The 144,179-nt window shown below is 43.8% G+C and overlaps 1 protein-coding gene and 2 long non-coding RNA genes across 4 annotated transcripts; 1 reads left to right on the top strand and 2 right to left on the bottom strand.

The window, feature by feature from the left end:
* Positions 1 to 36,719: 36,719 nt before the first annotated feature.
* Positions 36,720 to 66,220, bottom strand: LOC103020683 (uncharacterized). Of its 2 annotated transcripts, none has more exons than XR_450562.2 (6): positions 66,115 to 66,220; positions 65,477 to 65,623; positions 41,472 to 41,689; positions 38,527 to 38,897; positions 38,072 to 38,174; positions 36,720 to 37,161 (listed from the first exon to the last, which is right to left on the bottom strand). It is a non-coding gene; the product is annotated as an uncharacterized LOC103020683 (long non-coding RNA). The 2 variants fall into 2 exon arrangements; XR_450563.2 differs by having other exon boundaries at positions 41,472 to 41,641.
* A 177-nt stretch (positions 66,221 to 66,397) lies between these two features.
* On the top strand, positions 66,398 to 91,059 carry TRIB2 (tribbles pseudokinase 2). The gene is made up of 3 exons (XM_007177385.3): positions 66,398 to 67,983; positions 72,841 to 73,133; positions 90,000 to 91,059. The coding sequence occupies exons 1-3, from the start codon at positions 67,714 to 67,716 to the stop codon at positions 90,466 to 90,468; spliced, it is 1,032 nt and encodes a 343-aa protein (XP_007177447.1). The 5' UTR covers positions 66,398 to 67,713; the 3' UTR covers positions 90,469 to 91,059.
* Positions 75,144 to 83,442, bottom strand: LOC130709425 (uncharacterized). Its single transcript, XR_009009979.1, has 3 exons — positions 83,043 to 83,442; positions 79,683 to 79,817; positions 75,144 to 75,253 (listed from the first exon to the last, which is right to left on the bottom strand). It is a non-coding gene; the product is annotated as an uncharacterized LOC130709425 (long non-coding RNA).
* Positions 91,060 to 144,179: the final 53,120 nt, after the last annotated feature.

The following is a 144,179-nucleotide window of genomic DNA, read 5'->3' as shown; positions in this document are numbered from 1 at the left end:
ACTACAGCAGACTGAATGACAATGATGTTTAACAATTTAGAAGACCAAGCGAATAGCATCGTCTTGACCAAGAGTTGGAAGCTACGTCCATCCATCTCCCCTGGGCCTCAGTTTCCTCAACGGGGAAATGTTGAGATTGGATCCAAAGATCAGTGAGGTACCCCAGGCCAGTTATTTCTCTGGAGTTGTTTCTTCCCCTGGGAAAGGAAGTTAATCTCTAAGGGGATCTTCCAACACTGGCATCAATGAGATTATATCTAAAACTGGGACGCAGCTCTCAGGGGACATCCTACCCCCTGTCCTGGGGGTGGCTGAGTAGAGACAGAGCCACTAAGTTTGCGAAACTTAACGTCATGACAATCCACAAAGTCATGGCAATCCGCAGTCATGACAATCCGCAAAGTCATGACAATCCGCAAAGTCATGACAGTCCACAAAGTCATGACAGTCCACAAAGTCATGACAATCCGCAAAGTCATGACAATCCACAAAGTCATGACAATCCGCAAAGTCATGACAATCCGCAGTCATGACAATCCGCAAAGTCATGACAATCCGCAAAGTCATGACAATCCGCAGTCATGACAATCCGCAAAGTCATGACAATCCGCAAAGTCATGACAATCCGCAAAGTCATGAATGTGCCCGCATCTGAGTGCCACCCAAACAAAACCCAGAGCAATTTGAAATCACCTTTTTCATAAAGCTCTGATAACACTCTTGGACTGACATTGTATTTTCCTTGTTAAAAGAAAAAAAAAAAAATACATATGTAAATCACAAAAGCCAAACAGCTTATGATTGTTAAGAAAATGAAGACGGAACCAAGCACCGGGCCATACACAGGTGTCCTCCTGAATCTCTTGATCTTCTGGAAGCCTGTCCTCAGCTTCCTGCTCCTGTGAATTGGCCTCTTCTGGCCCCTCCTTCCAGAACTCATGCCTGTTTCACTGACTCAGGCCCATGAGGACAAGCTCTCACTATTCTCTGACCTCTTCTCTTCCTTTGATTCACTCTCCAGTTATATGGCAAGTACCCAAAGGTAGATCCCACATCAAATGATTCCCTGTGATGTCCAAGTGCCCTGAAGTGTGTCTTCACATAGTAGACTATGAAAAATACATGTCAAACAGGGGAACATGCTATATAGTTTAATATTTAATGTCTATATGTTCTCCAGGTATTTAAGAAAGGAAAACATTTCCAGAAATGAAGGAGAATGGGGAGATGGAAAGAACAGGGGTGGGTCAGGCTGACTTGGGTATGAATTCTGCCTTCACCCACTGGCTGTGGTGAATTACCTAATCTCTCTGAAAGTCGTTTTCCTCATCAAGGAACAAGGGCGATGGCAGTGCCCGTCTCAGGGGTGGCTTGTGTCATGTGTTTAATACAGTATAGGGCCCAGCAGGGAGGGCTGGCATCTCGGGGACTCAAGGCCACCTCCTGTCCTTTCTCACTTTCACACACTGTGCTCAAGGAGGACGTTTTGCTGGAGAGGATGCATTTTAGGAGCTCAGCCTGGTGCTGGGCATTTGTAACATTCCCCGCTACACGAGGGCCTCCTGCGTTCACTCACCCCTCCGTCACCAGAAGGCTGATAACAAACCCACTGGAATGTGCAGATTACGGAAATGCCCTCCTGGAATTTGATCAATGCCTGTGAACGAAGCACCGATTCTTTGGCCCAGGGATGGACCAGTGCAGCGGGCTCTCAGCCTCTCTGACGACTCTGAAATGCCCTGGTCGGCCCTCTGTTCCCACACACCCACCATGGCTGCCTTTTGCTGTAGTAATCCTGGGGTATGGGCTTCCCTGGTGGCGCAGTGGTTGAGAATCTGCCTGCTAATGCAGGGGACACGGGTTCGAGCCCTGGTCTGGGAAGATCCCACATGCCACGGAGCAGCTGGGCCCGTGAGCCACAATTGCTGAGCCTGCGCGTCTGGAGCCTGTGCCCCGCAACGGGAGGGGCCGCGATGGAGAAAGGCCCGCGCACCGCGATGAAGAGCGGTCCCCGCACCGCGATGAAGAGTGGCCCCCGCTTGCCGCAACTGGAGAAAGCCCTCGCACGAACCGAAGACCCAACACAGCCAAAAATAAATAAATTAATTAATTAAAAAAAAAAAAAAAAAAAAAAAAAGTAATCCTGGGGTATTTTCTTCTGCCTCAGTCATCTGAATCCACATGGGCGAAGGGGGCGGACACGTGGCTCTGCCGCTCTCCCTCCGCCCTCCCTTTCAGCTTCAAGCATGTACCTCCTGTGCCTACTGTGTGCAGACCCTGTGCTTGGCGACAGTAGCAACAAAGATGAACTGTGGGGCTTCCCTGGTGGCGCAGTGGTTGAGAATCTGCCTGCCAATGCAGGGGACACGGGTTCGAGCCCTGGTCTGGGAAGATCCCACATGCCATGGAGCAACTGGGCCCGTGAGCCACAATTACTGAGCCTGCGCATCTGGAGCCTGTGCTCCGCAACAAGAGAGGCCGCGATGGTGAGAGGCCCGCGCACCGCAATGAAGAGTGGTCCCCACTTGCCACAACTAGAGAAAGCCCTCGCACAGAAACGAAGAAAGATGAACTGTGCCCCGTCCTGCTCCCCCGCCCCCCAAGCAGACTGGCTGCTGAGGTGGAACTGAGTTTTGACATAGATTGTAAGGAAGACTCACAGAGTTCAGGGTGACGGGAGGTGCAGGCACTTTGGGAGCAGAGGTTAGAGTAATTACCTCTACCTGGAAATTTTCAGAAAGGATACAAGGGATTTACCAGAAGACAGGGTTAGAAGGAGAAGGTCATGTCAGGCAGACCGTATGATATGTATAAATGCACAGCAAACTTCCCCATAAAGAGGCAATTACGGTTAAAGCATGTCAAAAAGGATTTGCATTCTCAGAAAAGGGTTCAGTTGTCTTTGTAATGACCAAATATCAGTGCAATCATGGTACCGATTAAATGATCACCATCCTTATATGCATTTGAATTGAATCTTACACTTTATTCAAAACACTTCAGGATATGTGGCATCATGGAAAAAAAGAACACGGGCTAGGAATTCTTTCCACCCCTTACCACCCATGTGATCAAGATCAAGTTTAACCTCTCTGACTGCATTTATTTACTGCTCAGTAGGAATGATCTGAGGCCTCCCTTTCAGGACTGCTGTCAAGGTCACAGGTGGTTTATAGTTAGAGCACATTATGTGGCCCATGACGGAGGCAGCCCCGCCCCTTCATATACTGTGCAGACACAGCATGAACAGGACAAATCACCAATGCCGATTGCAGAGACATATCAGGTATGGTTGAAAGTTCTCCGTCCAAATGCTGCCTGAGCTCTGCTCCTTATTATAGAACAGTCAATTCCACCACCTCCTACTGCAGCACTGTTTTTCTTCAGGAGATTATTCTTCAATTGATTTCACAGTCCTCCCTGGTATATTATCCCCCTGGCTATGACAACGTGCAAGCTCTTATAAAGACATTCAATACTGCCATCAAATGAAACTGTATCATTTGTATCCAAAGGTGAAATAAGCACTGTTTTTGGAGGTGAAAACAATGGAGTCCCCAGAATAAAGCTATCATCAACATGAACTGTAGCCTTTAATTGTCTGGGAAGGCGAGAAGTACTCTTTAAAATGAAACACTAGACAATCTCAATCATCCATAGGAGAACATCCCTCCAGGCAAGAAGACAAAGGCGTGCATGTTTATTACTTATGACTGCAAACACCGGAGCTCAGGGTTAATACTTCTTTTCTTCTTTCTTAGGTTACTTTTGCTGATTGATATCTTAAAAATTGTCACCGAGCTTCCTGGGTATAGGGGACACTGGGGTATACAGAGCATTAGACGTGCCCCAGAGGGGAGGAAGATTTTCCAGCAGAGATGGGCTCACTCTCCTTATGGGTTTATGATTTGAACAATAGATTATAACAACAGAAGGTCTGTATGTTAGGAGGGACAAGCACTCTGGACTTTGATGATGTTGATTATTATTTATCATGTATTTCATATTTGTTTTTTCTAAATTGAGTTGCTTGCATCTCCTCCTCATTGCTTGTACTGTGAGCTCCCGAAGGGCAGGGACTCTGTCTTGTTTTATTTCTTAACATCTTTTTATTTCATTTAATCTTCTCAGTAAACCAATGAATAGGTGCTGATACTGACCCATTTTACAGATGAAGAAATTCAGGCTCTGAGAGGAACAGTGAGCTAGTAAGTGGAATACACCACACCAGGTCTGCTGGGCTTCAAACTTCTGCATTTATTGTTCCTTCGGCTGAGAACGCTTTTTCCCTATATGTCCACCTGGTTGCTGCTTTTTCAGCCTCCAGGTCACAATTCCAAACATACTTCCTCAGAAGTGGAGGGCCTGGACCACCTGGACCACCCAGCTAAGGCAGCCCCAAGTCTCTCCTTCAAATTATCTTGTTTTATCTTCCTAGTCTCATTGGTATAGGATATCATCTTATTCATTTATGAGTTTGTCTCCCATCACTAGAATCAAATCTCTATCTGGATGGAGACTCTGTCTCATTTGTTGCTCTAACCCCAGCATCTAGATAATGCAAGATATACCTTGAGGGTTTGATAAATACTTGCAGACTGACCCCCTCTGTCTACTACACCAGGCAACTTCTTTTCTTCTTGTAGCAAGTTTTTTGTCTTCTAGGCTTCAAGGACTTGTCTGGTATAAAGGGAAATGAAGAGGCTGCAAAGTTAAAGCCTCTGCTCCTTGACACAGAGGAAACTTGCTCTGATTTACTTATCCTCCAAAGATGAAAATTACAACTTTGCTCAGGAACTTGTCCCATTGTAACCGCCCTGCCAGGAAATTCTTCTCCAGATCTGACCTAAATTTGTCCAGCTGTGGCTGAAACTGACTTTGTCCTGGGTGGTCCTCAGTGGAGGCAGCTGGTGAAAGAGCTCTTTGTGTCCAGGGACACAACACCGCACTCAGACCATGAAAGGGAAGATGGGGCTTAACACATGGTTACAGCCTAGTTGAGCTATCCAGCTCCAGGGAGACAGCCAGGGTACAGTAGACAAGGCCTCAAAGAAAATCTGGGAGATCTGGACTTAGCTCCAGATCTTTGCCTACCTGCTGGGTGACCTGGGCTAAGTCATTAACCTCCAGGAGCTTCAACTGATCCTCAGTAGCGTGCATCCTAACACCTGCCTTACAGGTGTGTGAGATGATGGTGGTGAGCTGCTGTTTGTTCATTTCTTCATTTATTTAAAAAATGCTACTAACTCATAAGGGTTATGCATCCAGGATAGAACAATGACCCGTCCAAGCTCACTGAGTAAATTAATGGTCCTATTCAGAAGATATCTGTCTTCAGAGTCATGACACTACTTTTGTAATTCTCCCTCATCCTTCATACAGGTTTCAAGCTCCCTCTGACATTTTCAAAACAGTAAAAGGAAAGTTTTTTGTTAAATAGAAGGAGGGCTTCAAAGCGAGATCATTGATAAACCACTGGGAGTTGCTCCCAGGAGGAGACTTTAGGCCTCAGGGCTCCCTGGTTGACATCTGTTCGGCTCCTTACATCTCCCAACAGCCCCACGGCTCCTGTAGCTGAACTCGCTTCAGGCCCCCTAGTCCCCAGCACTCCATGGAAACTGACAGTGTGGGAGCTCACAATGCAAAGGAACAGAATGGGCAAGGCTTCAGACGTGGGCTGTCTTGGCCTCTGTCGTGGGTACATGCAGTCTTTTCAAATACCTTCCAGCAAAGCAAACCGAGCTGTGACTGGTATTGTCACTGTTTCCACCTCAAATAAGCATGGTTTTCAAAATTTTACCTGCAGGCAACAGACACAGAATAAATCCTTAGTGCCAGAAGGTATCTTAGCATGTCATACAGATGGGGAAGCTGAAAGGCACAAGTAGGGAGTGATTGGCTCACTGATTTTATGACAGGGTAGGACTAGAACCCAGGTCCCTGATGCCCAGCTCTGGATCCTTCCCACAGCACCATGCTCGGGCCACTAGATGAATCTGACACAGCAAATCTCATAGGCATATAAATAGTTCCCTGTTCCCATTTAGATTGGATTCACGGAATTCTTTAACCATTGGATTCTAGTCATTGGTGTGGCATTTTCCTAAAGGTTAATTTATTACATCTTGCTAATACCACTGTGTTTAAGAGTGGGGGCTCTAGGGACCCTTAACAGGGTTTATAACCTGGTCATAACATCTACTTGCTGTGTGTCCTTAGGTGAACTATTGATACTTCATCTTTTCTGTCCCAATTTCCCCATCTACAAAATAGTGATAATAAACATAAGTTTATTGCCTCATAAAGTTGATGTATTAGATAAGTTACTAGGCATTCACTGTTTAGAGTGCCTGGCATTCAGTAAGCACTGAGTAAATGCTAACTGTTGTTTCTATCCAATAGATAAGGGAACTGAGATGCCCAGAGGCAATGTCAGCAGGTGAATTAATGAAAATGTAGAAATTAGCATCAGGCTTTCCAGATTCTGGGTGCCATGACCTTTCCTCCATATAAATTAAATTAAAAGAATCACAGAGCGTCAGGAGAGAAATGGCTCTAGACTCTCGTCTGCCTGGTTTCTCTGTTGCACAGCAGGAGAACCAAGGCCCAGAAAGGAGCACTCCTGGCTTTGCACTGGGACCACCTGAGGACAAGGCAGGGAATGAAGCTTGCTGGGCCCCACTCTGAACCTATGGAATTTCTAGAAGTGGCACCTGAAATTTTGTTCTTTTAACAGTTATTCTCATGAAGCCAAATCAGAGCAGATTTATGGAATGGTGTTTGGGAGTCACTGAATTAGAGCATTCCAGCCTGGCTTAGAATACTTGGTTGATGGAATTTGTATCTCTAGACCAGTAATATACAAATGATCTTATTTTTACCTCTTTTAGACATATATTTATTTGTTTATATATTATATACTCCAGCTACTGCACCCAAAATGTCATGTTCATTATTGAACTGACACAAAAAAACACAAAAATGTCAAAAAGGAGAGGATACAAGATCAACGTAAGTGGAAGATCCAATATCGTCTTTCCATTACAATGGATCATCTTTGGGCATTGCCTGGGTGAGCATGGCCCATTTTCCAGACCACAGCTCTACAAACCAAGAAATTATTTGTTGCAAGGCACCAAGGGGCGTGTAATCAGACTGCTGCTTCCCAGTCTCCTGTCCTGTTCTGTCATCTCTGAACGCACAGCTGTGAAGGAGAGCCTGCTCTACTACCCGTGACGGTCCGGGCTTCTCCAAATGAAGGAGCCACCAAACTGGTCATCGGGACCCAATGTGAGTTGGGGAAACTCCCCAGAAGTCTCCCTATGCCCCCTTTCTTGCCCCTCCTCCAAGGACCGGTACTAATCTAATCGGTCAGGCACTGAGTCAGATCTACCAGTGGGTGGGTCACCATGCCTGCAAAGGTCAGACACATGGGCGTTGCTCTTCCTGCTTTGTCCACATCTGGCTAGAGGGGAAACTGACCTCAGGGCCGACTAGCCCTATGCCCTTCTACCTTTCTTCTTTAACTCCAGATATTCAGACTTGTGTTTAAGGATTTAAAGATAGCCACCTTCAGCCACAGAGTCACTTGAGCTCGGACTAGAATTGTACCCAGCACAGCCAACACTGCACTTTGTCAGCAGCACTTTGCTTTTCCCCTTGGGTAACTGGGTCAGGGAGACTTTGGCTCCCCAGTCCCACCATCAGTCCCTCCCTTTGCATCATCCAGATGGATCTCTGCTACTGCGTATTCTCTACCCACCACAGATCAGCCTGATTCCAGTAACACATTCCTAGTATACTTTTTAACAGGCATCTTAAGTTCCAAACTTGGATAGTGCAAATTCTGCTGGCCTTGAGTCAGATAATGTGGGTTTCACCACTGAATGCTTGGGTGACCCTGGATAAGTCAATTGATCTAACTGGATCTATGTTCTCATCGGTGAAATGAAGATACTAATAACCGCCCTGCCTACTTCATTTGACTGGTATGTGAGATGAATATGTAAAGAGGTTTTGTAAACAATCCCATCCAAATGAAAGGGATATGAGGCCATCAATGAAAAAAAAAAGAAAATAACAAAATGTCTTTTGTTTTTAATGCAATGCAATCTGAAACTCCGGGCTTTTTCTCTTTAAACAAAATTCTCATTGGAATGAGCATACTCAGAAAATTTGGTAAAGACCTTGAGAGAGAGAGGGAAACTTGATATAAGGAGGAATCATTCATTCTTCATTTTATGGTAAACATATTCTGAATCCCTATTACATGTCACACACCCTCTGCCAAGTACTAGAGAAAGAAATGGGAGTGAGACACGGTTCTGGCCCTCAATGAGCTCACAACCTAAGGGGGAGAGAGGGAGAAATAACCATGCCATCATAGTCCGATGTGCTAACTTCTGTGATGCAGATGTGAACCCAGAGCTGGTAAGAGTAAACAGCAGGACCACCAAACCTTGCCTGGTATCACGGAGGATTTACCTGAAATACACAGAAGAGTAAATAAAACTAAAGGCGGGGAGGGAAGGTTCTGAATAGAGGGGAGGTCAGATGTCATGAATTTGAGATAAGAGAAGATGCTGCACCTTCAGAATTGCGAAGGGTCCTGCATGGCTAGAGCGCCCTCTGTATATGGACCCTCAGGAGGGAGGTTAAGAAGGATGTGGAACAGTGGAGGATTGAACGTGAGAAGCGATATGCTATTGACCTGTGTTTTAGAAAGATCATTTTGGAGACTTCTTAAATTAACGATGGATTGGTCTAAGCTCCAGGCAGGGTTTTCCAAATCTGGCTGAGCTGTGAGATTCATTCAGGAAACTCGTACTAAGTTCAGGTTCCTGACCCCATGTCTTCTAAACCTGAGTCTAGAGATGTGTCTTTTGAATGTGTTCCCAGGCAATTCAGGTGACACTGTATGAACTGAAGTTGACTTAACGGTCGCCCCCGAAATTACATGTCTGTGTCCTAAACCCCTGGCTTATGAATGTTACCTTATTTGGAGAAAGAGTCATTGCACCTTATCCGGGATTGTATGTGTGAGCCCTAAATGCAACTACATATATCTTGAAAGATAGGAGATCAGGAGGGGGTAATGTGACCTTGAAGGCAAAGATGGAAGCGATATGGCCACAAGACAAGGAATGCCTGGGCCACCTGCAACAGGAACAAACTGTGCCCTTGAGCATACAGATTGCCTCAGGTCCTGCCGACTTCTTGATTTTACACTTCTGGCCTCTGGAGCTCTAAGTGAATACACTTGGGGTGTTATGAACCACCTAGCTTGTGGTCTTTTATTACAGCAGCCCTGGGAAAGGGATACTTCAACCAACAGCAATTTCATTTTTTATTTTCTTAGTTTCATGAAGAAGGGGAAAATGGTGGCACAGACGGAAGCAAAACCTAATAAATTGTTAGATGGAGTTTGCTGAGAAAGCACATAGCAAACTGCATTGCAATAAAAGAACTTTTCAATCTGAGCTGCAGTGTAACCCTGACCTAGGCTGAGCTTTGGACACAGCATTCCTCTCCCTGCCCCTTTGTCCTGCACCTCGTTCCTAGGTACCCTGCTTTTGCTCACTGGTTCCGGAAGTGCCTACGAGGTGGGCAACCCTAAACACAAACAGACCTGTTTCCATCTCGTCGGAAGCCACACTCAGCAGTGCGCAAGGGGAAACTCCCAGTTACTGACTGTATGAAAACACAGGCCTTGGAGACGCAGTGGGCTGACCGGGCAGCTTCAGCAGTGCTGCAACCTGACTCTCTCGCAGGTGCTGGGCAGGTCAGAATCCAGGTCACTGAGTCACTGGGGACCTTCTGGACAATCGTCAGGGACTTTCTCTATTCATTATGTTAGGCTATAAAAAAAAGCTTCCTTAATGGGCTGCGTGTGTGTGTATGTGTGTGTGTGTGTGTGTCTCTCTCTTTATGTCACTGTGTGTGTGTTTCTGTTTCTGTTCTCTGTGTGTGTATCTGTGTGTGTGTCTGTGTCTCTGTGTGTGTGTCTGTGTGTGTGTGATTTGTGTTCAGTTCCTTCCTAGGAGCCATCTATTTCAGAAGCACCTTTCATGATACTAAAGACGTTTCCTGAGCATCTAGTATAGCCCCATTGAAGGCAATGAAGACACAGAAGTAAATTACACTCCATATCTGCCCTGAAAAATGTTCACAGCCTAGTGGAAAGAGATACAGTATCATGTTAAAGTTGAGGAAAACAGCTTTGGATCCAGACAAACCTCCATTCAAGTTCAGTCTCTGCCTTTCATTAACTGAGTGATTATTAGCAAGCTTCCTAAGCCCTGGAAGCTTTAGATCTGTAAAATGCAAATAATAATATCTTCTCTCAAGGTTGTTGAAAGGATTTCATGAGTCGATATATGCAGAACCTGTGATGTAGTGTCTGCTGTATTCTAGGCACTAGTAAAAGAGATTTTACTATTATTTTATTTGTTCTGTAATAGAAGTGAGCACATGATTCAGTAAACACAACAAAAAAGAAGGAAGTAAGCTTGGCAGAGTCAGGAAAACCTTCCCAGAGTCATCAAGAACCAGGAAGCTGCCAAAACCTCTGGGGCATGGGGTCTAAGCAGGAAGAAGGGTTGAGTCTGGGAGGCAGAGTCATCTAGGATCCTGGCTGCCCTGTTAACCTTGACCATGCCGTTGATGGGAGAAAAAAAAATGACATGGTTTTATAGTTAATGTCAGTTGAGAATTAACATTATATTCGTCTAATTTCATACTCAGGAAACAGAAACTCCTCATTCAAATGGAGTAGTGTTTGGGACTTCCCTGGCAGTCCAGTTGTTAAGACTCTGTGCTTCCACCGCAGGGGTTGAGTGTTCGATCCCTGGTCGGGGAACTAAGATCCCGCATGCCACTTGGTGCAGCCAAAGACAAAACAAACAAACAAACAAAAACCCAGAAAGAACAAATGGAGTAGTGCTTGGCCTCATAAAAACACAGTGAACACGAATCACACAATTGAAGAATTAAGGTATTACTCCTCATTTTGGGAAGGAGCCATTACACTTAAGAAAAGTTCCTAAAAACTATTTCTATCTTGTTTAGGGCTAAAGCATGAATAAAAGAATAAATGAAACACATTCAACATTTTTTTAAACCCAGCTTTTAAAGAACACTCCCCTGATGAATTCCACATGTCTTACTTTTTGCTTAAAAAGAATACCATAGTCTCACATTTTCTGAATGGCATAGAGCCATCATCACACACATGGGTTACTCAGTGGTACCACTGGTGGCCCCAGTCTCAGCCATTTTCCCCCGTGAAGTGTCCCTGACTACACAGCTCTTACACTGGCCACATCTGCTCTTGTTTTGATCATAATTTTCCTCTTTCTTTAACTCCACAAATTGTGCTCCTGCTGAGACTAACCAGGGCTCAGAAAGTGTTTGATCTCGTCTAATCTTAAGCTGCATAACAGTGTTGGGAAGTAAGTTCCATTGTCCTCATTTTAAAGAATAGAAATCAACTCAGACATGACTCAACCAAGTACACACAGCTAAGAAATGGCAGATCAAATCTCAGTCTATTTGACTCCGAAATCCAATCTTTCCACACCAAAGCCTCTTCCATTTATGTTCATTCATTTATTCACTGAACAAATATTTATCGGGTCCAACTGGTGGGAACCAGGCTAGATGCTGTTGCTTACCCTTTTGTAGGTCTTCTTGCATCTTTCACGTATCTTGGTTCTCATTTACCCCCTGAGATTTAGCAGATTGTCCACTCTTTCAGATTCCTGAACTTGGATATTGGAGATCCGCCATCATTCTCTTCAACAGCATCTCCTATAACTTGGTTTCCAGTTACCACCCAATCCTGGTATCTTTTCTCTGAATAATCCATTCATGGTGCCCCTACAGAGTACTGTGCTCAGATTCACATGCACTCATCCAAAATTTAATTGACCCACGCAGACCTAAGCAACCTGTTGCTGCCTCACTCTGGGCTGTCTATCCCTAATTCGGGCCAAGAGGACTCCGCAAGATGGACTTTTAGTCTAAAGCAGCCTTACCCTCCTGTCTTCAATTACCTCCCTGACATTCATGAGGCCCCACAGATAGAATGAGAATGAGGCATACCAACACAGAGAAGACTCATCAGACATGAAAATCATCCCCAGCCTCAGAACCCACAGACCTCTGAATGTTTTCTTCCATCAGCTCAATTCACTGAGCTGCAGATTCCACAGTCTACTGTTTTATTAGAACTTTCTCCAAACACTTCAGTAAATCTCAATGTACTGCTCTTCCGAAAAGCCCAAATGCTCATGGCAGAGATATTTAATCATGGCGCACCAGGTTTTCAAATGAGATGAGGCGAGTGAAAGTAAGTATTCCATAATTCATGGTGGGCACCCTTTCAGAAAACGTTTTCATTAAGAATTTGATGAATCGTCTAATCATACTGCACACACAGATGACTCAGAATAGAAGATGCACAGGAGGAAAAAGTTCAGAATACTTTCAGAGGCCTTTCCCCATCTAGAATGAGATGGCCTAGAAATCGGAATGAAAAGGCAGGTTATGGACTCTCATTTGTTGCCTTCAGAAAGGAATACTTTTTGAGGAGCCCGAATTCGCTGAGCACTGGGTCTGTTCAGCCAATTACTTTCCCAGTGGAAGAGACAGACTGGTACACCACAGGCAGTGGGCAGGCCAGCCTGGAATGGACTCCAGGCTCTGCCATGCACAGACTGAGCTCATGCAAAAGATTGAGCCTCGCTGAGCCTAAGTTTCTAGTCTTGCAGTTGTGAGGATTAAGTCAGGCAATGCCTGCAAAATTCCAGCTTCATAGCGGTTGCTCCCTAAATGGCAGCTGCTTGTAGGTTCAACATTAGCCAAATTATCTAGGCAGAAAACCACTTTCCACTTTTAAAGAAAAATAGGCAACTAAATTTTCGCCAAATGCTGGGCTAGGAGACCACCAACATTAGTGGAGCCCTATCTCTGTGTGCCAGACGCTAGGCTTATGCATTTAATCTTCACACTTTCTGTAGTGGGTTAAATGGTGAGTCCCTAAAAATATATGCTCACATGTAAATCCCAGAACCTATGAATGCTACCTTATTTGGGGAAAGAGTCTTTGCAGAAGTAATTTAGTTAAGGATCTTGAGATGAGGAAATCGTCCTGGATTACCTGGTGCATCTTAAAGCCAATGAAAATGTCCTTACAACAGACACACAGAGGAAAAGGTGATGTGAGGATGGAGGTGCGGATTGGAGTGGTGTGGCCACAAGCCCAGGAATGCCAGGAAAGCCATCAGAAGCTGAACGAGACAGGAAATAGCTTCTCCACCTACAGCTCCCAGAGGGAGACTGTCCCCACTGAAGTTCAGACTTTTTAAGTTTTTGTTTGTTTGTTTGTGTTAAGCCACCAAATTGGTGATGATTTACGATAGCAGATTAAGAAAACTAATAAACCTTCCTTGCTCTTTGAGCAAGAAATCTCAGAAAAGTCAAGTAACTCACCTAAGTTCAGACAGGCGTAGTGAAGCTATGATGCAAATTTAGGTCTCTCTCCCATGAAGACACACAAATGCTTGTTTGTTTGCTTTTCCTACTCAGTGATCAAGTCATCCATGATGTCTGTTGGATTTGGAATAAATTCTGATCATTCAGGAACGTTAGAAGGGTTATAATGAACATCTATCTCACCAACTCCCATCCAACGTAATCCAATCTCTCGAATAAATCCAGTAACAAAGATGATATTCTAACTCGGCATTAGAATGAATAGATACAGGGCTTCCCTGGTGGCACAGTGGTTAAGAATCTGCCTGCCAATGCAGGGAACGCGGGTTCGAGCCCTGGTGGGGGAAGATCCCACATGCCGCGGAGCAACTAAGCCCATGTGCCACAACTACTGAGCCTGCGTTCTAGAGCCTGCGAGTCACAACTGCTGAGCCCTCGTGCCACAACTACTGAAGCCCGCATGCCTAGATCCTGTGCTCCGCAACAAGAGAAGCCACCGCAATGAGAAGCCTGCGCACTGCAACGAAGAGTAGCCCCCGCTCGCCGCTACTAGAGAAAGCTCTCGTGCAGCGACGAAGACCCAAAGCAGCCAAAAATAAAAATAAATAAAATTAATTTTTAAAAAAAGAATTAATAGATTCAAACATACATAGGGAGCTATTTGGAAGAGCATTGGGATCGTCCATCTCTATTTCTAGTCCAGAGTAACAAATAAAAGAAAAAGCTATGTAATAAGGGAATGTAGAATAATCAAACAGACACTGAACTGGGAACCAGAAGATTTGGGAGTTGCCAGATGGGTCAAATTCCTATGTGATCCAGAGACAATCATTAGCTTTCTTCTGGACTCCATTTTCTTCACCAGAAAATGTTGCGGCTAGAATCCATTATTTCTAGGTGCTCTTCCAACAAGATTCCCAAGAACTACCTTTAGGAACATTTCTTGCATATACCTGGAGCCCAAATTTCACACCAACTTGTAGCTCGTTTCTGTGGCTACCTTGCCAAAAGTCTCTGGCTCGTACAAAGTCCAAACAAAACTTTAAAAATACCATTCAACAAAAAATTTAACTAGATACAAAATCTTGGTCAATCTTGAACCTGAGCAATCAAGGAGAGATTAGTTTTCTAAATATCAGTTTGTCCTCTACTATAAGCAAGTTCTTCCTGTATAGATCATCCCTGACATTTGTCATCACTTTGTAGCTGATGAAGTGCTGTCATACACACATAGCCACAGGTCACACTGCTGGCGGAGGTCAGAGGCAGGATGGAGCCCAGGCCATCCAGGAGACAAAGCTTCTCTTCTTTCCACAGTATTCAGGGCCTGCTGATGACCCATGGACCTAAAACAACATTATAACCCCATCCATGTTTTGATTGCCTGACTTCAGAGAAGAGACTCACAACTTTGCAGTCAATATCTATCACTTAATAAGGGAAGATCACTATTTGTCTTTGAAGGCAATAGCTTTATTTTATTTTCCCAGCACTTGGGACATGGGTGACACTCATAGAATTTTAATGAACAAATGAAAGATAAAATCAATTCATTAATTTGGGAGTTGAAGTCCAGAGAGAGAAAGCCACTTGACCAGAATCTCCCTGTCAATACTGCCAGGCCAGAATTCATTTCTAGATGAACCAAATCTCTTTTTTTTAAAGTTTTCTTCAGTTATGTTAAATGGCATGAAATAGATCTTGTACAAGTACCTGGACAACGTAAAATTATTAAATTTTATAATATAAATTAAAGATGTGCGGCAGAAACTCAAAATCACCGTACCTGTATTCTCGGAAGAAGGCAATGGGGTACGACAGAACACCGTATTTGCATAAGCTGGAAGGTTTCCTAAAAATATATTTGTGCTGTGCTGTGCTGCTGGGTCCACAGTGGAACGTGTGGAATCTCTCTGTTGTGCTCACTGCTTCCTCTCTGTTACGGGTTGCAGGCCCATCTCCTTATGTTTTTGTTTCCTTCAGCATAACTGCTCCAGTTATGCAATTGTTCCCTCCATGGTGAGACCTCAGAGGTCACTCACTATAGCATGATGCCAAGACAAGGGCATCTTGTGCAAATCGGACAGAGGCAAAGAGCAGACACAAGCCACTCCTTCTGCATGATGTTTGCCATGCCTGCTTCTCATCCCAGCTCAGGAGGCTGGCACTGAGAATTTTAAGAGCATGGGGAATAAAATGTATCCTGGTAGCAGCTAGGGAAGGAATTCTGGCTGCTGTATCTCCCAGAGGAACATCAGAGTGGGAGAAGAGGTGATCTTTTTGTGGCACCTGGAACTCACCCCACAGGGAGCTGAAATATCTGGGGGCTGGGGTGAAAGCAAAAATGGGGTTCATGGAATTCACCAGCTGTGCTCAGCCTGACCATCTTGCCCAGAAACAATGACACCATTCCAGAGGTGAATAGGTCCCCAGGGACCCATTTAATACCTTCATTTCCTCTGCCAAGAGAGGAGAAAGGTAATACCTAAGGTCACCCAGGGAATTTGTGGCAGAGTTCAGTCCAGTCCCAGTTGTCCAGAGTGCTCAGGATTGATTCAAATCTGCCAAAATGAAGCTAATAACAGGGCATTGGGACCAGAGAGTCAAGTATTCAATGCTTTCTATTTCCTTCCATTTTTAACAAACTTGGCAATTGCAGGCACATACTATGTAGATTCATGTCTGCGTGGTCTACCATGTTGATTTTTTTCTTTTTTTGGCTGAGTTGGGTCTTCGGTGCTGTGCACAGGTTTTCTCTAGTTGCAGCGAGCGGGGCCCACTCTTCGTTGTAGTGCACAGGCTTCTCATTGCGGTGGCTTCTCTGGTTGCAGAGCACGGGCTCTAGGTGTGCAGGCTTCAGTAGCTGTGGCATGTGGGCTCAGTAGTTGTGGCGCACGGGCTTAGTTGCTCCGTGGCATGTGGGATCTTCCCGGACCAGGGATTGAACCCACGTCCCCTGCATTGTCAGGTGGATTCTTAACCACTGCGCCACCAGGGAAGTCCCTACCGTGTTGATTTAAAAAAAATAAAGAAAAGAAAAGAGGATGCCAAGGCTTCCTTGGTTGTGCAGTGGTTAAGAATCCGCCTGCCAATGCGGGGGACACAGGTTCGAGCCCTGGTCGGGGAAGATCCCACATGCCGTGGAGCAACTAAGCTCGTTAGCCACAACTACTGAGCCTGCATGCTGCAACTACTGAAGCCCACACACCTAGATCCCGAGATCCACAACAAGAGAAGCCACCGCAATGAGAAGCCCACATGCGCAGCTAGAGAAAGCCTGCACGCAGCAACAAAAACGCAACACAGCCAAAAATAAATAAATAAAATAAATAATTTTTTAAATAAATAAATAAAAAGGAAAAAGGATGCCAGTACACACGAGCCATGTGAAGTCCCCATACCTGTCTGTTTACTCCATTCTGCCGTCTTCTATCTTCCTCACTCCTGACCTCACCTCATTTTCCACCTCACTCCCCAAATGGCTTTTCTGGTTTAGCAATGCTGCCCATTTCTCTTCCTTTGGATCTTGACGTCCACCAGCTCTGATCCCGTTAGTTCAAATTTTTTTTATTATCCAGACCCCGGAAACCCCGGGACTTACTGAAGGCAGTCAGCAACCCTGATCTGGCAGGGCTGTATTCAATTGGAGTCATTTTACTGATTCAAAGACTCATAAAAGGAATCAGAACAGTAACCAAGAAATTCAGTTTCTAGCCTCACTGATTTCTTTGGTAACCCTTCTAGCTTGATCTACATTTTCTTCACCTCTTAAAGGAGGCGGTGAAACTTGAATTCTGGCTTCAGTATTGTATGAGTTTATAAGTTCGAGGAGATCAGACAGGTAAAGAGAGAGGCTTTTCTGAATTAATGATGTCTCCTGTCAAATCCATCATGAAGAAATTCACTCCCTGGAGGAGAATTATTCAGCTAAGCAGATGCTATGTAAACATGAGAAGTGGCACTGATTTTCTTAATGTTACAAACTGTAAAGTAATTTATAAAAAATGAAAAATGAATTATCTTAGTCCATTGGGAGCCATTTCTCTTGTGATTTTTTTTTTTTCTTCCTCTGAATGGAGTATCCCAGACTGGAATATTCTGGAGAACTTTTGAAGAAGCTGATTCTGCCATTAGAAAAATGCATGAAGTAGAACATTGTTCTGGACTCTCAATCCCATTCGATGCCTACTTCTCCAAGCCTCAAACTTCTCTGGATTATCTTTCATTGTTTATCCATCTTCTATATCTCAAAGTAAGAGACGGCACTCTTTCTGTCTGAAAGAAATCTGGCCTCTTAACCCTGGATCCCACACAGTCATTAAGTACCTGTCTTCCAATATCTTCCTTTTAATTGACTCCTCTTGAATCCTCCCTCCCACATTGTAAGAAACCCCAGACAATCTCTTCAGCTTGCAATAGAAGAACTCCCTACTTTGTTCATTTACAAACACCTATAAAAAAATCAGCCTTGTTCTTCTGCAGCAGGGACCTCCTGCCCCTGCATTGCATCTGGCTCCTTTCATCTTTTCCCTGGTTTCAGCACAAACTCTGGCCCATGACCCAGCCTGTAGACCTGCTCCATGCACCTCTTCTCCCTTCTCTGCAGCACAGCCAGTGTGAAATGTAGCTTCCTTGGATCCCTCCCTGCAGAACAGCCCCAGTGTTTCCTCATCATCTCCAAAAGCCCACACTTCTTGGCCGGCATCATATGATTGGACACTACCTAGTTGATTCTCCCATTGAATGCATGTGCACCTCTGTGAATTCACACCTGCCTTTGCTACTTCAGGGAGAAAATGTCTGAGGAAACTTCATTAGCATCTCTCATGTGGCTTAATTAATGGTGAGCACCTTTAGCTCACCTTTCACCAGCCTCTCTCCTCGTGAAAAGGTAATGTCCAGAGCATCCTGAGGAGAGCACAGCGGACTCCATCAGACCTTTCTAGCCAGCCTTTCTCCACCTCCAACCACATACCAACAATGTCATTCCAAGGCTTGGCGATGGGATCATTATTTTTAATTCCTTCTCATTCTTTACTTAATGTTTAATCTCTCCATAACCTCTCTCATTAATGTTAATCATACTAGAAATAGTGATAATAGTAAAAACTACTATTAATATTTGTATTGCACATTTTGTATCACATTCATACACTGGACATTCTAAATTAAACTTTTCATTTGAGGTAATAGTAGATTCACATGCAGTTATAAGAAATGATTCAGCGAGATCTCATGTATCAATACTTTTACCTCCGTACCTCCAGATATTTACAATTTTGCAATGGTATTATAGTACCAGGATATTAACACTGATACAGAGCATTTCCATCACCACGAGGATCCCTCCTATTGCCCCTTTATAGTCACACCCACATCCCACCCATCTCCTCCTTGATCCCTGGCCCACTAATCTGTTCTCTAATTCTAAAATGTCATTTCAAGAATCTTGCATGAATGGAATCATACAGTACATAACCTTTGGAATTGGCTTTTTTTTTTCTTTTTTACTCTACACAATTCTCTATAGATTCATCCAAGTTGTTGTATTTATCAGTAGTTCTTTTTATTGCTGACTAGTATACTTTGGCATGCATGTACCACAGTTTGTATAATCATTCACCTATTGAAGGACATCTGAGTTATTTTCAGTTTTTAGCTATTAAAAATGAAGTTGCTATGAACATTCACAAGTTTTGTGTGCACTTAAATTTTCATTTCTCTGAGAGAAATGCCTAGTGAACAATTGCTGGGTCCTATGATAGTTGCATGTTTAATTTTTCAAGGAACCACCAAACTCTTTTTCAGAGCAGTTACACCATATTACATTCCCCCTCGCAATGTATGCCTTATCCAGTTTCTCTATAGCCTCACCAGCATTTGGTGTTATCAGGTGCTTAAGGGCACATTCAGCTTAAGAGGGTACTGGAAGGTCTAGCCACAGCAATAAGTCAAGAAGAAGAAATAAAAGGCACACAAATTGGAAATGAAAAATTAAATCTCTATATTTACAGATGACATGATTTTTTATGTAGAAAATTCCAAGGAATCTAAAAATCAAAAAAATTCTAGAACTAATAAGTGATTTCAGCAAGGTCACAGGATACAAGATCAACAATAAAAGAAAATTATATATACTAACAATGAAAATGTGGTAACCGGATTGTAAATACTATATCATTTACAATTCTTCCAAAGGAAATAGAATATTTAAGTAGGTACTTAAAACAATACAGGATCTGTATGCTGAAAATCATAAACTGGTGATTAAAGAAATCAAAGAAGACCCAAATAAATGGTTGGAACAGTCAACTTAATAAAAATGCCGATTTTCCAAAAATTGGTCTATAAGTTTAATATAATTCCTATAAAAATTCCAGCAAGGTTTTTGTAGACATAGATAAACTTACTCTAAAATTTACCTGTAAAGGCATAAGCCCTGGAATAGTTAAAGCAATCTTGAACAAGACCAATAAAATGGAGGAATCACTCTTTTCAATTGTCAGGGTTACTATAGAGCTACAATAATCAAGGCAGTACAGTATTAGTGACATAGATCAATGAAACAGAACAGAGAACCCAGAAATAGACTCACACAAATGGAATCGACTGATTTTTGACAAAGGTGTGAAAACAAGTTAATGAAGGAGGGATAGGTTTTCAATAAATAAATGGTGCTGAAACAATTGGACATCCACAGGCAGTAAGCAAATGAATGAACGAATGGATGAAACTTGATCTAATCTAGCTTAAGGCACTGAGCTCCTTAAAGACAGAAATAATTTCTGATTAATCTCTGGGACCTAGCACAGTGCCTGGGACATGCAAACACTCTGTGAATAGTGAATAAATGAATGATTTGTGAATGAGTATGTAAAGTAGCACATAAGCGGCCCAGATATGCATCTGAGGTTCTCTCGAGGAAGAAGCATCTGCACAGAAATTTCAGAGCTGCATGGGATTTGTCTTGAGATGAACTCTAAGAGAGGAAATCTGTTCAGTGGAAAGAACACTGACGTCAGTAACTTTGGAGAAAGCTCAGATCTGAGTTTGAGCCCCAGCTTAGCAAGGTACTTAGCAAGGTTCTTCACTTTGGAACAGTGACTTACTAGACCTCAAAATCTTCATCTATAAAGTGTGAAAGAAAACATTTACCTGAAAGGTTATACAAGGATTCACGTTCATATGAAGCACTAACAGAGCACCCAGATGAAATAGAGAATCAAAAAAAGTATCTCTTATTCGTTCAGTGATCTTAAAAAGTGTTAAACCAGGATCTGTCTTTATAAAACAAATGTGAATTATTGAAAAAATTAGTAGTAAGTTGAAGTAGTTTTATATTTGGTTTTATCTAAGCAGTTTTTCTGGTCTTACTCGAAAATGCCCCCAGTAAAAATTCTCAATTCACAGCCAGAGTCATGTCCATTATCACTTGGATTTCTCTAAATAATTCCTACTTGGGGAATCTCAGCCAATAGCCAGTAACCTGTGGAAGAGTGACACTCTTCACTTCTCCCAGGCCAACTCGATTTCGAACTATTTAAATGAAAGTATCTCCTTTCTAAGTAAGTTTTGCTAGCTGGCTGCTTGAGAGTAAACTATCTTTAAGAAAAGTTTTCAGTTGTCAGCTCCAGGAGAGCTGGAGATAAAGCAAGGTCTCAACACTGCTGCTATTTTGGTTTCATTTGAACTATTTTCTTCTAAGCTTTGATTTAAAGTCTGTGCCCTAGACAGAATACTACTCCAGAGAGGGGATGCAGTGAAAGAGGAAGAAGGGAAAGTTCAGAGAAGATCTCAAAGCAAGATGCTCAATATTACAGCCTCACCATGCCTGAACTTGACTTTTTGGAGTGGACATTGGCCTCCAGAGTTGTAGACCCAAAGCAGCAGATGGTAGAGGAAAGGTCATCCGACTGAGAATTAGGACTCCTGCGTGAGCCTCGCCAACAACCTTTCCTTCTAGGGAGTCTCAGGCTTCTACCCATAAAAGACATGGCTACACAAAGGAAGCTCTAAAATTGCTTCAAAGTCTATATTTCTCTGAATTTTTAACTACCATGAAATCATCTCTGTGTTTCCTTCTAACCATGTGGTCAGGCACCAACTCTCCAGCGCTGAGTGAAGTCACATATAGTTTCAAAGAAAACCTGGTAAATCCTAATGTTCAGAGATGAAAGGAAGAAAATGAGCATTGAATTCCTTTGTCATTAAAATTCCTTCCTAGACGACTGAGTTCCTGTGGATTTGAATGAATTATCTAAGAATCAGTGTTAACGCTTAATTGGAAGACAGAGGAAACCACAGAGTCTGACAAGAGAGGGCAGACGAAATAGAAATGTCTCTAGGCGTTGAAAAGTTTGACAGGCAAGAATAGTTTGCGATTCGAAAGGCAGCTCTTGGAGAACATGAGTCAGCAGGAGATAACTAAAAAAAGTTAAATAATTAAGCTTACATAATAGCTATCTGATTGACTATCTAGATGTGGATTTAATTAACATTTTTAACCTCTCTTTGTCAGTAACTATATATTATTCAACTTAAAAGTGGAGAAGTTTCATTATTACCAAAAATCATTCATCTGCAGAGTGTCTGGGAGTTTATTTCCAAATTTAGCAAAGAAGCTACTGTCCTTCCAACTCCTTTCCTTCCCCTCCCTTACACACAAAAACCTTACAGTTAGTTTTCTGAGAGAAGAAGCAATTGAGGACAGGCTGCTCTTTTCATCATTTTCAGTAGGTAAATTAGAAGGTAAATGATATCAGGAACTGAATTCATGAGCAGATTTACTGGATGGGGGCCCTTTCCTGTACAGTGTGGGAGGTGGAGTTTGCAGAGTTTAAGCAGATCTAGTCTCCTTGAGGCAGGAGATAGATGGGCCCCAGGCTGAACAGTTTCTGCCCTGTGGGCAGAAACTCCATAATAGCAGCAACTCCATAAAAGCGGGATGATGGAGGAGGCTGGGCCCTTCCCAGATAAGAGATAAAAGACCACGTAGTCCTCATTCTGGCAGTCAAGGAGACCTCCCCGACTACACATGCGGAGAAAGGCTCCTTGGAGGTCAAAAAGGGAGGGGGCGCCGCCCCACAGTAAGTGACGTCAACTACCCACAAGCCTCTTCGCTAGAATCCATCTTGGCTAAGAGATGTGCAACGCACACATGGGAGGGCCCTGAGGTATACCAAATACGGACTAAGAACCAGGCAAAGCAAGATGATTGGTCAAAGGAAACCTGGAACAAATGCCCCATAAAAGTGATTCAAACTACCACGAGGGCGTGACTCTCTCTCTGAGCCCACCCGTGTTTCTATCACACGTACTGTAAGCTTTTTCCTCCTAATAAACCCTTTACTTGCTTTACTACTTTCCACCTCCATGTGGAAATTCGTTTCTACACAGCTGATGGGCCAGGGTCTTGTCACTGGCCCCTGGTCCCTGATGGTCTAGTGGCTGGGATTCAGCGCTCTCACTACCGCTGCCCGACCTCAATCTCTGGCCGGGAACCGAAATCCTGCTTCAAGCCGCTGCAGGCCAAGGCCGCCCGAGATCATCCCCACCTTTGAGGATCTCCCAGCAATGGATAAGGCAGATCAATAAACAAATGCCATTGGTGGTAAAGGAAGTAAAAGGTATGCCAAGGAGGACAGAAAAATTTTCCCCAGGTTGGGGCCGAGCAGTCAGGGAGGAAGGTAGGGAGGAGACACGGGGGTTGATGCTGAAAGCTCGGCCTCTTTGCACCGGCGCTGAATTGAATCTCAGAGACAGAGTTTTGGGTGAAGTAGAAAAGGAGAGCTTTATTGCCTTGCCAGGCAAAGGGGGACACAGTGGGCTCATGCCCCTCAAAACTGTGTGTCCCATCCCCGGAGATTTGGTTAGGAATTTTATAGCAATGGTTCAAGGGCAGGGTTGCTGAAAAGCATTAGGTTGTGTACAGGGCCTGCATTCCTTTACTGTGGTCTCAGGTAGTCTCTTGATGAGCTTCTCTGCTTCCTTTATTCTGGCCTCAGGTGGGCTGCTCTGGAATGAGGAATGCTAACATCTTCTATTTGTTGGAGGTTTTAGTTCTGTAAAGAGCTCAAAGATACAGTTCTGTGTATCCTTTGAGGCGGAACCAGGACCCTGCCCCAAGGCTGTAATATTTTTTCTGGGCTACTTCTCCCTCGTCTCTGCATCCCCTCTCTTCCCTGATTAGCAATTGTTTGAAAGGCTTCCATGCCCCGGAGCACCACAGGGTCCTGCTCTGTTTCAGGGTTGGGTTTTGAGGACTCTGCAGAAAGGGGACCGTGCAGCATAACAGAAGTATAAATCTACACTACTCCAAAGCTAACTCCAAATCCTGCCCCAGTATATAATTTTAATTTACAAACTACTTTAGAAAAGGTGACTATGAGCAAAAAAAATGTCAGAGGGCAAATAAAATATAAACCTAAATTATAATAAAGTAAGATGGAAAGTTCTAAAAGCCACCTACATGAAGTGGGACCAGGCGTGCAGGATATTAACCTTGACTTGGACCTTGAGGGATGGATAGAATTTTAAAGTGAGAAAAAGTAGAGTTTGGAGGGAGATGCTAAAAGTTTAGTTTTCCTTGGGCCAGAGTGTGGGAGGAGATAAGCTAAGCCTGAGGGCAGAAGACCTTGAATGCTAAGCTAAAGAATTGAAATTTACTTGCTGAATTTTTACAATGCTACATCAAGCACGTACCAAGTAAATCAGTATACCCAAATACGAAGATGTGTTTTTATTTTCCTTATCTTATTCCAAGGAGCCCATAATATGACCTTCAGATCTAATGCTATCTGTTTAGATAGGCAGACATACTTCCTAGCTTCTGCCTATGCTTTTTCTCAGCATAATTGCTAATACTGACCCCTTTTCCTCTCAGAATTGTCCTGGGTTGAATGATAAATTACTTGGACATCCAACTTACATGCTACAATTACCCTTTCCCCAACTGGAAGATGTAACCATGCTCCCTTAGGTCTTTGGCCAGTAGAAATTTGCAACTCTATGTTCTCCCTTTGCTTTCTTCCAGGTTAGACTGGTTTGTCTTGAGGCCAGCCCCGCTCCCTTCTCTCCTTCCGATTTGATGTCTGACAGGCTTTACTCTGGGCTTTAGCCCCAGTTGCTCTGGAAAAGGCTCCATTGATAGCCAAAGCTTACTCAGTGAGACCTCAGTCCTAGCTGTGCGTTGGTATTAAATGTCTCAACCGGCAGACCAAGCACTAGCCAGACTAATTGCACACAAGGAAATTTTTCTATAAAGAAATTGATTTTTGACGGTTTTTATAAAACATTCAACCTAGTTGAATTCATTTTTATGTTACAGCTTTGTTTTTGGTTTTTCTTTTAATTTCAGATGAGGTCGTGATAGTCTTTACAATGCATAGGCCCTCTAAAAATCTCCGTTCTACTCTGTCCTACCCCATCCTCAGCACTCTTGATCTTGTGGGTCTACGGTGGGACCTGGGTTGGTCCTGATGTTCAATACTAAATGGGTAAAGAAAACAAAGTTATCAGTAAGGCCAAAGGAATACTAGGTGCCCCTGGGAAGAGTTGGCTCTTGGAAGGCATTATTAAACTTGAGCAAGGCCAGGAGAGGTGAGGTTTGATCGACTTGTAAGTAAGGGCTGGTGTTCCAAATGGGGAAGAGAATGAAAGCACCACCTGCTTTGGGAATCAGGATTTCTCTGGAAAAGGATCCCATATCCTACATTGGTCTGCCATCTCTACTCCTGCAGGACCTGGATAGAGTCTTGATCCTTAGCCCATCCTTTCCTGTCTATGAGTCAATACTTGACACTTTTATCTTCTCCTCTGTGGATTTTCCTAGAGAATGTGGCCCTGCCACCATAAATACTCGGTGTTGTCACCACCATTTGTCCCCTTTGACTTTGGTTTTAACTCACTCAGCATCTCTTCTTTACCAAGGAGGATGAAGGAGAGGAGATATTGTCATTAACCACATGACAATAATTTTAGTCTCTATGCTAGACCCTTTACATCCCTAACAATATTTAATTCTCATAACAACCTCTAGAAGGTGAGATAAGAGACAGATAAGAGATAAGATAGATAAGCGATATCTCTTATCGAAATAAGAGATAGCAATGATCTCTTATTTTAGATGAGAAAACCAAGGCTCCGAGTGTTTTTAAGAAATTGCTCAAAGAACAAGTAAGTATTAGTAAGAGTGGGATTCAAATGGCAGCTCTTTCTAATATAACATGCTGACTCATCGTGTTGCCTCTGGAAGGTGCTATTGGAAACAAAGAAGTTAAATCATATTTGATTCCTGCCCTCCCAGGAGATGACAGTTCAGTGGGGCAGGCAAACACACGTAAATCCACCTGAACTGGAGCAGGGTACCAGGAGAACAGATTGCATAACCTTTCAGAATTCAACCCAAACATCCCATTCCCTGAGAACCACTCGACAAAGATTCTAATCAAAAGACTCTTATGTGTCTTATGTTAAAGTGCCCTATACTCTAATCAGACCACACATTTTAGCATTTTAATGTTCTAGAAGAAAATGGTATGAAACATAATATTAACATGCTAAGTTTTCAGTCACTATATATTTATTCCAAGAATAATCCTTGAGTGTTTATTAAGGTCTAGTCTCCTCCCTACGTGTCAAGAGTATAAACACAAATGCAATGTGAGTCTTGACCTCCAGCGTCTTAGAGTTGGTTTAATGACTTTGTAAGAGCACATTGCACAATTCTAACCAGCTGTAATCCTGTTTCTGGGGACTGTACATTTCTTAACTAGCTTACAGCAATTCCCACTTTGCCAGGCACCTGGAGGGTGCACGGAGAATTCTGGCCAATTGGGAATAATGCTCCACTGCTAGGTTAATTCAGTGGCCGTGCGGGAAGGAGGAAGGGGGAAACACTCTGGAACATAACCACCAAAGAACTTTTTTTCTTTTTTTTGGTATGTACTTGGGTATGAAATCGTTAGCCAAAGAATAGAATGATGAATTTCATCTGCTCTAGCCAGGCTCTCCCTGAATGAAGCAACATCCCTCACAACCCTCTCGCTGCTTCCTTAGGGATTTTCCTGGCTTATGTGTTGGAGTGTAACATAATTTTGCAGCTTTCCCAGCTTTTCCATCTCAGTATATATTCATATATATGTATATCGGCATATATATACATACGTATATATCCATGAACACTAGCGAGAAGAAGACAAAAAGGAATCCTACAATTTTTAAAGGAAAAATGACAGCTCGTATTTCCCTTTGTCCTCAGGAACACAAGTCTGGGTGAAGTGAATTTGCTGTCAGTCTGGAAACAGGGAAATCAGTGCCTGGTGGGTTGCCCCACGCGGTGGCCCTCTGCCGAGGGAGACGCAGGGACAAAGCCATCTTCTCAACCCCCTTGGCTGCGGGCGGAGAGGTGCCAGGCCCAGGAGGATCCCTAGACCCAGCTGTAGGTGGTATATCACGGGACTGGATTTGGCCAGAGTTTCACAGTCTTGGTAGTGGCGTCTCCAGGGGAAGCCAGGCTCGTGCTGTGACAATCCAGGAGGGATCATCCCATACCTCACCTTGCACTCTGCTTCTACACTGAACCATGAGCTTCCTGGAATGGGACACCCCTCTTCAGGAGAATATCTACCAGAAAGCAAGGCAACAGGTCTTCTCCAGAAAGTAAAAGAAACTATAAAGCCCAAGGAGATGATATTCTCTGAAACAGTGGAGAAGACAGCTGGTCCACAGCAGCCTTTCTTTTCTGTACTGGCTGCCGGAGCTGGTGTCGTGGACGGTGACACATAAAGATAAGTTTTCCTAGCAAACTTTTCAAAAGTTGTTCACCAGTGTCCCTCCACCACAAAGGGTGCTAGAAGCATTTCAGAAGAAGGCAATCTCAGTAAGATTTTTGAAACAGAAGGGCAGCCAGGTACCCACACAGGGTAAGGAACTTACAGGTGGATACCTGAGTTTGAACCCCAGTTTTGCTACCAAGCAACAAGCTGCTTTATATCTGTGAACCTCACTGTCTTCCTCTATGGAATGGAAGTGACAATAATCCTACAGCCTTGCTCTGAGATAATGCCCTTGCTTGTGACTATTAAAAAGTTAATAAAAGTGCTGGCCACCAATTTGAATATTGTCTTTTCCCCTCCAGTCTCCTTTTCTCCGAACTCTGCCCTCCTGCCAGAGGCTCATGCGATTCTGAGGGTGACCTTCGATCAGAGAAGGGCATTGGGACTTTAGGTTACCGAGCACAGTCAAGACAAGTTGTTTTTGAGGTTTCAGTTTCTAAAATTTGGTAGAAAGAGACTCACCTTGGGGCCCACACAGTAGCCTCACTTTTGGTTTCCTTTTTGGTAAGCTCTTTGAGGGCGTAGGTAGCGTTTATCTTATTTACTGTTCCATTCCCAGCACACCCCCAGTGCAGACCGATACTCAGTAAATGATGGTTGATTAATATATGTATATTTTGGGGAACCTCAAAGAAAGTGAAAGCGTGACTTCTTGTACCAATAAGCTTGTTATTGAATCCACTTTATGTAAGACCCATGTTTCTTCAAGCTTTCTTTCTTTTTTTTTTTTTTAGTTTCAGGTGTATAGCAAAGTGATTCAATTATACATATAAGGCTCTCTTTCTATAGTCAATATTTTCTCAGTAAGAGTTTATTTTTACTTAGTTGAAGTTTCCACCCTACCCCTTCTTTTAAGTGAAGCTATTGAAAAAACAAAACAAAACAAAACACAAATCAGCGACAAAACCCTCAGTGGGAAGGGTGTTAACTAAGAATGCAGGTCCTGTTACTTGTTCTGGATTCAAGTCCTGACTCGACTAGTAAGTAGTTGGGTGACTTTGGGCAGGTCGATTCACTTCTCTGAGCTTTGGTTTCCTCCTCTATAAAATGGAAATAACGAAAAAAGGAAATAATATCAATAATATAAAATGGTACCAACCATCTGGAGGGCAGTTAAGGATCACAGTGTGAAAGTTACTATCAAGCTCTCCAGTGTATGGTGTGTGGCTAATGCTCTCCAAACTGTTACTGTGAGCGCATCTCCTGATCATAGAAGACAAGCCACCTCAGTCCCCATGTGGTGGGAAGACGATGGGCCTTTGTCAGTCATGGAACCCTGGATCAGGACCTGCCAGGCTGCCTGCTTCTGATGGGCACAGGCAGGGCACGTGGTAGATACTCAGTGACATCATGGTCCTGTGGGTCACCCACGTCAGAAGCCTGGGACCCTTCCTGGCCTCCTCCCTCAGGCTCTGAGCCACGCCATCATCAAGTCCTGTCGAATCGCCCTTCTTACAACGTCTAGAATCCAGCACCAGCTCTTAAGTCCCTCTGCCTGGCAGGCTTCATAATCCGTCATGTTTTTGGCTATTCCATCTCTACAACTATGATCGGGTACCGTTAGAAAGCCGATCCTTCCCACACACAGCCGTGGAAAGAGTCATTCTAACAAACCAATACGATAATGCCCCGCTCTTGCTCCAAATCCTTCCTTGACCCCTACCAGGTCCAGGAAAAACAGTCACGTCCCTTATCCCAGCGTGTGAGCCTCCTGTGCTCACAAACCTGCCAGACTTTCTCCTACCACACCCTCTTCCCATCCTTTGCTCCAGCCACCAGAGGACACCACTGTGCTTGTCACTGACGGTGCACAGTCCTCTGCCTGGAACGCCCTTCCTCTTTGGTCTTCCTAATCAAGTCCCCTTCCTTTACGAAGGCTCATTTGACTGTCACCTGCCCTGAGACCCTGACCCCCTCTCTCTCACCTTTGGTGTTGAGGAATATCTCCCTGTGCTCCCATAGTTCCCTGAGCTGCAGCCCTTATCACACGGTATGGTTATTGTGCGTGGACTTTCAGTCTCCCCGGTTACACTGTGAATTACACAGTCATTGCCAGGATGAGGCATTGTTCATCTGGAGTCATAGCACCCAGGACAGGGCTTCGAACAAAGCAAATAATCATAAAATGCTTAATAAATGAATGAAAATGATTACTGAATTAATCAAATGTAAAGGTAAGGTTCTTTCCTCACAAAAAAACCAATATGAAGCAACTAGAGGACACATAGGAAACAGTCTGCCTAGGAGGCTATTAGCCTAGGGACCCACGGGGGCGGCTCCCTTACCCCCTACAAGTCCGGGCACAAATGTCACCTTCTTAGTGAGGTGGCCACTGGTCACTGAATTTAAACCCCCCTCACCCTGCGCTCCCCATTCCCTTTCCTGCTGTACTTTTCTCTAAAGCGCTTATCATCTTGGAACATAGTATGTATTGAGTCTTTGTTTTCTTTCTTTCTTTTTACGAGGCTGTAAGCCTTACAGAGGCAGGGATTTTGCTTACTTTGCTTTAGAACAGTGTCTGACATACCGTAGGTGCTCAGTGCATGTTATATTGAAAATGAAGGAACGAATGTCAGGCATTCACTACTTGTGCTGTGACTGACAGGTTTGTTAGAAAAGGGAGTGATCACTTTAGCCCAAGTCTGATGACTCCTTTGAAGGTCAAGGTCCATTAAACTGATTTTAATAGATTCCATTTATCAAAAAAGAATAAAGAATATCCTTTTTGATGATCTTGTCTACTCATTATTAGTTTCAGAATAAACTGATGGAAGGGTCAAATGCTATTAATATAAAATTAAAATATTAAACTAGTAATAATAACAAAGAGAATCAATAATATAGCTTACACTTGTACAGCTTTTCCTATGCGCTAAGTTCTGTCTCAAGCATATGACCTATATTAACTCACTTAATCATCGCATTAACCCTGTGAGTCAGTATTATTATTTTCCCCCTTTTACAAATCAGAACACTGAGGTGCAGAGAGGTTAAGGAATTCACTCGAGGTTACAGAACTGCAGTGTGGAGAATCCAGGGGTCATGGTAGAGCAGAGGAAATGCAACAGGCAGGGCAAAGGGCTTGGATTCAAGTTCTGCCTCTTAGTAACTGAGTCACAGAAGCAAGTAACTTCATCTTCTAAACTCCAGTAACCTCAACTGTAAGATGAGGAGAATCGGATCGTACACATTCACACCGTTGTTGAGAGGCTGACAATCATTATATATGAAAGTGCCATCAAAACATGAGCTACTGTTATTCACTGGGTAGCATTACAACAGTTATGTTTTTATTCCATTCAAGGTTAGGACACTATTATATTATAATTCTTACATGATTGCCTCCATCTCATTCCAGGAAACAAACGTTGCTTTCATTGACCATTAATTCATACATTCTGGCCATGAGTTGTTTTCACTTGTCTCTCGTGTCCCAAAGCAGCCTCCATGCTAAGCTGAGGTTAAAATCTTCTTCTGGGAGGTAGAGGTGGTCTTCTCAGACCGCAGCCAGGCCAAATGCTACAAGGTCTCTTCATTTTAACAGCAAGGGAAACTGGTTAGTTGGCTTCAAAGGTGTGAATTTAAAGACCTCTGCCACCTGTTGAAGATCTTCTTCCTGTGTTAAAACAAGTTCTGCCTCGGGCCCTTTCCCCCTGTCTGTCCCTCTACTGGGAATGTTCTCCCCTTCTTTCTATGAAACAGTTAAATCTAACTGCTCATGCTGCTTCCTCAGAGACACGTTCCCAGGCCTCCAGGACAGAGCAGGTACCCATGCTCGCTGTCATCCCAAGCATCTCCAGTGGCACTGCCACAGCCCTAAAGCAGTCATCATTTGCATAAATAGTAAATGCCTGTCTTCTCCACTAGAATATAATTTGGATGAGGTTAGCGATCACCTCTGTCTTTTTCAACACTGGAACCCAGTGTCCGTTGTGACTATAACACCTTGCCAGTAAAAGGTGCTCGTTAAAATATTTTGATGAAAGAAAGCACCCCTTGACCACTTTGGGGAAGCCCCAGGCTCTCTGAGCCTTGGTTTCCACGTCCGTCAAAGAATCTCCCTAGCCATCACATGATTGCCGTGCATATTGCAGCGAAAAACTCTTTAGACACAAAAATATGAACATGCACCCAGGGACTGAGGTGCCACAGTTTCTATCCAAAGCATTTTAGGAGGTGAAAAATGCATTCCAAGGTTCAAACAAATAGACCTACACATCAGGCATTGAGTTATTTGGAGCAAAAGCAACCAGGAGGGAAAAAAGGACATATGTTGATTTGGAGGGCAGAAGGAATTCCAAGCTCTGCAGTATCTTTGGAATTCTTGGAGCCCTTTCAGTGCGAATCAGGTTACACTGGAGATATATTTGGATTTTGCCATCCACTAAGTGCTGTTTCACATGGGCCATGGAGATGAATTCTAACTTACCGTAAATAGAATGAGGGGAGCTTTGTTGCTAAATTATTTATTGCGCATTACATCTGGCCCTGAGCAATGATGTTTTTAGGTTCCACAAAGGTAGCTGTGTATAGTCTACTGTCATTACATAAAGGAAACTCTGACGGTTTAGATTATAAGATATAAATTTTCTGTTCATCAACTGGTGAAGAGCACACAGGGTGACTCTATTGTGTTCCTGCAGGAGACTAGAAATAGATTTCTGCATCTTCTCCCAAACACTCTGTCCACATTTGCCATAAAGATCCACTAATCGGTTTTTGTTTTCCATTCTGTAGAATGAAAAGCAGAATCTCCTCTCCTCTGTCTGATGGATCCTGTATGGCTTCCCGGTGCCTGTGGAGAGAAAGCCAGGCTTAGAGGAATCTTCTAAACACAATACAGAATAAACCCCTTACAAAGCTTCACATTACAAAGGACAGATTGAGAAAACCCTTCACATTCCTCCCTCTAATTGCAACAGGTTTGAGGTTGAGGGAGATTTCTTAATAGGGCAACACTTCATATACCTCTTTTTTTATAGATGCAGGTATTTTTCTTTCTGGGGAGGTACCTTTCATGCCCAAATTTTTATTCCTCTTCTTGCTTCTACTTCCTTCAATCTTTTCCTATTATCAGTTAATGATGGGTCATTCATTTAACAAACATGTATTAATCCTTATCATGGGTTAAACTAACTGTGTGTTCAGGTAACCCACTGACCTTCCTCCAGCTCAGCCTGGACACCTTGAACAACCTTCTCCTGAAAGCCCTCCCTCCAGTGCCCTCATCCTTCAGATCTTAGCTAAGATTTTACTGACTTAGGGACTCTTTCCAGATCTTCAAGCTGGATTCCATCTCACTGGTGTCCCCATGCCCAACGTATACACGCCAGGCTCTCATTTTCCTCTGCCCAACTCCTCCCAGAACTTCCTACGCTTTGGATACATCCAGTGATATGCGAGTAAAGTCTGTTCCCCACACGTAGCTACAAGCTCCCTGTGAGCAAGTTCTAGGTATGTTCTGTTCATTATTATATGTAGTTCATCATCATATTGATCACTATCAATATGTATTTGTTGAATGACTGACCTGCTTACAAATAATCACAAAATTGACAGTGGCTTCCACGGTCAAAGTTATTTCTCACTCACCATGGTGTCATGCAACCCTTTTCAGCAGCCCTTCTCGGAGTGGCTGTCCTCCAGGGGCCCTCTCCGGGGGCTGGGCTGTGTCCATCTTGAGACTGCCATCTTCTGGCCTCATCTGGCTGGCAGAGGGAGAGCAGAGCATGTCGAGAAGACACCTCTGTCTGCAAGGGTCGCATGTCATTCTCATCCACTGTCCTCTGGCCAGAATTAGTCACACAACTCACCAAGTACAAGGGCAGCTGGGGAATGGAGGGGGGCCCCCTTGTTATGAGTGGGTGCTGCCAATCTCTGCCAGAGGCACTTAAAAGGGTGATGAGGATTCTGATAGGCAAAGACATGGAGGGCTAAGCAAATAGCATGAGCAAGGGCTCAAGGAGGGAAAAAATCAAATAATAATTTTAAAAACCCTAATGATTTGAGAGGAACTGCAATAAATGTAGAGATACCTTATAAAGGCATCTAGTGCCTCAAGGACAATAGGCTGGAGAAAGGAATAAACAGGTCATCGAGTGGACAGATAAATGGATGGACGGACTTGCACCTAGGGTTGAGGAGCTCAGACATTATTCTGTAGAGAGATGCAAAGTTAACTTGGACCCTGGTGCTCTCGGCATCCTGTACCCCTCCACGCATACTATCATGAAGCAACCACCATAGGAACTGCAGAAAGGCAAGAGCCCTGAGCGAAGGGGCGAGAGGCCAGATGCCCTCTGAGACCCCGTCCCTCCAGAGATGTTCTTTGGAAGCCTCTTCGCTTGGCTTTCACTCATTTGTGAGTTAGTCTCTCATGTAATTAATCTGCTGCCTCCGGCCTGACATGGGGACAGATAAGTGAGGGGAAATATGGGTGCGCTCCACTCGCAGAGAATGGCTTCTGAAAACATGTGCACGGGCTAACAGGATGGAATTTAAATTCTGAGAGCAAGTTAGAGCTCATCTGGACCCCTGTTCATGGAAATAACGAGGTCACTGAAATCCTGGCAGTGGGGCGGCGGGGTGGGGGTGGGGGTTGGCCTTGCCACCCGTGTGGTAAAAGCAGAACCAGAACCCTGGTCTCTCCCAGCTGAAATGTATGTAAGGGAATCAGACCTAACCACGAGAGAATGAGCGAGTACGTGGGAAGATGCTGAGTGCTCCGGGCAAAAGAGAAAGTTGAAAAGATGAAGGAGGACCAGAAATGCCAGGATGCTGACAAGGTATAGAAGGTGAGGTGCAATTGTAAATAGAAGAGTCAGAGGACGCCTCAGTAACAAGGTGACATTGAGCACAGCTTGAAGGGGATGAGAGGTGAGCCATGTAAACAGCAAGGGAAGAAGGTACTGGAGCCAATGGGAGGGCTTGAAAATGAGGTGTGATGTGCAGAATACATTTCAAAAGGATCAACCTGGCTGCTATGTTGAGAATAAACCATGGGAGGTTAGAGTAGATGTGGGGAGACCATTAGGAGGTTATTGCAGTGACCCAGGCAAGAATGATGCATTAAAAATGATTAATAACCAAAGCTACAATGTTCCAGGCAAATGCTTGTAGATTGTAAGTCATCCATATAAAACTATGAAGAGTAGGTATTAAGAACCCCTCATTCTATTTTTCAGGTGAGAAAATAGAATTCAGAGAAATTTAGACCTTCCCCAATGTCACATATTTAGTTCATGGCAGAGCCAAGTTTCAAATCCTAACTCTAATTATTGGGCACCTACTGTATACAGCAGGCTATAAGGCATGGAGGAGTCCTTGCTCTCAGGAGATACAGGTTGGCAGCAGATGAGAAGGGAGGGGCCACGTGTGCAAAAAGACAAATGACAAGAGGGAAGAAGGGCATCCATCCTTCTGTGCCTGAAGCACGTGCTCCTCCCGCAGAAATTTCCCTGGATGCCCCCAACAAATATACTTCTCGGGGAGGAACCCATTAGGTCTTGGGGGTAAGTTTTTAAAGGTATGGAGTAAGATATGAAAAGTCAGAAGAAAATAGAAAATAGAAATGGGAAAACACACCAGGCAGACTCCAGAGGGTAGAGGAAAAGATGGAAAGGAAGATCAGGGTTCTGATTCCAGCTTGTTTCTCTGTTTCTCTACTTGAAACATTTTCCTCTCTCCTCCCCTTTTTCCTTTCACCTGTCTTAATCAAAGAGGGGCTCATACGTCGTTGCCCCTTCTCTCTTGCCAATAAGTAAAGGTGGTGAAAAGCTGACAAGCTGTGCATATCCCTGGCCTTGCCTCTGCTACAGTCTGCATTGTGCTAGGGCCGAAGCTGCAGTTCCAGGCTCCTTTCTCAGCTGGCTTTGGGCTCGTTGGCCAAAGAGTGTCTTGGATGAGAAATGGGAATGCTAGCGGAAGGAAAGAGCTGGGGTGTTTACCCTTTCCTTCTTCACTGCAGTCTTTCCAGCCCTGCTGGACACCTGGCCTCTGGCCTTGGGCAGCATCGCCTCATCCCCCTGCTATCCAGTTTGGGATGGTCCTGGCTTTCCTTCTGGAGCTGATCTCTGGGTTGCTTTGTTCTATTTGTTATTTATTCGGCTTCTCCAATCTTCCTTCTCCAATGTAGCTAATTCCCTGGATTAAATTCCTCCTGTTTTAAGTACTGAAAGTAACTTCTGTTTCTCTTGAATGACACCCAGGCATACGACAGAGAACCGTGCAATCCCAAATGTGCCACCTTAAAGACAGTGCAAGACAGGACTCCGATTTTGAAGTACCTGCCTTAAGGATGAATTCCACTGCAGATTGATAACGTAATAGTAAAAATTCCCTTTGAATAGAAGTCAAAGTGTTTACAGTCAGAAAGGTAATTTTGAAAGAATAATCATCAGTGTCTTTAAAAAGTTTTTATAATGAATTAAGACACATTATCATCTACAACTTTTCTAAAAGATTCATCAATATTTAATATTCTTCTCAAAACCACATTAGGATTAACATTACAAAGAAAACAGTCTTCTGTTCCAAGGAAAAATGTATCTCTGTGATGTGGTTTTATCTGATACCTCCGTTAGCATAATACAGTAGAGGGGAGTATATTTACACTAACAACAGATTCTTTTTCTGCATTTCTGCCCCTTGCTACTTTTACAAACTGAGCGTCATTTTACCAGCAGGAAGACACAGTACATAAAACTTTGCAGCCGCAGGATATGTTCCCTAATATTTGGCTAATCTTTGGGTGATCTCAGGAGAAGGTAGTGGACGAATTTTAATAGCTAGCAGGGGGTATATGAACTTCTCTTTTTATTACCTGGGTCAGCTAACACTTTGCAAGATGTCATGGCACAAGAATCTAAATATTACGTGCAGAATCTCTTCACTGCTCTATTCAGAACCAATCTGTGTCTGGTTCCTAAGTGCTAAGCTTGAATAGATATGCTCTTAATAATTAATCCTTTCCTTAAAGGGCTTTGATTTTTCAGATTCAGATTCCGCTGAGTGTATATTTGGCATCTCTAAGCCAGTTGTGCCAAAACAGAATTGTAACGTTGGGGGTTGTACTCGATTCCAGGCCCCGTGAGATTCTAGTGGAAGAGGCTCAGATGTGCTGTCTTAACCCTTGAAGAGAAGCTTGGCAGCAGGCATCTCCCCAAAAGAGGCACATTTAGCCTGAATTAAAACACCCCTGCCTGCTGGTCCCCATGCGTGCTGTCCTGTGCCTCTGCGCTTTTGCTTGTGCTGTTGCCTTCCTCACTTTACCCCATTACTCCGTACGTGCTCTTTTCTAAGATGCATCCATTGCCTCCTCCAGGAAGCCCTCCTTGATTACACACACACACACACACACACACACACACACACACACACACACAACACACACACACACACCCTGCCCCAGGCTGGCTCAGGCCACCCCCCAGCTTTCTTCTGCACATAATTTCAAGGTGATCTCTTTGTGGGTCTGCAGCTACCTGCAGACTCCAAACTGCTGCAGAGCATGAACTGTCTCTGGATGTGAGCATGCAGCCTCAACAGCTGCTCAGTTCCTGTTCCTCGAACACAGCTGAATTGAGCTGAGCAGACCGGCTGATCGTTTATGAAGCCTAGATCATGCCTCTCGCGAAAATGCAAAAGGCAGCAGTTCCTCCAGCACGGTGCTCCATGACCATTTCAGGACACAGTGGAACATTCATCGCTTTTCTGTAAAATCGCCTGTGTGCCGACGCTGCTTGCATTCTTCTTTTTCGTTTTGGCTTTCTTCCTGAGAGAATTACACAACCGCCTGTCCTCCTCCCTGTACTGTACCTCCAGCTCTGAAACCCTATGAATAAAGAAAGACAGCCAGGACTCCAGTATCCTGTTACAAATTCAATACACGCATACCTTTCCCGTGAGCCCTGCAGACTTGCATTTTCTCGAGAATGGCAAAACCAAACAGGCCTTTCCTTTTCCCAACTGAAAAAGACAGGTCTCAGAAACCTGAAAGGGCTTTATGAGGTCGGTCAGGCTTGCCCCATCCTTAACGGAAACGTAATGGATAACATGCAGGTCTGGGCTAGGAAAGGCTCCACCATTCGCTCCCTGTTGGTGACCCAGGCCATTTGCTTCCTGTGGCCCCAGGCCAGCTATTAAACTTCACTGCAGCTCAGCCTCTTCATTTCTAAAATAAGGTCAGTACCATCTATTGCACAGTGCTTGGGGAGGATTAATAAGATAATGTTACATAGAGTCTGGCACCTAATGTTCAAAAAGGGGTAGAAATAATAATAATAATAAAAATAAAATTTCTATTCCAAGTTGTTATAGGTCAAATTATATCTACCCGCCCCCCCCCCTCCCCGCCCCAGTCATATGTTGAAGGCCTAAACCCAGAATGTGACCTTATTTGGAGGGCCTTCACAGAGGTAATCAAATTAAATGAGGTCACTAAAGTGGGCCCTAATCCAGTATAAGTAGAGTCCTTATAAAGAGGGGAAATTTGGACACAGTCATGGACACAAGGAGCACTCCATGTAAAGATGAAGGCGGAGACTGGGGTGATGCTTCTTAAGACAATGAGGCCGAAGAGGCCAGAGCAAACCACAGCAGCCAGGAGGGAGCGTGGAACAGATTCTCCCTCAGGGTCTCAGAAGGAACCAACCCTGCTGACACCTTGATCTTGGACTTCCCGCCTCTAGAACCATGAGGTGATGAATTTCCATTGCTCAAGCACCCAGTCTGTGGTAGTTTACCTGTGCCGAAACTGAGAACAGAGAGGTTAGACCATTGCCTGGAACGACAGCACAGCATGGGTGGCAGAGCCAGGACGATGTTGCAGTCCTGTGCAGTGTCTTTCTGGAATGAAAGAGTTCGTTTCTGTCCCCGGGGAAGGTGTTGGTTGCCACAGTCTCTATCCACACCCCTCACATCCACCTCCTCCTCCAGCCCACCCTCCCGAGCCCTTTCCTCTGCACGCTCAGGACACTTCGCCTCCTTTTCCTAGTAACCTTTGGCACGTTCTCATCTCCTACCTTGCGCTTCAGTTAGGACTACATCCTTCCCAGGAGAGATTCTCATTTAAATGATCTAGGGTGGGGCTCACAACATTACATTTTTTAAAAAGCTCTCCAGATGATTTTCATATGCGGCAGGGTGAAGATGCTGCATTAGACCACAGGCCCTTGGAGCAGGTCCACGGCGGCCTTACCTGGTGTCCACTGCATGCCATCCAGTGGGTGCTCCAGTGGGTGGGAGACGAGTGAACTGAGTCCTAGGTAACAGATAAATACACAACCGCAATGCTCCAGAGCCCATGCTGCCCATTCATCTGTCGTGTGCACTTGAACCATCAGGGAAGAGGCCTCACTGCTCACCGCCCGTCTCCTGTCCCTCTCACCCACATTCGGTGCTGCTCCAGGGCACTCCTTGTGCAGATCAGAAATCACTTAGCTCCACACACTGGGGTCAGACCCACCACAGCTCCAGTGGTACCCAGCCGAGTGCATTTAGAACGATTCCACAGTTCATTCTCATACCTCTGCAGAATGAGAACCCGCTGGTGTGGACCGAGTATCTTCTCTGAAATAACAAAAACAATACTAACAAAGCAATCAAGAGTCAAACAAACAAACAAAACCTCTCCCTGTTGAAAACAACTGAGTATCTTTCCATCACCTATTTTGAAAAGCTCAAACTCGTTCTGTGACCCATCATGGCCTTTGCCATCCTCACTAGCAAACAAGCTAACCCTTTTCCTTCTTCCTGTTCTGCATGTGCTGACATATGGGGAGAGCTCTTTCTCCTACAGCAGGCTTTCTCCTGCCTCAGGGCTTTTGCTCCTGTTTGTTCCTTCTGTCTGGACCGTGTCCTGCCCCGTGGTCCAACTTGGACCACTTTTTCAACACTTAGTTCAGGAATCTCCTTCCCTGAACCCTCCCTGCCTTAAAACTCTCCATCCCCACCTGACACCCGCGGGGGCCTGGGGCCTCAGGGCTCCCGTTCCCACTCCTGGTTTGCTTTGACAGACCCTGCTTGTGACAATGTCTTTACATTCTCTCACCCTCCACAGCTCTCTGTGGCCCTGAGGACGCTGACTGTCTTATTCATGTCTGCATGGCCAGCACTTAGCCCAGCATCTGGTACACATTAGATGCCCCGCAAATATTTGTTGAATGAATGAGTAAATTGCATTCATTGATACTTACGAGTGCTTTACAGTTTACAAAGTGTTTCAAATGGCAAATGGTATGAATAAAAGCGTGAGAAAGTGCATGCGGATCTAGTGGCCCTTCCAGCGAGGGCTCCTGCCAACCCTGACTCAGTTTTAAGTGAGTTACTCTTCTCCAAAGTCTGCAATGGAAATACGGCTGTTAGTGGAGGGTGTTGGTTTTGAACTTGGGCAATGGAGGGTAAGTTCACACACGCTGGGGCAGAGGAGGGCCAGGCTTCATCCCACTGCAGTGTGATTGACACCATGACCCCCCGCTACTCCCTACTCCCAGCAAAAATCCTGAATTCTGCCATTTACAAAGAAAGAGCCGCATGATTAGCAGATGTGCCTCTGGCCACGCAGAGATGGGTGTTTCCACCTGTGAGCACAGGTTCCTCTCCCAGATCAGTCACATCCTGAACACAAAAGGCTGTTTCTTTCCAGTTTGTTCAACCCCAGAGCACTCAGGGAGTTTCAGTGTCCATCTTGAGTGTCAAGCCCCTCGCCAAGACCTCTAGTGAAGCCATTTGGAAGAGGTGAGGGACAGGGAATTAGGGTCACACAGCAGGAGAACTGGCTTTGAGGCAGCTCCTGGGCAGGGCCTCCTTCCCGGGGCCCCAGAGATGCTCTTGGACTGATAGATGGTGGGCCCAGCCCAGGACCTGTCCTTTGCCCACCGGCTCCAGCTCCTGAAATATACCCCGTATGGCCCCCTCCCTTCAAGCCCATGTGGTGACGGCATTAAAAGACACTACTGTCCCCCACATTCTTCCTCTGGAATTGTTCCAGGACATCTCCAGCCTGTCTGCTTCACTCTTGCTCATATTCTGCTTTCTTTCCAGGTCTCACAACCCCCTTTTGGCTCCAGTTCTTCATCCCCTTGCACGGATCAACAACTCGATTCCAGCTTAGCCTTCTCAGCTCCAGTAACCACCATCCCACCCTCTGCCCCCTCCAGCCTTGCCTCCCTCCTGTTCCTCCAACAGACCCAAGGGCACCCATGTCCACCAGACTCTGCCTTGTGGCTTCATGTGCTGAAACCACGGTAAGGGGCCGCCCAAGCTCCACTGAACCCTGGTCTTGTCTTTTCTAGTTTATCACAGCCCAATGAGGCCTCAGTCCAACAGGGAGATGGGTCTGTCTCTGAAGTTGTCGTCAGCCCAAGAGGGGGCATCAAGTCCAGGCCCACTGCCTAGCTCCAGTCAAAGCTGAGTTGCAACCTTGTCTATGAAGTTGGGTGGCCCCCACGGAGCCCCTCTTCTGTCTCTTAGAAAAACTGATCACTAAGAAGCTCACAGCCAGAGATGGAATCCACCCTTCGCAAAGGAGTTAAGCCTTCGTGTGTCTGGATTACTGACTGACTTTACCCTGGTCTCATTTTACTTGGTTTGCCTTACTCTGTTCTTTTTTGCTCCTCTCTAATTTTGAAATTCTCAAATCCTTACGAAGGAGGGTTAAAAATGAGCAAATCAATTAAACGAAATGATTAAACTCAATAAAATAGAGATTAGCCATAACATGATCATTCTCTATGTTTTCTAGGAGGTCTCTGAGGTGAGAATTAGTTGGGGGACCTTGAAATGAATCAGATAAGCAGACACTTAAGTGTATCCTGGAATCACAGATAGGCAGCAGTGGAAGGGAGTTTAGAGGTTTCCTAATCTAATATTTGCATTTTAAAGATGGGAATATAAAAACTAAAGATGGGAAAAAACTCACCCAAAAGTCAGGAGTGACTGTGTGTCAAAGACAACATCCTTTATTCAATAATCCATTTGTTTATTGAGCACCCACTAATAACCAAAGGACGGTGTAGCAAAGTGGTTGAGAGAATGGCTTTTGGATTTAGACAGCCCTGACCTAAGACATAATTTCCTCTCCCTGAAATGTAGATTGTTGTACTTACATCAGAGGGTTGTCCTGATGACAAAATAAGACCTTACCTGTGAAGCATGGCATCTAGGTAAGATGAAGAAGTGTCAGCTACACTTTTCCAGTTTCCAGGCTCTCAGTGTGATGTTCTTTCCCCACGTGATGGAGCAGTAGAATGTGACGTAACGGCCGTCAAGATGTTGGGATTACAAGATTCAAACTGTTGCCCTCACTCCATCAGCTTCAAATCACAAAGGGCGGCCTTGAGTGAATCACTGATGGGAAAGCTCTTTCCGTTCCATATAATAGTGATTAACAAAGGACAAATTTATTTCAAAAAAACAACAGAAAGCTGGGACACACAACTCAACTCCGTGCTAGGGAATCAATGATTCCATTACGGAGAAAAGCCACACAGCAGATTGGGTCCAGTAGGATTCCACTGGTGCCAGCGGAATGGACCAACATAGATGCCTAAATGTCCTGTTTGCCATAGTGATAGCTACATATATTCCAGACAGAGTGGCCAGACTATTAAAATGTTGTACAGGTAGCCTAGAATTTGATTCTATTTTTTCTCACTATCTTCAGATAATCCCCCATGTTAACTTGAACTACCAAAGAAGTAAATGGTGCAAATGTAAGGAAAAGAGACAGTTTTTTCAATCATTGTCAACAAGAACCTTGGGTTCTGCCAGACTGTCTTCATCACCATGCCATGGGTATTTCACAAGCTCTGAGCCAGAGAAGCTACACCTCTTCCCCGCCACGCCAGTTTGGGCGAGTCTTTAAATGTCCGTGTCCTCATGTTGACATGGGGAAAATAATAGCCACATTGCTGGGATGCTTGAGAGGTAAGTGAGACAAAACCTACAGTTTCCAATACGCAGTCGAAGCTTAATAGTGGCTTATTCATCCCAGCCTCTGTGTCTTTGCCTGTACAGTTAGCTCTTCTAGAATGTGTTCATGTCTATTCTCTGTCTATCTAAATCCCATCTATCTTTCAAGACCAGATTAAGGCAAAAACTCCTCCAGGAAACTTCCCTACCCTTCTCAGTCCACACAGACTTCTAATTCATTGCACGTGTTATTAGAACCCCCCATTTATAAGATTAGAGACAAATGGAAGTATCTGATATCCAAAGGCAGCAGGCTGATATTTAATGTGTTCTCCCCATCTCCCATTATTCTACAGTGGTGCTAAACCAGCCCACAGCCATACTACTTATAAATACAATGATTAGTGTAAAATACATTTTTTTGAGAGGCAGGACCATGTCTTATTCTTTGTAGCCCTAGAGTCTAGCACTGTTCCAGAATCATGGCTGAATTCCAAACTGAAGGGCTTAAAACAACAGAAGTTTATTCTTTCACGGTTCTAGGGGCTAGAAGTTCAAGTAAGGCAGGCCATGCTCTTTCCAAAGCCTCTCAAGGAGGACCTTTCTTTGCTTCTTCCAGCTTCTAGTAGTCCTAGGAATTCCTTGGCACATAGCAGCGTCACTGCCATCTCTGCCTCTGTTACCATATGGCGTTCTCTATGTACGTACCTCTGAGCCCTCACCAGAATCACCTTTAACATCCTTATTTCTACACATAGTTTCTAAGGCAACCCAGGATTTTCCTAGCATGAATCTCAAAAGTCTTCTAGCTTCAACACATTATCTATTCCAAAGCTACTTCCACATTTTTAGGTATTTGTTACAGAGCACCCCACTCTTGATACCAAACTCTGTATCAGTCAGGATTCTTGAGAGGAAGAGAACAAATAGGATGTATGTGTGTTTGTGTCTATAGACAGATAGATAAACAGATATATAGATAGACAAGGATTTATTTTAAGGAATTGGTTCATGCAATTGTGGGGTTAGCAAGTCTGAAGTTTGTAGCACAGGCCAGCAGCCTGCAAACTCAGGCAGGGTTTCTATGCTGTGGTCTTGAGGCAGAATTTCTACTCCTCCAAGAAACCTCAGTGTTTGCTCCTAAGTTCTTCAACTGATTAGACAAGGCCCACCCACATTATCAAGGGGGATCTTCTTCCTTAAAGTCCACTGATTGCAGATGTTAATCACATCTTCAAAATACCTTCACAGCAACATCTAGACTAGCGCTTGATCAAACAACTGGTACCAAGATCTAATCAAGTAGTCACATGAAATTAACCATTACATAGGGCTAGGAGTTGTGGCTAAGTTTTGCCTTTGCTGTTAACTCACTTGGACTCACTGCTAATTCACACTGCCTTTCATTTCCTCAACCATAAAAAAGAAAAGTTTGGAGTGACTCCAAAGTATTCCAGCAAGCTCCAAAATCTGTAGTTTATAATATGCAGATTCTAGGTTGTCCTGATTTGCTCCTCTTCCTCCAGGACCACCTCTGTCCATCAGCCATCGATCTCACTACCACTCCTGTCCAAATTCCCTTCCCTGAGCCCACTTCTTAGCTAACCCCATTGATCTCAGAGGCATGAGGTGGGGAGACTTGACGCGGATTCTAATAAACGAGCTACTCTCAATGGAAAGAACATTTATCTTGGGAAGGTATTTATTCAGTTGGCTGAGAGGAGAAATACTGTCTCCTTGAATGATACAAAATAAAAGAATAAACCACTTTGTTAAGCCTAAGCTGGAAGCAAACAGAGGACCGTGGGCACAACACAGTTCCAACCCCATGAGTCGTCTGAGTTACCTGGTGAACAAATTGAGCAGATAGAGAGTGACAGGCTGTAATGAGCACACACAGATGCCGCTTGAATCCTGTGCATATAGGCACCTTTTTTCCAGACATCTTATTTTCTTTAGCTCCAAAGTCTTCCTAATATTTCAGATTCATGCTGTGATTTTTTAGCAGGATGAAATGACAGCAGCTCAAAATTATATCAATAATAATATTCTGCTCAGATGAGAATGATTCCAAGAGAATGTGTTCCAAGCTGCTAGTGGGACCTCTAGCAACCATCAGGAAAAGAACTTCTTTGTGGCAAATAATTAGGTAGAGCATTTTAGCAAAGAAGTTAAGAAAGAAGGCTGTGAGGTCACTCAGACCTGAGGAATTTTGGCCCTGTCATCCATGAGCTAAAGGTTAAGTCCCTGAAGTTTCAGTTTTCTTATTTTTAAATTAGAAATACTAATATATCCACCTTATATAATTGTGATGATTGAATGAGAAATATATCACGTGTATGGTAAAGTATATCACAAAAAAGATGGTGCATAAGAAATAGCCACAAAATGAAAACACTTAATTGAGGTTCCCTGGAGAGTCTCTAGGTGGAAGATTAGGTTACTATTCAAACATATTAACTTTTTTCTCCCTTCTTTCAAGAGCAGACCACCTCTCCATCCCTTGACCTGACATTGGCCATGTGGCTTGCTTTGGCCAATGAGATATTAATTGATGTGACTAAAGGCTTGAGAAGCAGTTGGTCTTGCCTCCCTCTGACTTGAGCAAAACTCACTCAGGCTGGCTGGCCTGTCTCGGGTGAGGGCAGGAGAAACACAGATCAGAGAAGCCACAGTGAGCTGATCCCAGTTGACGTTTAGAAGTGTGTGGACACCCAGAAGAAATCAGACCCTCAGCGGACCCACAGAGCCATGAGAACAAAGGTTGTTGTCGTAGGCTACTGAGTTTGAGGTTGGTTTGTTAGACAGTAATTTTGTGACATTAACTAACTTATTGTCTCTTTTCATAGGATGATCTTATATCTTAGTTTACCCAAAAGTGGCTTGGTTTACACCTGTTTTCCAGTGTCTCATCTGTTTAACATTTTCTAGATTTTTCTTCTTCTTCCTTCCTTCCTTTCTCCCTTTCTTTCTTTTCCATCCTTCCTTCCTTCCTTCTCTCTTTCTTCACTCTTTCCTCCTTTTAAACACAGTATTATATTTATTCATTGAACTGAAATGAGCTCAGATGGGTTTGGGAGACCTTCACTTTGCACTTGAAGCCTCAGCCGTGATCTATCTACTGGCATTGAATGTACTCAAAAGAGACCCGCGGTAACATATGATTAAATCTGAAGGATGGCAGAAAAAACACCACGCCTCTCTTTTCTTGACCCTTTCCAGACAGAAGGTAACTAACCTCTCTTTCAACGACAACATGAAGAGGACTTGCAAATAAGACAAAGCGTGCTCAGACACTAGGAGCTAAGGACAGCTAACTCCTTCCATCCTTGAGTGGCAGTGAGAGAAAGACCTGAAGCTGCTGCCCATCACCTGGTGGACCACACAGCTGTGCCAGGGCCACGGTGAAGCTTGCAAGCTTCACAGTGCTCCTAGGCCAACTCAGAGGGCTATAGAGGAAACTAGTGAAATATAGGTTAGATATATATGATGTATGTGCAGGAAATAGCCTGAGAATCCTGCTTTACAGAGTTGAAAGAGAAGAGGGTATCATTCATTATTTAATTTAAACTGACAACTATTTTTAATGATTTTATTTGATAGTAATATTGGCATCAGAGAACTCAAAATAGTGCACGTGCATGGTTAATGAAATATAAAGTAGAAATCTCTGTTTCTGAAGAAAGTTAATTATGGCATGTCACAAAGTGCTAGTAAACATTTATCTTCCACCATGGAGGCTGCTGTGATCTCACTAACCACACAAAAACGAAAAGACCAACTGTACTGAAGAAGCACCAGTATCCATTTCAAAATTATTTTAAGAAGACAGTGGCCTGACAACCATGATTCAACACACAAAGTGGCAGAAGGTGTGTTTGTAATTATTTTACGGAGCATGACTTTGAATTTAGATCAAATCACAGTGCAAATTAAGTTGGCTCTTGTTGGCTTCTGAGTTTTCTCGCTCACACAACAAATGTGAAACTATGATTTTTAACATGTTAGCTCTATTGAAAGAAGTTCACAAAGAGTTAAATGATTCCTGTTTTACATAGAAAAGATACTTCACATGGAAAGTCAGATTATTTCAATAATGAATCTTCTTTAAATTCATGAAATCAGAGTAGAGCTATTTAAATGTTACTGCAAATTCAGTTTAAAAGTTCCACATTAAGTGGTACAGATGAACAGGTTTGCAGGGCAGAAATAGAGACACAGATGCAGAGAACAAACGTATGGACACCAAGGGGGGAAAGCAGTGGGGGGGTAGGGGTGGTGGTGGGATGAATTGGGAGATTGGGATTGACATATATACACCGATGTATATGAAATGGATGACTAATAAGAACCTGCTGTATAAAAAAAAAAAAAAAGTTCCACATTAAAGATTAAAAAAATTTGTTTTCACAATGTAATATAAAAATAAAATTTAAAAACCTGTGGAACAGAACTGGAATTGGTTGTGAGGCAAGCATAATTAACAATGCCATTTACCCCTGAAACGAATATAACATTGTATGGCAATTATACCTCGATAATTTAAAAACAAAAGCCATTCAGACGAGCTGCAGTAATCTACCAAACAAAATAAAAGCTGTAGTAGTCAAAATATAAACATAAATACACACATGCAAATAAACATCCCAAGTAACTAAACTATAAAACTGTTAACAAATGTTGAATATTAAAAAAAAAAAAAAATCAGCATACGTGTGTCGACAGTCTTTATTCCCCTTCTTTAATCAGATTTTACAAACGTTTGATTTTTGCAGAACTACTCTGTAAGTGAGCCTAAGTGCTCTGCAATGCCATTATACTTTTTGTAAACAGGCCTCTAAATTTTGGTTATATTCTGTTCAAAACCAAATGGGACACACACCCCCCCCAAAATAAACAACAAAATAACTCCTGCAGCTTTTGAAGCTTTTAACAAATTCCAATTAATAAAACAAAGCTTAGGCTCTGTTAGTTTAAAGAGCTGTGATGGTGACAGCAGTCATGTCTGCTAATGTCACTACAGGCCCCGGAGGACGTAGGTGCCATCTATTGTCCCTGCTTGATGAAAGGAAAACACGTACAGAGGCGAGAAGTACCCACGGATCCAGGAGTAAGGCAGGAGAGGTCACGGCCTCAGTTTACACATGTGTAAAATGGGGGTGATATCAGTACCGCCGCCCTCACAGAGCTGCTTTGAGGATTCAACAAGGTCATTGATGGAAACTGCCAGGCTCAATAAATCTTAGTGACTGTTGTCAAAAAACAAAAACAAAAACAAATAAAAAAACAAAGCTTACAAATAAGAAGACGTTAAACTTTATTCCAAGAAAAGTAACAGTAGAAATGAACAAGTATGAAGGTGTAAATGATGTACAGGCTTGAGTTCTGAAATTCCTTAATATGTTTGACAGAATATTCTAAATAATTGTGAAGAGAAATAACTTATTTGAAGAGTCTTGTCTAACAATACATCGGAGGAAGAAAGGTACTCGAATGAGGTAAGAATAGGGCCTGGGACAATATTTGGAGTGAAATACTTATACTCTTGAGTATGAAGGAAATGTTTAAGGATATCCTTCAAAAACAGAATTTGTCTGGTCCTACCAAATACTTCAGCATCCATAGAGCGTGTTTTCACAATTAAAAACAGGGTCTAGATAAATGAGTCAGTTCAAAGTGTCAAATTTCAAATTTTTTGAATTTTAAAATGAAACTTTGAGGTGGATTGGAGACAATTCATTAAAATTAAAGCACTAAGACTATTGACAGAATTCAGGAAAATATTGACATAATTTTGGAGACATAAATAGCTTAAAAACCGTTTAAATGTAGGAATATACTCTAAAGCTTTTTATTCAGCTTAGACTATTTTTTGTTTCAGATAATCCATATAAAGATGTTTTGACATTTGCTTTAATGTACATGGACAAATATTGGTTTTCAGGGGTGTGTTATTTTTAGTTTAAAAAGAATTTTATTTTTGAAAATAGTTTTGAATAGAACTATATTATAGACCATCAATGTTATAAAATTAATTTGTCAGCCAATAAATAAATTTTTAAAGAATATCAAATTTCAATGATTTTGGCCTCAAGATACACCCTGGGTTGAACAGTAAACTTGAAAGTAACTCCTATTTTGAGTTCCCCTCCAGTGCAATATTAGTTTTCATTCTAAGCAATAGCAATTGATGAGTGCTTCAAAATTCCCATTTGAATTGCACAGAAATAAACAGAACAGAGTTTGGGTGTCCAGTCACCCTGGGCCCAGTAACGCCAAATGACAGATGCTCCTGGACAAGGAAGCAGAGGTCTGCTCCTAACAGCTTCTAATTTCTCTCTCTCTCTCTCTCTCTTTTTTTTTTTTTTTTTTTGGAATTTTGTCTCACCCCAGCTCCCCCATACTGAAATTTGCCCTTAATCTGCAACTCTTCAAAGTCCAGCATTTGGGTTAAGAAAGTTCTGTGTAAATAGTTTTAATGGCAGTTTGTGATGATGCTTTGATGTTCTCATGAGGTACTGCTTGCATTCTTTTAAATGTCTTTAAACATCGCGATTCACATTTACTTAGAAGAATCTCTATTAAGTAGTGAGAAATGCCAACAATGTGAGTTAAAAACAAGATACTCTTTTGTTGTCACAAGCCAAAAAATGTTTTTAAGAAACTTACTTTAAGGCCATATCATTACCTATGTGCTAGCTACCAGCTAAGTGGAAAGCGTTAAAACCATAGCTCAAGTCACAACTCATGTGTCATGCCTGTTCTTAATTACATTACATTGGTCTAGGGGAAACGTGGTTTCAGGGTCTTTGCTGCATTACAGAATGCAGCCATAGAAAGTCAGAGTGAATGGTCACCAAGAGTTTTAGAGAAAGTTATGATTAGCTTCTGGCACAAAGACCAAGGTTTTTTCATCGTTCAAAGTGAGTCTGATGGCTCACAGCAAACAAACCTGTTACAAAGTGTTTTCTATAAACCATGAATCATGTGTGGTGCAAGAGTGTGCTTCTCTGCTGTATCCTTCTATTAGTCATTTCTATCTTTATTGGAGGTTTAACCCTTAATGCTTCAGGGTTAATACCTTTTGAAAATAACTCAGACGAGAATGCTGAGGTCAATTTAACGTGACAATGCATGAGTTGCCACATATGGGTCTTTGCATGCTAGGATCTATTTCTTAGTACAAAACACACATGTTCTAAAGGTCACAGATACTCCCAAGGACTTGAAGCTAAAATGAAGGCAATTTGAAGATCAAATATCCAATAGCAGTCATTCATGCAATTCTCAGGGCATGACTTTCCAGATACAACTTTGACACATGGGAGCAGTGCAATCACCATTCTCACATGGCTGTGATCCTTTTCATTTTAGATGACACTTCTCTATATGTCACTTCATTGGATTTACAAAGTCACCTGCGAGGAGGATAGACCAATGTTACAATTGTCCCTAGATTTATATATCAAATAGAAAAACTGAAAAAGAGCCACATTCTCCTTTTTCAAGTTTTACATGGCTTCATTTGATCCTGAATACAATCTAATAGGAAAAACAGCATAACCATTAGATTCCTTCTCTGCCCAAGGTTGTTGAAGTTGAAAGGAACATGAAATTGTGCAAACTTGGTCAATTAAAAAGAAAATTTACTGTAAGGATCACCTGTCCAACCTAGATGTACAAGTAACATCATCCTTCCAGACTTCATAGGAACTGAGATGGAAACTAAGGCTGTCTTCTCTCCCTACCAAGGTCACCTTGAATTTCTTATTTCTGCTTTTCTTCATCTCCTGTTTGGCTCAATTGGTTTCCTCCAGGACCTGCCACTGCAGGCAGCCCCTAGTTTCCCAGACACAACTGCATAGCTACAGCTCCACCATCATTGGGTAAGTAGTTTCAGGGCCTCATAAAAACACAAAAAATCTGGATGACTCAACCCTTTCCATGAACTGGTTCCCTTGGGGTAGAGTGTTATCCTTCATCATCAGCTGTGGATAGAGGTACGGGAAGTTTTAGAACAATGCTGGGAAATTAAATATCTAATTAACCTCTGTTAATACTTTCTATGTGCCAGACACTGGGCTAAATATTTAATATGCATTTTCTTATTTTGTCTAGTTGACAAACCTAAGTATAGATAGTATTATTATTCTTATTTTACCAATGAAGAAACTGATTCACTGACTTGTCAAAGACTGCAGGTTAGAAAGTTGTGAAGCTATTCTTTTTGTTCTGGGCAATTGATTCCAAAACTGTGCTTTTATTCACTCTGCCATATTGCATCTCATAGTCTCTAAATTTAATACTATCTCAACCTTAAGGAATCATTTTGAGATGTTTATGGAGCTTAACATTTGAAGCCAAAGTTTATCTGGATCCTTAAATATCTAAGAATTATTGAAGAACATTGGGAATAAAAGGAAGACAAAAGTGCGACACTCGCATCACACATTCACACACAGTGAATAAAACAGTGAGACACTGTTGTAAGGTGAAAGGTAATAAAATAAAGATTGAAGAAAACAACTTATTTTATCTATGAGTACTTAGCATATGATGAAGCTAATAATTCAAATCATCAGAGAAAGAATAAACTATGCCCAAAATGAGGCAGAGACATTAGCCATCAGGACAGTGTCATATTTCACAACATACAACATTTTAAATGTTAAATTCTGGACTCATTAAAGGTATACGTTATTTATTTAATACATATTTATGAAACATCACTATTACCTAATGCTACACAAGGCAGCATTGACTCATATCCAAAATGATTCTTTTGTCAGTTTTTTCATTTCAATAAAATTGATTCTCTTTGAGTCTAATTCTTTCACTCACCAAACATTTACTGAGCACATTCTCTGGGTCATGCACTAGGATGGCAGTCAATTAGCACAATCTCTGCCCTTAATTACCAAGTATGTTATGCTTCTGTATTTCCCAAGGTACCCAGTTTAATTCTTATCTATAAAGAATTTTGAAATATTCATTGATGGCCAAGAACTTTACTAAACCATACCTTGAGCATATAGAAGAGGAACAAAAGAGGAAAGGGAGAAAGAGGAGATGGAGGAGGAGGAGGAGGAGAAAAGGAAAAAAGAAAGAAAAAAAAGAAGGAAGGAAGAAAGAAAGGGAGGGAGGGAAGGAGGAGGAGGAGAAAAGGAAGAAAGAAAAAAAAGGAAGGAAAGAAGGAAGAGAGGGAGAAAGGAAGACTATTGACTAGTCCCTGCATTTATTAGAAAACGTATATTCTAGTTGGACAGATATACAAACAAATTATTTCAATATAATACGATAGATGCCAAAAAGGATATAATGACTGACTGCTAGAATGCACAGAGGAAGAGCATTTAGCTGAATGTAGGGATGCCAGGAAGATTTTCTCAAGGTCATGATGCTGAAGTAAGGTTCTAAAGGCCAACAGAAGTCAACCACTGGAATAAAGAATAGGTACAGATTGAATAAGTACATACTGAATTGATTGAATAAATAATGAATGATTGATTGAATGGATCAATAAGTAAGAGGATGGAGGAATCAAGAATGTGTAACGTGATTCTGACCTCTAGGCTTTTAATTAGCCACTGGAGAAAAGCGATAGGAACACAGGGACTCGGTTATTCTCCCAGAACAAATCTAAAGAGAACTTCTCTGTTAGAATGCTTTTGGCTGCATGTAACAGAATACATGACAAAACAAGGCATGAACAGTGTTTTGTACAAGTGCTTGTAAATGAATCTCTAAGGATGCAAATGCTTAAGACAGGAATTTGGTGATTTCACAGCTCAATTTCACAGGCCTCTGGGCAATGTCTCTCCAGTTCTCTTGTATAAAAACAACATTCCAGGTGTATGTTTCCTTCACTCTCACACTACTCCACTCCAGCACTACTCACTTCCAATGTGTGGTTTGGAAAACCCACACATCAAACAATTCTGTGACACCTGGATGTCATATTATTTAACTTAATTCTGACACTTTCTACCTGGAGATACTGGAGATAGTGTCAGACCCCACAGGTTAAGGGCTCCATCCCGCAAGACTACACCCCTCACACACACACACACACACACACACACACACACACACTTGTGCAATTGCAAGTCCAGGATGTTACCTGTGCTTCTGACCAATAGTCTATAAACTGGAGGCTCCCACAACCCTCTCTTAAGGTTCGATTAACTTGTTAGTGACTCACAGAACTCAGGAAACCAGTCTACTTACTAGATTACCATTTTATTACAAATGATATTAAAGGATACTAATAAACAAATAAACAGCCAGGTGAAGAGATACGTAGGGTGGGGTCCAAAAGGGTCTTGAGCACAGGAGCTTCTGTCTTCATAAAGTTCAGGGTACTTCAATTTCCAGGTACATGGGTGCCTCCTGGTTCAACCTGGAAGCTCTCTGAAACCGTCCTTTTGGGTTCTTACGGTGGCTTCATTACATAGACATGACTGATGCAATCATTGGCCATTGGTGATTGAAATCAATCTCCAGCCCCTCTCCCCTCCCTGGAGGTTAGAGGGTGGGGCTGGAATGTCCAATCCTCTAATCGAGGTCGGTTCCCCTGGCAACCAGCCCCCATCCTTAGGGACTTTCCAAAAGTCACCTCATTATCATAAACTCAGGTGTAATTGAAAGAGGCTGGTTACACGTGACAAAAGACATCCATTTCACATTTATTACTCAGTTTCAGGAACTGAGGACCAAAAGAAATATTCTAACAAAAAATGCCCTTCGTTCCATTAGTCATGATTTTATCACATGACCCTGCTTAGATACAAAGAAGGCTTAAGAAAAAAAGCATCTGTTATTTCAGCCTCTTTAGAAGGAACTGGATTTGACCATCATAGAAGGGTGGGAGAACAGGATCAGCACATGAGCTAGGTGAACACTAAAGAGAAGAATTACCAACACGTACCTGTGATGACCCTCTATATCCTAAGATGACACGTGTGAACATTAAGTCCCTCTTGCTTATGCATTTAATATATCATTGGGTCTCACAATGTAGGGACCATTTTCCTAGTCCAGGACATTTATACAGCTTGTGCAATGATAACCATCAATCACATTAGAAACAACTACGGGAATGCCAGTGGTTAGGACTCTTTGCTTTCACTGCTGAGGGCCAGAGTTCAATCTCTGCTCGGGGGAACTAAGATCGCACAAGCCACACAGCGTGGGCGGAAAAAAAAAAAAGAAAGAAAGAAACAACTACGAGAACAAAAATACCAAGGGTTTGCCTGAGCTTTGCAGAACCTATTATCCGAAAGATTATGTAATTTGTTTTGAACCTACACATTCATTATTCATTCAACAGATATTAACAGAGCCTCATGCCTTGGACACCTGTAGATGTTTATAAATGTGGATTTGTGATCAGCCTTTAATCCACCAACTATTTGCTGATTATCTCCTAGGTGCCAGGCATTGTGATAGATTCTGATGGGTTAAAGAAATCAGCAAAACCTGGTCCCTGCCCTCAGGAACTCTGTTACTTGAGAATTATTCTTCAATCTCTCCAGAAAAAAAAAAAAAATGTGTTCTGCCCTTTTCCCTAATGTAGGAGCATAGTCACATGTATAAAGTCATAGATTATGTGCTGGCTTTTGTGTTTTCGCCCACTCTAGATGCATTCTCTAGCCTTCTCCACACTGTTCCAGGTCCTGTGGCCTGCTTGATCTGGCTTCCCTTGCCTGATGGCATCCAGTTGGGTTTGCCAACGAGAGGCACCAGTGGGAAACTGGAGGGGGGAGGGGATAAGATGCAGTTTAAGTTATTTCTTTTCTGCTCCCTCTTTGTGTCATCATGGTGTGTGTGGGAGGGACTATGTCCCCCGGGGACTATGGTTCCCACTGGGTGCCCTCCTCCAGAGTCCTGGGTGGCTTTCTCCAGAGTTCCAACTCTCACTGGGCTCCAGTAACACTGTTTTCCTTTCATTCTTTTGGCCGTGGGAGTGACAATGGCCTCCTGCCTTTACTGGTCTCTGGGTGCCTTACTCTTTCTTATTTGTTCTCTTAACCTGGCACAGACATCTATAAATAGTCCCTGTGTTAAAATCTCCTCATTTGAACCATCTGGGGCAAATGCTGCTTCTTACTGGGACCCTAGCTAATCAGAATATCGAAGTTGACAACATTGGAAAAAATCATCAGATCTCTCCTTTTCGTTTTACAGGGACAGAAATCAGGTCCAGAGAGCATGGCACTTGAATGAGGTTGCTTCGTCTCCACGGGAAGAAGAAATACCAGCTCACCTGCCTCTCCAGCCCCTGCTCCTGTGACACGCACCCCAGACCACCTCCCAGCCTGAGACGTGTTTCCTTTGTGGGGTCTGATCTTCCAGGCTTTGGACAATGTCCGCTTCTGCCAGCGTTTAAGCCTGCAAGCTAAGGACATGAATGAACTGAGTCATCCCCACAGAGCTTCATTAATTTCAAGGCAATTTAAGATTTCTGAGTCATAGGTTTCAGCCACTTAGACTTTCCCAGCTGGTACTGCACTTGCCCACACACATTTTTCTTTCAAGATTGCATCTGGGTCTAGCTGTGTGGCTTGCCCACTCTTCATCAGTTTGGGAAGAGAAATCGACCTCCTAGAGTGATCCGTGCCGGGCTATGCCTTTTCCATGTGCCGTGTGCATTGGAGTCTTTGCATGAGGACTTAATGGAATTAGCTGTCTGCAGCTCGATTCAGACTCAAACCACCGGAGACACGCACATTTCCACATTCTATATCCAACACGATATTTCACCCAGCCTCCCAAGGAAACTCAGTTATACCATATGGTGACTCCATTCTCTGAATAATATTTAGCAACTTGATGAACAAAGACTGAATCATATCTTAACTCTCTTGGCCAAATATTGTTTTATATAGCCACCGTATTAGTAATATATATGTTTTATTTTTTACACTAGTACTTCCTGCGACGCCCACTGGAAATGAAGAGCTAGACCTCACTGGAAGAAGCCTGCACCGTCAAGGCATTCTCGCTTATTAGCCATCTTCTATTCAATATTGCATTGTGTATATGATACATTCAGAACCTCTGCTTTTTCTTTTCCTCCAGAACAGCTGCTGGATTGAGCAACAGTCTCCCGGGGTAACACAGCAGGGACTCCTGGGGCATTTCCCAGACGCAGAAAACAAAAGATGTGTATCCATGGGGAGGATAGGGCTGGAGCTCTCTCCCTCCCACCAGGGAGAAGTCCTACAGTCTCAGGATATGGGGAGGAATCTTAGCAAGCCTCTGTGGGGGGTCCCTGTGGTTAGGTGATCTTAAGAAAGTCACTTTCCTTTCTGAGCCACAATTATACAAGGATAATAATGAACACCTTTGATAAACTGGAAGACAGTAGGCAAGGCCTACGTCAGTCATTTATAATGTGCAGGCACTGTTGAAGCCTTCTACGTGCTAAAATAGATAACCAACAGGGACCTACTGTATAGCACAGAGAACTATATTCAATACTTTGTAATAACCTATAAGGGAAAAGAATAAGAATATATATATATGTGTGTGTGTGTGTATATGTATGTATATAAAAGTGAATCACTTTGTTGTACACCTGAAACTAACACAACATTGTAAATCAACTCTACTCCAATTTAAAAAAATGTAATCAGAAAGAGCAGCAAAAAAAAAAAAAAAAAGTCATATATACAACCACAGGTAAGATGCAATCTATACTTTCAATGAACTAACCAGATGAAAATAGGAATATGCAGGGATCATTTCAATGAAATATGGCTTGGCTAAGATAGAGCTTTGCACAGTGGAGACTCTTAGCTCAACCTGAGAATTCCTGAAAAAGCTGGTGCTCAACGTGAATCTTGCCAAAATTTATGGAAATGAGAAAGGTATTCCAGACAGTCGAGAGCCTGAGTCTCAGTTACTGGAGAATATAATGCGTTGCACAGAGTGCTGGGAATAAGGCCACATTTATAGTTATTAAGAAATATTTTTTATAATTATTAGAGCGTTGGTGGTTTTTGAAAATCAAGAAAGGGATTTCTGGGGGAGTCCTGAAGGTATGATAATACTCTTCCCATATCCATGGCAACTCTTGGGCCCATCTTCATGGGAAATTGCTGTAAAGTGCTGACCTTCTGAGAATTAGGAGACAGGAACCAGCCTAATCCATTGTTTTCTGAATGGAATTGCATTTTCTCAGCATGCATGTGTACCCAGCAGTGTGACAAGTACAGAACAGAGGAGAAGGGAGAAGATGTGGCCCTTTCCCTCAGGGAGCTCCTGATCTATTGAGACAGTCATGTTCACCTCAGATAATTACAGCAGATTAATCAGAATTCGGTATATAGTCATCGTCCAATGATGCCATGCCCGTCAGGAAAGAGGATATTCTCTAAGCCAGATGCATCAGAAGAAGGAGGGCTTGGGAGTCATTCAACCTGTGTTTATTAAGTATCATCTTACGATAGGAATTCTTTTTATTCCTCTGGGTAAGACTTCCTAGAGGAACTGCCTAGCAGACCCAGAAAGGTGACTATACTATCTTGCTCCAGTTTTCTATTACTGAGTGAAAAACTGACCTGATACTTAATGGTGGAAAACAACCACCATGGTATTATACGGTGATTTTGTGCAGCAGGTATCTGGGCAGCTGGCAACTTGGTGGTATTCTGTTGGGGGCTGGTCTGGTCTGGGAGGATCAAGATGGCTTTCATTCTCCTGCCTGGAGCTTTGTCAAGGTTTGGCCAGAAGGCTTGGCTCCACTGGGCCCCTTTCCCTCTCCATGTCATCTTTTGGGCCTTTCTGTGAGGTTTCTCCAGGAGGGTAGTTGATTGGATTTATTTGGAGGCTCAGGCTTCCAAGAGACTAAGGAAGAAGCTTCCAGTCTTCTCGAAGGCAAGACCTAGAACGGGCCATGCATCACATCCACCATTTTTTATTGGTCCAAACAATCTCACACGAGTTTATATTCAAGGTCAGGGCACAGGACCCCGCCTCTTAATGGGAGGAGTGTCAAAACTCTGTGGCTATCTTTAACCTGGCACATTTATCCCTCGACTCTGGTCACTTCATGTGCGTAAGACAATCTTGGTGATTTATGGCTCAAGCAAAAATGTGATAGGAAAAGGAAAAAAAAAAAGAAAAAAATCTCAGATGAGGAAATAGGGTAGGGCATGAGAGGCGTCTTTCATTATACTGTGAGTTCCTGTACGGTCCACTGTGCTCTGCCCAGAACCTAGTATGGTGCTTGACACACAGAAAGTGATCCATCAACAGAACTGAGCTAACTGACAGGCATTTATTACTATATTTCTAGTTGTGTGAGTGAATTTCTCACACTAAATCTCCCAGGAAATGTGCCAGGGGAATCTTATTGCAAAACTAGCAGTTTATTGGGTTGACAAAGAGAACATTCAATTAAGGAGATTTTCAGAACACAATGGAATCATTTTAGTTGTGAAATGTGGACTTAAAAAGTAATCATTTAGAAACCTCCAAGAAGCATTTGAAGACTGGATGACAAGACGCAGCCCCTTTTCATTCAAGCACAGACTGAGGGTCCTGCGTGGGCACGGAAGTGCAGAGGCCCAGGCAGATGTGGGTCAGTCCCAGGTCTCTCTGCTGCACTCCCGCATCCAGGCTCATTCTACAACACCAGGCTTCTAAGAAGTTGATTTACCCAGAAAACCGTGAGAGCAACCACCATGCATCCATCACTGTCCTAGCACTGAGGGTATAGAGGGAAATCAAAACATGGCGCTAGGTCTCCAGGGCCTCCAAGTCTCTAGATTGGGGCATTCTCTGCCCATTCCTAGATTCCAGGGAAATGCTTGGGCACCTCAAGGTAGATCAAGATGGCAGGGGGTAGAGAGGCTGAGCTAGCGCATTGCCCAGCCATGGAGACACCATGCCAGAGGGAGGAATTCTTGAAGAATATCAGAAGTGTACACATTCCCTCAGTGTAGGCCAGCAGCTGTTAGCTTCCACCCCTTCCTGTTAAACATAATCATCTTCACCCCAAGATTCTGACGTACCACCCTAGAGAATGCCAAGGCAGGCAACTTCTGAAAAGGCTCCTCATGGTTCCTGGTATTCACACCTTGTGCAATCCTCTCCTGTTGCGCTTGGATGGCCTTGGTGGCTTGCTTCTGACAAGCAGACTATGGCAAAATGATGTGGGATGTCACTTCTGGGATTAGGCTATAAAAGACTTTGACTTCTCTCTGGCTCTTCTGGGGTATTCGCTCTAATCAAGTAAGATGTCAGGCTGTCAGCTGCCATTTGGAGAGGCTCATGTGACTCAGAACTGAGGGTGGTTTCCAGTCAACAGCCAGGGAGGAAATGAGATCCTCAGTCCAACAACGTTCAAGGACTTGAAACCTGCCAATACCTAAATGGGTGACCTTGGAAGCTGAAGCTTTGGGGGGCAATTTGTTATGCAGCAACAGATAACTAATACAAGCATATAAAAGAAGAAGAAAATTTAACTAACTCAGCTCTTGGTCTAGTGCCTCTTTCTACTACACCACGTGATTTCTGGCTAATAAGGATCTTTCATCCGGAGGACAGGGGAACATCTGGTCAGTGGCATGAAGTCCTAGTATTTTAACTCAGCAGTCATATTCCCCCATGGTCTGACAGTGACCTTGTCTCCCAGTTGTCCTCAGTATCCGTCGGGGATTGGCTCCAGGACCCCTCCCCCACTCCCCCTCAGAAGCCAAAATCCACAGATGCTCATGTCCCTTATATAAATTTTTAAAATTTGCATATAACCTATGCACATCTTCCCGTATATTTTAAATCATCTCTCGATTACTTATAATACCTAACACAACGTAAATGCTATGGAAATAGTTGCTGATGCAGGCAAATTCATGTTTTGCTTATTGGAACTTTCTGGAATTATTTTTCTCAAATATTTTTGATCCTCAGTTGACTGAATCCATGGATGTGGAACCCGCAGTTAAGGAGAGCTGACTGTACTTTGTACAGGAGCCCTGTAGTCAGGGCCAACCCATACTACTTCCAGGCCCTGAACAGAGCTTCACCCACCTGCCCACAGTCCTCATGACGTCCTGCAAGGTCCGTGCTGTGACGGTGTCATTTTCAAGAAGCAGAAGCGAAGGTTTAGGGCTATTCTGTAATTGCCATAAGGTCAGAGAGCTACTGAACTTCGGAATAAGGGCTCAGTAACAGCTTCCTGATCTCTTGAATGACGATTGGTTGACTTTTGTATCTAACTCTTTTCTAGATGCGTTGCAGAGTCTGTCAGGGGTCAAGCGCTGTGGTCACTGAGCAACTGTGTGATTTAGAAAGAGGATTACTTCCCTGTAGCAAAATACCCTAAAAGTCATAGTTGTTAGCAAGCTCTCTTATTATGCAAATGAAGACAATGAAGCCTGAGGCTTGATGCACACCCCATATTTAGAACAAAGGACATTATTTCTTCAACCTTCCTCCAGTTTACACCCCCAGGATCATACACCATCCCCCAGGTCCACACATACGGAAGGACCCATTTTCTAAAGTGTTGGCTTCATTGTTAGGAGCTATCCATCCAGTGAAGAACAAGCCTCAACCTTTCTGAGTTCTGGGACACGATTTGAATAATATAAAATTTCATGTTGTCCCAAGGGATAGCAATTATACCTAGATATATTTTTTAATTGCCTAAATGGGGAACAATACTATGAAATTAGTTGTTTGCTTACAGTTTTATATTTTATTAACCCCCAAAGCACTCATGCATATTTGGATGTGAATTGCACAGATACGGGTGAGACATACCACTCATTCCATCTGTGGTCTACTGAGTAGATTGCCCTGTATAGCGCTGAGTCTCCACGCTGCACACGCTCTACTCTAAGCCCACCTGGGGATCCAGGGCTCACAAGGCGGAAACCACTATTCTATAGATAATGCCTTTTTGTTTAGATACGCTTTCCTGGTTTGCAACTATCCAATGAAACCGTCAAATGAAATTCTATGCAAGGAGCCCCAATGTAGGACCTCAAAATTGTTTTAAATTTAAAACAAAATTTTGACACAGAAGGAAAGAGAAGAGAGAGAGGAGAAAGAGGGATGCAAGGACAAGGCAGAGGGGGAAGGCAGTGGCAGGAAGGAGAGCTGTGTCGTAAAATGAACGCAGGATTTGCTATCAGAAGTACTGGGTTTGTGCTCACGAGCTAGTGACTTAAATTCCTTGAGACACAGTTTCTTCTACCGAGGCCAGTAATGAACCTCCTTTATGGAGCTATCGTGAAGATTAAATGGCACAAAATTCATAGGAGTGCTTTGTAAACCGTCAAGGCTGTGGCACATATTAATTCTTAATAGACCTTAACCTGAGCAATCAGGGCCGTCCAAGGCCATGTTGCTAATTGGCCAAGTTGGGGCCCAGATCAACTCAATGTGTCCTTGTTCAGACACTGGTCTACTGGTGACCAGCTTGCTTTTCCCAAACTGAAGGCTGGCTTTTAAAAGCTGAAGAGGGACGTAAATGATCATTTGATTCAGCCTATTCCCTTGGTAAGGAAAGTATCGTTACCGCCACTCAGATGGGCAGGGGGTTAAAGTGCCACTCAGAGCCCTAAAGCTCATGAAACAGAGGTGGGCGCTCAGCTCCCTCGAGGTCTGTCTGTGTGCCAGGTATGGAAACACACACTAGATTTTCCAGAACACCCTTCAGACTGAATCTGTTTTTACAGTAACCTAACACTCTAGATAAATGTAAATTTGCAGCACTTCCTGGACCAGCTGGATCGTTTTACCTGTTTTCACTTTTGTTTATTAGCTGCTCAGCAATACATAACAGGACGGTAGACAATTTGCGATACCCAGAAAATTCCCATATCCTGGGTTTCCCAGCATCCTCTAATTTAAAAGCAACAACAACAACAAAAAATTCTCCTAGGGCCTGAGGAAAAAAAAGGGTTCCAAAATGGCAATTTCTTCTGTATTTATACACTGGACTTTTCCTAGTGGACCATTTATCCAAAGAGAAAAACAGACCCCTTACCTAGCCATGGTAAAACAAACCATCACAAAGTCACCTTTTAATAGGTACTGTTAGGATTCACCTTGGACATAAGCAGCTATTTTTCAGACACAAGCTGCTTGGAGAAAATTGAGAAAAGAAATCACTATTATGGAAGGATTATAAGTGGGCCATTTAAGCCAAAGGTTTAGACATCTAAAAAAGCATGATGACAGGCAACGTGATGTAGTAAACCTTATTCATCCCCTGCCCCCTTCTTCCCCAGCATACACACACACACACACACACACACACGTGACCAGCATAGCCACTGAGTAATGGGCAACCATGGAAAAAGTTAAAGAGTTTCTCTGGGTCCTGGTTTCTTCATCTGTAAAGTGGGGGTACTAATATCTATTTTGATGGGTTGTATAAGAACCAGAGAGAAAGTGGCTAGTCTAGCACTCAAAAGGCATAATTAAAGTATAATTATTATTAAAGTTAGGAATAGAGAAGACTCTCACAGTAATGGGGCAATTTATGTCATGAAGCTCGGAAGTAAGCCACAGGCCTCATCACCACTGGAAATGTATCTCTCCATCATGACTGTATCCAAACCCCAGGGTCACAGTGAACTTGGCCAAATGCATCTCTGACAGCTGTAGCAGGGAAGCTGTGTACCCTCTTCCCTGGATCTCTCCCTTCCTCCTTACACAAAGGAATGACAGAAACTCTTCCTAGAGTTAACATGGAGGAATAATTAGGGGCACTTACCTTCGTGGCGACTTTTACTGATTCTGATACTAAGAGGTCTGTAGAGTCTATCATCAGGAATATCTAGATTGCAACTCATGCATTAACACCACCAACCTCCTTGTTATTGACCAAGCACACCCATGCCTCCCTGATCTTGAACATACCATTTAAAACCTGAGGCAGCCATAAAGCCAAATAAGAGAACTAGGGAACATGATTAGAGCAACATAGAGGGAACTCCTTGGAAAGGAGTAATTCCAGGGAAACACAGAGGCACCAACCGTCAAGTAGGGTATGACTCAAGTCATAGGCATAGAGGTGGGAAACTGGAGTCCACAAAATGGTGTGAGTGGCCGGTGGGCATGTAACCAAGAGGAGTGGGAGGTGAAGTTGTTGGGAAGTTCTTGAGTTCCAGCCCTGTGTCTATACCCAAGTTTCCAGGTATGGTCAAGAAGATTGTGTTTTGCACAACCCCAGGGGTGCCATTCACAAAGACTTCAATGGGGAATGGAACGTTCTGCACTTGTGCAGTCCACAGCCTGCACATCAGCACATGGTAGCATTCTCTACAGTTCGTCGTGGACGTTTGTCACAGATTTTTGAGCCGAGGTATGGCTTGCTGCGAGAGTTGTTTAAGAAACATGAATGTCATCACCCGTGGTATACGTCAGCCTTCAAGTGACACAGCAGTCTTAGGAGTTGTTCTCAGAAACCATTTATTTGATCAAGGAACACAGTACTGAGCTTAGGGCTTCATACTTAGCAGGAAACTACCGTACGTTTGCTAAATAAATGAACTAATGCGTGATGACGTGGATTAAGGAGCAGTTAAGTACATTTCAAGACAGAGAATGTTCTGGAAAGCATGCAGAACAGATTAGTGACCAGACTATGGCAACTGGATCTGCCTGCTCTACAGAGTGGACTGGCGGATATCTCCCTGTAATTATATAACCCTTATTTTAATTGGCATATCACCTTTCATCATAGCTACATAATTGTGTTTAACCATACCTACCACTGTGTATTTAACGACTCCTTTACATTTTACTGATACTGTAAGCATCTGGTCTATTATTATTATTATTAAAAGTTGGATTGCTTTCTGTGGACATATTTCCATAATAAGAATAATATTTATTTATGTTACATGCAAGACCTTGTGCTAGTTGCCTTATATACATCTTCCATAATTTTCACGTTAGGTAAATTTCAGATTACAGTTCTATTTTCTAATTAAGGTAGTCTAAATTCATCTAAGGTCATATAGCTCAAAAGTGAATGAATGAAGAGTCCCACACACACATCTTCCTACTACATGTTTTTTTTTTTTTTTTTCAATCTGACAAGAATTACTATCAATCCAGGTAAAAAGGTTTAAGGCACTTGGTATAAATCATGTAATTTATCCTGCACTACAGTCGTTTCCAAAGGTCATGAATTTGGCCTTCAAGAATGGGCAGGACTGGGCTTCCCTGGTGGTGCAGTGGTTGAAAGTCTGCCTGCCGATGCAGGGGACACGGGTTCGAGCCCTGGTCTGGGAAGATCCCACATGCCCCGGAGCAACTAGGCCCGTGAGCCACAACTGCTGAGCCTGCGCGTCTGGAGCCTGTGCTCCTCAACAAGAGAGGCCGGGACAGTGAGAGGCCCGCGCACCACGATGAAGAGTGGCCCCCGCTTGCCGCAACTAGAGAAAGCCCTCGCACAGAAACGAAGACCCAACACAGCCCAAAATAAATAAATAAATAAATAAATTTATTTAAAAAAAAAAAAAAAAAAAGAATGGGCAGGACTGTGGCCACTGTATAATTTCATCAGAAGTAATGAATGTATCAATACTATCAATCGTTTACCGCATCGGTTACCCATCACTATCAGTTATTTTCTCAGTCTCTCCAGGTGACAGTGCTTTCTCTTTCCTTGGAAGCGCACTGATATTTACTCCATGTGACCTCCAGCGTGATCTTTCTAGAACCCCAACCAACCATGCTACTTGCCCCATTTAATGGTAGCCTAGACTCTACATCTCTTCTATTCTGGCTGGTCTATCAGCCCCTCCCCCATTCTAATCCCAACTCACTTTGCCTGCCACGTGCCTGGCCACTGCCACCAAGCTGCCAATACCAGAGCCATGGGGAGTTACTAGAAATTTCAGAACATCCCACTCCTTTGCTTCTGCACATTCTTTCTCTCTGCCTGAAATGCCAATGACAATCTCTTATTTATGTTATTTATGTACAGGAAGTACATTTTTTAAATCATTGTATCTCTTTTCTCAGTGTCTGGTGCACAGTAGGCTTCAATAAATACTTGAAAAAAATGTGAAAAAAATCACATTTTCTGGAAAATTCCCTGGAGCCCGGGAAAAGTGGTTCCTTCCTCTACACTTCCTGGATGCCTTGATATCTAATTGCCACATTGTTACACAATGAAATGATGTATTTCCATATGTCTGTCTGAAGCCGGACTAGGAGCTCCTGGGTGTCAGAGACCAAATCTTACTCATACTTGGATCCTTAACAACCAGCGCAGGCCCAGCTTATGGTAAACCTTCATAGATTTCCTGGAATTGAAAAATATAATTCTAAAGCAATCACATGAGCTGAGCAGGGCGGGTGTTAGGCTTCTCATTTTACAGTTGAAAAAAGGGGACCCAGGGAGGAAAAAAAAAAAAATGTCTTGACTCAATTTTCATTCAAAAATCAGAGGCCCAGACAGGGCTGGAACAGGGTCTCCTAAACCCCTAGTTATAAAGCGCTGCTGGTGGCCACTGAACAGAGGAGGCTGGCGTCTTTCTTTCTGACCCCTCGGCAGAGAAACAGAGGTCTGTTCCTGAGACAGGGACCAGCACAGGTATCTTCATGGGACCAGACTGGGTGAAAGGATACTGTCCACCACTCATGGCGATGGCCTGGGGGAACAGATGAGTCCCCCTAGGGTCAGGGACTGGGTCCTGGTTCGTGAGGAGTAGCTTGGTGAGACCTGCCAGGAGGCATGGGACCACTCCTTGACCTTTTCAAACCCTGCGGCCCTGTGGTGGCCTGTCGTACAGTCTGTGTCCTCTCTGGCCAACCTCCCAGGAACTGCTTATCACCAGAGTAACTTGTTTGTGCATAATTATAAATTATAAATATGCTCCAGGGGGCATAATTATACAGAGCTCTCTTTTTTGCTCAAAACTGTCCTACTGTGGGCAATACATGATATACCCCTTTTCCTCCCCCACTAGAAAATATGCATACATGTATGTAAAAGCTCAGAGGGCTCCAAGAGTCTTGTAAACGCCCCTTTCCCAGCCCCTTGGCTTTTATTTATTTATTTATTTATTTTTAAAGTTTGTCCCCCACCCCCCCACCCCCGACCAGATTGCTTGATTTACCAGGATACATTAGGTTAAGGCCTGGAGGTCCCAGCCTCTGCCTGAGTTCAAGCCCCTTTCCTGACGTGTGCCTGCCTAAGCCAGAGGACTCGCACCTCCTGCAGAAGCTGAGAATAACTGGAGTGAAAAGGCAGCCCTCACCTGATTCTCAGTGTTGAATGCCTTTTTGGTCCACGTGTGCGTCGGGGCAGGGGGCGCCACTCTGGCTAGCGGCCTGGAGCCTCGCAGGAGGTGTGCGTAGGGCATTGACGGCATTGCTTCACTGGGCCAAGGCCCTCTGGGCACTGTCTTGGGAGAGGAAGAATTAGTGATTACCTTTGGTCTGAGTTAAAAGGTGCCTTCAAGCTGGTCTTCTGCAGAAAATACTCAAAGCCTTGGTGGGGGGCGGGGTTTGGAGGGTGACACCAACGAAAAGTAAGCAATCGATTTCTTTTTAAATGGGGAGAAGAGTGTTGGAAAAAGATAACGAAACTAATTTTTGAAACTCCGTGCGGCACCACTGATGCAAGCATATTCTCCACGGAGAAAAGCTACATCTGAGCAGTGGTGTCCGGATGCTCAGAGGATGCCCTGCTTTCTGGGGAGAAGCGCCAGGAAGATGAATGGGTTAGAAAGTCCACTAGCCACTGCTGGAGCTGCTTGGGTACTTGTGACCGGGCGACTCCTGCCCAGCCGCGCGCGCAGTCAGCCTGTGGAGGCGCCGGGACCCTCCCTCCTCCCCGGTCCGGTGCTCTACCTCCCCAGCCCCGGGCCGCGGTTGAATATTGCACTTTGTTTACCTCGCCCGGGCCGAGTCATCCAACTGGGAGGCAAGCGCCCGCACCCGGGGGCCGGGAGCTGCAATGGCAGTGGCAGCCGGCCGCGGGCGCGGGAAGCCGCCCGGGGACTGGCAGCGGCAAGGCTGATTGATGGGCTCCCGGCTCAATGAGGGCGGCCCGGGCGGGGACGGGGCGGGGCCCGCTCTGGGCTGAGCCAGTCGCCGGTGCCGCTGGGGGGGGGGCGGAGGCGCCGTAGAAATGTGTCGGTGACATTGAATGGGGAGACTGAGCGCGAGCGAGGCGCGCGCGCGCACACACGCGCACACACAGCCCCGCTCGCTCCGAGATCCCCGGCCACGTAAGTAACTATTAATACCGCCTCGCCGAGAGATGCGGGCGTGCTGAGCTCGGGGATTGGCCTCGGGCACCGTCGGCCGTCCCCTTCAATTTTAAGTACACATTCCTCTTACCTCCGGTTGGGGGAAGAACAAAATAAAAGAAGAAGAAAAGCCGTCAATTTTCTCCAAAACAAACCCCGCCAGGCAATTTGGGTTGAGGGTAGGGGGAGACGGAGTGGTTGCAAATTATTCCAAGGAGAGATCCAGTTACCGAACGAGAAAGGAACAGCGCGGGTTGACTTGGCTGGGGGTGCATCCCCTTCCAGGGCCAGGAGGACCCCCGGAAGCTCGTGCTCGGAGACCACTGATCTACCCTTGTCCCTGCCCGCACTTCTCGCTTTATTCGGAGGACGATCTGGAGCGCGAGGGAGCGGCGACAGCATGAGCCGGTGCTGACCTCCGCCCGGCGGGCCAAGCCCTGGGCTTTGCCGCGGTACCTGTGCCCGGACCACAACTCTGTGCCCAGCTTTTGCAATCTTTTGTTGGCAGCGCTGACCGCTCTAAGTTAAATGCTCCCTTGCTATTTTTTTTGTCTGTTTGTTTAAATTTTGGAGAGCTCTTGCGGTCTTGGAAAAGCCTCAGACGCCATCTACAGTTAAAACGTAGGTAACTACCCTCTCCGGCACCCCCCCTTCCACGCCCCCCACCCTTTCCACCAAAAAAGGGGGTGCAGCGCGGATTCTGTCTGCGGTGCGGCGCGAGCCGGTACCCGTGCTTATTTCCTTTTTCTTTTTGTTTGGTTTCTAACGCGCTGAGACCAAGCAGCGGCCGTGCGCTCCCCGAAGATTGCACAAACTACAGCCGGGCTCCTCCGCCCCGTCTGCGGTTCGGAAGCCTGCGTGGGGATCGCTTCGGGAGACCCGGCGCTGCAGCTCCCCACCTTAGCAATCTGGTTACTGGTCTAGATCCACGCTGGAAGAAGAGAAAGAGAGAGAGAAACTAAAAGTGCGAAGATTCTGCAAATCGCTGGCGGCTTTGGGGTAACAAAAGGACCCGAGTTGCTGCCGACCGAGGACCCCCGGGAGCCGGGCTCGGAGCAGACAAGGTGCCCGGCGGCGCCCATTTGGGGGCTTCTAACTCTTTCTCCACGTAGCCCCCTTCCCGTCCCCTCCCCTCTCGTTCCCTTTTAAAATCCGTGGCACCGAGGCGCCTGCAGACGCACTCGCCAGCGACTCGTCTCTCCAGCGGGTTTTTTTGTTTGTCGAGTGCGATCCCCACACTCATGAACATACACAGGTCTACCCCCATCACAATAGCAAGATATGGGAGATCGCGGAACAAAACCCAGGATTTCGAAGAGTTGTCGTCCATAAGGTCCGCCGAACCCAGCCAGAGTTTCAGCCCGAACCTCGGCTCCCCGAGCCCGCCTGAGACTCCGAACTTGTCGCATTGCGTTTCTTGCATCGGGAAATACTTATTGTTGGAACCTCTGGAGGGAGACCACGTTTTTCGTGCCGTGCATCTGCACAGTGGAGAGGAGCTGGTGTGCAAGGTAAAGAGCCCGGGGTTTGCTTTTGCTTTTTTTTTTTTGTCTTTTAAATAGATCCCCCCGGCCTTTTGGAGGGGGCCGGAGGGCGCGAAAGGTTGCCGAGCCCTGCAGTCCGGGGTGCGGGGGAGGGAGATTCGCGGGATAATTATCCGTGGTCTCGTTAAATGGGGTTATGTATTTATTTGTTCCTGTTCGACTAGTTGCGAAGTTTTTAGAGCGTTGCGGGCAATGCGGCGGGCTGCGGCGGGGGCGTTTTGGGGAGAGCCCGCGGCGGGGAGGGCGGCGGGACTGCGCGGGGGCCACGGCCACGCGTGCTCCCAAAGGCTCGTGGAGCTCCTCCGCGCGACGCCGGGTCCCGCTGCCCGGGGATTGCTCCCTGGGTCCAGCCCCCTCCCCTTCCAACACCGAGGAGGGAATCCCTCGCTAATTTTAAGGCGCTGATGACTTGGTTCCTTTCGCAGCCATTGTTCTCAGCAGCGTGCAGGTGTTGAACCTTTGTTCCGTAGGTGCCCCTTCAAAGAGACACACAAAGGTGTCCCCTCTGGCTGAGCCCAGGGGCCCAGCGCGGGGAAGGAGTTCACAAAGAGCTTGCTTCTGCCAGGAGCCTTGAAAGGAGGGCTGGGGGTGGAAATCAAAGCCGCCAGCGCACCCTTGGGTGCAGGAAATTGTGAATCCTTTGGGTCTTTTCCTCTTGTCTCCGTTCCTTCTCGTCTCCAGCTCTCCGAGCCAGAGCCCCCCTCGACCCCGCTACTCCACCCCCCCAGCACACACCGTTGCCTGTATGGTTGAGAGGCCAGCATTTGGAGCCTCGGGGATTCACAGTGCTAATGCAGAGATGGGCACTTTCCTTTCCTTTTCGTCTTTGACCCTGAACTGGTTGGTGTCTGTGTTGAGTGTGCCTGTGTGTCTTTGTGTGCGCCCACAGGGCTCCAGACAAGGGGACGAGCAGGAGACTAGTTGCAAACAAACAAACAAACAAAAAATGAAGATGGTAGAGCAGGCTACCCAGGAATTGGACATAGATCAAGAATTCACTGTCGCTAAATTTTAGATTTGTTTTTTGGGGGGAGGGAGGTAAGGAGTGGGGACCCCTGATGTCTTTGAAATGGGCACTCGGCACAGCTGTGCTACAAATAATGCATCACACTTTTACCATCAACCACAGGCTTTGTGAACTTGCTTTCTTTCATAGGGGACTGGAGTATTTCATTGTGAAACATGGGTTTTGTGAAGGGTCTCCAGTCTGTTTTGCAATTGTTCAGTTCAGACCTCAGGGGAAAATCAGAGACTCTTTAAACATTGCTCTCTGCTTGTACTGAGCATTTGGTATTTTGCACCTTCTCCAAGCTATTGAGACTCAGAGCAGCTATTCCCAGTTAACCAAAATTCAGTAGGCTATTCAGAGCTGGATTGAATTCTCAGAAGACCTACAACGTTGTACAATGGGGTAGTCATCCTTTGAAATGAATGAAATCCACAGAGCTGCCACTCTCATATGAAATATGCACAATCACCCAGCAGCGAGTGTTTTCACTCCTTTTGCTAAACTTCGGTAGAGCATTTTAATATTTTTCAAAGGCTGGAGACGCGTTTAAGTCAAGGGACTCTGCCGCCAAATTCTGCAGAAGCATCTTGCCCGCTATTTCTTTGTTTAAAGGCAGAGGTGACTCTGGCCCCTGCTGTTTCTTTCTCCCTTCAGATTTTTCAAGACATATTTCACTTTGGGCTGACCTTATAGTGTCATTCGTAGACTTGCTCTCTGGCCTGAAACTGTACTTAATCGGCTGGTTCAGTTCTTGCAAAGATTGAATCAGCCTCTCACCAATTACTGTGCGGCTGCCAGTGGATTTAAGTGCAGTATCATTGTTCTGCTTGACAGAGGTCATCCCTTTAAGACACAGCAGCTTCTGTTTGCCTGCCTTTTTACCAGAGGTGATGTGGGTGACTTCTTATGCAAGCATAGTTGTATATATCCTGGGAAGCTCCAAGTGGTTTTATAAGGCTGCTTCTATGAACTACCCTCACGTATGCACTGTGGACTCTTGGCTTACTGCAAGGCTCAGTGAAATCTACACGCTGAATTCCAGTTCCTTTTGACATCTTAGAATATAGAGTTCGTGTCTCCTAGCTCTGTGTTGACCCAAGAAAAAAGTCTTTGCAAAAACAGATCCAATGTAAAATGCCACTTACAGAGAACTCTATAGGATTCTGTAGGACATAATTTGGGAGAGAGAGACTGGAGGGTCATTTAACCAAAATAATCATGCCTGTTTATTGTCTCCCTGTGCCTACTTTAAGCTAGGCAGACGAAGGAAGGGGACTTTAGGGGGTTCTTAGCTTACTGTTTTCATGGAAATGCTTGTAGCTACCGTGCAGATTGACATAATTACTATCTTGACAAAATGGGCACTTTTTTTTTTTTTTTGCAAAGGCTATGAATGATGGCCTAATCTCTGCCTTATCTGAACTGTCACATTATATAACTAAGGCTACAAATTAAACATTTAAAAGAAGCTGGCAGCCAGGCTTATGGTTTGATTTTGCACTTGAAGGTGATGGTTTGAATACCAATCCAAGCCCATAAATGCCTGTTATAGCTACTAATAAAAGTTTGGTTCCTACCCATTTGGGAAAACATAAGTACTTGCTTTATTTTTGATACTCTGTCCACCATCTTGGAATTTAATTTAGTCTGTTCTACAAAGGGTATGGCTGCATTTTGAAGCTGCCATGAATTGTTTGTTTGTTTTTTTTTTAATTTTAATGTCCATCCAGTTTTTCAGCAGCAGGACAGGATCATAGACTAAAGATACTGAGCAAAAAAAAAAAAAAAATCACCTTTTATTTTTTAAAAATGCAGCTCGAAGCAGGAAGTATGTTATAAATAATCATAACTCCATGAGTACTGGCGACATAGCCTGGCGCTTCAGATCCCTGCATCCTCCTTCTATAACGCAGTGTTTACATTAGCCACTGCAAAACCTTTATTACTCTCTGGGAAATTTTTGAGGCTTTCCTGGGTTTCTGCTGCCTGCAGTCTTGGTGTTAAAGTTGACTTACGCATTTTAGATTCCTAATTGAACGGACCTCTGAGGTCACCGCTCGCAGGTCATCATTTGACAGTATCAGGGTGTGATTTGTGGTCTCTGGAGACACTGAAATATTCATTCTTAAATTCTAGGTTATAGTGGCAGCAGCTGTACCACTTTCCTGAGATGCCTTATTACGGTTCATTCACAACGTTCCTTTGCTTCCTCGCCGGGGTTCACACCAGCCCTCCCGGGGTTCTTAGGAGGCCGGTTTGACTCACAGATTTTTGGGTTTTGTTTTTTGCAGCTACGAGAGACTTAACTCATGGATTCTTAAGTAGCAGCCTGTGTCCCTGGCTGGTTTTGGAAAGCCTGTGAATCCCCTTAAGACAAATCCAGTATTGTACATGCTTTTGAGTGGTCATTGTCAGCTAAGAGGGGACAGAGCTTTTATCAGATTCTCAGGTGGGATCTGGACCCAAAAAAGGTCAACCATGTTCTAAATCAGTGTCTTCGGTTTCTGAAGAGGAGGGAGGCCCAGCGATTCTGAGTGCATTATCCACCTCGTGCAGGTTATTGGTGGCCAAGCCAGGATTAGAGTCTCAAATTTGATGATTTCTAGGCCAGCGTTTCCCACACACACTGCAAAATGATGATCAAGGAGAGTATGTTGTAACTAATGGAAAAGAAATTTAAGAAGCTAAGTGATGGTGAACCGATAATGTTCAGTGTATTGTTAGAGCAATCCTGGCCTCCCAGGCTTCCCAGCAAGGAACCCGCGAGCCTGCCCCTCACTTCTGCCGCGCCAGATAGACTCATCATACTTACATTCCCAGGCGGGTAGGAAAGCCACATTCCAAACCCAGAGATTTGTATCCCTGATTTAGTGGAGCTCTTGAAATGAATGAAGGCGTTTTCTTGTAACCTCAGAAAAATCTCTGTAGTGTTAATTCCTCTTAGATCTGTCTCCAAAAGGTACTGAGGATGGATTTTCTTTCTAAATAACCCCACAATGAGGTGGCATTTCACAGGCTCATTCTGATTCATAGAAAATCATTGCATAACTGATTCATTGAGCTGGATATCTGTGGAGGGAAGAGAGAAAGGAGCGTGTCTGCTTTCTTAATAAGAAGGACTGTGTCCTTTCCTAGCTCTGCCACTGGGGGCTTGATTTGACTTGTTATCTGAGCCTCAATTTCCACATCTGTGAAATGAAGGTATTGAATTAGGTAACCTTCAGTCTACGCATTTAATCTATTAATTGCTATTATGTTGTATACTGCTATACAACCCAATTATGCAGCACAGAATATGTTGTATACAGTTGCTGTAGCTGTATAGTGTTGGTGTACTTTTTTTTTGAAGGTAAATGAGGTGTTATCTGTGCAGCTTGGGATGGGTCACTTTCTCTCAAATTTTGCCTTAATCTTTCTATAAACAGAGGGGATTAGGACAGAGAGAAAAAAATCATAAAACTTATTTGTGATTTGTTTTGTGTAATTGTGTATACAATTTGTGTAATACAATACACAAATTGTGATACACAATTTGTGTATTGTATTACATCTTGCTAAGCATTCTGACCTTCGTTTTCTCATATAATCCTCCCGGACACGGTGACTCAATCACTTGCCCTTTTGCGCATGAGGACTCGGAGGCTCAGAGAGGTCAAGCGAGTTATTCAATGCCACACAGCTGGTAGGAGGCAAGGCCAGTGTGGTCTGGGTCCAAGTTTGGCCCATGTCTATGGGAGGCATCCACATTCCGTGACTCGGTTGTACAGGATTTGGTTGTACTCTGACTCTTGGTCTTGTTGTTCATCCTGCCCTAGGTGTTTGATATCAGCTGCTACCAGGAGTCCCTGGCCCCCTGCTTTTGCCTGTCTGCCCACAGCAACATCAACCAAATCACCGAAATTATCCTGGGGGAGACGAAAGCTTATGTGTTCTTTGAGCGCAGCTATGGGGACATGCATTCCTTCGTTCGCACCTGCAAGAAGCTGAAGGAGGAGGAGGCGGCCAGGCTTTTCTACCAGATCGCCTCAGCGGTGGCCCACTGCCACGACGGGGGGCTGGTGCTGCGGGACCTCAAGCTGCGGAAGTTTATCTTTAAGGACGAAGAAAGGTGAGTCTCGTTCCTGTCCAGGCCCATGTACTATAACAGGCTGCTCAGAGAGGTTGGAGTGGACATTGTTTTTTGCTGCCTGCCTTCCAGGTGAGGAGGAGGGAGCGTGGAAGGACAAAGGGAGGTGGATACCGCAGTGTGTGAAGTGCCCTTGGAAAGCAAATTGCCGCTCCTCTAAGAGATGTTATCAGATGCTCACAAGTGCCAGATTATTCTGTGACCCAGTAGTTATTTTTGTCTTGGTGTCTTGAACTCTGAAGGTGGCTGCCAGCCCATGTGGCATTTTCAGTGTGAATAAGGCAAGATTTTGAAAAACCTACCTTCGGAAAGCTCCATGCCTGGCATCAGTTGTTTGTCATTCATGCATCACTCATTCAATAGATATTTCCTAAGTCTGTTCCTCAGTATGAACTACAAGTATCAGTACCGTGACTATCAAGTTGCATTAGCTAGTCAGTGACCTATAAAGGAAATGTTACAGACCCTACATACACGTATGTACTGGGTCAGATGGGAACTGGGGGCTGGGATGTCAGTTCTAACTAGGAATTGGAGAGTCAAGAAAGTTTTCATAGGAGAGGTGATTTTGGAGCCAAGACTTGAAAGATGAATATGTTGTAGGCAATGTGGGAAGGACCAATGTTCTAGGTGAGGAAACTGCCTGTGCACATGCCTGGCAATGTGAAGGTCTCGGTTATTTTAGGAGACGACCGGACGGGATGCTAGGCATCTGGGCTTCATTCATGGTTCTTCCATTAACTCATTACATTCTGTTTAGCAGATCCCACTGGGGCCCTGCTTTCTCCTCCAGCTGACTTTGATTGTAAAAACTCTTTCAAGTTACTTTTTTTTCTTTTTAATAATGTGCTTTTTTAGAGGAGTGGAAGCAGCTGATTTATGCCCATTGCTGACTATTCCAAGGATTGTTCCAGGGGCTCTGCATACATGATGTCATGGAATTCTCGTGACTGCCTTGGGCATCCTCAGCTCCCGTGAGCAAAGTGTTTAGTGAAGTGAAGGTTCCATTGTCACAAAGCTATTAAGGACCATCTGAATACAAGGCTAGTGCACATCATTCATTCATTCACTCAGCGAACATTTCGGGGCTACCTTTTATCTGTCTGGAACAGATTTACTATCAAACCTTTCCATCTTCCATTTAGTTGGCCATCGATCCCAGTGGCCAGTGGTATATTTAGGCGATGGCTTATAGAAGTCTCATGGCATCCAAATGAGAGAGACCTCGTGGTGTGTGCTTTGGTTTTTCCATCTTCATGGTTTGAGCTAATCGGGCAGTAAATGTCTGAGAAGCATTTGGGGATTAGCACAGGTCAAAGGGCCTGTGGTTACTTAACCCAAATGGAATAATTTCATGAACTTTTATAATCCAGCTGAGTATACAAAGTGCAGAGGGCCCCTGGATTTCCTGGACCCACAGAAGTTGATTATTGTTCCATATTTTTACCCATAAAGGAGTATCATAGGAATCCGTGGTGGCCAATATCCCGGTCTCTGACAGTGGATGGCATTTACCTTTATCAACAAACTAAAGAAGGCCGGGGGCGCTACTGGAAGGTCTAGAGTGTGGGGTGATGGTTACTTTTCTTTCAGCTCAGGTGTGTCTGCCCTTGGAGCCTGGAGACCCAGGTTCTTATCCTTTTTTTGCCTTTACTCCACTCTGTGACCTTATATTGGTCCCTTCCCCTTGGCCTCAAGTTCCTCATCCTTTTATTGTCCTGGCTCAGTTCTACTGGCTCTAAGGTCTTCCCGAGTTCCAACACTCAGGCATGTGCTGCTTTGAATATTCTCATATGGAAAGATAAATATACATCTGACCCAGAATACTGACAGAGAGGTATCCTCTTTGCCCTTCAGTGTTCCACCATCCTTGAAGATCTAATAACTCTAACTACAAAAATAAGAGTTAATATTTGGTGACCTCTATAAGCTCCTACCATAAGGTTATCTTTTTTTGTTTAATCAGTCATCAATTTTATACACATCATAAGGTTATCATTTAACACACTTAATTCTGCGAATTGGAGAGGTGAGTATTAGCATGTCCATTGGGTAGATGAGGGCTCCGAAGTGTAGCATGGCGAAGTCTCAAAGTTACCGACCTGAAAGAGCAGAAATAAGGACATATTATCTCTGTTAAGTCAGCTCTCAAGAAATTCATTTGGCCGCCACCAGGAGTCAGGACAATCAATGCTCTCTCTCGTGGGGATCTGCATTTTTAAACATCCATCTTTGATTCTGTCTCTTTAGAGAGGAATTTCAGGCATCAGCAAGGACATGAGGTGGGTGGCCCATCCAGGCTTAGCACAGCCGTGGTAGACACAGATTTGTGAAGTGAGTCAGAGTAGGCTGGATGTTCCCAGGTCACAGGATATGGGAGCAAAAGGAGACGCTAGAGGTTCCACGCTTCAGCCCTTTTGTTTTGCCACCAGGAAGCAGAGCCCCAGAGGTGAGGGCGCTCACCCCAGAGCCCACAGCTGTCTGGAAGCAGATAAGGGCTGAATCCGACCTCACGTTTGCTGGTGCAGGGATTCTCCCCCAGGCCTGCTTGTCCTTTGCGGGAAGATGTGTAAGACTGCTGATCAGTGCATTGTGGCAAAGCCAGAGTCTTTGATGTCGCAGGGGCTGGGGAAGAAATACCCACGTGTAAGACGCTTCCAACACGAGAACTGTGGGGCTCTGATGCTTGGTCTGGAGTTATGTTTGACTTATGCAGAAGAGCAGACCCTTTCTAGAAAGAACTAGAAAGAGGCATCTCATGTGAATGTGAAACCAGGACACCACTGGAGCAGACGTGTCAAAATTCAATCCTTTTTAACTCCAAAGAGCATTTTCCTTCTGAAAAAGACAACCTAAGGGACAGGCAGGAAGCTGGTCTTCATCTGTTTCCAGCATGTCTGAGCACCTGAGCCCGAGCAGCCCAGCCTCCCGAAGGACCATTGGGGGGAAGGAGAGCTCCCCGTGCCACAGGCGAGGCAACTGGGCCGCAGAGGAGCTAGGTGACCTTGCTCAAGGTCTCACAACCAGTCCGATGATGGAGCTAGCCTAGAAATCCTATCATTTCCTTCCAGAGCTCTTTTTCTGCCCCGAACTATGCTGAGGTCCCAGTGAACTTGCTGTGCCGAACACGACATGTATCTCTGTCTGGGCAGCTCTGAGAAGGTTGCTGCTTTCCTTTTCGAGGACATTCTAAACGTTTTCATCAGTAGCTGATAGGACCTTTTTAATTTTCCCCCAACCATCAACTTTTTGTAAAAGATGAATAATGCTTAGTGGCCTTCGTTCATCTTGTTTGGTTTTTAACCTCTCGACTTGGGACTGTGAGATGGGTCTTGTCACTCAGCATATTCTAGTTCCCAGGGGCCACTGAGTTTCACGGTAGAGTCTCTTTGTTGGTCTGCACGGTGGCTGTGTGGCAACCTCACCTGTATTTCCTGAGAAGAACAGGAGTCAGGGGCCCTGGGATCTCTTTGGGGCCATGCTGCTGGCAGCCTTCGCTTTTGGTCCTAATCAATAGGACCTAATCCATAGGTATTTCAATAGGACTCAAGCTTCTTCCTCTCTTGACAGCATCGAAGAGTTAGAAACAATGGGTTGAATTTGAAAGACTTCTGAAAAACTTTTGAAAAGTTAGACGACGGCGTCTGTGTCTGTTTTCTGATCCTTAATGCATTGATCCTATGATGGGGGGAGCGGGGCATAGAAGAGACCTTAGGAAGCACTGCTTTATTAAGCTTCAAATCACCAGACACCTCTTTTGCACTCTATTTTTTTTAAATTAATTAATTAATTTATTTATTTATTTTTGGCCGCGTTGGGTCTTCGTTGCTGCGTGTGGGCTTTCTCTAGTTGTGGCGAGCGGGGGCTACTCTTCATTGCGGTGCACGGGCTTCTCATTGCAGTGGCTTCTCTTGTTGCAGAGCACAGGCTCTAGGCGCACAGGCTTCAGTAGTGTGGCACGCGGGCTCAGTAGTGTGGCTTGAGGGCTCAGTAGTTGTGGCTCGAGGGCTTAGTAGTTGTAGCTCGTGGGCTCTAGAGCTCAGGCTCAGTAGTTGTGGCGCACAGGCTTAGTTGCTCCGCGGCATGTGGGATCTTCCTGCACCAGGGCTCGAACCCATGTCCCCTGCATTGGCAGGCGGATTCTTAACCACTGCGCCACCAGGGAAGCCCATTTTTGCACTCTTTTGCATCAGTCTTCTCTCTCTCAAGGATGTGCTTCTTGTTCCTTGATGATCTTGAAAGTGATAGAAGGTGAAAGCATTACCTAGTGAAATTGGCTGTGCCCCACGTGGTTCAGAAAGAGACCTGCCTCTGGGCTGATTTCTTATGCACAGATCTGCCATTCTGGACCATCTGTAACTCTTGAGTCCATGGCCATCCATGGGAACATTCTTAATGGCACTGTCATCACCGCAAGTCTAGTTTCCCACAAGTGGCTTTGCAGACATCATCATACAAATGACACCCAATGTTCTATTAACCCTGATGCTAGGGTGCCTTCTGCCTCTGTGTTGAATCAGCAGCACCTCAGATTCTTCTGCTCCTGTTTTATTTGTTTATTTTTATTTTATTTATTCTGTTTTATTTGAGCTAGAGTCAAATTCTGGCTCTACCACTTATTAGCTACCTGATTAAGTCATTTCATGCTTCTGAGCTGCACTTTCTTTCCTCAAAGCAGAAATAATAATTGCATCTCTGTAGGGTGGTTGTGAGAGTTCAATGAGATGATTCTGTGACTCACAGGGCAGGGCAGGCACTTACTAATCAACAGCTGCTCCTAGAGTCATTGATAAAATGGTACCGTTATGGGGGAGCAGTTCCCATAGAGTTCCATAGAGAATGGAGCACGCAGTAACCATTTCCGTGAAGGTGGAGCCCTTGTGATGGAAGGGTTCAGATTGAAGCCACATCCTCCTGTTTCTTTTGTTTAATTATAATCACTGGATCCGTATTATGAGGGCGCCTGACAGGTCAGGTACAGGTGGTGTGGAACCGGATGCTCAGAAAGACTAGAAGGTTGACGAGATGTACCGAAGGCAAAGTGGACAGAAGCACAGGCAGGGAAGGAGGCATCCTGCCCCAACAGGCCTGGACCGGCCACTGTGCTTCTGCCCCTGCACTGCTGCCTCTCTTCCATGCCGAGATGTTTCTGCAGGGCAGAGCCTCAGTCATTTTGTTTGTGTTTTGAGGAAGTTAAACCCCTATCCTGATTGAACTCGCCCTGGACACACCCTTTGCATCCCCAGTTCCTGTCGTAAAATCCGAGATGGTCTGTGTGAGTAGGAGGGGCCCCCTGTTGGTTGGGGCCCTGAACCTGAGAAAGAGCTGTGCTCAGATTCCCAGAGGGTGTGCCTGGGTCCTCCAGCCCCTCTCGCCCTGCTCCGGGATTAGATGGGGTCCGCTCGGTCAGCCTGCTCCTTGAGGCCCCATGGTTCAATCCCAGCCTCTAAGGGACAAGGCCAGTTATGCCCGTGCAAAGTGAGTTGCTGTCTGGATTCCAATCCCTCCTCTTGCACTTATTCATAACCTTAACTTTGACAAGTTACTTAACCTCTTCTGCCCCGTTGCCTCATCATAACGAGAGGACTTTGCTCCTGAAATTACGTGAATTAACGGCAGTGAACCTGATGCTTGGCCATAAGCACGAGATCCAGCTGCGGTCCTTAGCCTCTTCTGCATTTGGTGTCTGGCCCTCTGGGTGACACGGGGCCAGTCTGCTGACTCAGGACGTAAAGAGCCCTTTAAGCTGGTGCCTCCTGGGGCTGCAGCGGGGCCACCTGAAGAAAGTGGCAGGGGCAGGGATTGTGCCTACAGCAATCCCCGTTTGCCAGCTGGATTTCTCCTCTCCCTTGCCACCCCTCACCCCAGCTCCCTGCCCCCAGCCACAGATCAGTGTTGACGTTTCTTTGCCCAGAAATACCCCATGTGAAGGAGAAGACGGCTTCTGTACATGTTTCTTCTTTGGTTTGAAGATCGTTATCTCTTGACGTCACGGGTCTCATTTCCTCTGCTTTGTGGAAGCCGATCAGTGCCTGCTTCTGCCAGAGGGGACTCTTTGTAGGAACCCAGCAGCCTGGGGTTTTCGGTAGAACAAAAGCCCTCTCTGCCCAGGCACCAGAGGACCTGCACCTCCCTGTGGGGTGAAGGCCTCTTCCCTCCCACACCAACTGAGGTCAGTGCTCTCTTTCCCAGGTGTTAGTATCTATATTAGTCCTCCCTTTAGATCTTTCAGGTTTCTCTCACCTCTCTTGGGGCTCAGTATCTAACAAAGTACAGAGGGCAGGCATTGGAGCCCTGGAGACCAGATTCTGCTTTCTTTCATTAATAGTGATTTATGTTAAGTTGTAGGCTCACTGGATTTTAGGGAAACACCCTGCCTTTTTGCTTTGAAGGAGATAGAGCTCCTGGAATTCTCTTCTTCATGTTGACCACTTTGATGTGCATCAGGCCCATCCTTAGGGAAAGCTCCTCTCCCCAGATCCTTTTTCTCAGGATGCGTCAGTGACACCCTCCGGTAGCGCCCACACTTACCTCTGTCATAGCGTGTCTCCCGCTCTGTTGTTATTGTCTGTGTGCATCTCCAGACTGTCCTCATCTCCTGCTGGCCTGGGAGCTCCTTGGGGTCAGAGTCTGTCTCGTGAGCACTGTTCCGGAACATGGTGGGCACTGAATGAATGAAAATGCCTTTTACTGAGTAGGAGCCGCTCAGATGGGATTCTAATGACAGAGTGAGAGGGGCAGGGAATGTATTGATCTGATGGTCATGTCGGTCATTGCCCAGATGGGAGCCCAGAATGACTAAAACTTAGGAATCTCCCACGTAGACACCTTTTTTCAAGAAAACTATTTACAGAGTTCCACATCAAGTAACAAATCATTCCCATTTTGATTTAATGATTTATGCAAAAGTGACATTTATCTAAGATACCATTATCCATGTCTGTGGTGGGTGTCATTTTATTTATGAAGGGCTTCAGGTCACAATTAGAGGGGAGGGCTTCCTCAAGATTCTGTGCTTAGAAATAGACTAAATAGTAGGAAATCCCAGCAGGATTTCTGGCTGGGCTCTTTACTACTGGGGCTTAATAAATTAGCTCATGGGCTCGACTGGGACCCCTCAGGCAAATGCAGGAGAGGGCACAGCGGTGAGATTTTTGATTCCTCCACTTGACCGTTTGACCTTGGCCTGCCTTCTCTGACATGGGTTGGAGATAATAAACTTAGAGTATCCAGCACAGAGCCTGGTACACTGCAGGGACTTAAAAAGATACCTGTCGTGACTGCTGTCCGTCATCCGCTATGGCTGTGACCCACATACCCCAGCAACCTAGAGATTCATTTATCTGTTCAGCAGATATTTGTGGAGCACGTGGTATGTGCCTGGCACTATTCTAGGTGCTGGAGATACTGCAATGCCGAATGAGACAGAAGCCCCGCTCTCATGCGACTTATATTTTAGTGAAATAATATCTAGGGTCCACCATGTACCAGGCCCGGTTCTAACTACAACACTTAAATGAATTTCATCTGAATTAATTACTATATTTAAGTCAAGCCATTTAAACCCAATAAGTGAGTTCCTGCTATGGTTATCACCATTTTACAGATGAGGAAATTGAGGCTCAGGGTCGTACAGCCAGTCAGCACAGACCTGGGGGTTGTACCCGGGAGACCTGGCTCCCGAGGTTAGGTCCTCAAATGCCACGTTAGCTGCAGAAATAGATGCCACGTAAAATACTACCCTTGTGCTCAACTCGTAGAAGGAATTTTCGTATGCAATTAGGCAACAAGTGAACACCACGAGGACCTGGCCGGCTGGTGTCCAAGTGAAGCTCAGGACTCGGTTTTCTCTGAGCAGTCCTGGCAGACAGAGACTCGGCCACCAGTTAACTAACCCCACGGGCAGTCCTAATATGTCCTGTTGTTCCACTTTACAGAGTGGGTTTGGTTTCCTCTGCAGAACTATAAGCTGGCGTCCATTTATCATTTGGACCCTCATGCCTAGCACAGGACTTAGCATTACAAGTGCTCAGTGAATGTATGACATTTGACTCAATGGGGGTATGAATAGCCCCACATACCCTGGAGGCATAAATATGATAAGAAAAATCCCCTAAATATACTGATGGAAGAAGACAGTGGATGGAAACAAATTTTAAACGTCCTTTATCCAGCCCTCTTGGGAATTTCTCTAAACCATGGACGGAATCCAGTCTATTTGAAATTTCTTTGGATTCTAGACATTGCAGTTCTTAAGCAGTCACGCCAAGATGCCCTGAGCTCTAGACAGCAGGTTAGAGCTGGGGGCATCTCACAGACATGAGAAACACACTGTCTTGCAAACGTTTATTAAGCACCTGTTATGCACTACTTGCCGTGCTAGGTATTGGGGATACAAGACTCAATACCAGAATCCTCACCTAATGGAAGACACAGTGCAATGGTTATTTTTAACACCATGTTAGAGAGGAAGGGTGTGCGTTAGAGAGCTATCTGGGAGCAGGAAGAGGATATTCCAACAATGGAGTGGGGTGTAGAGAAGGATTACGTCAGGGAGGAGATGGGCTCCTTCACAGGGTTGTTCGGAGTGATGTAGGAGGGAAGGGGAGGGGTCCCCAAAGTGCCAGCAGTAGGTGGGGAGGGACTGCTGGGGAAGGGTACTCTGGGGCGGGGTGGGGGCAGAGATGAGGCTGAAGAGGTCTAGGGCCTTGGCTTCATGCCTGGGACCTTGAACTTGATCTGAAATTCAGGAGGAGCCATTGAAGTTGTTTTCTAGACAGGGCTGGGACGGGGTCACGTTGTGATTCCAGAAGTGTGTGTGAAGGATGGGCTGTGCATGGACATCCACTTCAGGATGCTGAGGCTGAACCAGGACTCAGGCAGTGGGATGGGGGGGGAGGGGAGGGGGATTTAAATCCAACCCTTTTATCTTTGCAGATAAAGAAATCAGGAAGGGAAGGTCCTTCCCCAAAGTCCTATAACGCGTTAGTGACACGACCAAGAGCAGAACCCGGTTTTCTGACTCCCTGAACTTGTTCCGTCTCTGCTCAGGCCACCTGGGGAAGCCCCAGTTTAGGACGCTGCCAAGGGAAGCGTCCCCGTCCGGCCCAGTGTGTGGACCAGCTGCTCACAGCGCCGCTGGGGGTGGCGGGCTTGGAGGCACTGGCCTGAGCCCTGCCCTCACCCCACCAGTGGGGCATAGATAGGAATGTTCTGGGTCCCACATCAAGCGGAACAGCACCTCAGGATGTGTCTGCCTCTTCCTGGAAGCATCTGGGCTGGTGGCCCCTTGGGGCCGCGCTGTCCAGCATGGACCAGGGATGATTGCCTGGGAAGCTTTCCTGAGAGGCTGAATCGACGGATCTGGGGTCGGGAGACCCTCGGGGACCCAGGTCTCAATGCAGGGGAGCGAGAGGTGGATGGAGTATCGATGAGGAGTCCGAGCTGCGTCGCCTCCCTTGGATTTCCTGTCTGTTCCTATGACGACGGCAGGCAGGCTGCATGGGGAGGGGGGGCGGGGTATGGCTTCCCCAATCCCACCACGGCCCTCATGAGTTAGACACGAACGTGCGTCTGCACGCCAGCTACACAGGCTTTTGCATCCTGGCTGGGCGGCCGGTGCCGTGGAAACACCTGGGTGCTTGAGTCCGCTTGGGTTTCTCCTCCCCACTGTGCTGTGTCCCAGCAACTGACTTCATCTTTCCAAGCTGCAGATTTCTCTGAATCAAAGCGGTGCAGGAACCACCACGTCCCAGATTGTGGGGTGGTGTTGTAGGGCAGTCAGAGGATATACTGCCTTCTAGAACTTACCAGCCCTCCCTAGGTCCCCCTCCCCTTAGACTTCTCCCCCCCACCCCCGCCCCGCCCCGAGTGCTTCCCTTACTGGCTTACCTGCTGCTCGCCTGCTAATTTGTGAGCAGCTTGATCTAAGCGCCGGGTCTGTTCACTGAATCTACGGGAGCTGGTGCATCGGCGGCTCTCAGAGGTGACTGCTGGAAGAATCTATACACACAAGGCACAGAGGCTCAAAGGCGTAATGATTTATTGGGCAGTCTAGCGACCTGGGGAGTCCCAGTGGTGGCTGCCAGGCTAGCATAATGCAGCCCATGGTGCTCAGAGGCCTTCCTTGAGCCCCCCAGCAGTAGCCCCAGCTGGGACCCTTGCTTGACAACTGGACCGGCAGCCAAGGGTGGCTTTGCAGTCGCGGCTGTGGCTGACTGCGGCTGACCTTTCTCCCTCGACCCTTTGCCTGCTTGGACCCACCCCACGCAACGGCCTTCAGTGACTTCCGGACTTCCTGCCCAGGCCAAGCCCACTTGGTCTGGCTGAACTCCCAGCCTGGCCCCGCCCTGGCCCAGCCCGTCCTGATCTCTTCCTGCTGAGAGCCCTGGGTGGGGTTTGAGGTTTAAAAGCAGAGGATGATTTGCTTGTGTATACCTTTTTTCTCTTTTGGATGGAGCACTGAACATGGAAATCCAGGCTCTGTCACTCACTTTCCAGGTGGCCTTGGACAAGTCACATCTGCTTTCTGTACCTCAGTTTCTTCATCTAGTAAACGGGCAGGTCCAGCTACCACCATCCACCTCATAAACTATAGCACTTAGATCATGTATGGGATGGTTTTGTAGGTGCTCTGGTGCTGAATAAACCCGGGGCCATATTTGTCTCCATAAACCCAGGGTCTCCCTTAAAAAGTTTCTCTGCCTTGGACACCAAGTAAATCTGTGATGTTGGTACCAGCATGTCTTTTGGAGAGGACACCGGCATTAGAATCCTCCTGACGTGGATTAGAGCTCAGTTTTTTCAGGTACTCTATGTATGACCTAAAACATTTCATTCTCTGTGCCTCAGTTTCCTTATTTTTTAGGAAGTGGCACATATAATATTTGCCTTTCAGTTTTGTTATGAGAAATAAGATATGTAGACTGAAAAAAATCCCAGCATTTTATAGATGTTTAATTCGTGGTTTCCTATTGTTGTTACTACAATTATTATATCAACATCAGGATGTTATATAGGAAGGGTTGCAGTTCCTATAGCTTAAGAGTTCAAGGAAAGGTAAAATCGGGAAATCTGAAGCTAGAAGAGCTCTTTTCAGGCCATGTACCATTGGTTCTCATTTTACAGAAGGGAAACTGAGGCTGAGGTCGATTTCGTGACCCACAGGGAGCCACTCAAGCCTCTGCTGAGAGTGGGTAGGACGTCAGGCCGGGGCTTTCAAGGCGGGTGCGGATGCTCTGTGTGGGTGGGGAGTGGACCTGCATCCTGCTGGTTCTGGCTTCCTCACCTGGCTCAGGATCCGAGGACAGGAGGCCTGGCACCGGGCTGGGCCTGCACCTGGGACACACGCTGCCCCCGTGTAAGCCTTGTTCATTCAGAGGTTGAAAGCAAAGCAGGCTGTTCCCCGCCTGTGCCAGGGACAGGTTGTGGAATGCACACAGGGATGCAGCTTGCAGGCCAAATCAGCCCTGCCTGGGGCTCAGGGCTCAGGGCTCAGGGCTCTCTCCTCCAAGAAGCGGCAGGAGATAACCACTGTCATTTACAGCTCTTTGGCCACACAAATCTCCACCATCCTCCCTTGTCACTTTCAGGAGTCTCTATTCTTCATGTACTGTCTCTGGTCTCACCACCTCCATGAAGCCCATCCTGATTACCTTAGTACTGAATAATGTGAGCAGGAGTGAGCTGGGCACATATTTGGGGGAAGAACATTCTAGGCAAGGGGAAGAAAAAAAAAATGAGTGCAAAGGGCCCAGGAAGGTACCGGGGCACAGAATTCACGTCCATTTCAATCTGCCTGAGGCTTGTTCATCTGTCTTCCCCTCTAGGCTTTGGGGCTGAAGGTGGGTTCCTTATCGTAATAAGAAGGTTATTTAGAGCGTCCACCACTTTTTGCCGATTTACTATGCTACGCTCCTTGATAGATGCTGTACTTGCATTATTTCATTTAATCTTCACGAAAACCGAGGCGATGGGTGTGACTTGTCCTGTCTGTGTCTCCCGTGAGTAGTTTATTTGAATGACTAGGGCCATCTGACGCTCCCGTTGATTTTTATGAAAATCGATTTCTCTGCCTGGAAATTCCTAATCCCCAGACTGATCAGGAGCCCTCAGAAGCTGGAAGACTGTTCATTCATTTCCTCCCACTCTCGCGGATGCAGGCGCTCCGCCGGGCACTCCCTGCAACACTCCTGAGAGGAGAGGGCGAGGCCCCCCCATCCCCGGGGGTAAGCTGAGCCCCAGAGACCTTCCGAAGGGCCCTGCAGTTGTGTGGCACGTCCGTGGGGACCGGAGCTGGAACTCCAGCCCGGCTCGGGCCCGCGACCTATGGGCACCCCGGCAGGTCCTTGTTTAAAGACGTAATCCAGACTTCTTGCCTCGACCCTTGCCTGGGAGTGATGTAAACAAGTTCAGGATGTTCCCAGAGAGGCAAGGTCAGAAGAATGCCTGGAGCGCCGCATTTCCTCCCCGTCCTCTTCTAGGCTTCTCTCAGCCCACCCCCGAGGGATGCCTGCACGCCTGCGCAGAAGAAGCCGGCTCCCCGATGCTGGGGCGCATGCGTGCTGCGCCTCGTGATGGGGCGGCTTCGCAGCCCGGCCAGCCCGGATTGGGTTCCTCCGCCCGCAGCTGCGGTGGCGCGGGTCTGGCTTCCGCTCAGCCGCTAACTAGTCTTCCCCACAAATGAGCTGACCTATCCTCTCTGAGTATTAGACTCGGTGTCCCCGTAAAGGGATAATAATTCTTGCCTTGGAAGTTGATTTTATACATCTTAAAAAGAAAATATATGTAGATACCTACTCATGCTTAAATGCAGAGACAGTGTTTGATATTTGGCACTTACTAATTGTCAGAGGCAGAATTTGAACCCGGGCCTCTGACCTCAAGACTAGGAACTGGCCCGGCTTCTGCGTGGCGGTGTCGCTACCGGCCGCACCGAACGCCGTGTGACCACAGATCTGGATGCTCCCGCCGGAGGCTCGGCCTCTGGAGGGAGGAGGAGGCAGTGGCCGCCGGATCAGCTTAGAGGCAGTGGCCGCCGGATCAGCTTAGGGGCAGCGGAAGTCAGCGGCGCATGGAGTGCTTTTTGATTATTTTTTTACCGCCCTCAGATTCCTTAGGTATTTGCATAGCTCCTGAGTCCTCGTGTTGAGTCGGGGGAGGAGAGAGGTGAACTCGGGCAGGGGGTTAATTGACAAGAGGGAGACCTTAACCGCTTTCGAAGGCTCTTGTCCATGATCTGGAGGAGGGTTCCAGAAGAGCGGTGAGGATGAAAGTGGGGTCCCTGCTGCCCACGGGAGGGAGGGGGCGGGGTTAACGGGGTGAAGGAGAAAGTCGGAATCTAGGGGTGTGACCCAGAAGGAGATAAGAATGAAAAAAGGGCTTTAGAATTGGCTTAGCACGAAGAGCTTGAGGTGGGGAAGCCCGTCCCCCGAAAGGTCCTGGACGCCACACCTCCCTCCTGCCCTCACCCTGACACGCACCTGAGGTGCTGTAATTTACAAAGCCCGCCCCTGGAGCCTTCACCTGGCCTCCGCTTAGTCCTGGGAAGGTGTAACTCCTTTACCCAGAGCAGGGGCCATTGTTCCTTTCAAGGTGGGCTCCCGGACGCTCCCGGGGGTCAGCAGCGTGACTGTCCCTTTTACTCCTGGATCGAGGGATTGAGTGTCTACTGTGTGCCGGCCACTAGTCTAGGGGCTGGAGATCCCGCAGGGAACACAGGTGGTTTTCTCCATGTTCAAAGTGACCTTAGCCACCTGCCCAGGAGCCCCTGGAGGTGGGGAATGAGGTGATGACCCTGAAGCGACCACTGGCGTCGTAATACAGAGTATCAGTGCAGAACCGTGGACGTGTAAATGCGTAGTATTCCCGGCGGTGATGAGGCGGATGCGGGATTCTGGGATGGGACGCTACTTTGTATAGAAGGGTCAGGCAAGGTCTCTTTAATCAAGTGCATTTATTTGACCAGAGACTTGAAAGCGCTGAGCAGTGCATGTATCTGGAAGAAGAACATTCCGGGCAGGGGCCTGGGTGGGGTGGGGAGGGGAGCATCGTGTGCAGAGGCCCCAGGAAGGACTGGGCTTGGTCGGCGTGTGTGAGGACCGGTGCAGGGTCTGCAAGGGAGGGGGCCGTGTGGGCGAAGATGGTCGCCCCCGCTTGGACGAGCTGAGACAGCGGCGGAGGGTTTCGGCAGAGACACCCGGCTCCAAACCGAATCCCCTGGTTCCAAGTCTCATTCCACCGGGCGATAGCCCCTCGTCACACAGATGCGAGGGCTTATTGTTGTTATTTGCACTGCAGTAATTCTTCCCATAGCTGCTCTGCTGCCAACACGGTGAACCTGGAGGTGAGGAGCCTGGCCGGTCCCGAAGCTGGGCAGGAGCTGCTGCTGGTGAGGGGGGGCGGGGGAAGCTGTAGAGAGAACCCACTGGGGCCTGTGGTTTGCGGCCCTTCCCCTCTGCCCCGTGGGTTTCACCGACTCACCTCCAATTTCTGAACATCTGGTGAGGCTGGTGTGAGTCAGCCCCACCTGCCACCTTAGATTAGAAAAAGGAAAAGGAAGAAGAGATTTGTTTTTAATCCGCTCAATTCCAGATTAGCACATCTAGGCCCTTCCTATTTTTACAGATCATTACTAAAGGGGGAGGAGAAGAGCATGTGCACTACAGATTATAATAGAATATGGGTGAGCATATAAAGAAGATGTGTTGCTATATATGACAGAAGCCCAGAATGTTAAAACTGGCAGAGACTTTAAGACTGTCTTGTCCAGATGGATGCACAACTGTGTGCATGTAGTTAATGCTACTGAACTGTACACTTAAAAATGGTTAAAATGGTAAATTGTATCTTATGTATATTGTACCACAATAAAAAAAAATTAAAAAAAAAAACTGCCTTGTTCAGTACTCTGCTTTAAGGCTGAGAACAGAGAGGTTTAGTGACTCACCCACAGCCACACAGCAGATAAGAGATGTGGTCTGGCCTGGAATCTGCTCTCCTACCTCCTAGCCCAGCACCTTTTCCAGTGACCACAACTATTTCTTGCTCATTGATGGAAATTAGGACCAGGAAGTAGTCACCCTTTGGTCTTGGAAACTCTTGTAATCCAAATATAGGATCTTAGAATCAGCCCAGGGTTTCATCAGACCTTTTGCTCTAGAGAGCGCCCAGCAGTTCTCCTTGGAATAACTTGAGCCTCGCCTCCCTTCAGTGGCTCTTAGGGGAGCTGTGGTGACTGCCTGGAAAGGCTAAGACCTGCAGTTGGAGAAAGAAAGAGAAGTAGCAGTGGATGGACCTGAGTCGCGGGCTCTGATTTAGGAATAAAGCCTTATTGTGGTTTCTCCGAGCAGTTTCCTATTCTCTGCTCATTTGAGCCTCCTGACTCCTCAGGGCAGCAGGGTAGATGCTTTGATGGGCCCTTTTGAGATGAAGGAACCAACTGATAGGAATGATACTGACCTTGTAGGACCTCGTTGGCAGTATCCATGTGGTCCCAACCCCTAACTCTAGCCCCTCTTCCCCGTCCCATGTCCCCTTCGTGGCAGGCCATCATCAGTGTGATGGAATGGGATTAACTGAGTTTACAGGGCCTGAGAACTATGGGGACTTGGCAGTGGAGGTGTTCTGGCCAGGAGAGTGAGAGGAGGGTGTCAGTTTTAAGCCCTGCAAAGTTAATAATGCCTAACTTTCCACTCAGAGAACAGCAGGGCAGGGACACAGGGATTCTTGGGAGGCCCCTGGGCTAAGGAACGGATGCTAGGCTAGGAGCTTGGGGGCACTGAACACATACTTATTTTGTACTTGGTGATGATATCAAGCCCTTCTGCATAAAGGTGATTGGTAGGTTCCAGGGACTCAGAGTTTAATGCAGGATTTCTCCACCTCTGTTCTTCCCCATCGTACCCAGGAGAGTCCTGCATCCATCAGTGAGCTCAGTGGTCCTTAACTGGTGGGGGAAAGACTCACACACACACCCATGTACCCATGTGAGACAGAATCACATATGTGCTGGTGCAAGTGGACTATCTAGGTAACCTGAGTCACATATGTACCAGGTCAAGGACCAGACCCTAGGAGTGTGATGGGCAGGACAGGAGGCAACTTCAGCAGGAAATCTTGGAAAGAAGATGAGGATGTTGGCTTTGGAAGGACTAGGTAATGGGTTGCATTCCTGATTGAATGTTCCCTGGCTCTGCCTGTGTCCTAAGAGAGGCAGCTTGGTATAGTGCAAGGAGCATCAAGGTTGACTTAGGAATATGTGAGGTCAAGTTTTCTCTATTTCCCAACTAGAAGGCTCTGGGCAAGTTACTCACACTCTCTGAGCTTCCACGTTCTTTTCTGTAAAATGGGATAATAAAATCCTTTACGTCTAAGTAAAGGGCTGTTGCGAAGCCAAAATGCCGTTGAGTGAAAAGTCCTGCTCCTGTGTTGTATCGTGTTCGCCACAAGTTTGCCAGAAGTCGTGGACAGAGCTTCTGTGAGCTTCCCAGCTGGCTGGATCTGAGTTCAAATCTGGTGTCTCCCCATCAGGACCCAGGTGTGACTTTGAGAGGATGACTTAATCTTTTGCTTCCTCGTCACTGAGATGGGGCGATAATAGTGCTGTTTGTGCTTTGCTTACTTGCTGAAGGTTACACTCCCCCAGTAGATCATAAGTTTCACGCAAAGTCTTTGCTTCCTGGGTCCCCAGCCCCGGAATAGGGTCTGGCACCTAGAAGGTGCTCAGTAGGTAATGTTTGGCCGGGCCAATGAATGAATGAAGAGTCATGGGAAACATTAGATGTAATGATGGGATCCGTGGGTCTCAGAGCACCCTTATGAGCTCATGTTTTCCTTCCTTTCTTGCAGGACTCGGGTCAAGCTGGAAAGCCTGGAAGATGCCTACGTTCTGCGGGGAGATGACGACTCCCTCTCGGACAAGCACGGCTGCCCGGCGTACGTCAGCCCAGAGATCTTGAACACCAGTGGCAGCTACTCGGGCAAAGCAGCTGATGTGTGGAGCCTGGGAGTGATGCTGTACACCATGTTGGTCGGGCGGTACCCTTTCCATGACATTGAGCCCAGTTCCCTCTTCAGCAAGATCCGGCGTGGCCAGTTCAACATTCCAGAGACTCTGTCGCCCAAGGCCAAGTGCCTCATCCGAAGCATCCTGCGGCGGGAGCCCTCAGAGCGGCTGACCTCGCAGGAAATTCTGGACCATCCTTGGTTTTCTACAGATTTTAGCGTCTCGAATTCAGGATATGGTGCTAAGGAAGTGTCTGATCAGCTGGTGCCGGATGTCAACATGGAAGAGAACTTGGACCCTTTCTTTAACTGAGCTCACGCCCCACAGTGACTTAGCAGGTACCAGGAGCAAGAGAGGGCAGTGGAGAGGACTTCTTCCAGGGAACACGTATCGCCTGGTTTGGTAGCAAGAAAGACACTGACACTCACAGGCTTCTTGGTTCAAAGAAGGAAAACCGTCAAGGAGCTGACTGAACATGTAGCATGGGGACCAGAGATGCGGGATGGGGGCGGGCTCCGGGGTCCTGTCGGATGGGCGGGAGCCCCCTGGAGCTTCTCTTGCCTAACGGAGACCCCCGGAGACTACCCCTGTCAGTTAGGCTGCTTCCGCCTACCCCACTTTCCATTTTGTTCCAAAATAGTTGCAGATCCTGATAGAATCAAAACTCTCTGCCTCAAACATACATCTTGGCATCGCACTGTTAGCATTTAACTTCTTGTCATGATTCAGGGAAGGTACCATTGGCCAAGGGTTGTTTTTTGTTTTTTTGTTTTTCCTTTTTAAACAAGCCAGCCACCTATCTGATAATTCACGGGGTTCATTTAAAAAAAATTCGGTGCACACAGACTGACATGAAACCTGGGTGCTAAAACTAAAAGAAAATAAAAATCCATTTTGTGTCTCTTAATTGCGTTCTTCAACTCATTTCTTCTAAATAAACTATTGAACATCCTGATCAGGAAATGACATGTTAATACTTGGCTCCCTGAAGGGGGAAAAAAAAATCTCTCCTTTAACCCACTATTCTGTTTTGTGTCAATTGGTTTATGGCAGGAAGCTATTAGAAGTCAAACTTCCAGATGCCTTACGGCTATCATAGTTTAAAAGAAAGGAAGACGAAAGGAAAAGAGAAATTCAACTCCTTTTTTTTTTTTTTTTTTTTTTTGGTGAATGACGAGGGCTGCGTTACAGGCATGCCTCTTTGCTGAGATGATTGATAGTGTTAGTGTGACATCCTGGATGCTCTCGGAGTCTGAAGCTTTTGTAACACTCTGATCTCAACTCAACATTTTGTCTTTGTTTTATCGGCAACTAGTGAAATGAAGCAGGTTGTCCCACACGTATAAAATACAGGGCAGCTATTGAGTTTTCTTTACGGAGTATGATCTTTTTTGGCTTGGAAGGCCCTCTGGTTAGGACAAAAAACCTCAGTCGAGACAAGCGGGAAGGAAAATAAGCTGAAAGCTAGGATGATATAAATAAAACAAGCTCTCTATCCCCATATGCACCTTTGTATTTTCAAGAACTCTTCTATTTATTAAGGAAAATGTCACATTGTGATGTATTAAGCCAGTACTTCAATTACGGGTTAACTTGGGTAACATGTTACATGCTGTAGTTAACATTTATATATATTTTTTTCTCTGAGTATTTCTGTCCCTGAAATAACCTTTTATTTGGCTTTTCTAGATAGCTTTATTTGATTTCGAGTGGCAAAAAAAATTTTTTTTTATGGCTTTTCTATTGCTGTATGATACAGAACTCTTTTGGCATCAATATTTGTGTTTCCAGTACCTCAGTTGTTTGGATTTTACTGCCTGTATACGTTTTGTGAAATGGTCATGTTTTTGGGTAGGTGACACGTGGACTCTAGTATGTAAATGTTACTTGAATCTGTGCTTCATTATAGTATGTGGCATGTATGTTCAGACCTTGGATGCTTTATTCCTACTTAGCAGGATCCCAGCCTCACGTTCCCAGGAGGGCGGCTTATCCGTTCATTGTTGGGAGACAAGGAGGCCATGGATTTGCTCTTGATTCTATTTTGGTAATGGAAGATAAAAAGGAGAGAGGGTTTTTTACATTCTGAAGATGGGGCTGAGTCAAGAAGGACCTATTTTTCTTCCCTCTCCCTTATTTTTTAAGTCCCCTGTAGGAGGAAAGATTGGTGACATGCATGGTGGGAATCTATGGCCTCTGGTGCTTTGTCCTGTATTTGGTTTCATGTTTTTGTCCTAATCTCTTCAATCAATAAAATTGTGCGTATTTAACTAAACTCCTGGGGTCTGGCAAATGATGATTTTTCTGCTCCTTGGGGTCTGAGGCCACCTCACACCAGCCAGGAACTCATCGTTCTCTTAGGTCGCCACTTTTTTACGAGGGAACCACTATTACTATTTATACAAAGCAAAACTACCTTCTGTCATGTTTGGGCATATGCTGGCCAAATTAGATGTAATATCTCACTGAATTCACACTTTCAGAGGTGTGAATTATGTTCCTATTACAGATTAGGAAATCAGCCCAGAAAGTTGTATAACTTGGCCCGATGTGAAACCACCTTTAGGTGAGTGAAGAACGAACCCCAGGTCCATTGAATCCCAAGCCGGTTACTCTTTCTAAGATTTTAAAGCCCAGAGTTTCTCAGGGCGAGTGTAATAATAGCTCTGCAGTAGCAAGGCTTACCTGGGACACAATGCAGGATTCCACATGATTCCCCAGAGAAAGCATCTGCTGCAAACCTGATTGGAAATCTCCAAGGTGGAGCCCACCCAGCTCCCAGAAACAAATGTCCACCCAGCATCCCTTCTCTCAGTCAGAGATCCAGGGAGTATCAGAGCTAGGTGGGCTCTGTCAGCAATCCCATCTACCGTACACCTCATTTAAGAGACGTACCTCCAGCCCAGAGAGGGTCAATTCAATCCTGAAACGTTCAGTACGTGCCTCCTCTGTCATTTCAATGCAGGTTGGGGAAACAGACATGGAAACAGACAAAGACAGTGGTGGGTAAACACAGGTTCATGGCAGCCCATAGATGAGTGCCCCACCTGTCTAAATCGGTCAGGTGGTATCCTGGAAGGGGTGGCCGCTGAATCAGTCCGGAAAGAAATGGCTTTGGGTAATGAAGGAAGAGAAACAGCAGTCCTCTAAGCTGAGGGAACTGTGAGAGCAAAGAATCTAAGACTTGCCCAAGTGAACGTCCCTCGGTGCCAAGCTGTGGCTGGTACTCATCAAAGTCCTTGCAAAGAAGTGGGTTTGTGGCATTTGGGAGGACATGGCTGAAGCGGAGGATTTCTAATCAACTGCACCCATCTTCTAAATTCACAGAATGCTTATCATCCAGTGACATCACCTCTGTATCCCCAGCAGCACCTGACCCCATGCCTGGCTCATGGGGGCCGTTCAGTAAACAACTGTTCATTGATGTTTAATTTGTGCTGGGGGCTCTATATACTGCTAAATTTCCTTCCAACCCTTCTAAGGGGTGCATCATTAGAAAACATCCTTTGCAAGGACGGAAGCCCGCCAGTAGTGGCTTTTGCTAGGGCACAGATAGGCTGATCCAATTTCTTTGCTCTTTCGCTGCGTGTGATTAAGCAGAAGTGGGCCTGCTGCCTAACGAGTGCCTGTTTGAATTGTGTTCGGTCCAACCTTCCCGTGTGTGGTTACTGCGGGGAGGGAGCTAGTTGCCGGCACACACACTTCCAGCTTCTATATGAAAGCTCGCACCTGGGTGGGGACCCAGAATCAGCAAGCTCCCTTTTTCTTAATGTCCCAAGGCTTAGCCAGCAGAAATCTTTGATTCGATCATGCCTTTGGGGATAGGTACCTCACCCCGTTGCTACTTAATCCGGTCCTGGGGCAGGGCCAGGGGTCTGGGCCCCTGGGAGTGAAGGCGGGGCTGGGAAGGGAGAGGACTCGTGCTCTGAATCGTCACCCTCATATTAGCTGTGACCAGTCACATCATCACATGTTTATTAGGACCAAGGGTGTTGTGAGGATTAACTGAGATGAGGTAGGGCGTGTCAAGGGCTTAGTCCTGAGCCAGGCTGACATGGTGAGTGTTGGTAATAGCAGCTGAGGGCATAATAGGGCAGAGCTCTTACAACTGGGGAATGGCCCTGGAGTTGAGAATTTATCAAGAGCCATCAAGGAGAGGTAACAGGGACCCACCGAGACCTCTCCCCTGCCACAGCCAAAGCAGCTCCACTTTTACAGTTTTACACGTGTGTAATTCAAATGTAGACATATAAGGAGGAAGATAAAGGTTCGGCCGCTAGATATGCTTGAACATTATTGATCAAGTCTAACTCCTGATTAGAGTTGACAAAGCAGCTTTGATAAAGCAACCAAGGTCCAGAGAAGTCAAGGGCATTACCGGAGGCTACCCCAAGACTAAGTAATGGACCCTGAACTGGAGGACCAAGGTGTGCACGAGCTCTGTCGGTGGGTCGTGCCTTACAAACCTCAGGGGATTTGTTATTCACCCATCTCCTCTCACTTTGATCTTAGGTCCTTCCCAGCGGCATTTTTCCCTGACTCAGTCCATTCTCCTCTGTGACTAACCCAGTGAACAATATTTAATGGGTATCAGATGATCATCAGAAATAATTATGAATTATATATATATCAACATATCCAATGTCTAAGCCAAAGTTTTCTTATTCATTATCTATGCCTTTAGATGATCCCATTTATACAAGTCAGATAATTGTCCAGTAACAACAGATAAAGGCCAGGTAACTCAACTTTGGAGTTGGAGCCCCGTGCTGAGCCCATGGACAATCCCTGCTGTGCCTGTGTTATTTCTGTGCATTCGAGTCCCTGGGTGTGTGTACACTACAGGAAACCAAACTTTGAAATGAGAGATGAGGGGAAGGAGGAAATAGGAGCCCACACCTCCTATTCAGTCTATTGATAAGCCTTTCAAGGTAGGCAAGAAGTTTTACAAATGAGTAAAGTGAGCCTCTAAGATATTAATTGAAGGATGCCATCCAGCTAACGTCGAATCTTCTGTTTGAACCACGGTTTCACAATCTCCAAAGCCACTCAATGCTGTCAGAGGAAATCCTGATGCCTTTCAGCTCAGAGACCTGAATATTAAAATTTGGGAGCTGTGACCAATGCCCCCCCTCCCCTGTCTTGCCCATTTGAGAATGTTTTCTTGCAGCTCCCAGAGGTAAGGGACTAGAGAGGAGTTGAGAGTATCATTGAGGCTAAATGATGTTTTCACCTTTTCCTGAACTTAATCACAATTCAACTGGATGTGGACAGAAGCCTTGGGAAGGAATATCTTTCCTTCCTCAAAGAGAAACTTTGGGGGGACGGTGGGGGGAAGGGATAAAGTAAGAGGTTGGATTAACAGATACACATTACTATGCATAAAATAGATAAACAACAAGGACCTACTGCATAGCACATGAAAAGCTGCTCAACATCACTAATTATTAGAGAAATGAAAACCAAAACTACTATGCGGTATCACCTCACACCAGTTAGAATGGGCATCATAAGAAAATCTACAAACAACAAATGCTGGAGAGGGTGTGGAAAAAAAGCAACCCTCTTGCACTGTTGGTGGGAATGTAAATTGATACAGCCACTATGGAGGACAGTACGGAGGTTCCTTAAAAAACTAAAAATAGAACTACCATGTGACCCAGCAATCCCACTATTGGGCATATACCCTGAGAAAACCATAATTCAAAAAGGCACATGCACCCCAATGTTCATTTCAGCACTATTTACAATAGCCAGGTCATGGTAGCAACCCAAATGCCCATCGACAGATGAATGGATAAAGAAGAAGTGGTCCATATATACAATGGAATATTACTCAGCCATAAAAAGGAATGAAATTGGGTCATTTGCAGAGACGTGGATGGACCTAGAGACTGTCATACAGAGTGAAGTAAGTCAGAAAGAGAAAAACAAATATCGTATATTAACGCATATATGTGGAATCTAGAAAAATGGTACAGATGAACTGGTTTGCAAGGCAGAAATAGAGACATGGATGTAGAGAACAAGCATATGAACACCAAGGGGGCAAAGTGGCAGGGGTTGGTGGTGGTGGTGGGATGAACTGGGAGATTGGGATTGACATATATGCACTGATGTGTATAAAATTGATGACTAATAAGAACCTGCTGTATAAAAAAAATAAATTAAGTTAAAAAAAACCCAAAGTGGGTGTTATTATATGTTCTAAGTATGTCAAACTCAATTATACATTGGGTGGATGGGGAAATGATAGGTATGTCTGCAGACCCCGTGGACTCAATATGAATTGGTCACGGGCTCTAATTATCACCCCCCATTTCTCCACTCTAATATGGATCCATCACGACACTTTGGATTTCTGGGTATCGGGGTCAATCCTACCCTGTGTCCAAAGATCTTTGAAATGTCTAGATATTGCTGTTTCCTCAGCAATAGCCACCCAAGTAAACGGCTCTAGTTCCCTTTAGGAAAGGACAGGGGAATCATTATATGCATTTCTTGGAGATAATATGGGTTCCATTCCAGACCACTGCAGTTAAGCAAATGTCACAAAAAAAACTGAGTCACACACATTTTTTGGTTTCCCAGTGCATATAAAAGTTATGTTTACACTATACTGTAGTCTATTGTGTGCAATAGCATTATGTCAAAAAAACAATGTATACACCTTAATTAAAAAAGACTTTATTCCTAAAATATGCGAAGGATCATCTGAGCCTTCAGTGAGTTGTAGTAGTAATATCAAAGATCACTGATCACAAGTCACCGTAACATATATAATAATAATTTTAAAAAATTGAAATATTTTGAGAATTACCAGAATGTGACACAGAGATATGAAGTGAGCAATTGCTCTGATAGACTTGCTTGACCCAGGGCTGCCACAAAAATTCGATTTATAAAAAAACATAGTATCTGTGAAGCATAAGAAAGCAAAGAGCAAAGAAACAAGGTCTGCCTGTATAGTATACACTTGTTTTGCCGCCGCAGGGCCCTTTCTCCTGAGAAACCAGCTCCCTTAAATGCCAATAGGCTTGAGTCTGAAAACTTATTTCCAGTTTCCTTACTTTGTCTGCAACTGGACAAAGCATATGACACTTTATTAGAGTCATTTTATTGCCATTCGTCTCGCGATCATCATTCTTATTTCCTTTTTAATGCACTGCAGACATCATGGTAATTGTGGCCTTTTGATTTTTGGCCATTAGCTGTCCACACATTACCTTTATTGCTTTGGGGTATCATCACTCCCATTGCTACCTTCAAGCCATCTCCAGGACAGCCCCTCTTCCTTAGTTGTGACCTCTGAAAAGAGCCACCACTGAACTGAGTGATGTCTCTCACCAGCACGTTCCTGATGGCCTTGGTGGCCTTTGAGCCGTCATGAAACATAATCCTCGGGTGGGTCTCCTGGCCTCACATAATACATCTGTTCCAGCGTGTTGTCTTCCCTGCGGCTTTAATCCCTTTCTCTGCTGTTTCCCTACTAATTCAGGCATTTAGCTTGGCTCATTTTTGGCAATTGCTTTCTCCAGTTTTCTGGGAAGCCCCCTAACAGCATGTGTGTGTCATCCCCAGGATTCTTGCTGGAGTGGTGTCAGAGTTTTCTATTGCTACTGTAACAAATTATCATAAATTTAGAGGCCTAAAATAATACAAATTTATTATCTCATAGTTCTGTGGGTAAGATGTCAAACACAGGTCTCACTAGATTAAAACCAAACCAGCAGTGTTTCTTTCTTTCTTCTCTGGAGTCTGGGGAGAATCCATTTCCTTGCCTTTTCCAGCTTTTAGAGCCCAACTGCACTCCTCAGGTAGTAGCTCCCCTCGGCCAGCATCACATGGTTTCTCTGCTTCCAGGATCACAGCCCTTTCTCTGACCCTTTCTTGTCTCCCTCTTCTACTTTTAAGGACCTCCGTAATTACACTGAACCCATTTGGATAATCCACAATAATCACCATATTTCAAGGTCGCCTGATTAACCATTCTAATTCCATCTGCAGGCTTAATTCCCTTTTGCCATGTAAACTGACATATTCACAAATTCTAGGGATTAGGACTTGGACATCTTGGGCTTGGGGGGTCACTATTCTGCCAACAACAGATAGTAAACCTTATACCCAAGGAGAGTGTTCCCAAGTCAATATGGTCTCCCAATGTACTTTTAGGTTCTAATCCCCTTGACCAAGAATCTTTAAAATCCAGGACTGCAAATACGCATTCCCACCAATACAAGCTGCCTGATTATTGGAGCTATTTTGGAATGTAGTACCATCTCTCCCTTATCAGATGCTATGTGGAGCCATGATGATATTTTGGGTTTCTGGATTTCTCTGTTAATCCTGCCATGTGACCAAAGGTCTTTGAAATGTCTAGGAAATCATTATAGTACATACTTATATGGGTTATGTAGCTGGGTCATGCAGCTACCTAACACAAATTATTGACTTGGTATCTGAAAGGGGACTCTTGTCGTTCAGTGTCTCCCACACAGGAAGGGTGCTGGCTTTTAACAGGAGAGCTTGCTCTCAGACTGTGAGACATCAGGATTCTGGGGATCCAAAATCTTTGGGGGAATCCACTAAAATATATCAGGGATCCAGATTTTCCCAACCAGGGCCTTGACCTTGGTATAACAGAGCTGTCTTGGTTGCATATTCAATTGCCTTTCAAGCTCTACACTAAGTATTACACCCTGAGTTTGAGCATTTTCTGTTCTCCCACTAAACCGAATAAGACCTTCTTTGTAAGCTACCAAAGAGGCCCTCTGGTTTTCACACTCAGTTTTAAGTGGTTTGTTAACTGCCCTCAACTTTCCGTTGTCCCTTTGAACTGCAGTGCAATGCCACTGTCCTTCCTGGGCAAGGATGTTAATCAGTGTCCCAAAGCTGGCCTCATAGAGCAAAGCTCTTCATCTCCCACCTCTGCTTCCCAGGGCACCACGGGAGCAGTAGTGCGGGGGGTGAGAAGATGAGTATCAGCAATACTCAAGAGGTGGGTGGATCTCCTCTGGCACCCTTTCCAGGCACCCCCCGACACCCCAGGAAATCCTCCCAGGCCACCTTTCTAGATTCCTCTAGAGCCCCAAGCCTCTGCCTCCAAAGCCAGGGTGGAAGGGGATCTGGAGCTTCAGAACCTGCCAGGCCCCATAGATCTCCACTTCCTTCCCAGAGGAGGAAACCTGGCCTAAAGAGGTAACCCATTGTTTCTCCGTCCTATGGGTGGGATGTTCCAGGGAGGATGTGTATTTCACTTGGAAGTCAGAACTTATTTCTTCTTAATGATCAGAGAACTGGGAATCCCACTGGCTCTGAAAATGTAATGCCTTAAAGGCATGTTTAAAATATAAGCTCCTTATTAATTGTAAAAAATAACCCTCATCTTAAGTCTTTTACATACCTTCCAGCATATGGGTTCTATCTTTACATATTGCTACTTGGTTGGCAAAGAAACTTAAGAATCATCTAGTTTGGCTCCTCATTTCTATGGGTGAGGAAGGACACTGAAGGTCAGGGAGGGATAGAAACATCATAGCTGTTCGCACAACGTCATCCTTCAAGACACAGCTCTGGGGTCACCTCTTCCAGAAAGCTGTGCATGCTTGAGGGGCCACCCTGCCCATGGGCCCTGCTCCACATCTGGACTGTGGTCTCCTCGAGGGCAGGGTTCTGTCTAATGTGTCTCTATACTCCCAGTGGCCCACATGGGTCCAAGCACAGAGTCAATATTCATCAAATGTGTGTTGAATGAATGAAGATGGCCCAGAGATGTCCTCATGGCCAAACCAGAGAGACGTGTCTCACATGGTGATTCAGAGCACAGGAGTCTGGTGTGAATCTCACAGCCAAGATGATTATATCAAGGCAGGGAGGATGGTAAGGGAGGAGACCAGGAAGAAACAACTGGTGAGCTCAAGAAATCATCCTTTCTACAAATTACCAACCATTTTCTTTATTGCATAAGAGGCTTTGTAGTTTTTTAATATACTGAATCCGGCTGGCAGCTGGGGTGGTGGGCAAAGTCCTACAGACACTATCTGATTGAATGTTTAAACTCTTTATGACATTTAAGGGACTGAAATCTAGAATACAGGTCTCCTGAGCAGGTACTGCTTCTTTATTACATATTATTACATGCGATTAAATATTATACCATATTATTAAACACTTCTTTATTACAGGTATTCTTGAACCTTCATATAGAATCTGGGAAGTGACTGGCCATCAACAGATATTTGCAGAAAGAATGAGTAAGAGGTTTAACAGACTGCTGGATCTTCACAAAGGCGATGCAGCTTGGTATCATTTTGCCAGGGATGGTATTCTGAAGAGTAATTTAGAAGCCATCTCAACGTGAGTTAAATTCTTTTATATTATTTTGACAATGTTCACCAGTTTCAGTATGAAATCTATGAAGATGCTTAGAGAAATGGCCTCGGGAAGTTCAATGTACACATGAGGCTGCTCCTGGTAGATAAACCTTTTAAAGGACGGTCCGTGCTTTTTGGGGTAGGTTTGGCGATTTCTGCACCCCACCCATGGAGCTGGATTTTCTGATATTGTCCCCAAGTGTTTATCTTCAGCTTATTCTCATGATGAGGAGACTGATTTTTGTCAAACTTTATTTTCTGTTGTTAGTATATTTTTTAGAATGCACATCTCTCATTTTCTAAATATAAACTTACTATGTTATTAAATGTGCTTTTTATTAAGCCACACGTATATCATCCAGTCCAAATGTGATTCTGACACTCCCCGGGGGAGACTTCACCGACCAGATCACCAGGGCAGACCACTGGACTCAATGACCCCTACCATTGACTCCCATAAAGATTTCAGTGGCCCTGGGCAATTAAAAGGCAGTGTGATGAATGACAAAGGAGAAAATCATGGCTCAAATTCCAACGCTGCTGCTCTTCCAATATGAGAATTTGGCCAGATCATTTAGACTCCGAGCCCAAGTGTGATTTATGAAATCGGAATATTGACAGCTATGTTGCTGATTCCGACAACGCCCTGTGGACAGAGCTAGCCTGGTGGGAGTCGGGGTGGGAACTGCAGACACCAAGGGCAGGGGGAGGGCCAGGCTGATGCACCGGGCGGCCTTGCCTTTAGTTTGAGCTGCTTTGTTACGAATTGTCCTGAGGGACCCTCTCAAAGGCATCAACATTCCCACGGGCTTACAAATGCCTTTCCCAGGAAGAGGGCCTGGAAGTTACATCTCTCATGTAAAAAAGACTTTGGCAGTTCAGATCCATGAAGGCTTCTGACTCAGTTTCCCTGTGGCCCACTTACCTCCCACCATACAGATGCTCCAGCAGTTCACATGTATGTGATTCCGGTGCTGTAAGGAGTCCCGGGGTTTGCAAAGTTGTCGGTTGTACTGGTATTATTACAGCTAGGTCATTCCACAGAGATCTTATACATAGTTATAAACTGACTTACGCCACTTCACTTCTTTCTTGATGAAATAATTATATACATTTTAAGGATAGAAACCAAAGAACAAAAGGATAAAGGAGGAAAAAGTAAATAATTTTTTAACTATTTTTAGTAAAAACCTAGGGTGTTCATCTTTAACACTGAATGTCAATTTACTCTGTCCTTTTATCTCCTTTTCCCAATCCCTCTTATCCTTTCTCTCTCTCCCTCCCTTCCTTCCTTGGTGTATTTATTCAATCAGATGTTCGGCAAATATTCCTGATAACTTATTCTGCACCCTGTTTGTACAGGAAACACAGACTTGAAGGACAGATAATTCCCACCCAGAAGGGGCTCAGGGCATAATGGGGTAGCTGACAAGACTGGGCCATTGCAATACCCCATGGGCACCGCTGGGATAGAGGTAAACTTGAGGAGTTGTAAGACCTCTTAATCCAGCCTCAGGAGGAGGTAAAGAAGGACTCACTGAGGAAGAATATGGCCGGTCTGAGTCCTGAAGGATGAGTAGGAATATGTGAGGCAAAAAAGGTAGAGTCATCAGAAGGCCCATCAGTATATACTATAATATATGCATATATTGGGGCTTCCCTGGTGGTGCAGTGGTTAAGAATCTGCCTGCTAATGCAGGGGGCACAGGTTCGAGCCCTGGTCTGGGAAGATCCCACATGCCATGAGCATCTAAGCCCGTGAGCCACGACTACTGAGCCTGCGCTCTAGAGCCCCATGAGCCACCACTACTGAGCCCACGTGCCACAACTACTGAAGCCTGCGGGCCTAGAGCCTGTGCTCCGCAACAAGAGAAGCCACTGCAATGAGAAGCCCGTGCACTGCGACGAAGAGCAGCCCCCGCTCGCCGCAACTAGAGAAAGCCTGTGCAGCGACGAAGACCAAGTGCAGCCAAAAAAAAAAAAAAAAAAAAAAAAAAATATATATATATATATATGCATATATATATACTGTATATAGACATATATAGAAATATACTCTGGTATATTTCTGACTGCTACTGTCCAAAGCTAAGCACAATTGGTTATGAAATGCACCATGTCTGAGTAAGTAAAATGTATTAATTAGCAAAAACACACTTTTCCTGCCATCAAACTCTGAAAAACATTTTTTCGCATATGTTAGAAAGAGCATACAGTGATGTAAGCAATGTTTTCTGGATCAATTTTGTCACAGACATAGATACAGATTTTGCCTAGTTACGTTTCCATTCCCTAAAAGTCCCAAGGAGCGTGTGCTGGACATTGAAATGGTGGCACTACCTATTGATATAGTAAAAGGAGGGAGCTCCATGGGGACTGAGGCCGTCTAGGAAGACTCGGGAAAGAAGCCTCTAGATGCCAGCTTTGATTGATTTCCTAGGATTAACATTTCTGCCAGATGGGGTTATGAATGACTCTTGCCACTGGCTTTGCTGAAAGCTGGGCCTCCGCCTCTAGTTTTGCGATGCTCATGTTGTCGAAGAACCCAGGAGGACGGCCCAGATGAGGCTGAATCAATGCTGGAGTGTTTACAGCAATCCCATCCCAGGCCATCTGCTTAGAGAGTTAAACAGAACTTCATGAACCTGGGCCTTTTTCCTTCTGGATCCCAGGTCTCACCCAATAAATGACCTGCTTTCACCAATACTCACAGTTTACACTGTCACTACTGTACCAGTTGGAGAAAACAGTTTCATCCTGTTTTTCAGAAAGCTTATTTTCTCACATTTACTAAAGGAAAACATAGCTTCGTTTTACTAAAGGAAAACCCCTACTAGACATAGTAGGGGTTGAAACACAGAAATGGAGTAAGAAACTCTGGGTCCAAATTCTGGTTCCACCTCTTTGAAGCAGAGTAATACTAGGCAAGTTTCTTAACTCTTCTGTGTTTCAGTTTCTTCATCTGTAATTTGGGGATGATATTACCTACTTCATACGTCTACCATGATAGTCACAGGGATAGTACATGTGAAAGATGCAATAATGCCTTCTTATTATCAGACGGCCAGTTTCAGTCTATCTTAATTTGCTTCCTGTGAAACCTAGGAACCTCGGGATCAACCTTTGTTTAGAGGAGAGAGAAAGGAAGTGTGATAACCAACTGACCGTGAATGAGTCCACCCATGGGCTCCCTGGGACACCCCTGGAAGGGAGCCCACGTGTTCCTGTCTGCAGCTCAGTGCAGAGGGTGGGCTGGTCTGGGTGGGGCAGGGTCAGGGCTGGAGGTGACCTCAGGTGTCCTGAGGCATGGCAGCTGAATCACTCGGGAGACATCCTATGGAAACAGGGGTGGGAATGCCAGGAGGTGTTGCAATATCATTTTAGAGGATTCATCTGCTTAGTATTATAGTTCCCCTCATTTAACCCTCAGAGGTTTTGGACTCTGTCTGGTGTGAAAATTTTTTTCTGTTTAGAAAGAGTTCCGCACATTGCTCATTACTTTAGCAGACTGCACATTGTGAGAGCTTGTTTATTCTGCTAAGTGAGTCATCAATATCCTCCCCTACACTCAGCCGTGGAATGGGAGACTTGGAACAGAGTTGAGGCTCAGCTAGTTCAGCCCTCTCATTTGACTGATGGGAAAATGAAGGCCCCAAAGGGAGAAGGGTTTGCATGAAATCACATCGTAATGGACCTAAAATACAGGGCTCCTGATTCCACGTCTGGCATGTATTCTACTAAATGCAAAAGACTTTTAAAGAGTCTTGGAGGGAATCGGTGGAAGAAGAATCATGTTAAATACTCTACATATTGTGTTCCAATTAAACCTCTCAGCAGCTCTGGAAGAAATTCATATTTAGGAAGGGGATTATATAAATCTCCCATGTGAAAGGTACCCTCCCTGCATTAAGAAGTAGAGAAACATCCTCATGGCCAGAGGTAGGGAATTCAGGGTCAAGAAAGCTCTATAAACAAACTGCTTAGATTCTCAATTCTCATAAATGCATTGTCTCTTTGTCTAAAAGGTATGAAAGCTGCCTGCTTTGGTCACTTCTTAGGTCTCATATCTATGAGACCTCCATAAATATGAAACTAAAACTTGTTTTTTTCTTCCGTTAAAAAAAAAGAAGAGGATTATAGCAGTTAGTTAAGGACACACAAATAGAAAATAATTACATCATTCATTCTACATAAAAAATATTCTACATGGAAAATACTTGTGTACTTACTCCCCATTTATTGTGCTAAACTCGGAGAAGTGGAAGAGAGTAATACAGATCCCATCCCCGTCGTCACTGACTTTATAATCTAGTGAGCTCTGGAGTCTGTACTACACAGGTAGTTTTAAAATTGGTTACTTGGAGCACTCAGGTGCCACAGAGATGGCTCAAGGTTTAATTGAGGCTGCACAGAGGATCACGCTGGGGGCCACGCCTCTCCTCCTCCCCATCCCCGCATCAACTATAGAGATGCCATTCTGTCTCTTTCTACACTGGGACTTCGTGTAAGATTTCACTTGAAGACAGGATTCCTTTGATTCATCCACTAAGCTGATTCATGCTGCCTCCTTCTCTTATTCAGAAAATCTTCAGCTGCCAGTGCAAAAACTCAACTCAGAGTATCTCGAGAACAGAAACAATGGAATGTATTGGAAATCTTTGGATACATCAAATTTGAGGTTCAGCCAGGTCGGGAAGCTCAAACATTGGAAGGGCTAGCCCCCTCTTGTTTGGCTTCAGATCAGTTCAGATCTAAGAACTTGAATAAGAACATCAGATTTTGCTCTCTCTTCCTTTCTTTCCTTATCTTTCCACTTAGCTTATCTCTGCTTGGCTTTATTAGTCATAAGTTACCTCCAAATAGCAGATGATATGGCTGTTGGAAGCCCCCGATCTGTAACCTTCCAGCAGAAAGAAACATTTCCTCTCTTTATATCCACATAGTCATCCCAAGGAAGAATATTATTGGTTCTGTTTGGGTCCAACAAATCAGTGGAGCCAAGGGCATAAGGATACACTTGCTGCTCAACAGATGCTCGGGTGCCAACCCCGGAGGAGAGGGTTGGGAACTATGATTGACAGTTCCACCAGCATCAAAGAGAATGACAGATTAATTTATAGAAAGAACGGATGAGAATGTGCAGGTGGGAACACCAAGGCTAAGGTAGCATAGTCTATTATATCCTTCCTTTCTTAAGTTGATACAGATATATTCTTTGATAACCTATTGCTTTATTCTACTTATTGTATTTTCTTTAATATTGACTAATTGCAAAGATGATTCTAGGCAACTGAAATTAAAGTATGCACAAGAAAGATCAAACTCAAACTCTTGAGCTCAAGGTAAAAGGTAAAAGGGGGTGATCGTAACACTATTTCTAGATGCCCTAGCTGGGAGAAGCCATACACATTAAGAAGAAATCTTAGCTTTGAGTTTCTAGTTTCCTTCCAAAAAAAAGGAAGAGTGGGTGCATAATTCTCATTGTCTAATATTAGAATCTAGTTGCCAGGGGCTAACAAACTTTTTCCTACCACTGAGATCTGAGTTTAGTTTTTCACAGACACTTTTGTCTATAAGACATTCATGTAGGTTTTTTTTAATTTAAAAAATTTTTTCAAGCCAGCAAATAATCCTTCTACCCAATCTCTACAATCCTGGATGGTTCTTTTTTAAGCCTATGTATGAAAAATACATACAACCAGCATCTTTTGAAGATGTCATTCAAATGAGAGCACCATGCTACTAAGAGAGCCGGAGAGTGTTGAGGAAGAATGGCCCTGCTCAGGACCAAATGATCCATTTAGCGCTATAGAAAGGACCGGCTATAATCATCTCTCCAGAGGGAATTATTTCCTTTCTGTCTCAATAAGAAGATGGGAACCATGAGAATCACTGTAAATTAGTACAGTTTCATTGAGAAAGGCACTGCAAAGGAGTCACACTTCTGGAAAATTTTGACATCGACAGTGGTGATGCTGGGTGCATTAATATTGCATTATTGTTATATGGACAAGTGATGAAAATAAGGAGCAATCTCTCTATTTTCCAGGTAGGAGAATGCATGCAAAATCTACAAAAAGGCAAAAAGAGCTTGGTGCACATAAAGATTAATGATCCTGAGAGCCAGGAAATCTAGCTTCTGTTTCTGGCTCTGTCCTTATTTGCTGTGTGGCTCTGTGAAAATCCCTTCTTATTTAGACTTCATTTTCAAAATCTGCAAAATACAAGAATAGGTTTATGTGATTACTAAGATTTCTTCTGGCTCTACATGTCCATATCTAGATCATATTTTTAATAATACAGATTCTAGAAAACGATGCCTGTTTGATTATTAAGTGACAATATTGTTTTCCACATGTAGCTTTTGGAAATTGGTCCTGTTAATTGGCAGAAAACTCTCATATTGCCAAAACACTCTTGTGTTTCTGAACAAAACTTATATTTTGCTGAGAAAGATTTTGAATATTTCTTACTCTTAATAGTTTTCTTATAGAGACGCAGATGTAGAGAACAAACGTATGGACACCAAGGGGGGAAAGCGGGGGGAGGGGTGGGATGAACTGGGAGATTGGGATTGACATATATACACTGATATGTATAAAATAGATAACTAATAAGAACCTGTTGTATAGCACAGGGAACTCCTTTTTGCTGTACAGTAGAAACTAACACAACATTGTAAAAAAACTATACCCCAATTAAAAAAAAATAATAACAGTGATTAAAAAAAAAGTGAAGGAGAAATAAAGACTTTCTCAGACAAAAAAGCAAACAAAAAATAGTTTTCTTTCTATGAGCAACCCTCCTCCACAATATACAGAAAACAATGAAAAATTCAAAGTTTCCTTGAAGCTCTTTATCTCTGTTGCTTCTCTTTATGACGTACACTAGCCTCTGTCAGTTACCAGAGACTTGTTCCACCGACCCTGCCTTGTAAGAGGGCATCCCAAAGTCAAGGTTAGCTTTTCCTGCCTTCAGAGAAAGGGCTGGAGATTCCCATTATAAGAGAGAGAATTAACATTGGAAAATTGGTTCTTCTTACCTACATGAGGGTGTGTAGGAATGAAAATAGAAATGAAGATTCCATCTAAGGAGACTGAGACTGAGATTCTTCCAGTTCTGCCAATAAACTAAATATATAAGAATTGCTAATACTGATATACCATTTTGCAGTTTACAATACACTGTCATACATATTATTTCATATGATCCTCACAAATACTCCTGCAAATAATCGATATTCCTTGTGTTTCCTAGATGAGGCAATGGAGACACCTATGGTTGAACTGAAGTGACAAGACAGCTAGTGGAGAAGGAGGGGACCAGGGCCCGCGTTCATCTCTCATCAACCCAGTGCAAGAGCCTGGGCTACTGCTTTACAGCCCTGGGACTCAGTCTCCTGGCTGGTAAACCAGGAGTCATAACCCCAGTCTACCTAATTCACAGGTCTGCGTGTGTTCTGAGAAAACACAAATGCCATTCATTTCTTACTGACTGAACTCCAAGTCTATTTCCATAGCTCAGAAACATGGTCAAATATCAAAGACCTGAATTTAGCAACTTCTAAAGTCAAAACAAACCAAATACCACACAAACTCTGCCTTCTCCTCGTAACAAGGGAGTAGTATTAAGCCCAGAGCTGACCTGGGATTCTCTCCAGTGGGACCCGAGAGGGGAGAAACAAACCTTACATTTGTAATTTTGGTGTGGTTTGAGACTCCATTTGCAAAAAGAAGTTACTTATGAAGGAGGAGAAACAGTTTTGTGGATGCAAAAACTGGAGACAAAACAGGAAAAAAAAAAATCATAGATTTGAAAATCTTACAAAAATAACAAATGAATAATTTACAGCTTTTCCTTCATTTATTGAAAAACATTGGAACATGTTCTTACTCAATGCAGCTCTTGGGTTCTCTGCCTGCAGCTATTAATCAGTCAACTTCATTTCTTTTTTTAAAAAGACATTTATTTGGTGGCTTATTCCTGGCTTTTCATAAGATACCATCTGAGCACCATCAGTATGCTCTTTCCACCCAAGACTTCAGCCTTCGGAGACAGTGTCTATTTGCCTCTGCTGTCTCCCAGACACCCTACCACCCATCACACACACAGTCTCTCAGGCCCACCCTCCCGATGCTGTCTCTAGCCCCCCACGAGAAGCTTGTGAGAATCCCTAGCCTCAGATCATCATTCATTCACCTTTAATATGACCCTTTGAAAATTCACGTGTCTTATTCCTCTGACCCAGAGTGCCCTACACCTTACATTTGTTGATCCCTGTAGTTTCCCTAGGGTTGCCAGATTTAGCAAATAAAAGTACGGGATACCCAGTTAAATTTGAATTTCAGATAAATAAAAAAATTTCAGGATAAACATGTCCTGTATACACGTGTGATGTTACACTTGTAGGAGAAGCGGAGCCGGAATCACTATTTCCATTTCTATGCAGAAGAAAACTGAGACCCACAAAGGTAAGAGAAATTGTCAGAGATTACACAGCCAGGAAGTGGTATCGCTGGAATTTGAATCAGGCTGGCTGACCTCAAAGCCCAGGCTTTCTCCATGGCAGCGGGCTGCCTCTGTTAAATATAACAGTGTATCTATGGTACCTGACAGTTTTCAAAACACTTGCAGATGCATGATCTTAATTAATCTTCCCAGGAACCCTTTTGAGATAGGTGCTACATTTCATTTGTTCTAAGACACTTTTTTTCCTTTTTAACACTTTAACATCTCTGATTGCAGAATGTATTCCATTGTCAATAGTGTGTCAGTCTAATTGGCAGTATTTTTTTTTTTCTTTCTTAGAAGGGCTTACCTAATGGCATCTTGAATTCAATTAGATGCAACATTATGTATTTCCTCAGGGAAGTCTGGTCTCTAGGCTAAGGTGGCAGACACCGTAACTAAGCCTGTCTTCCTGACCTACCACCCTCGTGTTGAAAAGAAATTACACAGGCTTTCTCCCCAAGACACACAATGGTGCCAGGATGGGTTCAGTGAACTCCGCAGGTATCGCACTTCTAGCAGGAGGGTGGAGGCGTGTGCTCCCTCTTTGCTAAGTTTCCCTGTAAACTTAGATCTGAAAGACTAGGCAGGTGAGGTGAAGCATCTGGCAAGGAATGGCTTCCCCCTCTCTTGTCTAAATCTTCCAGGGGAGCTACACAGAGAAAAAAACACAGCTCCCTGCAATGTCACACAAGTGAAAAATTCAAAGAAACGGGAGACAGAAGCCGGCCTTGGTAGAGTCATCTCACGGCGGGCTCTGCCAGCTGGAGAGCACTGCCGACAACGCACGAGCTGCTTGCTCCAAGCCTGGGTCCCGGCCCAAGTGCTTAATGACTCAGGCAGGATCTCTACCACCGCTTCCCCTTGGAACCTCAGTCTACAGTCTAGACTGAGCTGGAGGCGCTCATTCTTGACATTGGGCCCACATTTCCCAGCACGTATTCACAGAATCTCGTTCCAAGTGTTGTATTCTTGGGCTCTGAACAGCTAATATCAGGAGGGAACCTTCATTAGAAAAGAGAAACACATTGTACAGGAAAAAGGAGGAGGAGGAGGAGAGAAATGATACATTGATTGCAAGCAGACGGGTCTGAGATTGAATTGATTTACACTTTCAGAGTTTAAGGGACGATGAGCATCTGCCTGAAAGATGATCATTTCCGAAGAGAAGGCATTTGAAGGCATTTGAATGGTCCTTTTTTTAAAGTAAAAGAGCTTACAACTGGAAGTTTGTATGGATCTAATGTACAGTGCGGGGATTATAGTTAACAGTGCTGTGTTGCACACTTCAAAGTTGCAATGACTTAAAATTTTTCACTACACACACATAAATGGTAACTGTGTGAGTGACTGAAGTGTCAACTAACCTTATTGTGGTAATCACTTTGCAATATATACGTATTTCAAATCATCTCGTTGGACACCTTAAACTTATACCGTGTTACATGTCAATCATGTCTCAATAAAGCTGGGGGGTATCAATATAAAAAAGGAGCTAATTCTGTATCAGAAGCCTATCTGCAGATTGCCCTCCACGTTGAGAACAGTCCAATGCATTTCCCTTCCCTAGGCTCTCAGTAATAAATCACATCACTTAAGCTTCCATCAAGCCTGTGGGGTCAGTGTCAATGTTCTCATTTTAGAGACAAAGAAACAGAGGCTCAAAGGCCTCAGTGACCTTGCTGAAGTTCACAGACTATTCATGGCAGAGTTGGGAGCTGAGCCCGGATCTTGTGACTCCAAAGGCTGTGTTCTTTTTGCTCCCTGCACCCGTAGCTACTGGTACCTCAGTGAATAAGAGCAGAGCTCAAGTTTGCTTGGGTGAACTTGGGAGAAAGTTGGGGAGGGTTAGGTAGAGTGGAAAGAGAGTGATAGATTCTAAAAGGGGCTTAAGAATTTGCCTTGCGTCCTGGAGATACTAACCGGATGGGGTCATTAGAACATATGAAGAGGAAAGAGAAGGGCTTAGCATCAGGAAAACCATCTCAGTAACAGAGCCTTAATGTCAGAAGATAGAGATTTAGTCTGGGGAGGAGGTCCTAGAATAAAAGGTCTTTGATGGTGAATTAGAGGGTTATGAAGATCATTACCTCCTTACTCCAAGAATCTTGATACAAGAAAAATAAAATTTTTAATGGCATCATACTTTTCCAATGCAGCCAAAGTTGCTCTAAATGGTGTAATGAAAACAAAGAATGATCTTTGGAACCAAACACAATTGGGTTGAACCCAGGCTACGCCACTTATTGATTTTTGACCTAAGGCAGGGCATTCAGCCTTCCTGAGTATCAGTTTCCCCATCTGTAGAATAAAGGTGAGATTATTTCTCTCAGAAGGCTGCCAGGAGGTCCCTCATTTAAATCTGATTAGCTCACTCCCTTCGTGGGTTCCCTGAATCTGGCACTTGTTCTGTTACAGCTCCACACACCATACTCTAATTTCTTTTTTTGCTGCTGTCTCCCCTTATACTCTCTTGGATCCCTGGAGATTTCACCTAATTGTATCTCTGGCATCAGTGTCTGGCAAAGGAGCCACTCTCAGAGTCTCCTCAAAGAAAAATCCTGGGAGAGTAGGAAGCAGGAAAGATGAGAAAGAAAGGATTTAGTCTAACAAGCTCCAAAAATTTAGAATGTGTTCCCCATTTACTCTGAGACCTTCAGCCTTCTCTCGTCTCCCAACCTCCCAAGCCCTTGTACCAACGCCTGCCTCTTAACACATAAGCAGGTGAAGTCTAAAAGGAACAGTTGTAGGGTAAAAAAGAAAGTATCTTTTCACTGGGGGGTTAGTAAGTTTACAATAAGTAGATGTTGGTTTACAGTTGACAGCGCTCTTTCATCTGCATTATCACCTCTTTGGAGGCTGGATCTAACCCTCTATGGTAAGATGGGCTCACAGTATTAGAGATAGTCCCTGACTAAAGATGGTTCGACTTATTACTTTTCAGTTTTACGTGGTGCAAAAGTGATACGCATTCAGTAGAAGCTGTTTTTGAATTTTGAATTTTGACCTTTCCCAGGCTAGCACCGTGTGCTCCGACACGCTCTCATGACGCTGGGCAGCAGCAGGGAGCCTCGGCTCCCGGTCACCGCGCCATCACGAGGGTCAGCGACCGATACACTTCCAACCATCTGGACCCAGACAACCATTCCATTTTTCACGTTTAGTACAGTAGTCAATAAGGTACAGGAGATACTCAACACTGTATTATAAAATAGACTTTGTATTAGAGGACTTTGCCCAACTGCTGGCAAATGTAAGTGCTTGAGCACATTTAAGGCAGGCTAGGCTAAGCTATGATGTTCTTTGCTACGTCAGGTGTATGAAATGCGTTTTTTTTAAAATTATTAACACCTTTAATTAATTATTTATTTATTTATTTATTTTGGCTGTGTTGGGTCTTCGTTTCTGTGCGAGGGCTTTCTCTAGTTGCGGCAAGTGGGGGCCACTCTTCATCGCGGTGCGCAGGCCTCTCACTATCGCGGCCTCTCTTGTTGCGGAGCACAGGCTCCAGACGCGCAGGCTCAGTAGTTGTGGCTCACGGGCCTAGTTGCTCCGCGGCATGTGGGATCTTCCCAGACCAGGGCTCGAACCCGTGTCCCCTGCATTAGCAGGCAGATTCTCAACCACTGCGCCACCAGGGAAGCCCTGAAATGCGTTTTTGACTTACAATACTTTCAGTTTATGATAGACTTATCAGGACAGGGAGTAACCCCATCCTAAGCTGAGGGAGATCTGTGTTTCACTGTACCAGTGAGGAAACTGAGTCTCAGAGAGATAAAAAGGAATCGAGGTCACACAGTTGCTAGTGACAAAATCAGAACAAGGAGCCAAGATGACTCCCCCTTTGTACGCCTCTCCGTGCTTTGTCTCGCAAAGATAATGCAAAGCTAATAAGGCTAAAAATAATGGCAGGAGAGAAGTTTCCCTGACATCTCGGATGTGTGTAGGCTCTCCCAGAGCCTCGCGTGGGGGTGCAGCACGGCCTACATTTCCTGCTCACTCATCAGACAGGCCATCCAGCCCTCAGAGCAGAGTGGATCCTGCAGAACTGAAGCAGGAGCTGAATCACCGTGAGCCTGACTGTTGGATGGGAAGTGATGGCGTGGGTGGTCGCATCCCAGACAGAAGACGCTCTGCCAGATGGAGACGCGCCTGGAAGCTTGGATGGGAATCCAGTTGTTGCCAGATCTCTGGTGCTGCTCTCTTTTGACTGAATAGATGGCCGAGGAGGCCGCAGCCAGGGAGATCCCCACCGCTCATGGGGTCCCTGGACCCCCAGATCGGGACATGTCCAAGGGTGATCAGGGGCCACACCAGCCAGAGGGAGAGGCGAGGGCACCAAGAAGTGCAGACACAACCTAGTTCTTGGTAAGGAAATTTGGGCAGTAACGACGGTGTGGCCAGGATGCTATTTATACAACACCCATCTGGTGAGCATTCTGGGTGCTTCCCTCCAGACACACAACTTGGATACAGCAAGTTCTGATGCTGAAGCTAAGGGCTCACCCTGCCATTGCTGAGCTGCATGCAAGAGTATTCTACGGAGAGGAGTCCCACGTAAGTGAAGGGATATTTGAAATGGCCCTCCCTTTCTCCTCCATAGTGATCAGAATAGTAATCAGGGCAGCTACAATTACTCCATACTCTGTGCTAATCATTTCTAATCTTAATCACAGTTCTGCCAAGTGGGTGTCATCATGTTCATTACATATGTGAGGAGATTCGCCAAGGTTAAGTAACTTACCCAAGGTCACCCAGCTGTGAGTAGTGGACCTGGGGCACTACAGCCGGTTGACTAGAGGCACTCAGCTGACGGGTGACAGAGTCGGGTGGGAATCGGGTCTCTCTGACCTCAAGGCTCTGGGTTTCACACCCTACGCCCCCCACTTGCCATCTCCTTCCTGCTCCCCGCCCCCCAAATCCCCAGAGGAAAAGAGCCCCTGAAAGTCATCTCCAGAGGGAGACAAGAAGACAGTTGCTCTCCTTGGCCCAGCACTGAGGTTTTATACAGCTTCAATGCTCTGGAATTTGTACGCAAATGTTACTCTTTTGTCTCTGGCAAATCCAACTGCACATTTTGTATTCACAAAGCCCGACTGAGACACTGAGGATGGGGAACTGCCCTTCCTACTACCCCGAACTTCCCCGGCTCTTTCTCTGCCCGTCCTGTTCTTTCTCAGGAGCACATCCAGGCAAGGCCAGCCAGCAGCACGGAAGTTGGAGCAGGACCCGGAGTGCGCCTGTCTTCACCATGCTCCTTCCAGCCTGCGGGGAGCCCTGGGGAGCCCGTCAGGATTTGAAGAAACACTAGGAAGTTATTTGTTTAGGTTCGCCCCCCACCCTGTCTGGGGTGGGAAGAAAAGAGGGCCAGAGAAAGGATCTCAGAACCCCTCTGAGTGCATTTATAGACATAAATGAAAAGAGAAAATTATAGATCTATAAATCTAACCAAATTTGGAAAAAATGCCAGGAAAAGAAGCACTAAGTGCTTATAAATTACTTTAATCCGATGAGAAAGAAGGAAAGGAGGGAACAAGGCAGGGGGGGAGGGGGAAAATGAATAAAGGAAACCAGTATTTACTGAATACACTTATGTGTCTCCCACGATGGTGGGTGCTCTGAGACCAGAATGAGAGGCGGGTTTTGTTTTTAGTTCAGATTCATCATTAAATGATGTATGACTTTTGGCAAGTATTTTCCCTCTCTGGGCTTTGGTTTTCCGTTTTATAAAGGGTTGGGGGTAGAGGATCTCTAACTCCCATCCAGGCCTATACGTCTAGAGATGTAATCTTTATAGACCAATGCCTCCTCCTATATCACTGAGAGTTCTCAAAAGCAGCGTCCAAGGTCTCATCATGTCATGCAAGGGCAGCTGGAGTCCTGGAGTGTTGGCTCTGGAATTCAGTGCTGGTGCTGACAGGGGATGCCTCTTGTCTTTTTGTTCTAGCGTGGTATTCCTTCTTCTTCTCCAGGACAAGGATGTGGCCACTAGACCAGGAAGGCTACCGTATGTCACTGGTAGATCTGAGCCATCAGCTAGGATAAGGGGAGACTAAGTCAGTGAGTGGAGGTCAGGTAGAGATGGAGAAGAAGGAGGAGGAGACAGGATGTGCGAGGTGGCAGAGGAGGAGAGTTGCCAAAATGTGTCTTTATGGTAGGTCTATGGCCATATCTCCCAGCAAGACCAGCTGGCTTTTTTGTAGGGAGATGGCTGAGTGCAGGGGACTAAGATAGCAATTATCATCAAGGGACTTGGATTCCAGTCCTAGTTCTGGACTAACTGATGCATACTTTTCCTTTTCTCTGTTTCTCTAAGATGAGGGCTGTGCAGGGACCTCCTCAGTGACACTCTTCCACAGGCATATCTTGGTCAAGTACCATGCATGACACCCTACAGAAAACCAGGACCACTCAATGTGCACAGCTCACTTGACCGTGATGATTTTCATATCTCAGCTTTCCCTAGGGACCCAAGTCATTTTTCAACAAAGTGTGTCCATCTTAGAGATGGCTGCTTTCAGTAGAGTCACCACTCTTCCAGGATGACCTGGGCGCTGAGCTGAGCTGCCTGGCCCCTCCCCTCCTCCATGCTTCTCTACCTGATCGGAGGTCCTGACCACTATTTGGAGAACGCCTGTTGAGTATGTTGCCCACGTGACTCCTGCAACCACTGAGAATTGAACTAGATGTTCTCTGAGATTCCCCCTAATACTGAGCTTGAGAGACCTGTATCTTTTCCAGAATCATGAGAGCAGGACATGGCTTCTAAGAAACCAAGATCTTCAGGATATTAAAAATATATATACATAATTAGGCCTTATTTTATTTTTTGTAAAACTATATAATGTGTTGTGCTGAACACTCTAGTTGTAGGGCCTCAGAAGGCAAGAAAGCAAGCAAAAAAGTAGAAAAGGAAGAAGGAAGGGAGGAAGGAAGGAAGGAAAGAAGAGAGGGAGAGAGGGAGGGAAGGAGGGAGGAAGGAAGGAAGGGAGGGAAGGAGGGAGGGAGAGAAGGAGGGAGGAAGGAGGGAGAAAGAGAACTTGTAGAGAAGGATATAAGGAGGCTGTACATAAAAGATGCCAAGGGGAGAAAGGGGGAAGAGAAAAGAGAAAAAGAATAGAAAAGAGAAGAAAGAAGAGAAGAGAGAGAGGAAAGGAGACCAGGGAGATGGACATGCTCCTTGAGGACGCGTTTCCAGGCTGCAGTCCTGCTGCCCCCCATGCACAGGCATCTGCCCCCTGCCCCCCACGACTTCCTCTGAGCCGGAGCTTCTGTAGCTGTGGAGCAGATCAGGCTGCCCTGGCTGGTTTTCAGCACAGTCCCTGCTGTTTCTAAAGGATGCTGAAGGTGGAGTAATTAGCACTTGTTCCCGTGCCAGTGCTGTGCAGGAGGAATGGGCTGGTGGAGGACACTGTTTGGCTGATGGATTGCTGGCCTCTTGTACTGCCTGAGGGCTTGTCTGTGCATTTGAACTTCTCAGCAACCATGGAGGTAATGTGGGAGGAGGATGCTGGAACTGCGCCCTCCAGGCAGACTTCCCACAGCTGTAAGGAGCCCAAAGAGACTAAGCAAAGTAAGGGAATGGAGAAGTAGAGACAGTTTTGAGAAGGAAGGTAGCAGAGCCCTGAGCAAAGTTCCTTCAGAATCATCTTTGTCAATTTTTTTAAAACGATTCAATCATCTTGTTTTGAAATAAATGAATCCTGAGCTCTGGCATCATACAGCCCTGGATGTAAATTCTACTTCGTCCCTTCATCTTGAGCAACCAACTTAACCTTTCAGAGTCTCAGTCTTCCCACCTGTATAATGGAGGTGCTACTTGTAGAACAAGGATTTGAGATGTTCTGGTTGCTGCCTGGTGTGTTACCTGACATTCAGCAGGTGCTGGGCAATGTTTGCTCTCATGCCCTTCAAGCATTTAATTTCACTTCTTTCTTCATATTTCCAATCCATGAGGGACACCGAAGCATAGGCATTGCTAGAAACCAATCATTGATTTTAAAAAGCAAAAGAAGATTCTATGTGGCAAATATATTCGGGAGGAAATAGTGATAATGAGGAACCAAGGAGGTCCCATGATGTTCATTCATTCTCTAACAGCGGTCCCCAACTTTTTTTGGCACCAGGGACCGGTTTCTTAGAAGACAATTGTTCCATGGACGGGGGGGTGGGGGGATGGTTCAGGCGGTAACGCCAGCAGTGGGGAGCGATGGGGAGCGGCAGATGAAGCTTCACTCGCTAGCCTGCTTCTCACCGCCTGCTGTGCAGCCTGGTTCCTAACAGGCCACCAGCCTGTGGCCCGGGGGTTTGGGACCCCTGCTCTAAGAGGTTGAGGGTATCTCAATAGCCAGTGTTAGCTGTAGTGCCAGCTTTTTTTTTTTTTTTTTTTTCTGGCCACGCCACACAGCATGTGGAATCTTAGTTCCCTGACCAGGGTTTGAACCCGCGACCCCTGCATTGGAAATGCAGAGTCCTAACCACTGGACTGTCAGGGAAGTCCCCCTAGAGTGCCAGCTTTTTGTGCATTTCCTTCACCTGCAGTTTTGCTTGTCACTCCCTCTGGTACCTCAGGCATTGTCCCTTATGCCTCCTCTGAATACTTTTCCCCATCAAGTTGAACTCCAATAATTTGTCTTCTTAATGCATAGTTTTTACTCTCTTCTGAGAGCATAATTTTGATTTCCTCTACTGAAAGTTAGACATTTATTTTTGTATTCTTCTATTTCTTGTCTTTTCTTAACAATTTCTCTAAGGAGATTCAGCTGTTCATACCATCTGGCCACAGCCTCAAGAATTAGAAAAGCGTGTTCCATGATAAGAAAGTTCATCTTTACATGCTTCAGGTATGTAGGCCGGAATGGAGATTCAGAGAACAAAACTCATGCATCATCCTGTTGTGTGAAGCTGTTGTTTCATACAGGAGAGTTGTCTGAAGGTGGTATCACACAACTGTGCACACAGATGTAGACACACCACACACACACGCAGAATATACAACAAACCAGGAACGAGGAGACCACACTTCTAATTCCACCTTTGCCACCATCTTGCACTGTGACCTTAGAATAACCACCTAATCCTCAAAGCAGATCATATTATTCCAATTTTACAGATGAGAATACTGAGGTACAAGGTTGTTATTTTTTGCTCAATATCACATTTCTATTATAAGATCCAGCAAGTATTAAAATTTAGCTTTCTTCGTCCCCAAATCAAGAGCTCGGAGTTTAGATTTGAATGGAGGACTGCTCATGTCTCTGTGTCCTTAACTCCATGTCCGCCCTGGTTTGACTCCTTTAGGCCACACTGCCCGCTCCTCTTGGTATGTACCTAGCCTCCAGAATAGAAAAGCCCGGCATATCAATTCCACCCATGGACTCCACTCCTGGGTTCTCATCTCACCTTTCCTACACTAGGGGGTTTACCTTCTGACACAGAAACACTTAACCTTCTAAGACGGCTGGGTCCCTTTCTTCTCTGGAAACTTTTCTCTTTCTGAGCTCTTAGCTCCTTTTCCTCTCCCCTTCCTCCCTCCCTCCACCCAGCCCTTCTTCACTAAACTCTATCGTTTGAACTGATTGCTCAGAGCCAGGTGTGGGATGGAAGCGCACTGACTAAATAAATCTGCATTCAAGTGTTGGTGAATGAAAGCCTCCCCTGTTTCCTAGTTTGTATTTTAAAAAGAAGCATAAGTAAGCCCAACTGACATTCTAATAAGTTATGGGTTCTTCAGATGATGTGAAATGTGCCATGAACAATCCTGGAGTAGTGGAGTGATTTTCAGCAACTTACCACCAGAGAACGGGTAGAATATCTGGCTTAAAATTACCCCCAGGACAATCTCTCTGCTCCACCATTTCTGAGCCTGGACCTGCTCATTTGAAAGCTGCTTCTAGAGCGTCTTTAATGATAAAATGTGAGCGTCTTTAACACTGGAAGAATCTCCCTCAATATGTATTTTATCAAGAACTATAGATGTTTTTCTGCATTCTTGGTGGGTTGGTGGAGGGTCCAAAAGCAACGCTGAGAGGCTCAACATGACAAACAGGAGGATTCAATTAGGAGGAAAAACTCAGCATCACCCGCTGGGACCACACTGCCTCATTCCTGCACTAGATTCCGTCTTTGAAATGTCTTCTGTATAGCACTCTCAACCCTGCCCCCCTCCTTGACATTTCACAGCTGCAATACAGAGGGACTTTGAAGGGCGGAAAGACAAGAGGGATTTTTCCTTTCTCCATGGTCATATTTAACAGCCAGTTCCCAAATGGTATTAATAAACATTTCAACTTCAAAAACCGAACTTGACATTTCTACATCCTTTCCATTGTTGCTATGTTTTTGTCTTTGTCATTACACAAATGATGTGTATGGTACATGTGGGACTAAAACGGGTTCACATGTCTCTGGGTTCAGAAATGTGTATATTTGTTGAAGTGTCTATAGGTCCCTGAGAAGTACTGAGGTAGTAATTGTTATCCTAGAGATAGAATAACATCTAGCGCGATGAGTCCAAAGATTGGAAACTCCAAGATCAATATGTGGGGTACAGAAAGTAAAAGTGCAAATATTCTTTTGGCCAAAAGGCTGAATGAGATGGGACAGTGGTACAATGGGTGCCAGTGATCAACCTTGCATTTGAATCCCAGCTATACTACAGGCTACCTGAGTGATTTTTGAACAAGTAATTGCATCTTTCTGCCTCAGTTTTCACTTCTGTAAAATGAGGATAATAATGCTTTCTTGCAGGGTGCCTTGAGATTTAAATGATCACGTATTGAAATGACGCCCACATAGTGAAGTAATAAGAAATACATTTATATTGGTCTCTGCCCCAGGTTCCTGACACAGAGGTTCTAAAACCCTTATAAGTAAGGATGGTAGAAGGATCTTTTGCGCTAACATTTTAGTCTTGGCTCCAGTTCCTGACACAGAGATCCTAAGACCTTTGCGATTTCCTGAATGATAGGAGATTCTGACCCAAAGCTCCTAAACGCCTTGGACTTTCCTGGGTTAATAGGAAAGTCTTTTGTTCTAAAAAGGTGACTCTTAGTAGGCTCCTGGATAAGGGGTTGAACACCAGAAAGACCAAGCCATGATTAGAAGCTTGGAACTTTTAGCCTCACCCCCCATTTTCTGCAGAGTTGAGAGCAGCTGGAAATGGAGTGAATAACTGATCACGCCTAGGCAATGAAGCCTCTACAAAAATGCCCATAGTGCAGAGTTTGGAGAGCTTCCAAAGTGTGCAGGTTGGTGACTATACCCATAAGCTGGGAGGGTGGTGGACCCCAATTCTATGAGAACAGATGCCCCTGTGCTCAGAATTCTTCCAGAACTTGCCTTACGGACCTCTTTATCTAGCTGTTCATCTGTATCCTTTATCATTCCTTTATTATATAATAAACTAGTAAATGTAAGTCAGTTTTTCCCTGAGTTCCGTGAGCTGTTCTAACAAATGATCAAATTCAAGCAGGGGGTGTAAGAACCTCCAATTTGTAGCCAAGTCAGACAGAAGTTGTGGGTAACCTGAGGACCTACTACTTGGGGTTGGTGTCTAAAATGGGAGGCAGTCTTGTGGGATGGAACCCTTCTCCTCTGGCGTCTGCACTAGATCCCATCAGAGTCGGATTTGACTTGAATGTAGGATACCCTCTCAGAGAGCTGCTTGGTGTGGGAAAAAATGCACACATCTGGTGTCTGCAGTATTGTGGGTGTGAGGAAAAGAGAAACACACAGAGTGTTTTTTCTCTTGCATCACAGACATTGCCCAATAAATAATGATGATCATTAATGATTTAATACTAGTATTCATGGTTGCAGGAAGAGAAGGAGGAGGAGTAGTAAGTCGTTGGAGGGGAAAAGGGCCGATGAGTGACAGGCGTTGAGGCGCCCAGGTTGTTGGTGTCCCGGCAATTTGGCGTTCTCTGAGTTTTCCAGGAAGGCTCAGAAAACTCAGGCTCAGGGGATGGAGTGGCAGAAGAGAGCAACAGTGAAGACACTGGAGGCAGCTGGGTCTTGGGGACACCCTGTCTGGAAGCAAACCTGCCGAAAGGCCATGGGGTGACAGAATCCATGGGTGAAAAGCTTCAGTCACGTGGCCAGGCAAGTGCTGGTCATGTGACCCTGTCTGCTGCTTGCTGGCATTTGGTGTCAAACTCTGTTCTAGGAAATATTTTATAGATAATTTTACCCAAATGGAACTGTGGGTCATGGTGACCTTGACTCTGTGGGACAATGGGAACTGGGGCTTGGGAGGACATTCCGAGGAGTAATGTGGGTCGATGTCCTACATTTCCTGGAGAAAACAAGAGCACAGGAGACCCTTTGGAGACACTCCTAGTATATTTATACACACACACTCGCACACACACATACACACACTAGCACGTATTTAAGACAATGACTGGCAAATTGTAATAGAAAAGGGCTCTATTTGGTAGCATTGATGTGATTGATTGACTACTCTAAATCCATATGTTCATGGGCCTGACCATACTTCTGCTTGGGTCAAAAATGCTCTATGCGCTCTAGGGCTCACATGCCGCAACTACTGAGACTGCGCACCTAGAGCCCGTGCTCCGCAACAAGAGAAGCCACCACAATGAGAAGCCCGTGCACCGCAATGAAGAGCAGCTCCTGTTCGCCACAACTAGAGAAAGCCCACGTGCAGCAACGAAGACACAAATCAGCCAAAAATAAATACATAAATAATTGATTTTTAAAAAATGCTCTATGGGGCTTCCCTGGTGGCACAGTGGTTGAGAGTCTGCCTGCCAGTGCGGGGGACACGGGTTCGAGCCCTGGTCTGGGAAGATCCCACATGCCGCGGAGCAACTGGGCCCGTGAGCCACAATTGCTGAGCCTGCGCGTCTGGAGCCTGTGCTCCGCAACAAGAGAGGCCGCGATAGTGAGAGGCCTGCGCACCGCGATGAAGAGTGGACCCAACTTGCCGCAACTAGAGAAAGCCCTCGCGCAGAAACGAAGACCCAACACAGCCATAAATAAATTAAAAAAAATTAAACTTTAAAAAAAAGAAAAAAAGGAAAAAAAATGCTCTATGTACGTGGTTCTGTGCCAGTAAGGGACTCAGAATTCAGAGACACAGAGCCAGGTGAAGGAGCCTGAGGACCCTGAGACACTTCATTTTCCTAAAACTGAGCTTTAATCCTGCCAGTGTCCTGAAGAAAGCCATCCCTTACTTCCGCTCACCTTCAGGATACACTCCCACCTTCCTCTCGGAGCCCACAGTTGTAGGACTAGTTCTTGCTCAGTTCTAGCCTGGTCTCATCTCACAGGCCCTCGATATCCTGATACCTGCATTTCCTTCCAGTCTTCAGGTTCCCTTTTTACCCCTGGCTTTGCACATTCTGTTCCCTCTGTCTAGAATAACCTTCCTACTCCAGGAACAGGAATTCACCTTTTCACACCTGGGCTGTGTGGTTTGTGCCATAACAAAGCCACCTCTGATGGGTTAAGAGCCCTTTCAAGTGCAAACTTCTTACTTCCCTTGGCCCGGCCTTGATGACTGTTTGTGAGGGTTGTTAGCTCACTAGACTGTGATCCTTCCAGGGAAGAGAGGTCAGCGTATTCCACCTCCATGTCTTGAAACTCGTGTCTAGTCTGGAAAAAAATGTGTTAAATAGATTAATGATTGAGTAACTTGGTTTTCAGCCCACAGCCTAATATTTTTTTTCAGTGTGATTCTCAGACCACCTGCATCAGCGTATCCTTGGGGAGCCTGTTAAAAATGGGAGGTTCTGAGCCTCGCCCCAGACCTAAAGCATCTCTCAGGTGGGGTCCTGATATCTGTATGGCTAGCAAACTTCCCAGATAATTATAGTTACACTGATGTTGAGAATCACTGCACTAGCAGATAGAAGCAGGGGAAGGCTACAAGAGACAAACACTGGCGAGACCTGAGAGCCTGATGGGTGAATGGGGAGACAGTGGGTGGCCAGAATCATTTTATTATACAGCTTTCTAATTGATAGTCACAATAGTCTGATAGATAGTAATAATAATGACACTGCATCATCTAGAAAAGTTTAAATTTGTAGTCAGTAATTTTTCTCAAGAAGGAATAGTCGTATATCAATCATTTTAGAAATATTGCCATCCAAAATGGAAAAACTGCATTTTGAAAACTAAAGAATAAATAAATGAATGATTTGGGAAATTAACTCACATAAAACAGCGTATGGGTGAACTTCATAGGGGATAACCGTTATATAACATGGCTACTATGTTCCTTTGGGCAGTTCATCTTTTGCCCTTGTCACACTCACCAACTGGCCTCACCAACTGAGCCAAAGAGAGGAAGAGTCTAGGAGAACCAAGCAAACCATGGATGATTGTGTTCAACTTACAGTAGACAGTGCAGCAGAATGACTATGGGGTATTTGGAGCCTGGAAGACCTGGGCTCAATTCTCATGTCTACCTCTTAACTCACCTTGGGTCCTTGAGTATCTGTTTTTTCCCCCTCTAATGATGGCAGGTGGTATCTCAATTGTGCAGTTGGTATGAGACTGATGTTCAGTAGAATTTAAGTGTCAGGCATTTTACATACATTATTATTGAAGAGGTTGTTGTTATTCCTTAGATGGGAAAACTGAGATATGAAAAGTGTAGAAACTTCCCCACAGTTGCCTAGATAGCAAGTGTTGCGGTTCAACTTGGATTCCAAGTTGGTTATGATAATGAGTGTAACAATGCCCAGTGCCTGGTAGGACATCAGAGCCTTTTCATCCTTCCTTTCCTATGGCTAAGAGGAATCTAAAGGACAAAACAAAGTGCAGAGAGCATCTCAGATCTCTTCTGAATTGCATTTTTGGCTTCACCACAGAAGCTTCCAGCATCTCTCCCTGTCTCTCTCCATCTGGAAATATTAAACGTCTGTCTCAGGGCACAGGTGACTGACATGGTGGGAAGGGCCAGCTGCTGAAAGATTGACCCCGAAGGTGACCAGGATCAAAGTGGACGTGGGCTTTGTAGATCAAAGGCTTTGCTTCCCCCATGGAGTGACCCAGAGAGCCAAAGTCAGGGCAGCGGCAAGCGCGGGCTGCGGGAACATCGCATTCCCATCAGTTCATGCTGTAATTAGGCAGCCGAGTGCAGCAGCTAAGGCTTCTGGGTGGTCTGAGTGGGACTCTGCACTTGCTCCCGTTGCTGAGCTCTGGGCGTGCAGCATGGAGGGCAGGCCCAGCCTGGGAGAGAAAGATCTCACCACTCAGATGGAGCAGTGGGCTCCCAGCGCTGTGGTCACTGTTTGTGGAGCCTTCTGTTGTCCTCAGGAGCCTGTTTTAAATTAGCTGGTGGTTTCACAAGTTGGGCTTAAAGAAGAGGTGCTCAGAGCCCCCGAAACCACTTTCACCTCATAACTCTGGTTTGCCGGCCTCAATAGAGAACATGTCTTTTAAAGGTCTGTGCTGTCAGAACCATTGGATGAGGACTGCCATGGATGCAGAGGGAACAATAAATAAAGCTTCAGTTACTGAGTGCTTATTAAATAGCGGCGCTTTACACGTCACTCAGATCCTCACAAAATTCTGCTCTTGGTATGGTTAGTCCCATTTTATAGAGAGTAACACTGGGGCTCAGAAAGATGCAGTGACTTTCTCACAAGTGGAGCTCACAAGTGAAGTTGCCAGGGCTTAGGTCAGGTTTTTGGACTCCAGACCTGCATTAATTATCTAGTGCCACAATGACAGTGCATGACAACCAACCACAAAGCCTCAGTGACCAACAACCAGCAACAGCTATTTCTGCTCCCTAGTCTATGGGTAAGGTGGGAAGTTCTGCTGATTTGGACCAGGCTCTGCTGCCTGGGGCTGGGCTCATTCCTGGGTCATGGGTCAGTGGCTGGGTTAGCTGGGGCAGGCCTATTTTGCATGGTCTCCACTGGGGAGACCACGCCCTCTACCATGTGGTCTCTCAGCCTTCAGGGAGTCAGGCTGGGCTTGTTTTCTGGGTGTGGTAGGGGTCCGGGGGCAAGAACGTGAGCATGTTGTCCTGGGTACTGAATTGTCTTACTGCCCCATCACCTCGTCCTACTGGCTGACACAAAGCAGCACATTGTGTTGGTATTTGTGTTGAATAGTGTGTTGAATCTGGTAGACTATTCAGGCATAGAAAAATAGATTCTCTCTGTAGATAGGAGGAGCTCTAATATCATACTTGTGAAGGTATTATTTGAATATCGAGAGACCATTCCTTGGGCTCTTCATGCAATCATTTTACCAAAAAGCTGCAATCTTTCCACTATACCAGTGTGCCACTGATGTAGAATTTTGAGGATTTTTGTACGTTGCTTCTATTTTTAGTAAATAAGCTAGAACCCTAATATTGCCTCTGCCTTGGTTTAAGTAATACATACACTTCAGTTGAAAGCTGCGTAATAAAATTCGCATCAAGTTTATTCTTACTCTAACTGATACCTGATGAGGAATGGAAGACAATGGCGTGTACACTTTGCTATGTTCGCTGTGTCTTAGGATTACTGACGGAGCCCTGGAAGCTCACAGAAACATTGCAATGGCACCTAATTGAGTTTAGGATCCACGCAAAGTCCTCTGTTTAGTCCTCTGGAGCGCTCCCCATCCTGCCCTGTCCTCTCTCTGATCCTGTCTCCTAACAAGTCCACTCTCCTCCCCGGCTTCCTTCCTCTAGTCTTAAGTGGTTTGTTTTCCTGTAATATTGCCTCACTCTCCTTGTTTCTGTGTTTCTGCACATGTTGTTCCTTTGGTCTGGGGTGTCCTTCCTGCTTTCTTTCTTGTCTAACTCCTACTCATCCTTCACTTCTCGAGGGGGCCCCTTCCTGAGCATGCCACCTGGTTTAGCACCGACGCCGGGCTGCGTTTTCCTCGCTCCAAGTCCTCGCCACACCATGAGTTCCTTGGGGACAGCTTTCATCTCCCTGTTTCCAGTGTCCAGCACAGTCACAACAGGTGGAGACGAGTTATTTGTCAAATAAACAGATACATAAAAAAAACCATCCATGTGCTTCGAGTGTTATTTATTTTTTGAGGAAATGACTTTAATAAAGAAACAATTTTTAATTTCATGACTCCTCATGCAATTTTTGCAATTCAGATTTTTCTTAACTGCTCCTTCACGCCATGGGTAAAAGAAGCGTTTTTTTTTTTTTTTACAGTCACACATGTTGGGTTGGCTGAAAAGCACTGTAGGCTGAATGGAGATACCTCATTTGAGGAAACACAGCCTCAAGCCATGTGAGCTCCGGGTCCACAAGCTCTGCCAGAGCTCAGCGGGACATTTTTATGAGCTGTTTCTAGAATTCTTTCCAGCCCAAACTTTATCCTGTTTGTCCCAATTCCTGGGTCTATCTGAACACTTGGTTATTGGCCTTCTACTCTGGAACACGGCCAGCACACAAACAGGGAGTGAGGTTTAAAGAATGAGGGTGTGTGCAGGAATTTTAATAAATAGTCCCATCTTGGAGGGTTTATTGATGAAGTAGGGTGGAATGAAGGGTGTCAAGGATACAAAGAAGGAAACCAAATGAACAAGTACTGAATTTTCAAATATTTCATGCAGATCTATATGTAGATTTATGCACACATATTATTGGCTAAGTATAGTGTATATGTATGCATGCATACACTTTATGTATTTAACATATAAGTGTATATTTAAATCATGTATTTGTCTTTCTGCTTTGTAGATGTATATGCATGCATATTTGCACACCTCTGTATATATACATGCATCTGAACATATTCGAAATGTATACTTATGTGTATATTTGACATATATTACATAAAATCTTGCAGTATGCATACATAGTTCTGATTAACTTTCTATATAGAGTATAGAAAGTCTAATTCATATGCAAGTATGCATGTAAATGTCTGTATGTATAAATGTGTAATGCTATATATCACAGTTATTGTGTGTATATAATTGTGTGATGTAGCTACCTCTGATTATTCATGTGAATAAGTATGCCTAAATGTTTTTCTACATATGCAGATATATAGACACACACTTGAATGTAGCCTTATCAAGTCTTAGATTTAAAATATATAATATGGATATTTTTATACAAGAAGAATATTACGGAGGAAATTCAAGACTGTGTTTAATAATTTTTTTCATTTGCAAGACTGTCTAGGAAAGTACTTTGTATATAGTAGACTCTCATGAATATCCCTGTTGATTATATCTTTCAAAATGAATTACATTTGTGAAGGTAATGCTAGTTACTGGAACAAATAAACCTAAAATCTCAGTGGGACACTGGTGACCTAGGTCCTCTCTTGCCCCTTGGTGATGCTCATTTCCTTTTCTTGGATTCTGTTTCTTCCTCTTTAACATGAGGATGTTGTATGAAATGGCTCCAGATGCTTTGTTAGTGATTACGTGCTTTGCTTGTTTACTTTTGGCAATTCTTAACTGGACACCCAGGGTCAGCCTTGCAACATTTTTAGAAACAGAGTGTGATCTTTTCAACTGCAGCTTATGAGGTTTATGAGGAAGAGAAGTCTTAAAAGAATCAGCCACTGGCATTCAGTAACCTGCTGTTATGGCCAAACTCTGTGATGTTGGAGGGAATGCTGACGTGACGACAGACAGGAGAAAGGGGATTCCATCCCTATATGGCCACTTACGAGTTCCTTCCTTCGGAAAGCCACCTGGCTTTTCCTCATATGTAACATAAAGATTATGGTTGTGCTGTATCTACCTACAGAGACTTGTTACAAGAAGCAAATGAGATCTCTTCTAAGCTTTTTAAAATGCAAAATGATTTTGTTGAGGTGATAATGATAACTGATATCTGCTGTTTAGGTTGATAAAATATAGTAGCAAGGCAAGGCAAACACTTTGGAGCAATGAGTAGAACAACAGTAAACATCTAACACAAATGACTCTAGTTTCTGGGATAGTAACAAAACTCTGGGCAGAGGCTTTAGATCCATGATGTGAGAAAACACATTCATGGGATCCGTGGTCTGGGAAGGCATTCCCAAGGAAGGCTCAGTTGATCCGTGCCTTGAAACATGGAGATTTCCACCTATAGTGAAGAGATGTTACAGTGATCTCCAAAGAGAGGGTCCCCAGGCACCTAGGACCATCTGGTACCCACACAGACATCTAGAGGGAGCTTACCAGAGATGCTGGCTGCAGGAGCCTCTGGAAATTGCTGGGATAGACCAAGGACTCTTTTTTTTTTTTTAATTAATTAATAATTTATTTATTTTTGGCTGTGTTGGGTCTTCATTTCTGTGCGAGGGCTTTCTCTAGTTGCGGCAAGCGGGGGCCACTCTTCATCGCGGTGCGCAGGCCTCTCACTATCGTGGCCTCTCTTGTTGTGGAGCACAGGCTCTAGACGTGCAGGCTCAGTAGTTGTGGCTCACGGGCCTAGTTGCTCCGCGGCATGTGGGATCTTCCCAGACCAGGGCTCGAACCCCTGTTCCCTGCATTAGCAGGCAGATTCTCAACCACTGCACCACCAGGAAAGCCCAAGGACTCTTAATTTTTGGTATACGAGCCCTCCAAGTGGTCTGTGGATAGAATTTCAAAGTTTGTAATCATGGACAAAAATCATATCTTTTATTCCTTTCCAAGAGTTAGCATAAGGACTACTCAGCTCAGGGTGGCAGATTTTATATTAAGTTTTGGCTAAGGAAGTATAGGTCACATTTTATGTTTCTTCTGAGGATTACTAAAGAAGTGAACATTGTAGAGAACATTTTCTTTTTCTTAATTCCTAAGGATATAAGAACTATAGAGAGATTGGTTCAAGATGGCGGAGTAGAAGGACATGTGCTCACTCCCTCTTGCAAGAACACCAGATTCACAACGAACTGCTGAACAATCATCAACAAGAAGACACTGGAACTCACCAAAAAGATACCCCACATCCAAAGACAAAGGAGAAGCCACAATGAGATGGTAGGAGGGGCGCAATCACAATAAAATCAAATCCCATAACTGCTGGGTGGGTGACACACAAACTGAAGAACACTTATACCACAGAAGTCCATCCACTGGAGTGAAGGTTCTGAGCCCCACATCAGGCTTCCCAACCTGGGGGTCCGGCAATGGGAGGAGGAATTCCTAGAGAATCAGACTTTGAAGGCTAGTAGGATTTGATTGTAAGACTGACAGGACTGGGAGAAACAGAGACTTCACTCTTGGAGGGCACAAGCAAAGTAGTATGTGCAATGGGACCCAGGGGAAGGAGCAGTGACCCCATAGGAGACTGAACCAGACCTACCTGCTGGTGTTGAGGGTCTCCTGCAGAGGCAGGGGGTGGTTGTGGCTCACCGTGAGGACAAGAACACTGGCAGCAGAAGTTCTGGGAAGTACTCCTTGGCATGAGCCCTCCCAGAGTACACCATTAGCCCCACCAAAGGACCAGGTAGGCTCCAGTGTTGGGTCGCCTCAGGCCAAACAACCAACAGGGAGGGAACCCAGCCCCACCCATCAGCAGACAAGTATATTAAAGTTTTACTGAGCTCTGCCCACCAGAGCAACACCCAGCCCTACCCACCACCAGTCCCTCCCATCAGGAAGCTTGCACAAAACTCTTAGATAGCCTCATCCACCAGAGGGCAGACAGCAGAAGCAAGAAGAACTACAATCCTGCAGACTGTGGAACAAAAAACACATTCATAGAAAGATAGACAAGATGAAAAGGCAGAGGGCTATGTACCAGATGAAGGAACACGATAAAACCCCAGAAAAACAATTTAATGAAGTGGAGATAGGAAACCTTCCAGAAAAAGAATTCAGAATAATGATAGTAAAGATGATCTAGGACCTCAGAAAAAGAATGGAGGCAAAGATCAAGAAGATGCAAGAAATGTTTAACAAAGACCTAGAAGAATTAAAGAACAAACAAACAGAGATGAAAAATACAATAATTGAAATGAAAAATACACTAGAAGGAATCAATAGCAGAATAACTGAGGCAGAAGAACGGATAAGTGACCTAGAAGACAGTATGGTGGAATTCACTGCCGTGGAACAGAATAAAAAAAAAAAGAATGAAAAGGAATGAAGACAGCCTAAGAGACCTCTGGGACAACATTAAACGCAACAACATTCACGTTATAGGGGTCCCAGAAGGAGAAGAGAGAGAGAAAGTATCAAAGAAAATATTTGAAGAGATTATAGTCGAAAACTTCCCTAACATGGGAAAGGAAATAGCCACCCAAGTCCAGGAAGTGCAGAGAGTCCCAGGCAGGATAAACCCAAGGAGAAACATGCTGAGACACATAGTAATCAAATTGACAATAATTAAAGACAAAGAAAAATTATTGAAAGCAACAAGAGAAAAATGCCAAAGAACATACAAGGGAACTCCCATAAGGTTAACAGCTGATTTCTGAGCAGAAACTCTACAAGCCAGAAGGGAGTGGCATGATATATTTAAAGTGATGAAAGGGAAAAACCTACAACCAAGATTACTCTACCCGGCAAGGATCTCATTCAGATTCGACAGAGAAATCAAAAGCTTTACAGACAAGTAAAAGCTAAGAGAATTCAGCACCACCAAACCAGTTCTACAACAAATGCTAAAGGAACTTCTCTAAGTGGGAAACACAAGAGAAGAAAAGGACCTACAAAAACAAACCTAAAACAATTAAGAAAATGGTAATAGGAACATACATATCAATAATTATCTTAAATGTGAATGGATTAAACACTCCAACCAAAAGACACAGGCTCGCTGAATGGATACAAAAAGAAGACCCATATATATGCTGTCTACAAGAGATCCACTTCAGACCTAGGGACACATACCGACTGAAAGTGAGGGGATGGAAAAAGATATTCCAAGCAAAAGGAAATCAAAAGAACGCTGGAGTAGTAATACTCATATCAGATAAAATAGGCTTTAAAATAAAGAATGTTATAAGAGACAAGGAAGGACATGACATAATGTTCAAGGGATCAATCCAAGAAGAAGATATAACAATTTTAAATATATATGCACCCAACATAGGAGCACCTCAATACATAAGGCAACTGCTAGCAGCTATAGAAGAGGAAATAGACAGTAACACAATAATAGTGGGGGACTTTAACACCTCACTTACAACAATGGACAGATCATCCAACAGAAAATTAATAAGGAAACTCAAGCTTTAAATAACACAATAGCCAGATAGAGTTAATTGATATTTATAGGACACTCCATCCAAAAACAGCAGATTACACTTTTTTTTGAAGTGCACATGGAACATTCTCCAGGATAGATCACATCTTGGGTCAAAAATCAAGCCTCAGTAAATTTAAGAAAATTGAAATCATATCAAGCATCTTTTCTGACCACAATGCTATGAGATTAGAAATGAATTACAGGGAAAGAAACATAAAAAACACAAAAACATGGAGGCTAAACAGTACATTACTAAATAACCAAGAGATCGCTGAAGAAATCAAAGAGGAAATCAAAAAATACCTAGAGACAAATGACAACGAAAACACGATGATCCAAAATCTATGGGATGCAGCAAAAGAGGTTCTAAGAGGGAAGTTTATAGCAATGCAATCTTCCCTCAAGAAACAAGAAAAATCTCAGATAAACAATCTAACCTGACACCTAAAGGAACTAGAGAAAGAAGAACAAACAAAACCCAAAGTTAGTAGAAGGAAAGAATTCATAAAGATCAGAGCAGAAATAAATGAAATAGAAACAAAGAAAACAATAGCAAAGATCAATAAAACTAAAAACTGGTTCTTTGAGAAGATGAACAAAATTGATAAACCATTAGCCAGACTCATCAAGAAAAAGAGGGAGAGGATTCAAATCAATAAAATTAGAAATGAAAAAGGAGAAGTTACAACAGACACTGCAGAAATACAAAGCATCCTTATAGACTACTACAAACAACTCTATGCGAATAAAATGGACAACCTGGAAGAAATGGACAAATTCTTAGAAAGATATAACCTTCCAAGACTGAACCAGGAAGAAATAGAAAATATGAACAGACCTATCACAATGAAATTGAAACTGTGGTTAAAAATCTTCCAACAAACAAAAGTCCAGGACCAGATGGCTTCACAGGCGAATTCTATCAAACATTTAGAGAAGGGCTAACACCCATCTTTTTCAAACTCTTCCAAAAAAACTGCAGAGGAAAGGACACTCCCAAACTCATTCTACAAGGCCACCATCACCCTGACACCAAAACCAGACAAAGATACTAAACACACAAAAAAATTACAGACCAATATCACTCATGAATATAGATGCAAAAATCCTCAACAAAATACTAGCAAACAGAATTCAACAACACATTAAAAGGATCATACACCATGATCAAGTGGGATTTATCCCAGGAATGCAAGGATTCTTCAATATATGCAAATCAATCAATGTGATACACCATATTAACAAACTGAGGAATAAAAACCATATGATCATCTCAATAGATGCAGAAAAAGCTTTTGACAAAATTCAACACCCATTTATGATAAAAACTCTCCAGAAAGTGGGCATAGAGGGAACCTACCTCAACATAATAAAGGCCATATACGACAAACCCACAGCAAACATCATTCTCAATGGTGAAAAACTGAAACCATTTCCTCTATGATCAGGAACAAGACAAGGATGTCCACTTTCGCCACTCTTATTCAACATAGTTTTGGAAGTCCTAGCCACGGCAATCAGAGAAGAAAAAGAAATAAAAGGAATACAAATTGGAAAAGAAGAAGTAAAATTGTCACTGTTTGCAGATGTCATGATACTATACATAGAGAATCCTAACGATGCCACCAGAAAAGTACTAGAGCTAATCAATGAATCTGGTAAAGTTGCAGGATACAAAATTTATGCACAGAAATCTCCTGCATTCCTATACAATAATGACGAAAAATGTTAAAGAGAAATTAAGGAAACACTCCCATTGATCATTGCAACAAAAAGAATAAAATACCTAGGAATAAACCTAACTAGGGAGACAAAAGACCTGTATGCAGAAAACTATAAGACACTGATGAAAGAAATTAAAGATGATACAAACAGTGGAGAGATATACCATGTTCTTGGATTGGAAGAATCAATATTGTGAAAATGACTATACTACCCAAAGCAATCTACAGATTCAATACTATCCCTATCAAATTACCAATGGTATTTTTTACAGAACTAGAACAAAAAAATCTTAAAATTTGTATGGAAACACAAAAGACCCCAAATAGCAAAGCAGTCTTGAGGGAAAAAAACGGAGCTGGAGGAATCAGACTCCCTGACTTCAGACCATACTACAAAGCTACAGTAATCAAGACAATATGGTACTAGCACAAAAACAGAAATATACATCAGTTGAACAGGATAGAAAGCCCAGAGATAAACCCATGCACCTATGGTCAACTAATCTATGACAAAGGTGGAAAGGATATACAATGGAGAAAAGACAGTCTCTTCAATAAGTGGTGCTGGGAAAACTGGACAGCTACATGTAAAATAATGAAATTAGAATACTCCCTAACACCATACACAAAAAATAAACTCAAAATGGATTAAAGACCTAAATGTAAGACTGGACACTATAAAACTCTTAGAGGAAATCATAGGAAGAACACTCCTGACATGTATCACAGCAAGATCTTTTTTGATCCACCTCCTAGAGTAATGAAAATAAAAACAAAAATAAACAAATGGGACCTAATGAAACTTAAAAACTTTTGCAAAGCAAAAGCAACTACAAGCAAGAGGAAAAGACAACACTCAGAATGGGGGAAAGTATTTGCAAATGAATCAACGGACAAAGGATTAATCTCCAAAATATATAAACAGCTCATGCAGCTCAATATTAAGAAAACATACAACCCAATCAAAAAATGGGGAGAAGACCTAAATAGACATTTCTCCAAAGGAGACACATAGATGGCCACGAAGCACATGAAAAGCTACTCAACATTACTAATTATTAGAGAAATGCAAATCAAAACTACAATGAGGTATCACCTCACACCAGTTAGAATGGGCATCATCAGAAAATCTACAAACAACAAATGCTGGAGAGGGTGTGGAGAAAAGGGAACCCTCCTGCACTGTTGGTGGGAATGCAAAATGATACAACCACTATGGAGAACAGTATGGAGGTTCCTTAAAAAACTAAAAATAGAATTACCATATGACCCAGCAATCCCACTGCTGGGCATATACCCAGAGAAAACCATAATTCAAAAAGAGACATGCACCCCAATGTTCATTGCAGCACTATTTACAATAGCCAGGTCATGGAAGCAACCTAAATGCCCATCAACAGACGAATGGATAAAGAAGATGTGGTACATATATGCAATTGAATATTACTCAGCCATAAAAAGGAACGAAATTGGGTCATTTGCAGAGATGTGGATGGATCTAGAGACTGTCATACAGAGTGAAGTAAGTTGGAAAAGAAAAACAAATATCGTATATTAACGCATATGTGTGGAACCTAGAAAAATGGTACAGATGAACTGGTTTTCAGGGCAGAAATAGAGACACAGATGTAGAGAACAAGCGTATGGACACCAAGGGGGGAAAGTGGTGGGTGGGGTTGGTGGTGGGATGAATTGGGAGATTGGGATTGACATACATACACTAATACGTATAAAATGGATAACTAATAAGAACCTGCTGTAAAAAAAAAAATGAATAAAATTCTAAAATTCAAAAAAAATTCATATCTTTATTTTTACTACTTTTCAACTGAAATTTAGCATGTCCTTTAATTATGAATGTGGGCAACATACTACAATCCTATTTGCAATACCTATAAAATCAGTAGATATCGCAGCTATTTTCATATCCCATTAAAGTCGTAGATTCCTCAAAATGTTTGCACCCATCACTACTTCGGAATTATGATAGTTACTAGATTTCTGTTTGATTTTTAAAATGTAATGTGTTAAGCACAAATATTATTGTATCATGCCTTTATTTTAATATGAATAACTATATCCCTATATAACTGAGTCTCTTTTAAATCCTTGTTTTTTTTACACATTTAAATATTCTGAAAATGGGTTCATAGGCTTCGCCATACTGCCAAGAGTTCATGGCACAGGAATAGTTAAAAACCCCTGGGTAGGACAAAGGAGTGATATTATCCAGCATGACTGAAGGCCAGCTGAAACATAAGCCAGTCTTGTGCTCATACTGGGACATTGGAGCCGTGATGTCGGACAATAAATATAAGAAGGAAGACAGAAAAGTTATGGAAGGGAAAGCATGGCAGCCGAAGCCAGACATTAGAATTTGGAAAGGGTGGGAAAGATGCTTGGAGCCATCGGTTTAGATTAGTGCCAGGGCAGGATGAGAATGTTAGCAGTGACCATGGACTTAGCCTGAGAAGCTGAAAGGACTTCATTATATTTGTTATGGCAGCAATAATAACATTATTGTTATGAGCATCTATGTGCCAGGCACTAGGCTGAGTTATCGACATGCACAAAGTTGTTTAATAACACCATCGGTTCACGTTTAAGAAACTGAGCCTGAGAGGTTAATTAACTTGTCCACAGTCAGGCAAGTAGAATGCTAGGATTGAAATCCAGGGAATTTAAATTTAAATTTAAATAAGCCCAGGAGTTTATTACAATAACACAAAGTTTCCTCATCAAGCACAGTCCCACTTTTGGAGGGCAGGGGTGCCAGTGGGGTCTCCGGGGAGGTGGCATGTATTATGCATTTTGAGTCTTTCCTTGTCGGGGCTACTGTGTACTCACTGTGTTCATTGACTACATTCCTGAGTCGCTGTAAGGGGCAGGGTAGGGGGCTGGTTGGAGCATCCTGCGTGAATCTGGAGAGTTCTTACTGGAGTTGACTAGCAAGAAGCCTCGACTACCTTTGTGGAGGCAGGATGAGGACAATGGAAGTCAGAGGCAACCATCCTGTAACTATTTTTAAATATGAAAATGAAAATAGCAACCACAAAATAACACTGGACTAGAACACATTTTCCAAATTCAGCACAATTAACTCATCTTTTTTCCATGCGAAGTTTGAGAGAGTGTGAGCTCGTGGAGAGAAATATGGCCCCCGGTTCCCACCAGCCCTCCTTCTAAGCAAAGCAGAATTAAATGGATTTCCCAGGACCCTGCTTATACAGGGAGCCGGGAGCTCAGGCTAAGATGCACAAATTCCCAGAGAATGAAGAAATACTGGTAAAGCCTCAACTTCTCACTCAAACTTCACAGACACTTGAATTCTTTCTATGACATTCTTTGCCAAGTGATTGATCAACATTATTTGAATTCTTTCAGTGTCACGAAAGTTATTACCTCCAAAGGTGACCCAGCATATGCTAGACTTTATTTGTACGATGTTTTTCATCGTGTGAATTCATATTTCTCTCATGCAGCTCCTATTTTAGCACTTGTGATGTCTGAGAAAATAATTTTAAATACTTGAAAATAATTTTAACTGTGATGGCAGAACACACTTGTGGTAGTTGAGCCAATTAACTGAACAATCAAATAAGGTCTTACAAATCTCCGCTCTCCCTGCCAACACACACACACACATGCACACATTTCTTAATTATTAATGTTTTAGTTAATTCAGGTCTTACTGGATCACACATGTAAGTCTAAGTAACATTAGTTCAATTTTTTGTGTAATTTAGTCACATAAAAATTCCTTTCTCTATTTTGATTTCTTCACCTGGGCTTAATTTTGAGACAAAACATTATTATCTCCTCTCACAGCACAGGATGTGGCATAAACTATGTTTTTCAGGCCATGTGCCTTGTTTAATCTTCATAACGACCATATGGGTAGATGTTATTATCCCAATGTTACAGATGAGAAAACTGGGACTCAAAAAGAAACTTAAAATGGACTATAGAACTAAATGTAAAACCTGAAACCATAAAACTCCTAGAAGAAAACATAGGCAGTATGCTTTTTGACATAGGTCTTAGCAATATATATATATATATATATATATATATATATATATTGAATCTGTCTCCTTAGGCAAGGGAAACAGCAAAAATAAAAAAATGGGACCTAATCAAACTTAAAAGCTTTTGCACAGTGAAAAAAACCATCAACAAAATGAAAGGCAACCTACTGAATGGGAGAAGATATTTGTAAATGATATGTTTGATAAAGGGTTAATATCCAAAATATATAAAGAACTCATACAACTCAGTATTAAAAAAGACCAACCTAACTAAAAAATGTGCAGAGGACTGGAATAAGCATTTTTTTAAAGAAGACATACTGATGGCCCACAGGCACATGAAAAGATGCTCAACATCTAATACTCAGGGAAATGCAAATCAAAACCACAGTGAGATATCATCTCACGCCTGTCAGAATGACTATCATGAAAAAGACAAGAAATAACAAGGATGTAGAGGAAAGGGAATGTTAGTACACTGTTTGTAGGATTGTAAATTGGTGTAGCCACTATGGAAAACAGTTTGGAGGTTCCTCAAAAAATTAAAAATTAAGCTACCATATGATGTAGCAGTTTCACTCCTGTGTATATATCCAAAGAAAATAAAAACAGTAACTCAAAAAGATACATGCGCACTGATAGCAACATTATTTACAATTACCAAGATATGAAAGCTGCCTTAAGTGTCCATCAACAGATGAATAGATAAAGAAGATGCAGTGTATATATACAACGGAATATAACTCATCCATAAAAAAATGAAATTTTGCTATTTGCAACAACATGGATAAAACCTGGAGGGTATTATGCTTAGTGAAATATCAGACAGAGAAAGACAAATACAGTATGTTTTCACTTACGTGAGGAATCTAAAAAATGAAACAAATGAATGAATATTACAAAACAGAAACAGACTAGATGCAGAGAACAAACTAGTGGTTACCAGTTGGGAAAGGAAAGGAGGAAGCAGCAAGATAGGTGAAGGGGATTAAGGGGTACCAACTACTAGGTATAAAATAAATCAGATAGAAAGATGCAATGTACAGCACAGGGAATATAGCCAATGTTTTATAATAACTTTATATGGAGTATAATCTGTAAAAATATTGAATTATGTTGTACACCTGAAACTAATATAATATTGTAAGTCAACTATACTTCAATAGAAAATAAATTAAAATAAATAAATTAATTAAATAATAATTAATAAAATAAATAAATAAATATAAACAGAGGAAAAACAAAACAAAACAAAGAAACTAAGAGTCTTGCTTGAGCGCATACACCCAAGTAAATGTGAAAGCCAGGCTTCAAATGCAAGTTAATATTTCTCAAAGCTTATAATCTTTAAAATACTATATACTCTCTCTTACATAATTTACCACAATACTTTGTAATGCTTATTTCCTTCCCCTACAAGTCGCTGGTGTCCATATGTACACAGAATATAACATTCATCTTTGAGTTCTTTATGTCTAGTAGAATGCCTTGTGCAGAGTGAACACTTAGTAAATAAATAAATGAAAGATTAAATGAATAAAAGTAAGCACAACCACTTAATTTAAACTTCTGCTGGATGCTTTATGTATTAAAGAAAAAACTTGGAAATCCATTACTTTCCTAGGTGTGTTCATGCCAACAAGATACGTAGGGCTAAATATAGGGATAGCTGGAGAGTTTTACCCTAGACAATGATGGGGTGGTTAGAGTCTGTTGTTCTCTGTCTTGAGGCAAACCAGGTGATTCATCACATGGGGTGGGAGAGGATTCTTGGAAAAGGGATCTGAGAAGATGCTAGGGTGAAAGAGAGGATGTAGAAGTTGAACCACGGTTCACACAAGAACTGGGAATGACTCCAAAGGACAAGGAATTCCAAAAGAAAAGAATTTACTTCTATCTCCTTAGAATTCCATTCCATTGTGTGAGCAATGCTGAGAGAAAGGGCAGAAGAAAGAAAAGGAAACAAAGATTGTGTTTTCCTAAGTTGTCCTTTATTAGGCAGCTGGAACACAATGGAATGAGAACTAGATGTGGAGTGAGAAAGACAGGGGTTCAAACCCTGTACTCTGACATTTATTGGCTGCGGGCAAACCGCTTAACATATTTAAACCTTCATTTCTCATCTGCAAAATATGGTCGATAATACCCAACTTAAAAATTGTAACAAATTAAATGAGATAATTGTCGTGAAAACGTCTCGCATGGTGTCAGCCGCATATTAAATATTCCAAACATGTTTACAGAGATCACTAACAAAAGCCCTAGTCTTCCTAAATATTTTCCAGAAAGACCATCAGGCTAAGAACTGTTGGACAGACTAGTTCATGATAGCAAGAAAGACTTGACCTTTTGTATCCTCACTGATCAGACAGATGAATAGCCTTGGTGAGAGACTAATTTGAAACAGATGTAGACTAGAAACACATTTTCTGAGCAAACTCTCCTTTTGAGGGAGTGTGGAGGGGATGCTCTAAACCCCTTTCTACCTGCATTCAACACAGATCTCCTGGGTGGTGGTTATGGGCTAGACACTGTTCTAGACTCAAACATGCAGAGATAAAACAGACAGTGACCCATGTCTCTAGGGAATTATGGTCTGGTGAGTCACGAAAATGTTTAGTGGGTGCTTTTACATGTCTGGGAGGGGTCCTGTACTGACTCTAGTAGGTGATCAGATTCAACTGCCAGTTATCCAGCTCCTCCACTCTTGGTACTTTCACATAGAGAATCTCCTTTAATTCTCACTGAAACTCCTCATCTTCTAATGTCTATCTATGTATTTAGATGACAAAATGGAAACTCAGGGATTGGATAATGGTTTCAAGTCATTCAATTAAAGAGAAATAAGACACTTTAAAAATTAAAAATACTTGTTATATGTAAGGCAATAGTGAAAAATACCCATACACAATCTAGGAAAATATTATTTCAGTTATTCAGTGTATTTGGGGAACTAAGTAAATGTTTCCTAACTGTTCTCTTTGGAAATCTTAAAATGAAAAGAAGAAAGAAAAAAGGAAAGAAAGGAGGGAGGGAGAGAGGAAGGAAAGAAGGAATAAAGGATGGAAGGGGGGTGGGAAAGAAAGGAAGAAAGAAAAAAAAGAAACAGAGAAAGAGAACAGAGAATTAAATTTTATGCAAATTAAGCCTAAACTAGGGAATAAATGTGAACAGCAACAATAATAGTTCAATAACTATAATTTTATATTAAGTAGTTTTTCTTCTGAAAATATCTATTCTGACATGATACCATGTTTAAATTGATTCCATATTCACTACCTCTCTTCATAAACCATAAATTCCTCACTTATGACATATTTATTTTGATTCTGATTTCAAGCATATTTTTCAAGATCACAGATGTTCTGGTTTTAAGATCTTTTATCAGGAGAATCATTTCATTGTTTTTCTCTTTATGCACAATGACTTTGCTGGTTATAGAAAAATTTTGGGTCATACAACCTCCCTTTCAAATCTCTGTAGATTTTTAAAAAATTTTCCATTGGTTTCTAATATTGCTGAGGCAATGTCTGAATTGGAAGAATTTAGTTTCCTTTTTTAGTAAGCCTAGAAACTGATTTCTGGTATGCTTTTTTACACTTAAATTTTGCTAACTTCATCAAATATGCCTTGATCTGTTTTCTTTTTTCCCTGCAATACCTTGTATATTAGTTTTTACTGTGATGATACAGTAAAATCCAGCAATATCTTACAAAAATAAAAACATTTATTTCTCACTCTCTGATCAGCTCATAGGTTTGTGGCTTCTCTATGTACTCTGTACATAGAGCTGTACTCTGATGGCTTAGGCTCACCTCCTGGCCCTGGGCTGGGACATGTGTTCCAAGTGTCTTCATTCTGGAGTCCAGGCTAAAGGAGTCTAGGTACCAGGAGCATGTCTTTCCTATGAAGGAGGTCAGAAGCATCAGACTAGTGATGCTTCTTTAGACCTTGGCTTGGAATAGCAACCATATTCCATTGGCCAAAGCAAGTCCTATGGTCAACCTCAAAGTTGATGAGATGGAGAAGTATTCTCAGCCTAGGGGATGGGAGTGGGTGGGGGTGGGATTCAGGTCCTCCTTTATTTCAGGAAACATTTTTTTTTTAATATGTTTAGAATATTTGTTTTCAGTTTGTTCCATGATCTCTTTCAGATCTTGGATAACAAGATGTTGGATCTCCAGTGGCTTGTCTTCATATCTGCCTTTTATCCTTGATTATGTTTTATTTATCTATACTTTCTTTATCTGCCATTTTCAAGACTGAAGCAAGTACAAAATAAGTGATTAGACAAAATTAAAATTATAAATATTGGCAAATAGGAGACAAAGGAATCATTATTTTCAGACAGAAGATTGTCAATTTAGAAATCTAAGAAATTCAACTGAGACTGTTTTATAAAGCTTTTGTAATTATAAGTTGGCTGGTTTCAAAATATTTATAAATTAGTAACTTTCATGTACAGTAATAATAATTACACAGTAAATATGATGAAAAAATTACCGTCACAACATTAAAAATATGATATAAGGAGATATTAGCTTAAGTACAAGTGTTTACAGCCTATATGAACAAAATTATAAAACTCCTCAGACAGATGTAAATAAGATCTGAATACATTATACTGGAATAGAAAATCTCAACATTGTAAAGCCACTAGTTATCTCTAAACTAATCTATGTATTCAACTTCATGGAAATAAGAATTTGAATGAAATAGGGAAATATTTTTCCACTTCCCCTGGAAGAATAGGTTTATTAAAATGCTTAACACATTTTTGGAAAAGTAAGAATAATGAGGGGAGACTTGCCTCACCAAATATTTAAACTTAATACAATACAATACCATTATAATTAACAGACCTTCATGTTGGCACAGGAGCTCATGAACAACTCAATGAAATAGAATAGGAAATCCAGAAATTTATGCATGTGTATGATGGAATTGAGTATGCCATAAAGGCAATACTATAAATAACTAAACTATAAATATTTGGGGGACAACTAATTAGCCTTGGGGAGGGGGTGGAGGAGTGATAGACCTTTGTCCTTGACTCACTTTAAATAAACATAATAAATTCAACATTTAGTTAAGTTCATTAAAAAAAATCATACTATAAAAGTGCTAGAAGAAAATATTGGTGAATATTTTTATATATAGGGTTGGGAAGACATTTCTAATTCCTCTTCAAACCCAGAAAGTATAAAAACAAGTGTGATAGATTGGAGTATATTAAAATTTCAAACCTCTGAATAACAAAAACACCATAATTGAGGTTGAAATAAAAGAAGTTTGAAAAATTAGTTGCAACATATATGACATTGTGTGTAAAAGCTTTTATAAAGCGATGAGAAAAAAGGAAATTAGCATTGCAATTAAAATGGATGAAAGATTTGAATAGACAATTTATAAAATAAGAAAAGACAAATGGCCACTAAGCATATTAATGACAACAAAGCTTATTAATATTTCAGAAAAATCAATAAAAAGTTATAGCTTTAAAAAATGTATATCATTTACCAATACTTCAATTGTTAATAATACAGTAGAAACTCTCTTTACTTCCACTTAACTGATTTGCAGGATTGATTACTCCTCTTGGCACACTCTACTAGGATAATACTCTTCTCTTCACCAGTCAAATTAATGCTTACCAATTTAGTTGTGTTTGTTCCCAGACTTGTTTATACCAATTTATTGGTATACTTGCTACATCAATTATTTAATTTAATTCAGCCTCTTTTAAATTAGCGAATGCAAAATAGAGATTTTGTTGCTGTGAGTTTGAATGTTTTGGAAAGTCTCTGAAAGTGTGAATGAAGTAAAATGTTGAATTAGACATGCAATAGACAGTGATAAAAGTTTAGATCAGAATAAAAAAACTTATAAATCCTGGAATACTCTGCATAAAGGTTACTTCACAAGTGCTTTGAAGTTTCTGTACTCTGTATCTTTGATAATGATAGAGAAGGAATCATGATTAACTTTTAGGCAGAAAGAAAATAGGGATTGTCAACTAGTAATTGGGCAAAATTTTAAAAAAGTCTTTGAGCTACAATCAAAGATTAAGCCAGTGTAAATTTAACAGCAAATGTGTGAAAGCTTAAATGTTGGAAAAACACCATAGTATCTATATATTTCATGCTAAAAACATATTTTAGTCCAATTAACCTATTTAGACATTTATAAAGAGTCATTTTTCAATAGTGAAATCTTGATTGGAGAAAATAAAATCTATGATTAGATTAAGCAGGTCTAAATTACAAATTATCATCTACCAAAAAAAATGGCATACAAAGTAGAACAGGAAATATCAAGAAGCCAAAATTCCAAAGAAAAATATCACATTCTTTGCAGCAATGCAACTGAAACTCACGAATTGCCATTTCTTGTTTTTAGCAAATCAAAGGATCCTACCCTTTGAAAAACATAGATCATTTATCATTACCAGTTTACTACTGCTCACAAAAATCAGCATGGGAGGGTTCTAAACTACTTAACGAAAGCTTTTAATTTTTTCCCATGGATTTATACATTAAACTTAACTGAAAAATATCCTATGTCAATTGTGATGAACCTAACAAAGAAGAAGTGATGGTCTTGTTTTCTCCAGTCTCTGCAGTTCTAGAATGTTTAGTGAAATGTTCCTGGAAAAAGATTTTAGTTATATTTTGGGGGAAAAATAGGACACATGAATATATTTGTTAAAGAATCATTTAAAGTTAGCAACTTCGTCGATAATCTTTATAATGTAGCATTAGCATGGAATAAATTTCCCAGTACATTTATTACCATAACTTCAAAAAATTGGTCTGAAACTCTGTGCAGAAAGCCCTGAACAATGAGACAAAACGAAAAAACATAATTTGTTAACTGACCTCATACCAAACAAATTGTTTATAGTCTGTCTCCACCTTAAGAATGTAAGTTCAAAAAGACAGAACTTTTTATGTCTCACTCACTCCGTTGCCCAGATTAGTATTTGGTCCATTGTAGGTAGACAATAAGTATTTGTAGAATAAATGAGTAAACAGATTTGAGATTCCTGATTTCTGAGCTCCTTTCCACAATATTATTCTATGGGATTATTATTGTTTACTAGGAAGAGCATAGACTTTAGAATTGGAATAGAAACTCCTACTTTGCAACTTTCTTGCTGTGTGTTCTTGGTTAGATTATTTTTACCTACATTTCTCAGCTGTCTCATATATAAAATACAAATTAGACCTTTTAGACTTGATCAAATTAACTGAGATAATATAT

Source organism: Balaenoptera acutorostrata, chromosome 12 (assembly GCF_949987535.1).
Source record: "Balaenoptera acutorostrata chromosome 12, mBalAcu1.1, whole genome shotgun sequence".
In the NCBI taxonomy this organism is placed as follows: Eukaryota; Metazoa; Chordata; class Mammalia; order Artiodactyla; family Balaenopteridae; genus Balaenoptera; species Balaenoptera acutorostrata.
Note: the sequence above shows the minus strand (reverse complement) of the source record. Positions and strands in the feature narration are given on the sequence as shown.

Bases quoted from the DNA above. Each gene is read 5' to 3' on its own strand.
- TRIB2 (XM_007177385.3), top strand. From the start codon at position 67,714: ATGAACATACACAGGTCTACCCCCATCACAATAGCAAGATATGGGAGA. The intron at 67,984-72,840 runs GTAAAGAGCCCG...ATCCTGCCCTAG, and splicing joins GAGAGGAGCTGGTGTGCAAG to GTGTTTGATATCAGCTGCTA. The intron at 73,134-89,999 runs GTGAGTCTCGTT...CCTTTCTTGCAG, and splicing joins ATCTTTAAGGACGAAGAAAG to GACTCGGGTCAAGCTGGAAA.